The sequence below is a fragment of the Schistocerca gregaria genome, chromosome 7, assembly GCF_023897955.1.
Source record: "Schistocerca gregaria isolate iqSchGreg1 chromosome 7, iqSchGreg1.2, whole genome shotgun sequence".
NCBI classification, from domain to species: domain Eukaryota; kingdom Metazoa; phylum Arthropoda; class Insecta; order Orthoptera; family Acrididae; genus Schistocerca; species Schistocerca gregaria.
In genome coordinates, this window is record NC_064926.1 from 221,304,530 (window position 1) to 221,448,708 (window position 144,179).

The window sequence follows — 144,179 nt, forward strand, 5'->3', positions numbered from 1 at the left end:
CTGCAGTGACTCAGACCGCTCGGCTAATCCCGCGCAGCTGCAAGAAATGTGTTCAGTGACATTTGTGTGTGTTGTGTGTGTGAGTCTGTGTGTGGTTTCAAGAGTAGAATGATCCCGTAGCTTTGTACAGTCATGATTACATACATGCTGAATTTAATGTATATAAAAAGGAATTATTGGATAAATGTTGTCAAATGGCTAATGGTTTTGATGGAAAAAAGTGAGCATATATTAAAAGTTGTACTCAAGAAAAAATGTTATACATATAGTTGCTAGACTCAGTGCTCCTTTCAGACTGTCAGGGTACTGATTGTTTCTTTCTAAGCAAATTGAATTTCAAAATTATGGGGCTGGAAGTTGGAGGTGTGTATGCATAGAAGACTAGTTTTAAAGGGATGTTTGGTAAAGGTGGGAATAAGTGGATGGTTGACTATTTGTTACAAGGGGTGTTTGGTAAAGGTGGGAATAAGTGGATGGTTGACTATTTGTTACAAGCAAATTATATTTCAAAATCAGTATTGGATGCCTGTGCTGTAGAAGACTGTAGTTTTAACAGAATATTTATTAATGGTGGGAGTGGGTACCACACACATAACAGCATAATTGTACTTAAACAGGACTAACAGACATTTGGAAACCACATGGAAAATCTATGTTACACAAATATGATTCCACATGTCTTTTGGATACTGGTTATTTCTTAAACACATACTGCAAATCATCCAATAATATCAATTTCTTACAATTTTTTATTTTCATCTCATATATTGCACACACACACACACACACACACAAACACACACACACACACACACACACACACACACACACCCAAAGCTCTGGTACTGAGATGACACTGATCACTGATCATATGCTATGGGGAAAAAGCTGTGGGAAAGGTGACATATTCTTTTCCAGAACATTAGGGTGTGTATGATTGCATATAGACAGTTTTTTCTTCAATCACTGTGTGAAAGTGGAATGGAAGTAATCGATAGTACTGGTGCAATGTACCCTACGGCATGCACTGTACAACGGCATGCCTGGTATTTGTTTAGATGTAGGATATTCACAGGTGACTGAGTTGTCTATAAGATGGCTGTAGCAAATTGCAGGAAGATGTGTGTGTGAATCGGTGATTGGTGGTGTAGTTCATCTGACAGTAAATAAATCTAATCTTTTCACGTAAACAGAACCAAAAATTATCTAGTTGCTGATTTTCGAATTACGCAATGGATTTTCTCTCTGATGTAAGGGCAGCCAGTTTTGAAATGTGCTTGAGTTGTCAAGTTACGTATTGTTTACAAAATATTCTTTTAACATGCACTTAATGTGCAGTGAAGTAGAAGCAGAAATTCTGGACTCAGCATGAAGCTTTCTACCTGTAATATTTAAGTGAAGAGAAATAACGATTGTGTTGACTTAACTCAGAAACTGGATCAGCTGTTTTCTGAACACCATATTTAATGGGGCTAGCAAATCCGCTTCAGACCTTAACATCTAAACACAACAGTGAAAAACGATTTCTGAAATTCAGAAGATGTGTCGCACGAAAACGTGGTCTATTTGAGTTTCACCTCCATGCTCCGGAGCGAGTGATGTGGAAAAAACAAATGTGTCTCCCAATAAAACAATATGATCTGCACTGCGATGTGAATACACAGTTCGGTGTACGGGGCTGCCTTTTTGTTTGTGCCTAGATAAAGTGCGTAGCTCCTATTATTATCCTAGTGGTAGTGGCACAAGTGGAGTATATTAGCTATGCATGTACCTTTTCCAATAGAAGCGTTCCCACCATTATTTTTACAGGTCTTGTATAACCTTAGGCCCTTACAAAACCTGATAGTGCATGGGGAAAGTTTGTTCAAGTTCAGTACCTGTATGGATCTGGAGTGTATTTGTTTATAAATAAAAATTGTTTCACGCTGAATATTCATATAATTTGTTAAATTATCGCATTGCATTAATTGATTGACCAATGTTTTTTACATGTGCCTTTCTGAAGAAAGCGGCTGTTTGTGGAGGAAAAAAGTTGAAAAATTCGTATGTAACAGTGGTGAGCTTTCAGAAGGCAGAGACGTTGCATGGTGGGTGCAGGGAGGTTCAGTCTGTACTGGGTACCAGCTTCTTGGGGGTGACAACAATTGTTATCTTCTGTGGCATGAGTAGAAAAACATTATTTTTCATCATCTCATTACTGACACTTATGGGAAGAGACGAACAACTAGAGACTTGTCTCTCGCTTTTGTATCCATAAACGCATTTTACCGCTGAAGTAGCGTGTTAGTATGTAGTATTCGCATATTACTTGAGACAGTTATGTCAGTTACCTTAGAGACACTGAATGCACCAGGAGCCGAGAATGTCAGTCCTAGAGGGCATCGACATCTTTCTGCATCGATATCTTTCTACAAGTTGCAGAACTTTGGAACGTTTATCAGATCTTTCGCTATTTAAGAGCACAGCAATCTTGTTAAAACCTCAGAAATGGTACCTCTCACAATTATAAAATGTTTAGTTTAAATTATGAAGAGATTTCCACAGATGGCAACCTTGCAGAAATTCCACTCTTAAGATAATTTCTGCAAGTTGCCAAAGTTGGATATCTTTAAGGTTCCTGCACTATGTCGTTGCATATGTATTTCCCTAATCTGCATCCCACAGCATTTTGCCATTTAGATTTTTCTTAACTTTGTCTTTTTAGGTAGTGTCATGTCAGAAGAATTGTTCAAAACTCAAACTGACTAGGATCGTTGAGACTCAAGCACGCCACTACTTTGGCATCATTGTTAATCGAAAACAGTACACCTAGACATATCGATTTTGATAACACAATGTCAATATTTGCAGCAGAACAGATTAGAAGGAAAATATTCCAAGCTACATTTTAAAATCACCTGCCACTAAGAAGACCTTTAGTTGTTCCATTAAATTTCGGGTGTGCAGCCATCTCCAGAATGAGTCGAGATGCTCCAGCACTTGCTCCAACATTTTACACCCAAGGACTGAACCACTGTGTATGCGGCCAAAGATACACAAAATGCCAGAGACGTTGATAGGTAGCAAATAGATGTAACATATGCATGGAAATCAAATATATGGCTGCGCAGTCGTTCCACGTGGTGATATCGATGTGTCACGGAGAGCTGCACAGTTGCGACGTCTTTGTGATTTAATTACAGAAATTCCATGATTTGTGCGAGCTGAAGCCGTTATTTCTATTAATTAAATTCTTCGCCAACCGAATTTCAATTGCTTGTTTCACTTCTGAGTCCCATGAAGGAGAAGCTGAATTTATGTGGCTGCAAGCCCAAAATTTTATGGAACAGGCATTACGCCATGGAAACATGAAGATGCACAGACTGTCTGGACTCTTTCATTAATAATCAACTGAATTGTGTTATTTCTAAAAATAAGTTTTCCTTATTTGTTTCCATTTATAAACACTGTTAACAAAATAGTTAAAGTTATACTGTGGTTACTTAGCCAGCCGGAGTGGCCATGCGGTTCTCGGTAGCTGCAGTGTGGAACCGAGCGACCGCTACAGTCGCAGGTCCGAATCCTGCCTCGGCCATGGATGTGTGTGATGTCCTTAGGTTAGTTAGGTTTAATTAGTTCTAAATTCTAGGCGACTGATGACCTCAGAAGTTAAGTCGCATAATGCTCAGAGCCAGCCACTGTGGTTACTTAACCATTGGTACAAAAGATTTGCCTTTCTAAAAATAATTAAACGTTTGTGTGGGGTTGTGGGGCGAGGTTTTAGGGGAAGTAGGGGGAACGCCGGTGCTAAGGACCCTACTGCACTGAGATGCCACGGCAACTCTGCTGGCAGAAACGCTAGACAGAACCACTGGACGCAGTTAGGCCTGCCACGCTTGGCATCTACCTGAGCGTGGCAGCTCTACCAGCAGGCTTGCCAGCCAAACACACGGCGGCTTGCGGCCACTCCCGCACCTGGACGCCAGAAGACTGCCGAGAGCTACATGCCACTCACCTGTACCTAATTCTTTTCGCCAATGTGAACGCTAAGGATAGTTTTGACACTGAATCTATCTGCAAGATTCAGATGAGACCAGCAACAAGGATACTCCATCTCAGGACTACTCAAAACGAGAACTGGAAAAGAAGTGTAGGAAATTACGAGTGTCATAAATGAAGCATAGTTCAGAGGATAAACTTCCCCAAGTTACAATCATGTTCAAACTACTTACAACAACGCACCTTCTGGATTCCAGCCAGCCGGAAATCGTAGAAATTATCGATTCTCTTTTTCCTCACAGCCTGTTCCCGATACTCCACTCCACTCACAAGAACTTTACACCACAGGCAAAGCACGTTTTACTATCCAGGTTACAGAAGTTTTCTTCAGAACCTATTTTCAGACAGAAACAGCACGGCTACATGTCATGCTGCAGAAAGTGATGGATGGGACTCACACATCAGAAACGCCAGAATTATTTTAAGAAATAAGATATGTAAACCAATGACGCAGGTTTCGTACTTTTAGTCTACAGCATTTATGAACTGTATTTCAGTCTATAATAACGTACTCTTCAAATAAAAACTGAAAAATCACTTCTATTTATACTTTACAGTTAGAGCTAAAAAGGTAAACATCATTCCAGACAACAGATAATTACCTACCGATTAGACAGGTCATGAAAATCTTTTCCTCTGGTGAGCTTACTTTCCTTAAAACAGCATCGTTTTTCTTCAGTTAATTTCGGGAGACCACTACCTCATCAAATGAACGTACTGTCATTCTCACGAAACTGGAAAATTTAGCACTGTAATTTCTTAAATCACTATACAGCATGTGAAATAATCTGTCCATGTCACGACCAGCAATGAATTTTCCTGCATTCCCTTTTCAACTTGTACACAAAGCTACTAGGTCTTCTGTTCAGCACAGACTGAGAGAGTTCCTCTGGCGTCTCTGGTGGCATATCATACTGCTAGAACTGAGCGCTGCCAGCAAAGCAGCCAGCAGACTTTCTGTGTCATCTCACAATGCAGTAGTGCCCTTCGGCCCACACTGGGTACTGAACTATATAGCTACTCCACTGTCAGGAGGTACATGCCAGGGTATATTTGTTGCTAGGTAATGCATTGGGGAAACTTTGTAGAGATTCACAGTCCTGTCTTTACTAGTGTATTCTTGAAAAATCGATAACATTGCTCCAAAGCCCTTATCTGTTGGATCTTCTTAAGAAATCGGAAAAATTCCTCCATAACCGTTTTTACGTGTACAGTCTTGAAAAGTGGGGGAAAATCGGTAAAATAGATGCGGAATGCATAGTTATGTGAGTCGTCTTAAAAATCGGAAAAATTACCCCAATTACCCAGTGATGTCCCCTATATGCTTCATTGGAGACAGATCTGATGATTGAGGAGGCCAAGACAACATGTCGACACCTTGTAGAGTATGTTGGGTTACAACAGCAATCTGTGGGCGAGCATTATCCCATAGGAAAACAGCCCTTGGAATGCTGTCCATGATCGATTCACCAGACTGTGATGTACAAATTTCCAGTCATGGTGAGTGGGAAAACAAGAGAATCCTCTTGCTGTCATACGAAATTGCTCACCAGGTTCAGTGTGTCTAACATGCAGATAGGATGGTTGCAAGCCCTCAAATGACCTCCTGACCGACACACGACCAGCAACGGTACCAAGGCAGAACCAGCTTTCATCAGAACACGCAACAGATCTCCACCCTGCCCACCAGTGAGCTCTTGTTTAAATGGTGGTGGTGTGTGGTCAAGGAAATGCACGCTACGGGGCATCTAGCTTGGAGATTTGTAACAGTTTGCTGACCTCTGGTGCAAACTACTGCTCAAATTATTGCTCCAGATAAAGTACAATGCACTAGAGCCATATACTGTATATGACAGTCTCCCCTGTCGGTAGTGCCATATGGCTGTCTGAAGCCCAGTCTTCTTATGACTATATATTCTTGTGACCACTGCCGCCAGCAGTCATGTGCAGTAGCTATATTCCTACCAATTCTTTTTCTAAAAACGCAGGGCAGCATCCAGCTTCTCATGACCCTGTTACATGACCTCATTTAAACTCAGTTTGGTATTGACAGTGGCGTCTTTGTCACCTTAAAGGCGTTCTTGACTAACATCAGCTTACCACATCCAACCTCGAAGGTACTCAGACAAAATCTGATTTGCATCCTCATAGTGGCGTCACTCTGGTTTTAAGCGACAGGTGGCAAATTCCAATAGACATCATCTTTCAGATATAGAAACATGACTACCAACTTTTGCTTATGTCGCACAACTCCTTCTTGATGCTATGATCTTTTTCCATCAGTGCATATTTTAATAAAGTGATCTAATATTTTACATGTTATTGTTCCACTCCATCTCCTTTTGGAGCAAACCAAAGAACCCACCACTGTGCCTGTGACTGTATTTTCGTACAGCACAACAAGGGAAACTAGGGCAACTGGCTATTATGTTTACAAAGGAGAACAGTGATGTCTTTGTCCCAGGAATTGTGCAGCTCCACTACTATTATACCCTCTTGATGACTCTTTTTTTTACTTATTTTTTCTTATTCTCAAAGGATACAACATTTCTGCTGGCCAGTACCAATGTAGGATTTATGAGTATGTAACCCACTGGATCTTCACACTAGCCTACAAAAATATACTTGTTAGCCCTTGGGTCTCATTTTCTACCAAAATTGTTTTGGGATCTGTGCCATAGCCCCACATCCAAAAAGCTTTAAGTTGCTTAGATTTGGCTTGTTGCTGGCCACACTTCAGAATGAGATCTATTTTTTACTGCTTTGCTAAGCGATTGACTGATCAAATACACAGCTGTTTCAACACCTCTGCCCAAAAGCATTTAGCTAACCCAGCATCAGTTAATATACTCCTTGATTTTTCAATAGTAGTCCTACTTGATCTCTCTGCAACTTCATTCTGGGATGGACTGTATGTGATGGTGGTTTGATGTCTAATTGCTTCTTCCTGCAAAAGTTTCTTGAATTTTTTTGGTATGCTCTGTCCCATTATCGTATCTGATAACTTTAATCTTCTTTCACGCTTCACCTTCTACCATATGACGAAAGTTCTCAGAAATCTCATTCACTTGATCTCTAGAATTTAAAAAATGAACATAATTACATCTTGAGTAGTGTCTATAATATTAAGAAAAACTGGCTTCCCAGTATAGACTCACACTCCATTGGCACACAAACATCCGTTTTTATTAACTGCAAGACATCTGCTTTTACTAGGCTTAATGGGTAATCTAATGATTCCCTTAAATACATATTTCACAGAGTTCCTTTCATTCTTGTTGTCACATCATGCAGCAGTTACATGCCTTTTTGTTTAGGTGCTTAAGTCTTCCATATCATAATAAACCTTTCGCAGGGTACACATAACAGTTGACATTTTCATCGATATCTGTAGCAGTATCTAACTTCAAAATTTCCATTTCATTTGTCACCATAGCTAGAATTTCTCTATACCTTTTTCCATTTATGTCAAAGGTTATTCATGACTATTTCAATTACATACAGAAAATTAGTTGCAACATCTTTTATGTAGTAAACATCATGTCATGTAATATTTTCTGGTTCTCCATTTACAGTTATGTTATGATCAAATTTCTGAGCAAGCTGACATTGTAATTTGGAACCATTCACTGTAGATATATCCATACATCTTTTATTAGTAACATGATAAAGAGCTCTTTTGTCTCTAATAATATATTATGAAGCTCCTGAATCTGAGATCCATTCTTACTCTATGTTACCTTTTTTTTGCCAAAACAGTAATAAGCAGAGAGTGCCTTACCTTCATTAACAGTTCTCCTCTCTTGAATATGTGCATTATACCTTTTTTTCCTTTACACTTACTCTTCTGCAGCATTGGAATGAAATGTAATCCATCTTCCAAAAGTTGTAGCACTTCACTGGTTGCTTCTTTTTCTTCCTAGAATGAAGTTCTGCAGCTGCTTTCTTCTCTGAAATATGGCGGTCTGATATACTTTTGACTTTTTGCAGGATCTTAACTTTTATGCTGTCTCCAGTAATTTGTAATCCTCAGGTTCCTAATCCCATAAGCATTGATGCATATTTTTTCAGCAGTTCCACTACCTGTAATGGGCCTATTCATTCATCAGAAATTTCGAACCCAACGTTCCTTAGTCGATTTGGTGTAGATATTATGTTGACATACGCAGCCCCACTCTGGCATGTATCCATCAAATGGTTAGAAGTTCACAGAGGTTACAGTTTTCAAATGCACTCCATGTGCTCCGTAACTTGTCTCAATCTTCTTACATCATCACAGCTTTCTCTATAAGTATGTGGTTCACTGGATCAATCAATTATATCAGCTTTGATCTTGCCTTCTGGTACTTCTCTATGTGTACATAGTTGACTGGATCAGTCAATAATATCAGCTTTGACATTTCCTTCTAGTCCTTATTTGCGAAATTTTGCACAGTGGACTTGAGTGTACCATTCAGTATATCCCAAAATCGTCCAAGCACATGTATGCTTCCACAGCAGATTTCTGTGTAGAGTAGTTCTTATGACCTACACGTCACTCATTTGTGGTACCTGCACCACACTGATTTTTCACAGTTACCTTTACCGTTAACAAATTCAGTGTTAAATTATGCAAATTCCTGTGTAGCCGGTTTGTCCTGATAGCTTTTACTACACACTTTCAGAAGTAATCCGATTTTTTCTTTGAATTTATCAGAATACTTATTGTGTTCACACATTCACTTGTGCCTGGCCCCACAATCTCTTGGAACTATATCAGCTAAAAAAATAATTCTGAATAGAAAATTGTGGGAAGAATATAAGCTGTATTTTAAAATCCACAATTAATGTAACAGTGCATTACACTATGTCAGTAAGGTAGCCCCAAAGAGTATACAAAACACAGTCATAGAGGTCTGTTGCACTCTGTGGAGTACACTTTACCACAGACACATACACATACGAAATATATTGTTCATATACCCCCAACAAATGGTCATTATGCATACTGATGCTATGATATCAAGAATACTGGTGTTAATTATTGTGACAGTTATTGCTACATTGCCTTGGTATACTCATATAATCAACACATAATTTAAATATACTTAACAAAGGTTTAAAATGTACTGATTTAGTTCTTTAAGTATTGCTGTTATGAAGTAAGGGATGTAAGTATCATAATGTTAAACAGTTAGTTATTATATAGCAAAATTAAAGATATAAAATCTCACTATGAAACTTCTCAGCAAAAGCACTAAAACACAAGTCATATAATTTACAGTGTGTAGGGAAATACATTACTTATATTAATAGCCTTAAATATTTTACTTAAATATTCAAATAATTCTACTAGCTAGTCTTATTCTTGATATCTCTTTTAATTGCAATATACTGTAAATTGCTTAACTTGTGGGGTCATCAAAAGTGCATTCATATTTCGGCAAATTTCATGCAAAATATAATTTTCTAGTGTTTTAGAAATTTTGTTTTAACTTGTTAGTCAAGTGTCTATCTGTTCCTTCTTACAATTTAGACTTTTGAATGCTTCACTTGTAAAAACTACATTTTTTCTCATATTACATTGATGGGAATAGTAAGTGATCTAGCAGCTAAATGCTAGATTAATATTCTAAAGGTCTCACCTTCAAAGTCCAACTATCCCAATTTTGATAGTCTTGGTGTGGTTTCTTGCATTGCACTATGTAAGTGTTGAATTGGTTTGCTTATAACATAATGACTGCTTTCATCCAAGAAACATAAAAGACAGAACTATAGGCCAATATGAGAAACTAAATGTTTAAAATTAAAAGTAACAATAGTTAATTCAACTGTGTTTTGTTACCAAACACTTTATTTTTGCTATTAAATTGCATTGTTAACAAAAATGAATTGTTTTCATTATATCTACAAGAATCGTTTCTTTCTCATACATCTGACAAACTTATCTTCAACAACATAGCATGTGATCTATTCGAAAATTATTTTGAAAACTAGCTATCCACTTGTCAAATATGGGTATAATGCACCTTAGTTTTTAGTGGTCAAGTATATGTCACAGGTGTCAGGAAGGTCAACAGGCTCTGTTATAAATGATGCTATTTTCGAATTAGTAATGCCATAAACGTGAATCAGTAGTTATCACACACAATAAGGTATTTGAGCTGATCTAACACTTGACTTCCATTCTTGCATCCACTCAGAAGATAAACTCTTATAGTTTTGCAAAAAATCCATTTTTTGGTAATATTGTTCAAATTCACTTAAGTAGTGTCTTTTCATAAAACTGAGCACCTCGTGAATTTTCAGAAGTTCAGGGAAAACCAATTTTGTTGGTTGTGATTGTTTCCAGTCTTTTATATTAGTGAGACTATCAACAGCTTCACATTCCATTTCTTGCAATAATGCTTTTCGTCTACTCTTTAAACAGTCTTTGATAAAATCAATATTTCCTTCCTTGATTCCTTCATTTAATAGATACTGAAGATCAGACTCTATTTTCAAAGACTCTGAAGCAAACGTATCACTACCCAGCACTGATGGGTTCATTTCTGTGATAGTTTCTTTCAGCTGTTGTGGCAAAGAAAAGAATATGTCTGCTTCAGAAATTTTGTCTTGGAAACTCTGTAATGTCTTGCAGATAGTTATAATACGATCTAAGTATTTGTTCTTAATGTTGCCCAGGTATTTTCTTCCTTTTGTAATAAATAGTGAAATTTTGTCCTCAAGATCAGAGCAAGTTCTCTCAATTTCCTGTTCTAGGTCTTCCAGTAACGTTTTGTTGCTTGGGTAGCCATGCACCACTAGGAGTTTGCGTTTACAGTTTCCACGAATACATTTATCTTCTTCAAGTAGGTCAGCTTTCTCTGACTGAAACTGACTATAAACTTTCATAAGTTTTTGAATTTTTGTTCCATGATATTCAGTCAGTCTCTTCGCTACATACAAATCAGCAGCATGTCTCAGTCTAGATAACCACTGAAACAATATTAATGTTTCTTCACAGCAAGACTCTAGACATTGCTTAGAATAATTTTGAAATATTTCAGTACATTTTTTCATGAAATTGTCATATGTTGTTGGGAGCACACTGTTCGCTAGAGGTGACTGTGTGTTTCTGGACGTGTAAAATAAACATGCCTTTTCTTGAAGGGAGGACACAGCATTTCCTATCTCTTTATAGACCATTGAGGCAAATGGTATTTCTTCTAAAAATGGTTCAGTGTATTCTGGAAATAGTTTTTTGTAGTCAGTAAGCTTCGATTTTCCTACTGCAACTTTATGAGCACTTCGCGCTGCTTTTCCTTTCTTCATGAATGAATGACTTTTCCGTTTATGGTCTATCATAGATGAAGATTTTCTGTTGCATGGATAGAGAAGTGCTAAAGCTCTTTTTCTGCTGTTCCTCATAAAATTTTCGAAAGTTTCAGGTAGATGAGACGACGGAGATGCCTGCAGTTCATTCAACAATATCAAGATGATAGTTTTGAATTCATCTGTGACTCTATTTCCATCTTTTTGTAAGTTACAAAACGTATTTTTTAATGATTTTTCTGCTTCAGATAAGATCAAAGTGGTTTCTTCACCAAACTTAAGCTCATTTAATACATTAATTAAATATTCACCAATATCTGAATAGCATTCATTCATGTCTTGCGTGACTACAGCATAACAGTTATTTAATTCATTATCAAAGGCAGCTTGTTTTGTAGTAATAAGTTTATCAACATTAGCAAGTTCAGACAAAAATAGCTGCACTTCTTCTGAGCTATATGTTCCTCCTTCACTGAACGTTCTCAATGATCTTATAAAATTTAATTGGCAGTCTTGGAGGTATCGAAATTTCCGATTGCATTGCTCTTTAAAATGAAGTACTGCATTTTCAAAAATATTTTTGTCTTTAATTTGTTTATTATTTATTTTGGTTACCAGATTGTCAACTAAACTTGAGTTTTCAGATCCAGCAGCTATCATTTCCACTTCAGCAAAATAGGCTTTAGATATCTCTATAGTGTTACTAAAAATTGAAACAAAATGTTCTAAATCTTGAAAAATCTGAGACAAATATGATTCAACTGCATTTTTATGAAGTTCTAGTAACATTTGATGATTTCTCAATTCAATTAACCTTACATTGTACACTTGTTCAACTATTCTGTCATATTGTTTGCTTTCCATGTGAATGTAGCCATCAAGTTTATCAACTAATCCATAACTCTCATCAATCATCCAGCTTTCCATCCTGAGGGAAACATCTCTTTCACAAATCTGATGGTATTTGTAAATCTCTTGCATTAGAGCACAATTCCAGTTTTCCATTGCATTTGTATGCAAATCACAAAGTTGAAGATGTTTTGGTAAATGTGCCACATATTCAAATTCAGCAGAACCATCCTGATCTAAAAAATAAGTGATTTGTTTTTCGAAATTATATTTTTCTTGCAACATACAGAATTCAGCACCAAGTAGACGTCCTTCAATTTTAGCAAACTCTCTAAACTTTTCAAGAATGTTTATTTCTTCATTTAATTCATCTTTACAACATTGTTCTGTGTCTTGTATTAGTTTTGAAATTTTCTGCAGATGTTGACTCATAGTTTTTTCACTGTATTCCATCCTTACATTAGCTATGGCCATTAAAATACCAGCCTGGTTTGACCTACGTCTCTCTAGCTGCGTTTCAACATCTTTGCCAAGAACGACTGCTATTAGGGCTTTTGTGTCCCTCAGTCTCTGTAGATGTTCGGTCCATATTCTAGCAAAGTCAGCAAGAAAACGAAAGCACCTGCCAATTTTTCTTTGCATTCTGCAAGTAGCATTGTGCCATGTTATTATTTTATAGTGAATATTATCTAAAGGGTTTTCTTCTTCTTTATTAACTGGTATTTGCCATAACTGCTTCAGTGGTTGTTCTTTCTCGCCAGAGCCGTTACTTGTTGTCGTACTCTCCATCTGAGATATTTCAGAGTAAATTGTATCGAAGCTATCTATGAGCAACCGTAGTGCTTCACTCGATTTTTCCTTTGCTATTGAATATGTTTTTATCAGCAATTCCAAAACAAAATCGCACTGTTTGCTTTGCAGCTGATCTGGCCAGTCCTCAGTTGTGTCGTCAAGAAAATAATCCCACATGAACTTACTTCCTTCCTCATTGCACAGAAAATTAAGAAACAATTTTTGTTTTAGTTTTTGTATGTAGCTTTGACTTATTTGATCACTGCAGGGTTGTAGACTATCTTTATCCTCTACTGGCGCAATTTTAGGAACAGCATCTTTAAGGTATTCCGCCTCTTGCGCCTTCACTGAGATCCAAGCTTCAAGCTTAGATGCTAAACTAAGTTTCATTTTTATAAGTTTCGATAGTTGATACAGCACTACGTGACGCGAGAAATTGGCATATTCTCGAATATTATTCAAAAATTGGGCGTTCATATTCAGTATGTCTTGCTCAAACATGTCCTTAGGGAAATTGTTAATCACTCTCCGCAGTGTTTCATAATGATGCTTTATTAATTTTTCTGCTTTCACAGAATATTTTTTTTCACACGAGTAACAGTCTTCGAAGAAAGTTTCAACACAAATACCAGCGTCATATCTAATTTCTTTGCATTTTATCCATATTTCGATAAAATCTTGCTTTTGTATCAGTGATTTATCAGAAATTTCTATACTACTGAATTTTGTCTGTACAGCTTCTTCTATCAAATGGAGTTTCTGGACTAACCACTGCACTTTGCCTCGTATTTCAGTTTCTCTTTGAGCATCCAGATCGTTTTTCTCCGATATATAGTCTTGAATCAGACCTGTTTTTCGCATATCTGTACTCTTATTCATAGTTTTCTCTTTTTGCTTGCACACGATTTTGTCTTTAACATCTAGCGAAGTAACGTTAATCATTGTACACTTTATAACTTCATCTAAATAAATTAAAGGTGCCACAGTTTGATAGTGTGACTGTAAAAGCAGCTAAACAAAGGAAATACGTATTTACAACTCCGTGTTTTATTTCATAGGCATTTACAACCTCCCTTCCTGTACTGCATTTAATATCATAAAGAAAAGTTTATTTTCTTCATTTTCTTGTGTTTCAGTTGCTAACTATTTGGTAAGACTGTGCTGCTTGTGCTATTTTTTAATTATTACTATAATATTATTTTGTATTTAATGTAAAAGAATCGATTTATGTCTGTGTTTTACATGTATTTTTTGCATGTGTATTTCGGATAAATAGTTGGCAAAGAAATGCACTACGTCGCCGTACTTTATGCCTAGCGCCGCAGATATGTGTTTGAGGTTGGCAGCGCGGTTAGCCTTCCGCACTTGCTGATAAGCAAACACAAGACACTTAGCCGGTATAAGATTGACAGCTTAGTGAGTTAGCCAGTTGTAGGTTTTAGAGAGTGAGTGGAGGTAGCACTAAACAATATGTTGCGCTCATTTGTTAAGGCTGGCGTTAGCCAGATTCAGAAATCGTGCATGGCAACAGCAGCAGCCATTCCAGCACCAAATACAAACCCTGAAGTTCTCTACACTGGAGTACGTGAAATTTTGTTTTCTTAGGAACATATATACTACTCACGTAATCTTAATGATCCTAGCAAGGTGTTATTCAGTGATTATCAAGTGTAATAATAACAGGTGTATTTTGTTGGTACGTGCCGCTTTTTTGTGTGTGTGGTGGTATGTATTACTGATGTATCAATACGTTTGACGTATTATAGTTTGTTTTCAAGGAACTTTACATTTCGATTCCACATGTGCAAGTTCGAATAAGTAAAAATGTAGTCAACAGTAGTGTACGATGTGGTGTAAGTCTTCATTGAAATGCATGAGATAATTTCAGCAGAAGCTTCTCTGCAGTATAAAATTCTTTCATCTGTTTGTATAATTTCATTGTTTCAGTCATGTAAATGAGAAAAATAACACTTCGGCTTAATATTTTAGAACTTGAAAAATATTAGCAATGTAATGTGTGAATGTTGTAGAACTTTTGCCATTGACTTTCACACTTAAGAAAGTTCCTGAAGAAGACACAATGCCTTCATCATATAGGGAAGGGCTCTGCCGAAGATGAGTCGTCATAGGTAATATGCCCTTAAGACTTTCTGGATTCTTTCAAGTCATGCACCTTTCTTTTTGAATTCCTTTTTTTTTTTTTAAAGTATACGGGAGATTAGTTCTTTGGGGAGATTCAGCCAGCAAAAGATGGTTAGTTAGATAAGCTGGCTGAAAGCTTTCAGGTTGAAAAGTATGTGCACAGTTATTCAATACAACAGGCCTTAAGATGCTGTATGTACTTCAGTGAATGATGGCAAGAGGAATGTTCTGCCAACTAGTCCACAACCGTCGTGTTTCATTGAAGCCTCTGTGCTTTATGCGAGATCACAATTAAATTAACTTTCATTGCAGTTGATCCATCGTGAGAAGATCCTCCAGGTTGTAGAACATGTCAGAAAAACAATAATACATTATAAATATTTGCAACTAAAATCAGCTAATGTACCTTCCACAGGTTCCATGTGGATTTCACAACTCTCATTTACTGAAATTGCATTAGTGCACTGATTTTAAAATTATTTTTTTAATATATAAGGCAATAAACATATAATAGGACTACTACAGTACTTATTTGCAGTGAACACATTATTGTACGAAATGGTGCAGAAGTTTCATTGTACTTGTGGCACGCTCACTCGCACACAAAAATCAGTTGGTGCACCAAAAAATCCTTTAGGCTTCTCTTAAACTGAATTTCATTGGTTGTTAAGCTTTTTATGGCTGCTGGCAGGTTATTGAAAATGTGTGTTCTTGAATAATGCACACATTTTTGTTCAGGGGTAAGTGACTTCAAATCCTTGTTGAGATTATTCTTATTTCTAGTAGTGATCCCATGAACTGAGCTGCTGGTTTGAAAAAGTGATATATTTTTAAAGACAAATTTCATTAAAGAATAAATGTATTGTGAAGTAGCAGTTAGTGTCCCTACTTCCCTAGACAGGCCTTTGCAGGATGTTCTTGAGTTCACACGACATATAACTCTTTGGACGCTTTTGAGCCTGGAAAACTTTAGCTTGGCTTGAATTACCCCAAAGAATAATTCCATATGACATTATGGATGAAAGTAAGCATAGTATACCAGCTAGCTTTTTCATATTTATGTCCCCTATGTCTGACAGAATTTGCATTGCAAATAGATTTGTTTTGATGCTTCAGCAGTTCTGCGGTGTGCTCCTCCCAGTTGAATTTATTATCAAGCTGTAATCCCTACAATTTATCACTGTCCACTTCTTTATTTGCTTATCATATGTTAAAAGTTCTGAACTGCATGTAGTGTGTTTTTTCAAAGTGACAAATAATTGGCTAGGAACCAGTGATTAACGTCCACAAATATTTTATTAGCCGACCTTTGTAAGGCTACCCTTGATTTGCTATTTATTGAAATGTTTGTATCACTGGCAAACAAAATGAACTTGGCATTCGGTAATGTTACTGATGAAAGGTCAGTGATATACACAAGAGAAAGTAAGGGTCTTAATATGGTACCTTAGTTTCCAGTTGGATGATGCCCGGTAGCTTAATACATCTCTTTCCTAGTAACCTTTTTGTTTCCTGCCAGAGATATGATTTGAACCATTTTGCAGCATTTCCTGTTACACCGTAAGATTCTACTTTACTTAAAAAGATATTGTGATTTACACAGTCAAATGCCTTTGACAGATAACAAAATATACCAGTTGCCTGAAACTTTTTGTCTAATGAATTAAGTAGGTTTTCACTGTGAGTGTAGATAGCCTTTTCAATATCGGAACCCTTTAGAAATCCGAACTGCGACTAAGACAGTGTGTTATTTATGATAAGATGGTTATAAAGATGATTGTGCATTACCTTTTCTAAAATTTTTGGGAATGCTGGCAAAAGTGAAATTGGATGGAAATTTGATGCTTTTTTTTTTTATCTCCCTTATTAAATAGTAGCTTAACTTCAGCATATTTCAACCATTCAGGAAATATTCCACGGATAAACAACTGGTTACACAGATAGCTTACTTAACTCAGAATCACAGTCTTTAATTTACTTTGTTGATATTTCATCATGCCCACTAGATGTTCCTGATTTTAAAGATTTTATGATGGACATTACTTCTCCTGGGGTAGTGAGGATCAAAATCATATTATGGAAGTTACTTGAAATGTCTGGTCTGAAGTATCCCGTGGCAGCATCTACAGAACCTGACAAACCCATATTTCCAGCAACAGTTATAAAATGTTTGTTAAAACGTTCTGCAACACTCTACACATGTCACCAATGTATCACTTACTCTTAATGCTATTTGCCCCTCTTCATGTCTGGTTCTACTGGTCTTCTCCTTCACTATATCCCATATTGTCTTTATTTTGTTACCTCATATGACTGTCTTTCCTTGTAATATGTCAATATACAGTCTTTAATATTTTGTATTATTTCTTGTAATGTGCAATAGCATCAACATCAGAACTGTTTTGGATTGACGGATACAGGTTTCTTTTTGTTTTACAATATATCTTTATTCCTTGAGTAATCCATGGCTTGTTTGTAGACTTTGCTCTAACCTTGGTTAGTTTTGGGGGGAAACAGTGTTCCAATCAGGTAAGCACTTTATTAGCAAAAGTGCTATATTTTTCGTTCATGCCATGAACACTGAAAAAATCATTACAGTGAATGTCTCTGAGGAGTTTCCTAAAATAAATAATTTTTGGATTATTGATTACCCTCTTGAATTCAGATTTAAGATTTTATATCCTGTTCAGTATTAACATTTAACTAAAGGAACTGCATGTCATGGTTAGAGAGGCCATTGACTATTGGTTTTGTAATATTTTGTTCATTGGACTTTTGATGTTATCAGTGGCTGTTTGTGAGCAATTGGCTACCATGGTGGGGAACTTTACAGTGGGAATTACGTTGAGTGATAGTGTTACTAAATTAACCCAGATATCTCATTGGGAGAGTCTTTAAGGAAATCTACATTGAAGTCACCAGCAACCACTAATTCTTTGTTTTTGGTTGTTAAATGGGCCAGTACAGCTTAAAGGTAATTTATGAGCAGATTTGTTACCCGCAGGTACTCGGGCCCTCAAATATTTTGATGAAATAAAGATAGCTGACATTTCACATTGATTGAGTTAAAATTGGGTAAAGTTGAAATTTTGTTGGTTGTCGAAAATTCTTAACCAACAGCTGTTTATGCTGATTTAATAAGCTAGAATAATGTTTTGGTTCCTTTGTCAAACTGAAGGTTTTTCTCAATCCTAGCCTCTCTTAAAACTTTGTTTCCTTCTGTCCTCCCTACCCTAAAAAAAAGGGTCTTTTCTGAACCCTATAGTCACTGGAATTGTATCGCTTGTGATAGTGCCTTCCCCCTTTAACTTCCGTGCTTTTTTCCCAGCCAGTGTACACTTCCCTTTCCTGTTGAGGTGAAGGCCATGCCTAGTACAATCGCACCTATTTAGAGAATCAATAGGAACCAAACCAATGTGTGACCCCGCACCCGACATAAACAATCTTTCCAACTCCAAATTAACTCTCCTAACAGAAGAGCTCAAGTGAGGTTGGTCATAGCACCCAAGAACAGATACAAACTCAACACTAGTATGCTTTTGATGCTGATGCAATCTTTGTCAGATCCCAATCTATACTGTACCAGCACTAGGTTTAAAAAGATTGGTGACCTGGTATTCTGTTCCTAGTTCATCCTGCAAAAATTGGCAAACACCTCTTCCATGGGAACTACCTAACAACACTTTCTTTCTCTTTACTATTCCCTACATTCTTGCTTTTCGATTTTCTGCTGAAAGTTTGTTGTTCCCTGTCTACACCTGTAACTGCTTGAGGTTCACCAGCTTCTAACTGAAGCAGCAGGTCAAATATGTTTCCCACATTCACCATGAAGCTGTCAAAGTTCTAGGCCTATTTGTCCTGTTGCCTGTTGCCACTTCCCACCTCTCTTTACCCTTCTCCCTCCTGTCAAGATCTCCCCTGACCTTGTCTAACTCAGCCTGAAGGGTAGCAATTTTCCCCTCCAGTTCTAGTATCCTCCTATCTCTACTGCTTATCCTACAATTTTCCCCTCCTGTTCTAGTATCTTCCTATATCTACTACATATCCTACAAGGCCACTGACGAGTCGGGTTAATGGAAAAGTCCGATTCCACCCGTCAGCTTTGACCAGTGACATCACCAATATGGCGGAAACGAACATTCATAACTGCTACTGTATCGCGACTATGACATCATTACGTAAACATGACAACAAATGCAAAAATAGATCAAAAAACCATCAAACCCCCCAACGGGAGAAATTGGGGTTTTTTGGGTGGGGACAAACTAAAAATACACACGCCACTAAACCAATCAACAAAAGCGATAGAATAAAATGACCACAACCTTCCCAAAAATCAACTGAAAACAATATCCACAGGAATCGAACACTTCCCTTGACATATATAGGTCAGCAGCAACTACCGATACCACACTGTCTCAAAACTTTCACCACCGCCACACTTAATCTTTAAAAAAAAAAAAAAAACTAGAAAATCAAAATTGGAATCGAACACTTCCCTTGACCTGTTGCCCTTACATCATCTCGACATGTAACTGTCCTTGGTCTGAGATGCCGGAACTTTAGTAAGCCTCATTTCTTTATGACACACTGAACACTTCACGACTTCAGCCAACAGGCCAAATGGCTGAAGAAATTTTGTTAGAGACAACGCACTGTCCCCCATCATTGCCGACAACCGAAAACTGTTGACGTCATATCCATACCTACACCAAAGACATAGAGAAAGCAATTTACCAAAATTTACTGACGACGAACAGAAAAAACTACAATAATGTCGACATAACAAAACCAAAATCATTAAATCATTGAAAAATATTCTGCTGAAAGAACAACCACCACCAATACCACACATGTGCAATGCTACCATGCAAATGAATCCCATATGCCATGTAACACACTACCCATAAACACTCCACCAGAGAGAACTACCAACCACAATAATATGCCACATATAAAACATGCCACACATGCAAACTAAACTGAAAACATCACCTAACACACAACACATAAACACACCCCCAGAGAGCACCACCGATCACATCAAAATGACAACTACAAACATTCCACTCTCACAAACTAAATTCCGCGCCATCAAGACATCACGCACAACAGCCGCCTTACGTCACGGGTCAAAGCCTACAGGTGAAATCGGACACTTTGGTTGACCCGATGAGTCACATTTACTTCCCTTACCCCCACACCACTACAGTCACCCACTTGGAAAAAACTGCAGTACCTGTCACACCAAAGCCCCAACCTAACAATTCTACGGCAGGTTAATCACTTTTCATTTATAATAAATGTGGTGGTTTATTATGAGTAAGTCAGTTAAATTACAAACACAAAAATATGATTCCACAAATTTGGACTGTATGCAACTGTACGAAAACAAAAACAGCAGTGTAAAGTTTCTGAAACAGCAACTTGAACTTTACACTACTTGCTGTAAATGTGAGTTAAATGATGAAGAGGTACGCTACAGTTACATTGCTGGACCGAGCAAAGAACGATTAAACAAAATTCTATAGAGTTACTGTGCCAAAACGTAAACAGAAAATATGACTACAACCTGACTGTATGATTTTCTGTGTTTTCTGCTATATTACATAAATAAAAATGAAACCTTTAATGGTATGCTTAAAAAGCATACTAAAAGACCTATTTACCACATAATCAGTACTAAACCAAATGTTGTTGTTATCTAAAACGACTTATCTTTACGACAGCGGCAAAACCCGTGCTAGTCACCTGGCTGCAGGGCTGCCAAAAGCAAATGTGCTGCTTTATGGAATTTTTTGAAATAAACTCTCCTCCCAAATCAAGAGGATGTAGCTTATGGCTTGTGTGAGGTGTCAGAGTAAGCGAAATAGTACCATTTCCTTTTGCATATGGAACTGCCTTTCATGTTGGAAAAGTGCTGTAGAACTGGTGAAAATAACTCACATTTCATCCTAACTCAGATTATGATTCCATTCCCAGAGCCAGATGGGACATTGTTCAACACGTTAATCTTGAAAGCTCACGTTAGGAAACTGCAATGTGTGCATAGCATTCAAAATTGCAGAGACTGTTGCAAGTGTAGCTTTTTCACCAGATATAGCTTGTCCTGCTGCTGTGCAGTCAGTGTGAGACAATACAGCCGGTGGTTTGATCAGTGGTAGCTGCTTTCTCTTCCACATTGTGCATGTCTTGCAAGTCAAGCTTGTATTTTTCTTTAAGGAAAACGACATTTACCTGTAGCCATTGATAATATTTATTTTCTTATATACATTGTGAAAGTCTTTTATTTAGTGGATGACCTGAGCTGCTCCATTCCTGCTGTTTTTCGCCTTCCCAATTATTTAGTATAGGTTTTCCATTCCCCTTATCAAATTCATGTGCCAGAATTCTTGCAGTTTTTGTGCTTACGCCATAATTAATATTGCGTACAGAAAAATAACACCAGAAACTGTTTTTCTATCATTTTTTGTGAAATTTTTTAATTGTCATTTGATAGCCTAAAATTGATTTGGCCAATTCCTAGAAGAAAAGCCTTTTCTGTGTGCCATTTAAGTGTTAATTTAGGAATACCCATGCTTGTTTCTAATTTATGCAAAAAAAAGGAAAAAAAACTGTTTCATGGATATGTTGACTATCTTTCAGCAGTGAGGTAGATAATCTCAATGACTGATGATTCTGTCATATTCTTAGCATTATGAACTACATTATTTCACAGTATGCCTAGTTGTTAGGCTTGATAACACTTCTATTGGAATATAACAGTGAGCGTACTCGCAGCTATAAGCTCTGTTTTTAATGGGGTTAGTGAACCACTGATGTGGTAATGCTAAAATATGTGGTTAGCTTAACCCCATACGAGCTAGGGTAATACATTTTGCATCAGCATAACCTAAAAGCAAAAGAAAAAATCTGAAAATGAGGTACATAAAGGAAACTTTTAAAATAATGTTGTTAATGGAACCGTCACAAACATAATTGATATTCAGTGATTAAAGATTAAATAAAAACAAAAAGTAAACTAAAAACAGTACTTCAAATGTTAACGTGGCAATGGTTAATATCATGGCAGTTGCCTATTTTATTTGACAAAACATCAGATGAGGTGGTGGGTTATGAAGTGAAGACAACTAAAGACTACAATTTTTCTAGTTAGGTCGGTACATAATGAGTGGTCCAGCACTGGGTGCTTGACCATCTCAGAGAAATTTTATATTTGCTGGGTGAATTTCCCAATGTTTAGTAGTATATGTAAAATATATGTTACAAATTAACATCATTATCACTTAACTGAATGTAAATATTTTTAAAAGTTCAAAGTTATCAGCCACAAATTTAAAAAAAAAAAACAATTGTTGAATAGTAGTTTTCCAAAGAAATCTTAATTTCTCACCTTTAATATTTTTTTTCTGGTATTAAACTGTATAGTATAATTACTTATTATAGAGTATCAATGGTGAGCAGCTTACACTTAAAAAAATACACTATTTTTAAAAAATGGATTTTTTAAAATTTTTCTGTTTTGTGGCCTGCAACCTCTTTGTTGGGGGACCAAATAAAAATCTGAATTTCGATGTTAATAGACCTTTATGATATCAAACTTCAGTATAAATTTCAACTTTGAGATTCAGTTGGAAGTTATGGGAAAAAGATTACAAACACGAATCAATTTTTTTTTTTTTAACATCTGAAATATCTAGTAGGCTAGTCAAATAAAGTACACCAATTGCATAATGTAGCACACCACATTACACTAGCTAATTATTTGGCAAAACAGTGCTGTGGTAAGTGTTTCAGCAGGCTAACAATTGCATGTGCAAGCCTACACAAGTCTGATTGTTGTCTTCCCCCTTAAACTAACAGTTGTCTATTCACACTTATGTAGCTAGAAGTTCTTGAAGTATGCAGTTGGAAAAATGGTGTCTCAGTGTTCTGTTGGTGTTATTATTAATGAAGCATGTCATAAAGTGTGTATGGAGTGTATCCTAAAGACATTACTTTAATCAAAGATTACAGTGAAGAAGGAAAAAGTGTTGTTTTACTTAAGTCAGCCCAGAAGTCAAATCAACATGCAAGTACCATGAAATGAAATACTTAGAAAAAATTCATCACCTTTTCAGTCAGTCTTGCATGGATCCTTTCGAGGAAGGTAAGAAACCTATAACAAAAGGTCTGTGAGAAATAACATTTGAAAAGCACACTTGTCAATCTCATACCAGGAAAATCATTGTGTCCAACATGTTATTCTAAGATATTTGTAATTCACAAGTGATAGGGAAACAGCTACAGTATTTTGTGACTTATCAGCAACCATCAAAAAAGTAGAGAGAGATTGTGTAATCCTAGATACAATAAAATTAGAAAACTATGTCAAGATAAAAAACCAAGTGCCTTGAATACAAAAATTGAGAAAGTGGCAGCTACAGTCAAAAAGAATTTGGCAGTTTCATTTTAAAATACAATTTGTACTAAAACAGATGGAAGTTCTAAAACTTCACCAACTGAATATGATGATTAGCTAGAAAAAGTAAAAACTAAATGCAGTACTTCAAACAAAGAGGATAAAATTATCAGTTTACTTCCTAATTCTTGGAGTTGAGCATTATTGATGAATTTAATGCACCAGTGTCTTGTCAAGTTAACAAGGCTATTAGTAAAAGAACAGGGAATTTTTACAGCGTTGCAAAAGAAAAGTGCATCTAATTTGGTAGATGAAAAACAATCAATAAAGTTATTAAGTATTATCACGATGACAATAAAAGCCGTTTGATGTCTAGCAAAACAGACTGTGTCTGTGAAAGAAAATGGTTAGAAGATTCAGAGACAAAAAAGGTGAATAGGGTGTAATTTAAATGAACTATTCACTGAATTTAAAAAAGAAAATCCTGACATTAAAATTGGAAGATCAAAGTTTTGTGAGTTGAGACCAAGATGGTGTATTGTTGCAGGGTTATCTCGCACCCATAATGTTTGTGTTTGTATCGTCAAAACATAAAATTGTTGATAGATGGGGCCAATCTTAGAGTTGACTATAAAGACGTTTTGGAAATTACGGTATGCAGTATTGACAGTTACGATTGCATGATCAAGGCAAGATGTGAAGATTGTCTAGGCAAATAAGCCTTACTTGACATGTCTGAAGAATCCAAAGAAGACAATTTGATGCCTGACAATATAAAATACAAGTAGTGGGCGACACCAAGACAGAACTGAAATGATGAGTCACAAAATCATGAAGAGTTTTTGAATTGTTGGTCGCTAACCTTGAAAATCTGAAAATGCATCATTTTATTGCAGAAGCCCAAAGTAAATTTTTGAAAGACAAAAAGTAAACCTTGGCAGCTGGTGAATGCTTAGTTTCTGCTGACTTTTCTGAAAATTATTCCTTTGTAGTTCAAAATGAAGTACAAGGGCACTACTGGGTAAACAAACAGGCCACAATTCATCCATTTGTATTCTATTATAAAGATGAAGATAACTAATGAACCACAGCTTTTGTGTCATAAGTGACTACCTTGAACACAACACCACAGCAGTGCACATTTCTCAAGTAAAATTAACAAACTACATTAAACAGCAGCACCCGTCCATAAAGAAAACCTGATTTACTTTTCAGATTAGGCAGAAAGTCTATATATAAACATCTCGTTTCATAAAGAAAATTTTGGGTTTGAGAGTAGAAAGGCACTTTTTTGCTTCATGCCATGGGAAGAATGCTTGTGATGGTGTTGGGAGTACAACAAAGTGAGATGTCACAAAAGCAAGCTCCTGCTGCGGACCGATGACAAATCATATCATAACACCTCAAGAAATGTTTGAATCCTGCAAAAATAAATAAATAAATATCAAAGGAATTACCTATGTTTTTGTACAATGTGTGTAAATACAAGAAGACTAGGACATTGTCTTGAGGTACAACACTTGTCAGGAGATTAAAGGCACTTGATCTTTTCATTGTTTTGTACCCCATTCACACAACTTACTGAAGTGTAAGATCACATCAACTTTGTCTGATAGTGAACTTCATCAGTATGGAAAACTTTTACAACTGGTTATTCAAAATAAAGACATAGTGGCTTGTGTTTACAATCAACAGTGGTGGATTGGCGAAGTTGATAATATTGAGTGTCAAAACCGAGATGTACATGTTGTATTTTATCACCCTCCAGGACCAAGGAGAATTTTTTTAAAAAATTAAGAAGGATCAAGTATGGATGCCACTTAAAAATGTACTGAGGAAGCTGTCTTCCATAAAATTTACAACTGTGCCTGGGTGAACTTATCATCTAAGACCCAAACTGAGTGAACAAATTTCTCAAATGTTCAATGACCGATGTATTAGAAACAAATAACAAGAGAACAATATAATGGAATTAGTAGGCTTATTTTCAATAAAAAAAAGTAATCATAGGTATGATTAAATTATCTACTGTAACTGATAAATTTTATTCTATAAACCTAGATATTGCAGTGTTAAAAAGCGTATTTTTGACTCGTGTTTGTAATTTTTTTCCATAACTTCCAATTGAATCTCATAGTTGAAAAACATACTGAAGTTGAAATCAGGAAGGTCTATAAACTGTGAAATTATCAGATTTTTATCTGATCCCCCAACAAAGATATTGCAGACCAAAAAATGGAAAAATTAAAAAAAATCATTTTTTAAATAGTGTATTTTTTAAGAGTAAGCTGCTCACCATTGCCACTCCAGAAAAAGTAATTATACTGCACAGTGTAGTTGTAGAAAAAATATTAAAGCTGGAAATTAATCTTTCATTGGAAAACTACTGTTCAAAACAGTTTTATTATTTTTGATTTTTTATTTGTGACGGATAACTTTGAACTATTTAAAATATATTAAAGAATACATTCAGCTAAGTGATAATGATGTTAATTTGTAGCCCAGAGTGTGTTGAACTGAATGCATTTTATCTTAAAGGCTTAGGACAACCCACTGCTGAACAATTGTAAAAGATGTAGATGCTTGCAAATACTAAAGAACGCATACAGCCTGGAACAAACATGACCACCATTTCAAAATAATAAATTTCTTTAAAAATATTTTTGCGACTACTAAACATTGGGGAACGCACCCAGCAAATATAAAATTTTTCTGAGGTGTTCAAGCAACCATTTCCCCCCCCCCCCCCCCCCCCCTTAGACCACTTGGTATGGATTGACCCATTTTGGAATCTGCCTGAGACGATTTAGGAAAATCGAAGAAAATCTAAATAGACTGTCTGACAGCCTGATTTGTTGGCCCATATTGCGCAATGTTAGTTTTGTTGTGACTCAAAGTTCAGATACTTGCTTGTCTCCATGCCCACCCATCATTCTATCTGGAACACTGAGTCAGCACCACCCCTGATGGGTGAGATGTTGAGATCAGAATCACAAGACATTACTATCATGAACTATAGATGGGACACTTCCTGGTAAAAGTTAAGTAGTGCCCCCCTCCCTTTTTTTCATAGTTTATGCATGATATACATACATCTTCATCTATACTCGGCAGACCAACCTGAGGTTCATGGCAGGTGGTACATCCCATTGTACCACTTATTAGAGTTGCTTACTGTACTGTTCCCTTTACTTAAGGAGTGCAGGAAGAATGTTTGTTTGAATGTCTCCGTGCATGCAGTAATTGTTCTAATATTTCCCTCATGATCCCTATGTGAGTGATATGTAAGGGGTTATAGTATATTTGTATAGTAATCATGTAAAGCTGGTTCTTGAAACTTTAACAGACTTTCTTGACATAGACGTAAACTATCTTAGAGTTTGCCAGTTCAGTTCCTTCAGTATCTCTGTGACACTCTGCCAAGGATTAAACAAACCTGTGACCATTTGCACTGCCCTTCTCTGTATACATTCAGTATTCCCCGTTAGTTCTATCTGGTACGTGTCCCACACACTTGAGCAATATTCTAGAACTGACTGCACAAGTGATTTGTAAACAATCTCCTTTGTGGACTGTTTGCACTTCCCTAGTATTCTACCAATAAACCAGACCCCACCATCTTTACCCACAACGGAATCTATATGATCATTACATTTCATATCCCTATGAAGTATTACACCTTGGTATTTGTATGAGTTGGCCAATTCCAACAGTGACTTGTTGACATTATAGTTGTAGGATACTATGTTTTTTGTGAAGTGCAAAATTTTGCATTTCCTAACATTTAAAGCAATTCCCAATGTCTGCACCACTTTGAAATTGTATCAACATCTGACTGAATATTTATGCAGCTTCTTTCAGATAGTACTTAACTATAGATAATTGCACCATCTGCAAAAAGCCTGATTTTACTGTTAATGTTGTCTGCAAGGTCATTAATATACAGTATGAACAGGAAGAGTCCCAACACACTTCCCTGGGGCATACCTGAAGTTACTTCTACATCTGATGATGACTCTCCATCCAAGATGACATGCTGCATCCTGCCGACCATAAAGTCCTCAATCCATTCACAAATTTCACTTGATACCCCATATGATGGTACTTTCTACCAGAAGAGTATGTTTGCAGTACTGAGTCAAATGTTGTTGTTTTTTTTGAAATCAAGAAATATTGCATCTCCTTGGTTGCCTTGATCCAAATCTTTCAGTCTGTCATATGTGAAAAGTGTAAGTCGGGTTTCACATTATCGATGTTTTCGAAATATGTGCCCTACCCTTCTTGAAGAAGGGTGTGACCTTTGCCGTTATCCAAAAACTTGGGCACGGTTTTTTGTTTCAGGGATCTATGATAGACTATAGTTAGAAGAGAGACTAACTCAGCTGCGAATTCAGTACAGAATCTGATGGGGACTCTATAGGGGCCTGGAACTTGGTTCAGTTTTAACTATTTCAGCTGTTTCTCAACACCACTGACACTAATACTTATTCCATTCCTCTTTTCAGTGGTACGAGGACTAAACTTAGGCAATTCTCCAAGGTTTTCCTTTGTAAAGGAACACTTGAAAACGGACTTGAACATTTCAGCTTTTGCTTTGCTACCCTCAGTTTCCATTCCTGTCTTATTCACTAGGGAGTGGACACTGACTTTGGTGCCATTAACAGCCATTACATATGACCAGAATTTTTTTGGGTTCTATGAAAGATCACTTGACAATACTCTGCTACAGTCTACAGTCATTGAAGGTGTCACGCATTGCTCTCTTGACAGCCAGTCATGTTTCATTCAGCATGTCTCTCTGTACATCCCTACACTTTGTTTTACTTCAACTATGTGGGGTGTCTGTTTCTTCATAGTGACTGTATACAATGGAGGTTTCTTCCTGTTATCTGTCCTGTGCATTGTCAACTATTCTTTTAAACTTGAGCCAGAGTTCCTCTACATGCTGCTCCCCTTGTTGGAGACTAGTCCAGTTTCTAATGTAATGTTTCTGAATTTACCTCACAGTTTATTTTTATGATGAAAGATGTGTTAAACAGGGCAGAATGCATTAAATGGATTGCAACCATAAAATATTAGGCTACGTAACAGATTGGTATGTTACCACAAGCTACAGCTCCGCCTGTCACAACAACGAAGATTTCAGTGAAAGGTCCATTCTCACACACTAGTGTATTTGCTTGAAAGAGCATTACATTGTATTATGTATTGTAACGTTATTACGGTTGCCTCATTTCGTTTTTAATCCTCTAAGTAATTTTTAATTGTGTACTGTGCATTGCTTATGACGTATGTTCTAGCTGCCTTTTTAAATAGATGTATTTTAGTAATCTTTTTCATGTCTTGGACAATTATTTATACTACTTTGTCCATTGATAGAAAATCCTGTTTTTAGCTTTTCTTTGGTAAATATAAGTCCAAGCTGACACTTACTATGTGTTATCAAGGAGACAATGAATGTATGGCTGTCGTCCTTGCGAGCCACTTACAGGGGTCTGTTGTCCTCTGCTGGCTCTACATCGGCCATACTTGGCTGATTCGTGGTCACCTCCTCCATTCAGAGGACTAAGGTCAGTGTCGCTATGGTTTCCACTTGACTGTTGTCCACATCTTGTTCGACTGCCCAGTTTTAGCTGCTCTGCAGTGGACTTTTAATCTTCCTGCCACACTGCCAACAGTGTTGGGAGTCAATGTCTCAATGGATGATATGCAGGGTGGTTATAATGAAACTTTCAAAACACTGTAGAAATAACACCACTGGTCAGAATGATGTCAAATTGCAATGGAATATTATCGGAGGTTGAAGATAAAAATAGTGTGAAAATTGGTCAATAGATGATACTGTATGTGCTAGAATACGTAAATGTAAACACCTGTCATGCGGACAACCCATTGAAGTTAGTATAAATAAGCCGGGTACACGAGCTTTCCTCCTTTCGCGTCTGTGACATTCGCCATGAGTCTCAATGCAGGATCGTGCTCTGCTTGTAAAGCTATGTGACAAAAATCATGACTGCACACATTGCTCTGCAGAAGTTCCGGACACTGAAGGGTTTGAAAAAAATTGTTGATCTGATGAGTGCCGTGGGTCTGGAGAAAATGATTCGGAAATTCGAATAGACCGGTTCTTTTGGTGTTCAACCTGGTAGAGGGAGGAAACTAATTGATTCGACATCAGTGGAAGCAGTGGCCACAGCAATGAAGGAAGACACAAATGGTGATGTGCAAACTTTTAGTGCATGGAGAATTGCCCGAACATTGGACATACCCATGAGCATGGTGCATAAAATCCTACGAAACATCCTTCTTTGCTATCCATTCAAAATTACCCATGTGCACGAGTTGCTTCCTGCTGACCTGCTAGCAAGCGAGACTTATGCCTTAGAATTTGTTGCTCGCATGGAAGTGGACAGTGATGGACTGTGGAAGATTTTGTGGACAGACAAAGCCCACTTCCATCTGACAGGATACGTCAGCAGACAGAATTGTCTAATATGGGTAACGGAAAATCCACACGCAAAACGACCAGTACCACTTCATCCTGAAAAGGTCACTGTGTGGTGCCGTCCTGAAAAGGTCACTGCATGGTGTGGGTTTCCGGCATCATTTATCATAGGGCCATATGTTTTTGAACAGACGGGTGCATCCGGTCCTGTTACCTGTACAGTCACTGGTAAGCGCTATCAATGTCAAGTGCAACCGTGTCATTCCAGCTCTCCAACAGCCTGGATGTGTGGATGGGATCATTTTTATGCAAAGTGACTCATCTCTGCATACTGAAAATCCAGTTAAGCACCTGCTGAAATGCCATTTCGGAAATGCTATAATTATCAGCTGCCATTTCCCTACAGCCATTTCACTGTCCTGAGCACCTGATCTTAATCAATACGATTTCTGGCTGTGGGACTATCTGAAAGATGCTGTGTTCAGTGTTCCGATTGCAAAGCTAGCTGCATTGAAGGTGTGCATTGCACAACACATTCTGAACGTGACCCCAGAAGTACTTCGATCAGTTGTGGAACTTGCTGTTTCTCAGTTTCAACTTGTTGCAGAAAACAGTGGACAGAATATTCTACATGTTTTGTGCCAGTCACACAGAAATTAATAATCCAATTTGATTTTGATTGATGCTTTTTATGCGGTTTTTGGCCTCAGGACAATTGAAAACTCATTTTTCCCATCTGATGTGAAATGACCTTGCTGTGGTGGGTGGGCTTACATAACTGACAGAATCACACCTGTACACTCATGAGTAATACAGTTTGTTTAATGTTAGATGTACACTTTAGGCATTGTTGTATGATTCATTTGTCATTAGTACTTGACCACTGGTAAATTATGATGCTTAGTCGTATCTATTGCTACATTTTGTAACTTTTTTTTTTTCCCGCCATACATTTTCCCATTCTCCGATAATATTCTGTTGCAATTTGATGTCATTGTGACCAGTGGTGTTCTTTCTGCAGTGGTTTGAAAGTTTAATAATAATCACCCTGTAGTTTTCCATTTTATTTGTGAGTGGGGTTTTTATCGAACTATCTAAGGGTGGACATCTGGCCTTCTCTCGCAGGCATTCACCCTCCCTCCATTTTAACTCTTCCTCGCTCTTGGCGCCGTGGCGAGCACGGGGCCCCGAGCTATTGCAGCCTTCCTTTTTTTTCCATGGGTGCCTTTCCTTCCCCTCCCTCTCCTTGCTCCCTCTCCTTGCTCCCTCTCCTTGCTCCCTAAATTTCTCTTCTGTAGTGTGAGCCATTTGGGGAAGAGCACCTTACCTAGTGTCTCTGACGTGTGCCCTCCTAGTTCATTCCACCTTTTCTTTCACATCATTGTCTGATGCTAGGGTGCATAGCCAGCACGGTAGCCAGCCCTTGTGGTGGGGTCACTATGTACCCTTTTGGTTGAGCTCCCTGAACACACAGGGATCACACTTCTGATACCTGAGCTGTGACATCTTCATGCAAGCCTTGGAGTGGTTGCTCATCATCCTGGAGCATTGGAACTCCCGGCAATGGCCGCCGTGCCAGACGCCCTTGCTGTGGCTGGGTGGCGCCCGTGAGGAGAGCTCCTGATCGGAGTGGGTGGTATCAGGGCGGATGCTATGCAAATTAAACACATATGGGTCCAGAACTCTGGCCGTTCTTTTGTGGCCGTCTCTCTGCATGGAACTGATTTTTCCAGTGCTGCTTCTCCTGCCCCTTTGACCTTCCCTTCCATGCCTACCCCCTGGGAAAAGGGTCAGGCCCGTCGGCTAGGGGCAAAGCTTTTCCCCCGCTATCTGGTTTGCACCAGGACTGATGGGTATACTTTCACCAATACCAAACCTTTATTCTTTGTGGAACACATTGAAGACAAGTTTGGCGAAGTGGACTCCCCGAGCAAGATGCGGTCAGGTTCGTTGCTGATCAAAACTGCTTCAGCTGTCCAGTCTGCGGCCCTTCGTGCCTGTATCCATCTTGGCACAATTCTTGTGTCCATTACCCCCCACCAGTCTCTAAATATGGTTCACGGTGTGATTTTTCACAGGAACCTCATCCTCCAAACTGATGAGGCACTTCGGGACAATCTTGGACGGCGGGGTGTTCACTTTGTTCGGCGTGTTCAAAAGGGTCCTAAGGACGCATTGATACTGGTGCCTTTATCCTGGCCTTTGAAGGGGATACCTTCCTTGAGAAAGTAAAGATATGGTTTATCAATGTGATGTGAAGCTGTACATCCCACGTCCTATGAGATGTTATCAGGCCCCTCTCTGTGGTGACTGGACGTCCACTCCATGAGGAGGGTCCCTGTGTTCCCCCTCGTGTGTGTGTTAATGTCATGGCGATCATTCTCCCTGTTCACCAGATTGCCCAGTATATAAGAAGGAAAAGAAGATACATGAGTATAAGTCCCTTGATCGTTTAACCTACACAGAGGTTTGTAAGAAGTATACACGTCTTCACCCTGTGTCCATGACATCTAGTTATGCTTTAGTTACATCTTCACCCCTTCCTCCCCCTTCCGTACCCCAGTCCTGAGCCCCTCTCTCCTCCCCTACTCCCGTACGGCTTCCACACCTTCTCCTCTGGGCGCTGCTCCCCCTCCCCAGCCAGAGAAGTGTCCCACTCCTTGGGCGTCTGCTGGTCAAGGGCGCCCCTCTTGGAATGCCCCTTCCTGGCACCTTCCAGGCCAAAGGTCTGCTGCCACGCGACGACCACGAGAACCGCGGTCTGTCGGCCCCCAGGTCGCCCAATCTCTTTCTGGTCCCGATCTTGCTGCAGCTGACTCCTTTATGCCACACAGCCCTCTTCGATCTCAAACAGAATAGAAGAAGAAACATAAGTCTCGGGTCAAAGAGCCTCTGGTGTCACCAGAGGTCCCATCCCCGGCTTCACAACCAGATTATGACCTGTCGTTCATGGATGTCACCCCCTCCTTGTCAGTGACGGGTGGTGACCTGGCAGTATGACTGACTTTAGCCTGTTCAACCCCCATTTAAATCAAAGTTCTGTGATTATCCAGTGGATACTACCGTCACCTTCCAGAATTGAAATCCCTTATTTTGTCTTACTCGGCAGCATGTGGTTCTACAGGAATCTCATTTTACTGATGATCACTTACCGACCCTCTGTGGGTTCCATGTTTTGTGTCGAAATCGGGTTGGACCCCTGCGTTCTTCTGGTGCGTTTGTACGTTGGTCCGTACAGACATTGCTAGCACGTGGATTCCTCTTCAAACTACATTGGAACCGGCTGCTGTTAGGGTCCACCTGGACTCTGAGGTCACAGTTTGCAATCTTTATCTCTCTCCTGACAGGACCCTTACACTTGCTGCCTTAACTGCCCTTCTTCAGCAACTTCCTCCTCCCTTCCTACTTCTCGGGGATTTTAATGCTCATTATCACTTGTGGGGCAGTGCATTTCCATCTAGGCAAGGTCTTCTCTTAGATCAGCTTATTACAGACCACGACTTGTGCCTTCTTAACACTGGTTCCCCTACTCATTTCAGTGCTGGTCATGGTACCTTTTCTGCCATTGATCTTTCTCTTTCTCCTCCCTCTCTCCTCCCTTCATTACACTGGTCACCACACGATGGCCTTTGTTATAGTGACCATTTCCCGTTGATTCTCTCTCTCTCTCTCTCTCTCTCTCTCTCTCTCTCTCTCTCTCTCTCTCTCTCCCTCCCTCTCCCTCCCCGATGGACAGGTTACCTCGTTGGTCTTTCCAGTGTGCCAATTGGCCTCTATACACTGCACAGGTTGTGTTTTCTCCCTCTTTGTCAGGTCACACTGCTATCCTTGCTGCACCGCACTCATCTGGACCATTTCGGCACCGGCAAGTCACATGGTGGAGTATGGCCACGGCTATTGTCATCCATGATCGCTATCCAGCTTTGCAACACTTTAAGAGGCACCCATCCATTGCCGGCCTTATTATCTTTCAACGCCTTCCCGCTAAAGCCTGTTATTTAATCAAACAGAGCAAACGGATATGTTGGGAAAGATTTGTTTCTTCCCTCGGTTCTACTGTCCCTATGCCACAGGTATGGGCTACATTTCGCTCTCTCCAAGGTCGCCATGGGCAGTCCACCCCCTCAGGCCTTCGCCTCCCAGATGGCCTTTGTACGGACCCGTTGATTCTTGCGGAACATCTTGTGACCCATTTTGCAATGGCATCGGCATCGGCATCAGCATCAGCCTCCTATCCAGCTGCTTTCCTTCACCAGAAACAGTGGCCGAAGCTTTCACCTTATGTTTTACTCTTTCAGTCAGAATCTTACAATGAACCTTTTACTGAATAGGAATTTCTTTCCACACTTTCTTCTTCTCATGATACAGCCCCTGACCCAGACTCAATTCATAACCTACTGCTTCAACATCTCGGTGCAACATCTTCTCTGGGTGTTTAACTGTATCTGGCTCCAGGGTGACTTCCCTTCTCAGTGGAGAGATAGCATCATGGTTCCTGTCCTTAAGCCTGGTAAGAACCCTCTATTTGTTGACAGCTGTCAGCCAATTAGTCTGACCAATGTTGTTTGCAAGTTACTTGAACGGATGGTAGTCCGTCGGCTCAATTGGGTCCTTGAATCTCAGGATCTATCGTCCCCTTACCAGTGTGGCTTTCGAGAGGGGCGGAATCCACAGTTTGGCAGGCTTTTTTCCAGCGCCACCATTTAGTTGCAGTATTTTTTGACCTTTGCAAGGCCTATGGCTTGGCCGGGCACCATCACATCTTACTTACATTTCATCAGTGGAGTCTTCGGGGCCCACTCTTGATTTTTATCCGCCAGTTCATGTTCCATCGGTCATTCAGGGTTCAGGTTGGTACTGTTTTTAGTTCTCCACGGACCCAGGAGATGGGAATCCCACAGGGTTCTGTCCTGAGTGTACTTCTTTTCCTCATTGCTATCGATGGACTTGTGGCCCCTGTCAGTCCTTTGGTCGTCCCTGCCCTGTATGTGGATGATTTCTGCATTTGGGTTAGTTCCTCTTCGATGGCCTCTGTAGAGCGGCAGCTCCAGGGAGCTATACGGCGTGCCTCTACATGGACCCTCTCACATGGGCTTCAATTCTCTCCTTTAAAATCGCAGGTAGTCCACTTCTGTCGCAGTACTATGATCCGCCCTGATCCAGAGCTCTATCTCGATGCACAATGATTGCCTGTGGTCCCACAGTTTTGTTTCCTGTGTGTGCTTTTCGACAACAAGCTCACTTGGCTGCCCCATATCAGACTTGTGAAGGTAGGATGTTTCTGTAAACTAAATGTCCTTTGCTTTCTTGCCCACTCCTCTTGGGGTGCAGACCACTCCATCCTTCTCAGTCTTTATTGTGCTTTAGTTCTCTCGCTTGGACTATGGTTGTCAAGTTTATGGCTTGACTGCTCCTTCCACACTGCACATGCTGGATCCAGTCCACCATCATGGTATCTGTTTGGACATCGGTGCCTTTCCTACTAGCCCTGTTGATAGTCTCCTGGTTGAAGCTGGAATCTCCCCCCCTCCTCCCCCCCTTTCTGTTCAGCGGTCCCAGCTGCTGGTGTCATATGCACTCGCTGTCTGTTCCTCTCCCACTCGTCCTTCCTATTCTATCCTGTTCCAAGACCATGGACGTCTCCCACCTGATTCCCACCCTCGGGCGTGTTTACCAGTTGGGCTCCGCCTTGCATCTCTTTGCCATGATTTTCAGCTTCGTTATTTGTCCTGTCTTCCTCACTCCCTCCCCTCCATCCCCCCTTGGTTAGTTCCTCAGCCTTGAATTCGGATTGATCTCTGCTAAGGTCCGATAGATTCCATCCCCCTGATGGTGTTCCATTCCTTTTTCTGCTGCATTTTATGGGAGTTTCAGGATGCCGCTGTTTTTACACTGATGGCTCTAAATCTGCTGATCATGTGGGATATGCCTTCACGTCCTCTGTTGGAATGGATAATCATCTGCTGCCACCTACATGTGGGGTGTTTACTGCGGAATTGATGGCAATTTCCCAGGCCCTTATCTTTATTAAACAGTTTAAACACAACCTCGTTTTGTTATGTACGGACTCGATGAGTGGCCTTCAGGCTATTGGCCGGTGTAGGAACTTGACCACACTGTGTCATCTCTGCATTGGCTATACCAGGCTGACCCATGATTTTCTTTTGCGTGATGAGCCACCCCCACTTCATGGTTGTGGAGCTTTCCAGGCAGGACCCCGTATTTTGGTCGAATGTCCCCTTCTTTTGGCTCTGCGTGCTAAGTAGAGACTCCCCTGCACTTTACCTTTGGTGCTGGCTGATGATTCCCGGATGGGTGATCTGGTTCTCGGTTTCCTCCAGGAAAGTGGTTTTTATTCTCAGTTTTAAGGTTTTTAATCTCTCTCTGGTGTTGGGGCAGGGCGGCAAGTGTTGGGGTGTTTCCCACTGTAAGCCGTGTTTGGAGATTCCTGACTACCCTCCCTGGCCGAGATTCTCTTATCTTCCCCTTTTACTTTGTTTTTATCTTTTTTTTGGGTTGGTTAGTCTCCGTTTCCCATACGTACTTCTACATTTTAGCGTTTGCACCTTGTAAGTCGCAGGTGGTCTTGCCTCTGCTGCTTCAGAGGTGGGATATTTCCATTTTTTAGCCTTTTCCCTTTTATCGTTCTGACTTTAGAGATGTCACACTATCAGAATGGACCACATTTGAAACAAGGGACTGATGACCTTGCTGTTTGGTCCCTTCAACCCCAACCAACCAAACTTAATACACTTTTTAATCTTCTCAGAAGGTATATTACATGGGAGAGCTTGAAGCACACATACACTTTGTGCTCATTCATTGATGGTATGCTGTCAGTCATGAATTTAGTGTCAATGAACCATTATTTGATGTTTTCAGAGAGCACATTTGTTGCTTGTAGAGTTTGTACAGCAGCTTTTCCTTTCGCCAAAAAAAAAATTAGTGTCATCAGCAAATTGTATATGGGGTTGTTACAACCCAGATCGTTGCTGTAAATAAGGAACAGGAGATGTCTTATGATGGACCCATGGAATATGCCCTTCTCCAGTTTTTGTTCTTAGGAGATTTTGCCGGCTTTGGGTTCTCAAGATAAGATTGAAGAGTGGCCAGCACAACTACTGCAGTACCACAACACTTTAATTTACTAAGCAATATTTTGTGAGAGATACAGTGGTGCTTGCTGAGAACACAGTGCCACATTTTTCCCTGTCTTCAGACCCTTGCCTTATCTTCCTAATTAAGTCTGTTGCTGCTGTCACTGTGGACTTTCCCTTGCATGAACCAAGCTGTCTGTCCTGAAAGAGTTTACGGTCTTTGAAGTAATTTTCTAGCTGGTGTTTCATTAGACACTCTAACTTCATCTACGAGGGGGATTATATAAATTGGTCTAGAACTGGACACTTCACATGGGTCACCTTCTTTGTAGACTGGTACTGCCCATGCCAGTTTCAGGAATTCTGGAAAAACACCAAAGGATAAAAATTTGCTATGGCTAGTGGTTGAGTAAGCTCTGGAATAAGTCTTCACGACTATACAGGACATGCCATAGATATTTGCGCTCTCTGACTGTGTATACATATTTACTTCTTTTGCAATGTCCTTAGCGTGCACTCCCTACCATATTTTAATTAGGCAATGACTTATTTTTTTTTTATGAACTGTGGGATCTAAGCCTGAGTCCAGAATTTAATTTATGGTATTTCTTACTATCCTTAAAAAGTACTGATTGAAGGCATCAGGACTTCTTCCTAAGCTCATGCACCAGATTCCAACCTGCTTTACGTGGATTATGAGCCTCTTTAATGAATTTGCCATTGTATTTCTTCTTTGCATCCTCCACTCCCTTTTTGTAAATCCTCTTGGCTCTCAAGGAGTTACATTGAAGCATTTCTTCATTTGAAAGATCTAAAGCTGTCTTCATGCAGTCCCAGAACATTAATAAAAGCCTTTTAATTTATCAAGCTCTGACATATACCACATCTTCCCTTTAAAAGGTTTTTCCACTCATTGTCATTTGCCTGCAGGATACTTCTGGAGCATTATTGGGAACATGTTATAAACTTCTGTTTTCCAAGGTTTGGAACTGACACTCAAATGAGGCACTATCCCCCATCTGTGCAATTTTCTGCCACAAATTCAGGCAGTGCTGCTTTAAGATTAAATAATCTTGCCCCTTTAATAAAACTTCTACTGAATTTGTTGTTAGTGCCATGTGCGTGGTAGCAATTTAGTCTTACTCTCCATGCTGATTTCCTTTACTAACGTGCTGTAGTCTGCAGTAATTGGTCCAACTACACTGATATTGTAATCCCAAATATAGAGGTTGGGAAGTTGGTGATAACTGTGGCTAGACAGGGCATCACCCCTTGTTGGGAATATGTTTGTTACAAACAGCCGACAGCTGTTTAAGTTCATGAAGGTTCCCTCTTTAGAACTTCCATCACCTATAAGCATGTTGAAGTCACCACACAATGCAATCTCAGATTTAAGACAGCAAGATAAGATATACAGTTCTTCATTTGTGCAACAAAGTTTTCATTGTTACCATCTGTTGAATGGTACACACAGATGAGTGAGTTAATATTTCCTAACACCAGCGAAGCCATTTGGAGATCTAGGCTGTACAAAAGTTTTTTAAAAAAAATTTCTTTACGCTAAGATGCCTGATTGCATATACTGTGAATTGTAGTAACTAGATATCGTGCATTTACTATTTATGTAAAGGACATGTGTATGTCCTGCAGCCATACGTGTTAAAGAGTTGGCACACCTGTGATTCCAAAAATATATTGCCAGCTTCGCAGTTTACTGCAGTGAGACGAGCAAGGCTACCACCATTGCAGTGTTCCTTCTGGATCATCATATTGGGGGTTTGTTTATCTTTGTTACCATCAAAGTTCACATTGCTGATAGTAGTTTTTAGAATATGTTTACATTCATTCACTTAAGTATCAAATGTCAAAAATAAACACTGTTGTAGTAGATGTGGTGTTTAAACTTTAATCATCTTGGTGGTTTTAGTAGTTACATCTGAGATAGTAGTGATGACAAAGAATGCACTCATATTAGCGTTTGGATTTAAACACTGAAAAGGATGATCACTATGAGAACATCACAAAACAGACAGAAAACTTTGATCATCAAAAAATTAATTTGTGTCTTCTATAAATTACTTGCCAAAATGATGATACTGCTGAGGTGTAATTCCCATGTTACAAAGATCTAAAAGATCCTTCAGCACCTTATCTTTCTCTGTAGGAATTTGTGAATAATACAAAGGCTGAAGTGTGAAATATTCTTGCAGCCTCATTTAGCTTTGTGGGAGATTTCCATTCTTTCAATTTCTCCAGATATATAGTAACATTACAAATAAACATTAAGAGTTTTATTTCTTGTAGTTAAGCCATATTATCTTGAGCCAGCTGACATTATTTCCAGCACTATCAACCTTTCTGTGCTTTGCTTTGTAACATCTCGGTTGTGGGAAATTTAGTACATCTTTCTGTTGAACTTTAGTGACAATCATTCTGACAACAGCGTACCACCCTGATGGATGAAATATAGCAAGCGGTCTTGTCTTCTCTGTCGAGGCATAAACAGAGTTGCACTCCATTTGAGTTACCTCCAAGAATGTGTGATTTATTACGGGAATATAAAGATGATCAGCAGCTTACAAGAACATAGCAGGCATGTTTGCATTTCTCTTTTGCCCTTCACGTCTATCTATAAAGAAATTTCAGTGTTTACTGGTAACATTTTTTTTCAGAAAATTAAATAAGCTTGAAGATACATCTGCAGATTCACATTTGATGGTCCCTTCACTCCGCATCTAGGATGCAGCAAATTTTGAACCTGTTATCACAAGGCATCACAGCATCATTGAATATGGCTGTATGTAGGTTTGCAAAGAAAGTCGAGAGATCTTTCTGCCTAGCAAGAGCAACAAGAAACAGTTTCAAATTATGAGAGGTCAGCACAAAGAGTTTAGCTCCAGCATTAAGTGTTGAGTATCAATGGATAAAGTTAAAGAAAATTTTACAATATCCTTTATATTGGTATGCAGCATGCATAGTTGCGAGGGATGGAAGAGACCCATCATGGTTCAACAGCCATATTAGAAACCTGCTACGGTGAGAGGGGTTTACTACAAATTTAAATGTAGCCAAAGTCTCAGGGACAGACAAAAGTTAAAGTCAAAATTAGTTTAAGGAGACCCGTGAGTAACTCATTCAATGAATTAGAAAAGAAAATTATTTCGCTCAACTTGACAGAAAATCCTAAGATTAAATCTGTAAATGAATAGAAGGCATCTGCCCAGTCAGTCAGTGACCGTCATGGCAGTGAAATGGATGGTGTCACAGAAAGAGCTGAAACACTCATGTCTTTTTCAAAACTGTTTCTCAAAGGAAGACAGTGTTGTAGTGCCTCTTTTAAATCATAGTACAAACGAGAAAATGACTGATGTTGAAATAAGTAATGTAGCAGAGAAAAGTATCTGATTTCCTTAGCAGAGGGAAGGCCACTGGACCTGACAGGATGCCAGTACGATTTTATATAGAGCATGTGAAAGAACTTGCCTTCCCCTAGGAGCAACGTACCATAGATCTTTGAAGGAGAAAAGTTACTGACGACCTGGAAAAAAAGCTCAGGTCATTCCCATTTTCATTTTATGTTCGCATATTGTGACATTTCTGGAGACCAAAAATCTCATCTGTAGGAACCAACATGCATTCCGAAAACAAAAATCATGTGAAACCCAATGCTTTCTGTTCACCCACAAGATCCAGAAAAGGCATCAAGGTATGTGCCGTGTTCCTTGACTTCTGGCATTATAGTTCTGCACTGCTGCCTAGTGAACAAAATAAGAGCTTATGGAATACCAGACCAACTATGCAATCGGACTGAAGAGTTTCTGACAAAGAGAACGCAGCATGTCAATCTGAACACAGATAAGTCTTGAGAGGTAAAAGTAATTGGTGCCCCAGGGGAATGTTTATAGGATCATTACTTTTCACAATATATATGAATGATCTAATAGATAATGTTAGAAGTTATATCAGGCTTTTAGTGAATGAAGCTGTTGTGTTGTAGACAGAGAAGTAGCGATGCAAAAAAAATTGTAATGAGATGCAGGAAGACCTTCAGAGGATTGATGCATGGTCCAATGAACGTCAATTGACAATAAACATAAACAAACAAATGTAACATATTATGAATGCATATGCAGAAATACTCTGTTGTATGGTTACACAATTGCCCAAGCAGTACCTCCATTAAATACTAGAAAGGAGGTGTATGGAGTGATTTGAAATGAAATGACCACAAAAGTTAAGTGCTAGTAAAGCAGATGCCAGAGTGAGTCATTGGAAGAATCCTCAGGCACTGTAGTCCATTAGCAAAGGAAGTAGCATGCAGAATGTTGTTAGGCCAATACTTGGATATTACTCATCCACATGGGATCTATACCAGATAGGACTGATTCAAGGAATAGAGAAGATATGGAGGAGGAGGAGGAGGAGGAGGAGGAGGAGGAGTGACAGTGATACACGGAGTACCCTGCACCACACACTTGCAGAGTATAGATGGAAATGTATTGTATACAGTTAGGTCGTACACAGCAAGTTTTCATCAGTAAAACAATGCTTTAGCAGTTGTCTTTGGACAGCAGCAGACAGCTTCCAGATCATATTCAACTAAATGGGTACTTCTTGCATCTTGATGCAGTCTTTCGTAGCCCCTACTAAACACTTCCAATCTATGTGAGCATCTTGCTCCAAAAGGTGGTTTCTTGGCTGCATTGTGAAGAGAGAACCTATAGCATGGACTACACAAATGATCTTTAGATGCGAGGGTAATCCCAAAAGTAAGGTCTCCTATATTTTTTTATAAGTACGTAGACCTATTTATTTCTACAATGGTTTACATCTGTTTACAGCTTGAACATGTAGCTATTTTTTTTTTTTTTTTGACATAATCACCATTTCTGTCGATGCAATTTTGTAGACATTGGCAGTTTTTGTATGCTGCCATGCTGTTCAGAACGTTATGAACCTCTTCTTTCACCTCGTCGTCAGAGCTGAATCGCTGGGACTACAATTAATGCTGACAGGTACTGTGAGACTCTGAAAAAACTCATACTGGCAATTCAAAACCGGAAAAGAGGAATGATGAGCAAGAGCGTACACGTTCTCCATGACAACGCTTGCCCACCCATCACTCGGCAGACCGTTGCTCTGCTGCAGCAGTTTCAGTGGAACATAATCACCCACCCACCCTACAGTCCTTACTTGGCTCACAGTGACTGTCACCTGTTTCTTAAGTTAAAATAATATTTGGCCAGAAAGCGATTCAGCTCCTATGATGAGATGAAGGAAGAGGTTCATAACTTTCTCAACAGCATGGCGGTGAGCTGGTATGACATGGGCATACGAAAACTGCCACTATGTTCACAAAAATGCATAGACAGAAATGGTGATTATATCGAAAAATAGCTAAATGTTCAAGCTGTAAACTGATGTAAACCATTGTAGAAATAAACAGGTCTATGCACTTATGAAAAAAAAATAAGAGACCTTAATTTTGGGATTACCCTCGTACATGGAAGGGCAGTTTTAATTTTGTCCTTCAACCCTCCTTAGGTGTTAGCAGATGACCCTAGCATGTATACGTATGTTTTCGGTTTCTTCCTGGTTAAGCACCTGAATTTCGTTCCTGAATTGGAGTCCCTTGGTTAGCATTGACCTGGTTTTGGGAACCTTTGGCCTTGCCTCTACACCAGCCAGGGTTACCTTCCCCCATGTTTCCTACACTTTGTATAGCTTTTCATGCATTTTGCTTCCCCCTTTCCTTGTGACATTTTTCCCTTGGTGTTGTCACTGTTGTGCGCAATCATGGTATGGTGTGGAAATCAGAATCGGTCAATTTGGTGGCAGTGCCAGTGCCCCTTTGTGCATCATGGCTCGGGGGCGCTCCCTGTTCTAGTCCATCCCCACTTCCCCCCGTTTTTTATTCTTCCTCCCACCCCTATGGTCCTTCTGCCTCTTTGTTTGCACATTTTCCTTTCCCATCAACTGGACTGTACTGTTGGTGTTGTTCCTTCCTTAGTTTCTGCCACCTTGGATCAAGGGACTGATGATCTTATTGTTTGCCCCCACCCCCAATCTATCAACCAACCAACCATGTGCTCCTCTCTCCTCTCCCTGTCAGACTTCCTGTGCCTCTGTCACATCTGACAAAAATTTATTAATGTGTTACAACTTGGTACTTGACTGGGCAAAGAACTGTTCTGGGAGAGGCTAATTTCAAATAGGTAGCAGTGCTAACTTAAGTAATTTTGAGAAAATAATGGTATTACAGACTTCTCAGCATTGTTGTATATTCATTTTAACAATTTTGTGTTAGAAATGAAAAAGAGAACTGTATTTGTAGTGTAAAATTTCATTTCCATGTATTTGTGAAAACACCTGTGAAACTGTGAAACAGTTATACAAGATATATGCATAATATACAAATGTGAAAATACAGTTTCCAAATTAAGAAACATAGTATGCAAAATACAAATTCTCTGTAATGCTTATTTAAATCGAAGCTTGATTACAAGCAATATGTCTAGTTAATGTGTCCAGGCAGCTGGTTGCAGCTGCATTGTATGTCTATGATGCGATGCCATAAATGTCTCTATGGCAACACCTCTTCATAGCTCAATAGTTGCTATTGCCTTTACTTACAGCCATTTGTGATTAGAGGTTGAAAGCTTTCAAAAGCACTGTCAGGTGTCATGAATGTCCTTAAGTTGACTTCATTATAGGAGTGTCTTAATACTAATGAATGAATTTGTTAAAACTTCATGCATGATGCAGCATTTTTTCATGCATCTCAGTTGTTGTTATATCTCCTGTGTTACAATAGGTTGCTTGTTCTTATTCCCACAAAAGTTGTTGCCTGACAGTATAGGGTATGTGTACAAAATTTGGTTGCAATCAGTCCAGTGGTTTAGGAGGAGATGTGGTACATACATTCATACATTTTTATTATGTGTGTATAGATTGTTCTTTGCAATTAAATGTTGATGTTAGCTTTCTGATATCGGGACCAATGCTTTTACCAACATAATATCACTACAAAAAGTAATGTAACACAAGTAATTGGTCAAAAAACTTTCAAAACTGTGTAGCATACAGGCACCAAATTTTAGTGTTTTACAAAGTTTAGTATTTTTATGTATAGAATTTCATTTATTGTTACAGATTTTCATAAACAATGAATGGCACAAGTCCTCTTCATCCAAAACTTTCAAGACAATTAATCCAGCCACAGAAGAAGTGATTGCAGAGATACAAGAAGGTGATAAGGTAAGCCTAATAACTTCAGACACTTAAAACTTTGTCTAGTTGTTATAATGATGAAAAAAATCAGCTATAATTTCCCATAAATATTAATATTTGAACTCTTTTATTTTGCTGTTTTGCAGGCTGATGTTGACAAGGCAGTGAAAGCAGCTCAGGATGCCTTTAGATTTGGAAGTGCTTGGCGAACCATTAATGCAAGTGAAAGAGGCTTACTGCTCAACCGGCTAGCTGATCTCATTGAAAGAGACAGGCAATACCTGGCTGTAAGTTTACTGGGCCACTTAGAATATCACAAAGTACTCTATGGCAATAAAAGCAAATTGTAAATACTGAAATACATTCTCTAAATGTTTTGTACAGCTAATGTTCAGGATGTTCTCCCACGTAAAGCTACCTTTTTTATCCTTTCAGCAACGACTGAAACCAGTAATGTTTATCTTGCATTTGTAAAAATTATTACCAGAGTTGTATAAAATAATATAAACATCTGTATAATAACAGTGCTTAAAGGAAACCTGCCATACTCCTGCCCTCTACTATTGAAGAGAGCAATCTAACAGGCAAGAATGTCCTAACATCAGTCTATGCAGTGGTCAAATACAAAATACAGGGGCAGTGAATAAGTAAGGTTTCCTATTTTTTTATTACAAACAATTTATCATGTTGAAATAATTTTATTGGTGTTATACAAGGCTTGTGTTATTTTTCTACAACGTCACCATAGTTTTTAAACAATTTTGGTAACATGACATGACTGTGATCGTAGCCAACTGTTCACTGTTGATGTGACTTCATTAGTGGTGTCCCCAGCCCCCCTCTCAGGTCATTAGAGCTGTATGAGGCTGAGCAGTTGAATGCTCATACAGTGTTCGCCATAAACATAGATTAAGTCGTGATAAATATTGACAGTGGTGTTTTTTTTTTTTTTTTTTTTTTTTTTTTTTTTCAAGATAATGAATGAGAGTGCAGCTCACAAGCATGTGCACTTCGTAGCACTAACTCCATGCTAGCGAGCAGCCTACTGTCATGATACTGGGAAGACAGATTTTAAGAGGTACAATTTGTTAGGCTTGTCTTGCTTAAGCCTCACTAATAAACAAATCCATGTTGATCAGTGTCGTGAGAAGTACTGTGCAGACTGTAATGACAACCTACATCAGAAAGAAAAACAAAACATTTCCTGCCAAGCACAATAATCATCGAAATTCGAAACTGACTGTTAATGACAGGTGTCACATGACTTCAGCAGATGGGAGAATTTAGTTTTGCAGGTGAATCATCAATGACATTATTCCTGGTCAGTGAATGTGTTAATATTTGGAGAACACTAGTGGAAATCTATCGTGTTGACTGTCTCTGTGTGACTGAATCATGGAAGGTGTCGAGTGAAGCGTGTATGGTGTGATATCACAGTACAATTTTTGCCCAGTTGTTGGCCTACAAGAGTCTATTTCAGGGCAGCATTATGCTAATATTCTAAGTGACCACTTTAGTTCAGTATTGCAAACTGTGATCCTTGGAGAATGGCGTGTCTACCAAGACAGCAATGCTCCCATCCACCTTTTGGAATTGTTGGAGATTGATTTAATCGGTACACCAATCAAATAAAACACTTGGTGTCACATTTTAAGTTCCTTGATCTGAATATAAATGAACCTGTGTCGGGTATTTTGGAGGACAAGTTGTGCATTCAATTTCCTTCTCTAATAACACATTGGACAAGTGACATTTTTGCAGGAATAGTTTGAGGGTTTATATTATTTTGTTCAATTCATTTATGTATCACACTTGCAAGTAATCATACTGCCAGACCATGACCTTATATGGAAATGAAATGTGGATTATAAGCAGTACACAAAAGACAGAAATAGAAGCTTTTGAAATGTGGTGCTTCAGATAATGCCAAAGATTTGATTGATAATTGTCTAACTAATGAAGAGATAATTGAAATGAGAAGAATAATTTTATGACACAGCTTTTCAAGAAGATGGGGTGAGTTAAAGGGACACATCCTGAGTCATTAACAAAAAGTTAGTTTGGAAATGGAGGGAAATGAGAAAGGCAGTTAGGTCATTGGTAGGGATCAAGACTTGAAAACAGTTGGCAGATTCAAATTCGTGGGTGTAGTGGTTACCCACCAGAGATGAAGGGAATCTGACAAGATAGACTACTTTGAAGAGCTGTATCATACCAGTCGTAGTACTACTACTACTACTACTACTACTACTACTACTACCGCCACCACTGCCACTGCCATGGCTGCTGCCACTGCTGCTATTATTACATATTTTATTTATTGTGAATATTTAAACACAGTTCTTCAGTGTAAAATAACACAAATAAGTTATATACGGGTATCAAGGTCTTGTATGTATTGGATCACGCTATTTGTGTGCTATTACTAGTACCATAGTCTATAAACTTAAGAGCATTTAGCATTCAAGATGGGGGAATGGTCTTTCCTGCAACACCACAGCTCCCTTGCAGGATGAGTAAGAAATGGTTTTGTGCCTATCACTGCAGCATCCATAGAGTGATTTAGATTTTGTTCCATGTGTGTGTCTTGGGTTAGTCATAATAGTTACTAATTTTTGTATTCAACATATTGTTAATGGATTTAGTAAAAAAATAAACAAACCCAGTGCATAGATGCCTTATGGAAGGATTGAAAAGTCATTGTTAAATAGCTTGAAGTTACTCTTTGTGACATAATTGTCTGTTGAGTGTGGGTACTTGCCTGCTTGCTCTTATTTGCAGTCAGACAATGCTGGTGGTGCTTCAACAATGAAGATTTTCATTCTTCCTCCCTCTTCTCTCAAATCTCCAAGTTTGGGCACTTTTGCTTGTACGGAAGCAATGGTGCCATGTAAATACAGCTTTAATTTGATGATATTGTAATTGTACGTACTGCAGAAATGTGCTGAGGAAGGTGATGTAATTGTTAGGTACTGGACTTGCATCTAGAACATGTTCCCGCTGTACAGTCATCCAGCTTTGTTTCTCATGGTTTCCTTCAGTCATTTAAGATATGTGCCAGGATGACTATTTTAGAAAGGACACGATACGTAATTTTTCTTCCTTATACTAGTTCTATCAGAGCTTGAACTTTTGGCTTATATTTTCATTGTGAAATTTAAGTTGAACATTAATCTTCTCTCCTTCCTGAACTGCACTGCACGGTTTTTACTTCTTGAAGTAATTTATCATGAGTCATATTAGCTGTGACATATTTATTGCAAGGAGGGAGCAACTACTTCAATAACACATTTGAATCAATGATGGATTGGAAACATTGAAATAAATTATTGACATGTATGCAGGGGATCTCAGATAGTATTTAGATATCTTGATCTCTGTAAAAGTTTCATGTTGTTTCTACTGATTACACTTAGTTTGTGAATTTATTTTATTTTTAAAAATTGGTTCCAGAGCTTAGAGACGTTGGATAATGGGAAGCCATACACAGCATCATATGCTGCAGACTTAGATCTGAGTGTAAAAACTCTGCGGTACTATGCTGGTTGGGCAGACAAAATTCATGGTAAAACTGTACCTTATGATGGAGATTATTTTACATATACTCGACATGAACCTGTGGGTGTATGCGGTCAGATAATTCCGTGGAATTTTCCTCTTCTTATGGTGGCATGGAAACTTGGTCCAGCACTTGCTGCAGGTAAGTCACGTACATTATCAGTTATCTATAACAAACTGTGACTAACTTTAGTGGCTGAGCTATATTCATGCCATGCTTCTCAATAATTTCATTTTTAATAAAACATTAGGGAAAATAAGATCCTTAAATGAAACTGTTCATGGATGCCAGAAATGTAACACCAAGCTTATGAAAGCATTCTGCAATATCAAATTAGCAAATGTCAGAATAGACAGCTACGTAAGCATCACAAATTACAAACAAAAAGTCACTTCATTTGCCTGAGTTAAATGGTTGTGTGATTACTCACCAAACATTGATGGTTATGCATTAAGTGCCATGAGTAGGTTTGCTGTTTTCTCCTCTCTATTTCACCAGCTACTTTGCCTCTGATATCTGGTGATGCTGAGGCTATAAAAGGATAAATTTTGTGCAAAGATGTAGGCCGTAGAAATAGCAACAATCCCAACAGTCTGATTTACAATGGCATCAATTTGTTTGCAGTGGTAAGACTGCTCCCATATACTGGTGCCACATATTCTCCAGCTACGAAAATAGTCCCATTGCTGAAGATCGAACAAAAGCAGGCTGCACTTCCCATGTTGATTCAGTCAGTTGTCACAAAATATTTGCACATATTTTTCCTTTAAGGTTAGTACAGTCACTTTAATATATAGTGTATGGTCTAGGCTGACTCCCAAATATTGGGAGTTGGTGCAGTGGTCTAGCCTGACGACCCCTCCCTATCCTGTTGTCAACTATCCTGTTGCTTCTCTAAGACACAGATGGAATGCACATACCTGGGTTAGGTCAAAGGTGATTTTCCTCATAGTAGTTCCCCAAGGTTTCCAGAGACTTCGTTGGTTTTCTTTCGACCTCTCAAATGTTATTCCTTGAGCAGCAGTGGTAATGTTACCTGCGCGTATAAATCTTTTTATTTGTAACTGGTGTGGCTGGTCATTTGTGTACATATTGTAGATAGTAGGGCAAAGACTCTTCCTTGTGGTAATCCATTCTTTTGGCTTCTCCATGTACTTTCCTTTCCTTGGAGGATCATGTGAAATCTTTGATTCTGTAGCATGTTTCTTAACATGTAATCAGTCAAATGTCCTTTATTTCAAAGACTTTCAGGAAGAGTTGTTGGTTGTTCACTGTATTGTAGACGCCGAAAGGTTGACAAAGACACCAGCAATTATTAATTACATTCCAGACTGACTTGAGTATGTGGAGTGAGGTTTTGTACTTGACTTTGTATTCCCTGGTCTGAAACCAGCTTCTTCAGGAGTCAGTTTTGTGCTGATTTTGTGTGCTGTTAATGATAGATCTTTCTTTCAGGTAATCCTATAAGTGGTTGGTTACGGAAACAAGGAGGAAATCGTTGGGCTCAGTTGGCTCTTTGCATAGCTTTAGTAATGCTAGTATTTGTGCTCTCCTCCACAGTTTGGGAACTCGAAATGTTTCCGAACATTTGTTCATCACATTCACTATCCATTCATTAGTTTCTTGAACCAAACTGCTTTATTTGTTCAGTTCGTATGTTATGAGATCCTGTTGATTTATTTTCTTGGAATTCTTGCACTGCTCTTCCCAGTTACTCAGGTGAGAATGGAACTTGTAATGATTCACTCTCTCCTGCCATGTTTCACCTAAGACTCACTCCAGTTGCCTCCTGTCTTGTATTGCTGAAATTCGGTAGTAGTTAGTGAGCAGTCTGGTTCAGAGTAACATTTGTGCTCAGCAGCAGACTTGTTGGATTATTGCTATGCCCTTAGACTGTTCTCTTCCATGTCCAGGTTATATAGTAGTTTTAACTGATCTTTCCCATCATTGTTCATGTGTAGATCTTCTCAAAGTTCAGTTGTATCTGTTGAATAAGGATGTGTGTTGTACTTGATACAGTGTTCGTTCAAGAGATCTTGTGAACTTAAGTCAAGGCCAGGCATGGTTTGGGGCCTCCATCCATGTGGAATATGCCTCCTTGATATTTTCTTTGCAAGTATGACAGATCCTTGTAATTTTTTGGGTCTGCCTCTGCGTATTGCACTTAGAGATCCAGTTTTCCTAAAACCTTGGCTTTGCTTACTTAAACTTCAATGTTTGAAGGGTTCAGTTTGTACTAGGACAACTCTAGAAGCCAAAGAAGATAAAAGGCACTGTTGTATGTAGGGGATGGGTTCTTCTACATGGTGAGGAATGTTCTCAGTAATATCCTCCCTGCCATCTGCCACATTAAACAGTGCTGTTAGTTTAGGGACAAAACTGAATCGAGCCCCTCTCTTTATGTACAACTTCCTAGTCCTCTATTTTGTACCCCAGTTGACTCTACACCAGTTAAAATCCCCCAGTACATTCTTGATGTTTTGGTTGTGAAAATTATTTGGCTTGTGGAATATAAAATCAACATTGAATGTAATCAACACTGATGTAATAGTACATGATTGTAGCTCAGTTGTTAAAATTTCAATGTCATTTGTGTGTGTGATTTGTGTTGACTTAATTTCTAATCTACAATCTACATATAGACTTCACACTTTTACTGAGAAGTGTATGAAGTGCCCTATGTACCAGTTACAGTGAAACTCCTATTTTATGTTTTCATACAGTCCAGACTTAAAAAGCGAAAAAATAGAGGAAAATGTTACAACCCCCCAAAATATGAGCAAAGACGCTTGTAATTGGCATACAGAATTAAAAATACCTTGTATAAAATCTAAGTCAAGAAATTTAAATGTACAATACAATATAATAATTTGTAGTAATGAATTTCATTAGTTTTTAAAAAATTACAGATGTTTAATAGCAAGTAAAGACTCCTCAAAAGAATTGAAATTAGTATTTGGTACATGAAGAATGTGGACCATATAGGTGATCTAACTAATTAATGGAAAATCTCATATAAAGATGTGAAACAATTACTAACAAAGAGATAGAGGGGCTGGCCAGTACTTACCTCAGCTCAGTGCAGCCGATAGAAACACAAAAAACAACCGAAAATTTAAGTTCCTAGCTTTCGGAATAAATGTTCGTTCATCAGGGAGGAGAGAGGGGAAAGAAAGGGAAGAAGGGAAAGTGGATTTAGTTACTCACAACCCAGGTTATGAAGCAACAGAGAAAGTAAAACAGGGAGGGTAGCAAGGATGGAGGCATGGTTGTCAGAGGGAAGCCAAAGATATTCTACTGTAGGTACTGTGCCAGCTTCAAACCAAAGAGGATGCATACAGAAGTAAAGAGGTGTATAGTATAAAGATGTAGGATGAAAAGATGCATGAATGGCTAAAGAGGAAAGGGAAAGAGGAGAAGACTGAAAAGTAAATGGGAGTGAGGCTGTGTAACGTAGGTTCAGTCCAGGGGGATGGCGGGATGAAAGAATGTCCTGGAGTGCAAGTTCCCATCTCCGCAGTTCAGAGGGACTGGTGTTGGGTGGGAGAAGCCAAATGACACATATGGTGTAGCAGGTTCCTAGGTCCCTAGAATTATGCTAGAGGGCATGCTCCGCTACTGGGTATTGGACATCTCCTAGGCAGACAGTTCGTCTGTGTCCGTTCATGCGCTCATCCAGTTTAGTTGTTGTCATACCAATGTAAAAGGCTGTGCAGTGCAGGCATGTCAGCTGATAAATGACATGTGTAGTTTCACACGTGGCCCTTCCTTGAATTGTGTGTGTTTTACCAGTAGCGGGGCTGGAGTAGATGGTTGTGGGGGGGATGCATGGGGCAGGTTTTGCTGCGGGCTCCCCGTCCAAAGGCAATATTCCTACCCTCAGACCACACAGAAGCATCCCCCTTGTCACCCAATATTATCCTGGCCTCGAATACATCAATAAATTACTCCGCCAGGGATATGACTTTCTCAAGTCAACCCCTGAAATGAGATCATCCCTTGACAAAATTCTCCCCACACCACCCAGAGTTGCCTTTCGTCGTCCCCCAACCTCCGTAACATCCTTGTTAAACCCTACAATATTCCCAAGACTACCTTCTCTACCCAGCGGTTCCTACCCCTGTAACCGACCCCGCTGCAAAACCTGCCCCATGCATCCCCCCCACAACCACCTACTCCAGCCCTGCTACTCGTAAAACATACACAATTCAAGGCAGGGCCACGTGTGAAACTACACACGTCATTTATCAGCTGACATGCCTGCACTCCACAGCCTTTTACATTGGTATGACAACAACTAAACTGGCTGAGCGCATGAACGGACACAGACGAACTGTCTGCCTAGGAGATGTCCAATACCCAGTAGCGGAGCATGCCCTTCAGCATTATTCTAGGGACCTAGGAACCTGATACACCATAGGTGCCATTTGGCTTCTCCCACCCAACACCAGTCCCTCTGAACTGCGGAGATGGGAACTTGCACTCCAGCACATCCTTTCATCCCGCCATCCCCCTGGACTGAACCTACGTTAAACAGCCTCACTCCCATTTACTTTTCAGTCTTCTCCTCTTTCCCTTTCCCCTTTAGCCATTCATGCATCTTTTCATCCTACATCTTTATACTACACACCTCTTTACTTCTGTATGCATCCTCTTTGGTTTGAAGCTGGCACAGTACCTACAGTAGAATATCTGAGCTGAGGTAAGTACTGGCCAGCCCCTCGATCTGTTTGTTAGTAATTATTTGGTTACATGGTAATATAGCATGTTTTTACATGCTACGTCTAAAAATTATATGTTCAAAACACACGTTTTTGAGACATCAAAAAGACATCATCCTTTGTTTTCACCTAGAAGAAAGCAAAAATTGATGAACATGTTGAATTAAACCAAAAACATCACAGCAGCTAAGTGATTAAACCATAAGCATAAATGTGAACATCTGCTTAATTACATACTTTTTCCTCATTGCTGTTATTGTTCAATGCTTTTTTTATGAGCGGCACTTTATATGCTCAACATCGTTAGTGTTATTTTAGGCTTGGTGAGAGAAACACACAGAAAAAATGAGTTTACTTTCCCAGTTGATGTTAACAATCTTAGTAGATGTCAGCTCAGTGAATTTCTGTACACTGTGTAAGACGTAAATCTGAAAGAAAGCTCAGGTGCTACAGTTTTGCTTCATGCCCTCTATCACTGCTGACAATCTTTACGATCTACAGTGTGTGGTGCAAAGTAAATAAACTAGTAGCATATGTAGTTGTTGCAACTGCTTCATGTCAGATTTAAACACAATAGTCTGGAAAATGTGCTATTGCAAAACTCATTCTATTTCTGTGTGACATCTCTTTCATACCACATCATCTGCATGAAAAGTATATTTTCAGCACTTTTCACACAAAATGCTTTCACCCCTACCTGCATTTCCGTCGCTGAATGGCGTCTCCCCTCTCAACACGTCCTGTAGGTGAGCTCATTTGATGTGTGTTAGTCTGGTGTGGTGGCTGCACTGGCTATTGAGTGACTTAACAAATCGCCAGCCAATAAGAGTTCACTAGCCAGAAATGGGCGATGTTTACTTGATTATGACCAAGCATATTCTTCGAGACTCAGTGTCTGAATTTAAAAGGTAGGCGGTTGATATTATTGCTGAATACAGTACATCAAAAATACATGCAAAATGATGAGACTGAGTTATAAGTGGCACAAGAAAAGGTGGTGGCTGGGCCCCTTCATCACATATTTGCTCAGTCTGGAACACTTCACATTGACTGTCATGTTTCTCCATTACTGCTGCAACATATCGGTAGTGTCACAATTGTGCGGTTGAAGCTAAATTGCGGATTACACCAGCATTTCCTCTCGCATCTCTCCACTCCTCAGTGGCCTAAAATATTCCCTTAATTCCATCACCACCTGTTTGCAAACCATCTGTCTTCTAAGCCACTTAACTTGTTCAGTCACATCAAATATCAATAGGAAGAAAATGGGACGAAGTAATGTAAGACATCGAGTAAGAACTTAGATTAGAAGTAAGCCTTAACAGGAAGAAATGTAAAAGTGGAGAATTTTTAGCATTGATCTTACGGGGTTTTCACAGGGTCTATGAATTTATGGCATAGTCACGAAAAATTTGAAATAGGAGAATGTAAAATCTAAGTTCCACTGTATTAGGGCTTTTTCGTGTTCCATGCAGACATTAAGTGTGGGATGGTGGGGGACAGTTGTGCTAAAGTCTCTGTGCACACTGTAAATAATCTTGTTTTCACTATTTCTATGAGAGTGATATGTAGGGGGTTGTAAAATATTCTTAGATCCAACATTTAAGTGGGTTCCAAAAACTTTCTAAATGGGTTGTGGTGGGATAGTTTTCATTCATCTTAAAGAGAGACACTCTCCAGTGGGCCAAACAAACTTGAGGCCATTCATGCTGCCTTTCTTTTTCCCTGTTCTTTATTTATTTAATTTTCTTTGCGTGCATTTTCATCGTAATGATGGCTTTTGCAAACGTCAGACTTAATACTATTGTTATATTTATACTTATAAAATACACTATATTCTGTAGCTGTTGCTTCTTATGTCTATTTTTTTACATTTATCACATTACAACTGATATGCTAATGCCTCATGTTACAATCACTATCTTAAAATTCATTGAAAGAATATAAAATTTTTTCTATTAGCAGAGATTTTAATTTTGTTTTAAAAACAATTCCTGTGTACATTCTTAGAGAGTTTGGTAGCTTGTTATACCAAATCAAACCACTGATATATGGACTTCAATCAGTCATTTCTAACATTGTTCTGTTACGGAAATAGTTAAACTTTGTTCTAGTTTTGTGGTCGTGTACATCACTGTCCTCGATGGCTTCTGTTGGTTGACTTATAAAAAATACAACTATTTTGAAGATGTACAGAGAATATTCTGCCAGATATTCGTGCTGCAATAGCACTTCATGACATGAATCTCTATGTCCCATCCCATGTATAAGTCTTATTGGTCTTTTCTGTAGTAGTAGTAGTAGTAGTAGTAGTAGTAGTAGTATTCTTTTTAAATGTACATCAGCTGCACAGTCCCATAGTTCAATTCCGTAATTGAGAAAGGGGTAAAGTGTTCCATAATATACTAATTTCAGTGCTTGGCTAGGAACTATCTTTGCGAACTGGCTGAAGAGATATGTGGCACTACTGACTTTTCTGCATACATAATTAATGTGGTATATCCACCGCAAATATTCATCAACATATACACCCAGGAATTTACAGTTACCATTTTCTGTTGCAGAGATATTAAACACACTATTCATATTGTTGTGATGAGAACTGCCTGTTTTGAATGTCAGTAGTTGAGATTTGGTGGCATTCACCTTGAGTCCCTGATCATTGAAGTACTTTGTTATTTCTGTTACACCGCTAGTAGCAAGAGATTCTAGCTCTTTAGATTTGCTCCGATAGAATAAGATTGATGTCATCTGCATAGCTTACAATATGGGAGTTAATGGGTTGTGCAATGTCGTTAATATATAGAAGGAAGAGAAACTGTCCAAATATTGAGCCCTGTGGTACACCTTGTAATACAGGTTCACTGGTGGACTGGGAGTTCATGATTTTATTATCTAGTTTGTATGACAATTTAGTGCTTTGCTTAAGATTCAACAGGTACATGGTTAGAAGATTCATGGCTTGATCCCCAATACTATAAGATTTTAACTTTTTAAGAAGTACCCTATGGTTTACCGTATCAAATGCTCTTGTCAGGCCCAAAAATATACCTGCAGTCAACATTTTCTGGTCCAACAGACAGTAAACTTCATGGATGAACTGTGTAACTGTTGTGGTTGTACTTAGCTCTTTTCTGAAGCCATGCTGCAAATCTACAAGCAGTTTGTTTTGTGAAAAAGACACTTAGCTGAGAAAGGATAATGCTTTCAAATGTCATACTAAAAGTAGGAATTAATGATATTGGTCTATAGTTGGAGACTTCTTCCTTACTTCCCTTTTTATACACTGGTTTCACTACATTAATTTTTAGAACTGTTGGATACATGTTTTCTCTAATGCTGCAAATAATCAGGTGAGTAAGAGCTGTTTGGTATGGGTTCTCACAAACTTTAGAAATATTGTAGGATGGTTTGCATGAGTGATTTGTAAGCAATCTCCCAGTATTCAACCAATGAATCAATGTCTGCCTCCTGCATTACCTATTACTCAGCCATTATATATTTGTTCTATTTCATATACCTACAGATTGTTACACCCAGGTATTTGCATGAATTGGTAGATTCACTGATATTGTAGTCAATAGGATACTACATTTTTATTATTTTGATGTGCACAGTTTTACATTCTGAATGTTTAAAAAAATTTCAGTGTCTACACTAGCTAGAAATCTTGTGAAGATCTGGCTGGATATTTGTACAGCTTTTTTTCAGATGTTACTGCAGTGAACATAACTGCATCATCTGCAAAAAGTATGAGGTGACTGTTAATATCCCCTGCAAAGATCCAACACCCTTACCTGGGGCATATCCAAAGTTACTTCTATATCTGTTGATCTCCCTCCATCCAGTGTAACTTGCTGAATCATCCCCGCCAAAAATCCTCAGTCCACTCAGATCTTGCTTGATACTCCATAAATTCATACCTCAGATAATAAGCATAAATGGAGTACTGAGTTAAATTCTTTTCAGAAATTCAGAAATATTTTATCATCTGACTGCATCATACCAGGCTTTCAGTATGTCACATAAGAAAAGTGTGAGTTGGGTTTCACATAATCGATGTATCCAGAATCCATACTGCGTGGCATGAAAGTCATAATGTTTGAGCTCAGATTATATGTACCAAATTCTACAGCATATGGATGTGAAGGATATTGGAAGAAAGCTCAGTGAATCACTTCCTTATTGTAAACAGGTGTGATTTGTGCTTTCTTCCACCTATTCGGCAAGTTTTTTGCTTGAACGCTCTATAGTAGATTACAGTTCAGAGGTGCTAGCTCAGCCACACATTCATTATGGAACCTGATAGTAATTCCAGTGGGTCCTGGAACATTGTTCATTTGTAACTACTCCAGTTCTTCCTCAATTCCACTGACACTAATCTTATCCTACTCATCTTTTAAATGGTACGGGAATGAAACTGGAGCAATTCTCATGTTTTTTTGTTTGTAAAAGAACATTTGAAAATGGAGTTACACATTTCTGCTTTTGCTTGCTACTCAGAATTTCAGCTCTGTTTTGTCTAAGAGTGTTTAGATACTTAACTTTACGTATAACAAGAATTTTTTTCGATAAAAGTTCTGTAGACAGTATTGTAGTCAGATAGTCATATAAGGCTTCATTGCTCTCTTGTCAGCTAAAGGCGTTTCATTTAGTATCTCCCTATTAGTCCTATGTTTTCTTTTACACATATTAGAAAGTAGTCTCTGTTTCTTAAGAAGTTTCTTTATGGTGACTAACAAAAGGTTCCTCCTATCATGAACTACTCTACCATGTACATACCTGTCCAGTGCATGGTCAACTATTCTTTTTGGCTTCAGTCATAGTTACCATACATGCTCCTGTTCTGAGCTAACTGTTTTATGTAGTTTGTTGAACATACAGTTCTTTGTGCGCCTTTTGAGTTTGCATGTTTGTTGCAGTAACTTCTGTGAAATCAGAGTCTCTAATGACAAGTAACTGTTGATACATCTGTTGTCAGCAGCAAAAATTAATTCTTTTTTAAGACATTGTTGATCTTGCTCTTAGACAATAGTGAGAATTACACAGATTTCAGTATTGCCACAGTAAGGTAATTTTCTGTTTTGTGGGGCTGAGCTTGTTATTTCACAGTTAATGCAGATTGCTTTGTTTCCATATTTTTGAGATTCTACATAGGCTTTACACAGTATGGTGTAGATAAGGACTCTTCTTGTCTTTTGACACAATGGAAATTGACCACTGTCCATAAACAGATGGAAGTTGTGTTGGTGTAGTTGACAGACTTTTGGCTACTGCTCAAAGCTATGGCAACATTGGGGCACCAGAAATGATACCTAAGGCATCGTTGGTGCTGTTGGAATACCATGGTGACGCATTTGTTGCTGTGACTCCAGATACTTAGCATTCGATTGGTCTCCTTTTCACTCAAGACCAAGTGGCAGAATATGGTGGGTTTGCGTGTGTCTGGGCAGAAGGTGAAAGTGAGAACTGGCTCCTTAGATGGTTTGTTGAAACCTGAAGTGAACAGCAATGGAATCCCAAATTAAGATTGGAATTTATCGGAAGGATGGGTTAGTCACCGATGGGCAGCATATTTATTGCACCAAAGAATTGGATAATATCTAATGAATATAATAGAAAGAAACATTTCACATGGGAAAAATATGTTAAAAAAAAGACGCTGTGACTTACGAAACAAGAAAGTGCTGATGATACACAATAAAAAAACACACACACAAATTTCAAGCTTTTGCAACCCACTGTTGCTTCATCAGGAAAGAGGGAAGGAGAGGGAAAGACGAAAGGATGTGGGTTTTAAGGGAGAGGGTAAGGAGAGACATATGTCGGCTTGTGTATGTATATGTGTGGATGGATATGTGTGTGTGAGAGCGAGTGTATACATGTCCCTTTTTGCTGCTAAGGTAAGTCTTCCCACTCCTGGGATTGGAATGACTCCTTACCCTCTCCCTTAAAACCCACATCCTTTCGTCTTTCCCTCTCCTTCCCTCTTTCCTGATGAAGCAACTGTGGGTTGCGAAAGCTTGAAGCTTGTGCGTGCGTGCGCGTTTTATTGTTTCTATCTACCAGCGCTTTCTCGTTTGGTAAGTCACAGCATCTTTGTTTTTTAATATAATATCTAATGAGGTTATCATGGTTTCTGAATGTGAATTAATCTGGACAAAGTTAAGCATCAAAGGTCAGTGATAGAGTACTTCAGAAAGAACTTTTACAATGTCAGTAATCTTCCTTAGCATGCTGTTGTAGTAGTGGGTGACTTCAACTTGCCAGGTATGGATTAGAAGAATCATTCCATCAAACATGGTGCTAGAGAGGTATTTGCATGACTTTATTCTGAATGTCCAGTCCAAAAATTACTCAGAGGTGGTAGTTAGAGCATGAACTTGTGAAGGTGACATCATAGACGCCCTAGCAACAAACAAACCTGATAATTTTGGAAAACATAATTGAAAAAAAACAGTGATCTGATTAGATAATTTGAAATAATAATCAGTATTGATCATAATTTTTTTTACGAAAAAGGCTGATCATTATTTCAACAGACCTAAACGTCTCATATTAGTTAATGTCAAGGAGGGTGTCAGTGATCATAAGGCTGTGATAGTATCTGTGATTGTGGGTGGGACAAGGAAAGTTAAGGAAGATAGGAAGCATGAAGAGAGAAGATCAGACAGAATAGTGTGCTTTGTCATGGGATTATCCAGTCCATGTGGAATGCTAAGAGGTGCTCAACAAACTCCAGTGGCAGATGCTTCATGGAAGGTATTGTGTATTGTCTAGAGATTTACTATTGAGATATTGACAGAGTATTTTCTGGGAAGAGTCTGACAGCAATTTATTTCTTCACAAATATGTGTCGTGAAATGACCTCAATGAAAAAAATTCCAGAAATGAGCGCTAATACGGAGCATGCCAACAATCGTTCTTCCCACACGCTGTTCGCATATGTGACGGGGAATGGGGGATTAGTTAGTGGTACCAGAGGTACCATCTGCCACTCCATGAGGTGGTTTTGAAGTTTTGATTTAGTTGTAGAGATACTTTGGTAATCATCACTGCTACAACTGCCTCTTAGTCACTGATAACAGTTTCAATGTTGATGTCCTCAAAGAGGTAAGGTCTATTTGTTGCCATTAGATCTAATATATATCCAACATAAGATGGATTCCAAACCATGTGTTCTGGGTAGTTTTCAGAAAAGGCATTTAATAATGTTTCAAAGGATCTCTCTTCATGACCACCATTAACAAAACTATAACTATCCCTTTTTCTAATCTCTCTTCCCTTGTGGTCTTCAGTCCTGAGACTGGTTTGATGCAGCTCTCCATGCTACTCTATCCTATGCAAGCTTCTTCATCTCCCAGTACCTACTGCAACCTACATCCTTCTGAATCTGCTTAGTGTATTCATCTCTTGGTCTCCCTCTGATTTTTACCCTCCACGCTACCCTCCAATACTAAATTGGTGATCCCTTGATGCCTCAGAACATGTCCTACCAACCATTCCCTTCTTCTGGTCAAGTTGTGCCACAAACTTCTCTTCTCCCCAATCCTATTCAATACTTCTTCATTAGTTACGTGATCTACCCATCTAATCTTCAGCATTCTTCTGTAGCACCACATTTCGAAAGCGGCTGCACGCCATACAAATGCTTTCAGAAATGACTTCCTGACAGTTAAATCTACACTCAATGATAACAAATTTCTCTTCTGATGATTGAACTCTCTTCCAGTGATTGCTGTATAACTGGGAAATATATATTAGCTGCACTGAGGTTTTCTCAAAAGTTTTCAGTTTAATCAGGAAGTGATGCAAGGATCCAATTAATTGTATGCCCATCCCTGACCTTACAAAGATAGCACTCTCATATTGTTCATTAAACTGTTCTAATACCATCTTCATCCCTTCAATTCTTGGTCTTCAGTTTACCGTTCTGTGTGTTTCTTGTAAGGCTAAAATGTCCCATAAATGTTGTTTGCACATGTCTGATAGTAAAAACAATCTCTTTCAAACAGTTGTCCTATATTTCACGAAGTCATCAAAATTACTGGTTTTTAGAAGGACCAATTGTGTTTGTCATCTTTCTCAGATGTTTCCCCAGTGGTGGAAGAATTATCTAGCTAATGACACTATTCAGTGTTCTCAGGGTAAGTGTGAATTTGTTCTTAATACAACTGTCATTTATGAAGGTTTTTGCATGCATCCCGTGTCTTAGGTTCAAACTCTAATCAGTTCCAGGATTTTTTAATGTCACTTCTTTTAACTCTGGCAGTCCTCCACATATATGAAATTTTACAGTATTTGGGATTCCACATTAAACTGCAGGTCTCCATGTTATATTTTCCCAACTGTTTGAAACATTCCACAAAATGAGGAATCAGACTGTATACATTGTGACTGGTTTTATTTCTAGGTGTACAATTATGTGAATTACATTTTCATGAACAGACAGACAGGCAGCTGTCTGTCTTCCTCAGGTCCTGAGAATGATGACTTAAATTGATCAGCATCCTCATAAAGCACAGACACAGTGGGTGTGAAACTTCCTGGCAGATTAAAACTGCGTGCCCGACCGAGACTCGAACTCGGGACCCCCAGGCTGTGGCTAAGCCATGTCTCTGCTATATCCTTTCTTTCAGGAGTGCCAGTTCTGCAAGGTTCGCAGAAGAGCTTCTGTAAAGTTTGGAAGGTAGGAGACGAGATACTGGCAGAAGTAAAGCTGTGAGTACCGGGCTTGAGTCGTGCTTCGGTAGCTCAGATGGTAGAGCACTTGCCCGCGAAAGGCAAAGGTCCCGAGTTCGAGTCTCGGTCGGGCACACAGTTTTAATCTGCCAGGAAGTTTCATATCAGCGCACACTCCGCTGCCGAGTGAAAATCTCATTCTGGAAACAGTGAGTGTGTTTGCCACAGCAGGTGCAGAATGCCAGCAAATTGTGATCTGTACTTCTAGACCCTCAACTCTCATCAGTTGACACACAAACCCACTGTGACAGAAACTTACATACCTGTGAAAGAACCATATCTGACTGGTTGTCCATAGGCTTCAGAACCACAGCTATGATGATTATCAAAGGAATTTAGTGATCTCAGTTAGTAAACCCTGTAAGAACACAGCGAAGAGCAGAGAACAAAGTTAACATGTCAGCTGTCCTGTGACTCCATGCTGTCCTCTGACAAAACACACAAATATATCCATCCTCAGGTCTTCATCAAAAATCTAACTATTATTAACAGTACAAGGTGTGGCAGCTCTGAGAATGCTTGGTGTTCTTAAAATACCCTGTTAGTGTGGGCAATATTACATCAGACAAATAGTACGCAATGTGAAAAAATGCAGTAAAGGACATGTCAGGCTGTACACTACCCCAAAAAAGTTTGGTAAGGCTTAATATATTTTGGAAATGGTTATAGGTTCAAATTTAAACGCAGCCCCTTTACTGTTTATCGCTCAAACAGTTTTTTGGGATAGTGTAATCAAAGTAAGAATTAATGTTTGTTTGCATGTTCATCCTCTGCAGCGGCTGTTAAAACCAATTATCATTGGTTTCTCTTTCTTAAGCTTACTAAAATTAATTAAAGAGAATTTTACACCAGACACATTTTGTTTTCATTTACAAAGCATCTTCTGTGGTTATTGTGTAAATATGGGTACATATGTTCGTACATTTTGGTTGTTATAGATTCAAGCAGTATTCCTTAGCGTGTTCTTTGTTAGTGGAGACAGAGATAGAAATTTCATTGTACATAAACACTTGGCATGTTTTTGGATTTTTGCACATTCTCTGAAACTGCACTGGTGTTCCTTGCACTTCACCTCACTTTTGGAAACAGAACTGCAGTTACATGTACCAACACTAGTCACAGTATTAGTATTTATGTTTGTTCACTTGTTTTCATGAAAGTTGTGGGTGTTGTCAACCTGTGACTTTTTTTTAATAATGTATAATAATTTGTGTGCGTGTGTGCATGCGTGTGATATGTCCCATATGTTCACCATGGATGTGAGTGGAAAGGAGGAGAGGGGGGTGGAGAAAAGAGGGATGACAGTTGTGGTTTCAATTTTGGGAGGATAGTAGTCATAGGAAAGAGACTGAGAGGAGACAGCAGAGTGTATGGGCCCTCTCTAGGTGTTGGTCATATGTATTTGTATATTTAATGTAATATTAAGTGTTCAATTAGTTGAGTGTGTGGTTGGTCTGATCATTTATAAGTTGTTTCTTTTCTGTCATGGTTTCCTGAATGTGGTAATTTCTCCCTAAGGTGAGGTGTTTTTTTGTTTTTGTGTGTCCTTATGATTTCCACAACTGTGTTTCTAGTGGTAATTTTAGATTTGTATTGGTGTAAGTGTTTTGCAAAAGTTAAATGATTTGTCCTATATTTATATGTTCGTCATACACTGCCAGAAAAAAATAATATAATGTTTTAGAGGTTTCCAGATCAATCAAGATTTATTGTTGCAACAGTGTGTATGGAGTACATGAAATGATTAAATTTACATATCACTAGCACAAGCAGTTTTAAAGTACCAGGTACAGACCTGTACTCAAATACCTATTTTAGTACATAATGTAGTGTCCACGGGTGGCAATACGGATGGGGACTCTCATCCAGTCAGTTGTACAGGTAGCAAATACTGCCCTGAGACTTGTTAGTCCACACCTGCTTGACATGTTCACATAGTTCTGTAAGTGTTGTTGGTTGACATGTTGCACAAGTCACTTCTTGTCCCATCGTATCCCACACATGCTAAATTTGAGACATGTCTGGAGATCTTGCTGGCCACAGAATTTGCCATGTCTCACAGAGCACATTGAGTTTCATGAGCAGTGGGTGAGTGAGGATTATCCTGTTGGAACAAAACATCATTTCCCTTTTCGAAGAATGACAAAAGAACAGGTCTAACATCATTCTGCTTGCACAGAGTGCTGGTTAGCGTCTTCTCCAGAATGTGAAACAGAGTTGTAGCTTACCACACCCCACGCCAGAAGGCCTGGGATGGGGCTAGGGTGTTTCGGATGAATGCACTTTGAGAGACAGTGCTCAGCAAGTATATGTCGAACGTGCAAACAACCATCACTTGTGTGCTAGCAGAATCTGCTTTCATCGCTGAAGACCACGGTGTGCCGTGCCATCTTCCAAGTGATCCTGTGATGGTACCAGTCGAGCCATGCATATCGATGCTGTTGCATGTGTGGGAGATGGGCTAGAGTTGTTGGTGCCCAAAGTCCCACTACTGGAACTGTTTAACAACAGTTCATGCTGACACATCTGGGCTCACAAGTCCTCTTATCTGTGCTGTGGCACCTGTATGATCGGTTGCCGCTGCCCTTACAGTAAGGCGGTTGTGTCGGGAATCTGTGCTGCGTGGATGTCAGGAACGTTATACACAGGTGTGAGAATGTTCACATGATCACTGATATCAGCATTGTTGAAAAACTGATGCAGCACATCCAACTTGTGTGGTCATTCTCCATAAAGACCAATCCGCTGCTTGGAAGGCCCCAATTTGACTCCTTTCAAATGTGCTCATGTGGCTGTAAGAGGCAAGAGTGTATCTTAGTGGCATGTTTTGCTACTTGCTTTGCGTATTTGCACCACAGTGAGCCTTTTGGCTGTGAGCATTCTCTGTTACAGGGTAGACACAGTTGGCTCTGTGGTAGCTGTGCCACTACACTATCAGTTAGCAGACAATGTTGAAGTCATATCAGTAAATTTACTATCCAACAGGCAGCACACGCCATCATCCGATCAAAATTTATTGTGTGTGTGTGGGGGGGGGGGGGGGGGGGGGGGGGCGGTGCCTGCTTTGAAAGTTTGGGTGCTGTGATGTCTGATGTAAAATGCCTCTTGTTATTAGTTTTTTGTTTAAGCCAGATGCGGTTGTTCGTTCTGAATCTTCATGGTAATGTGTAAGAAATTTAACTGCCTATTATGCTCCTTTTCTGATGTAAAGTGTGTGTTCTCATGAACAGAATTTGTCAATATAGAACTGGTGAATTTTACTGCTTGATCCATCTATTGGCACAAGATGTCATCCATGTATCTAATCCAGTACAAGATGTTGTACATATTTGGCACAATTGTGTTAAAGATGACCTGTTCTACATGGTTCATAAACATCATTGCTATGGTTTCAGACACTGGGATCCCACTGTAATCCTTCACTTTGTACATAAAATTCATTATTGAAATGGAACTAGGTCTATTCTGTTTATTATCTCTGGCGGCTCAATTGTTTCTTTGACGTATTCATGTGGAAGTGTACTGTGTGTCTTGAGATCTTGGTCTGTGAAGTTCACTGTTTTGGTTTGTTTGGATAGATGTTCTCTACATCAAATGACAGGAGGGTGACTGTGTCTCGAACTTGTGTGTGTTTTATGTACTGAGGCAATTGCGTGGTGTTTCTTATAGCTCTGTCCTCCTATAATTTGTAGTTACCCGGTAAGATTTTTAACATCTCTGTTGCAAGAGGAATGTGGTATTGTTACATTGTATTGTTTCATTTTCCTTTCATCATGTTGTATTTAGACCAATATTTGTCTCACTTGTTTCATTTTTTTGTTTTTATGAGAATGCATTTTTGTCTTGACTAAGATTTTCTATTTACTTTTTGTTCGTTTATGTAGTGATGTTGTGGTTCAGAACTTTCCCAGCAGTTCATTTATTTTGTATGAACACAATGTTGGTGAGGTTTACCATTCTTGGATAGAAGGTTTTTAGACTGGATGTAATTTGTGTCCGTGTTAGGTGTTTATTTAGCTTGTAAATTTGAAATCTTTGAATCTTCAGTGGTTTTTTTTCCCCTTTCTGTCACTGAATATGTAAGATTTTCAACCTTGCTAACAAGTTAAGAGAAAACAAAGTATTATTCACAACTGTCATAAGATTAAGATGTGCTTTGCTTATCTCCCCATTTAGGGCTTGCTTTTTGGCATGAAGACCAGGTTTCATTGTATAGTGAAATTTTCTGACCTATTTTAGTTTTTTGTGCACTGGTGAGACTGTTTGTTTTTTTAACTTGTACATTAATGTATTTTGGTACTAATTTGCTAAGCAGATTTCATTAAACTTCATATTTTGCAAAGCTTTACAGAGTTTGAGGTGTATTTGCAAACCTCATTTAGAGGCCACTTAATAGAAAAATTAATTACTTACATATGCCCATTCCCAAGTGACCCACATTCACCCCTAAGATCTCTTTGCAGTTTCTTCCTATAATCACTAATCTTCCTATAATTCCCTCCCAAAGTCTGAAAAGTGCAAAAAGACAAACTGCCAAGTGTGTATGTACAACAAAGCTTCTTTCCAGCTCAACCTCTGCCATCAGAGAAGGAATATGTTAACAAGAGTCAGAAACATCACAAGTAAAGTGCATGCAAAAAATACTGTTTTAATCTATAACAACAGAAGTGTACAAACATATGTATCTGTATTTACAGAATGACCATAGAATGTGCTTTGTTAATAAAAGCGATGTCTGGTATAAAATTCTCTTAAATTGCAGTAAGCTTGAGATCGTAATCTGCAGCTAAGCGTGATGTGGGATCCATCAATTGCAATGTTTAAGCTGGTGCAAAATTGTGAGGAGCAATGTATACCTGTTTATGGTGATACCATGGGAACCAGGTCTATGTAAGTTTTGCAGAGATTAATATCCTTGTACTGGTAGACTAGCATGATGAGCTGCAGGAAACCAGTCTTCAGTCTGAAGACAAAACAAAAACAACAAAAAACAGCAAATGGTTTGGAATTGTGAGATGCTACAAGTAACAGTGTAAAGTTAGGAAGTTGTTGAAGTATTGACAACATGGTGCAGTAACACTTAAATATTTGGCTGCTTTATAATTACTACATATGAGCCATATTGAGAGCAGTTTCAGCAAAAGTTTCTTAACTCAGTGAATGTTATCTCATACTTTCATTCAATTTCCCACTAGTAACAACTATCAAATGATGGTGGGCAAATGTTAATTTTTCTTCATTTGTGGTATTGTACTGACAAAATGTTTTTGGTGTGAACTTCATTTTTCAGGTAACACTTTGGTACTGAAACCAGCTGAACAGACACCTCTAACTGCACTATATGTAGCACAGCTAGTAAAGGAAGCAGGTTTTCCACCAGGTGTTGTCAATGTTGTACCTGGTGATGGAAAAACTGGCTCATTCATTGCAGAACACATGGATGTGGACAAAGTGGCCTTCACGGGTTCTACTGAGGTAATTTTGTTCGTTTATTCACCGAGCATTAATCTTCAAATGATACACCATAATGCAGTGAAAATAAATAGTTAAAAGAAAAAAAAGTTCAAAATCTCTCTCTCTCTCTCTCTCTCTCTCTCTCTCTCTCTCTCTCTCTCTCTCTCACACACACACACACACACACACACACACACACACACACACACACACACACACACACACACACACACACAAGATAAGCACACTTTAAAGAGTTTTTGCCATGGCTTTGTGTCTGAAAAAACCTGTAGAATTGGTTGCAGTAATTACTGTTGCCACTAAAGTTGATGCTTTATCATTTTATTAGTGTTAGTGGCTTTTAACCTTTCCTCATTCTGCATTTAACCTGTTGTTCCTTCCTTGTATTTACTGTTATCTATAACTTTCATTTGTTTGAAATTATTCTGCACCCATTGACAAAGTGCTCTTTAAGGTAGCAGTTTGCCATTCCACATACATCTACCTCCATTTCAGAGCTATTCATTTATTAAATACGTATTTTCCTCATGCACTTCCTTGTGTGGAAAATGCAGTGTATATTTGTTGAATTGTTGAGTTCAGGCACTGTTACCAAATGTTAAAATTTATTAACTTTTGTGGGCACTAATGCATGTCCCTCATTAAAGATGTTTAATACATGCACAATTAAGAGCAGAGTACACTGTCTGACAAAAAGTATGAGTCATCCAGAAGATTTACCTGATCAACAATGTAACTTCGTACATGTATGCACTGATTCAAGTGATCAGAGTTGCAATTCTCTATGGCAAGTAGTACGGCTACTAGAATGCATTGCTGGTGTTCCTGTATAGTATTGTTACAAAGCTCTCCAGACGATGAAAAATAGATGAAATATATGATCAGATAAAAGAAATTATTCAGGTAGTGAAGGGAGACGAAAATTTAATAGTCATGGGTGACTGGAATTTCAGAGTAGGAAAAGGGAGAGAAGGCAACATAGTGAGTGAATATGGATAGGGGAAGAGAAATGAGAGAGGAAGCCGTCTGGTAGAATTTTGCACAGAGCATAGCTAACACTTGGTTCAAGGATCATAAAAGAAGGTTGTATACATGGAAGACTCCTGGAGATACTAGAAGGTATCAGATAGATTATATAATGGTAAAACACAGATTTAGGAACCAAGTTTTAAATTGTAAGAAATTTCCAGGGGCAGATGTGGACTCTGACCACAATCTATTGGTTATGAACTGTAGATTAAAACTGAAGAAACTGCAAAAGGTGGGAATTTAAGGAGATGGCACCTGGATAAAATGACTAAACCAGAGGTTGTACAGAGTTTCAGGGAGAGCATAAGGGAACAATTGACAGGAATGGGGGAAAGAAATACAATAGAAGAAGAATGAGTAGCATTGAGGGATGAAGTAATGAAGGCAGCAGAGGATCAAGTAGGTAAAAAGACGAGGGCTATTAGAAATCCTTGGGGAACAGAAGAAATATTGAATTTAATTGATGAAAGGAGAATATATAAAAATGCAGTAAATGAAGCAGGCAATAAGGAATACAAACGTCTCAAAAACTGAGATTGACAGGAAGTGCAAAATGGCTAAGCAGGGATGGCTGGAGGATAAATGTAACTATGCAGAGGCTTATCTCACTATGGGTAAGATAGATACTGTCTACAGGAAAATTAAAGAGACCTTTGGAGAAGAGAGAGCTACTTGTATGAATATCAAGAGCTCAGATGGAAACCCAGTTCTAAGCAAAGAAGAGAAAGCAGAAAGGTGGAAGGAGTATATAGAGGGTCTATACAAGGGCGATGTACTTGAGGACAATATTATGGAAATGGAAGAGGATGTAGATGAAGACGAAATGGGAGATACGATACTGCGTGTAGAGTTTGACAGAGCACTGAAAGACCTGAGTAGAAACAAGGCCCCCGGAGTAGACAACATTCCATTGGAACTACTGACAGCCTTGGGAGAGCCAGTCCTGACAAAACTCTACCATCTGGTGAGCAAGATGTATGAGACAGGCAAAATACCCTCAGATTTCAAGAAGAATATAATAATTAAAATCCCAAAGAAAGCAGGTGTTGACAGATGTGAAAATTACCGAACTATCAGTTTAATAAGTCACAGCTGCAAAATACTAACATGAATTCTTTACAGACGAATGAAAAATCTGGTAGAAGCCGACCTCGGCAAAGATCAGTTTGGATTCCGCGGAAATGTTGGAACACGTGAGGCAATACTGACACTACGACTTATCTTAGAAAAAAGATTAAGGAAAGGCAAACATACGTTTCTAGCATTTGTAGACTTAGAGAAAGCTTTTGACAATGTTGGCTGGAATACTCTCTTTCAAATTCTGTTGGTGGCAGGGGTAAAATACAGTGAGCGAAAGGCTATTTATAATTTGTACAGAAACCAGATGGCAGTTAAGAGCTGAGGGACATGAAAGGGAAGCAGTGGTTGGGAAGGGAGTGAGACAGGGTTGTATTCTTTCCCCAATGTTATTCAATCTGTTGATTGAGCAAGCAGTGAAGGAAACAAAAGAAAAATTCGTAGTAGGTATTAAAATCAATGGAGAAGAAATAACAAAATTGAGGTTCGCAGATGACATTGTAATTCTGCCAGGGACAGCAAAGGATTTGGAAGAGCAGTTGAACGGAATGGACAATGTCTTGAAAGGAGGGTATAAGATGATCATCAACAAAAGCAAAACGAGGATAATGGAATGTAGTTGAATTACTTTGGGTGATGCTGAGGGAATTATATTAGGAAATGAGACACGTAAAGGAGTTTTGCTATTTGGGGAGCAAAATAACTGATGCTGGTCGAAGTAGAGAGGATATAAAATGTAGACTGGCAATGGCAAGGAAAGCGTTTCTGAAGAAGAGAAATTTGTTATTAGCACTTCATCGTACAACGCAAGTTCATACTATGAAATTATAGGATACTGTTTTTGACAGTGCTACCAATACAAACACACAATTCAACATTTATGACACAGTAATCCATGGCCTTCTACTTTAAAAAAATACTGATTTTATTGGATCTTGAAGTAATGCACGTAAAAATGTCAACATTTTCAACTGGTGCATATATAACTTCCCTTGGGGGAAAAAGGAGGGATCCACTATGTAACTTTTAACAACAGTTTATTCACAAAACTGATTTTTTTTTTTCATTACAACACCACACAGGTATACTTTTATGTGTATTTTCATTTATTGCACTTAAACTATTCCTTATGTCAGCTTTGAACTGGAAGATCCATACTGTCCCCATTTATCACCTTGAACCTTAAAACATGCAACCCCCCAACCCAACCTAGACCTTGTGCTGCACTACAGGTCATCCTGAACGAAGATATAATCTATTGCACGCTAGTCAAAATTCATACAAGGAAGAAAATTTTGGGGTATGGCACAGTTTAGATTAGTACTTGTTCCATAGATCATGAATACAACACTTCATAATGATTTGGAACATGTCAGATTAATAAAAGGTGTCTCTGCAAGAATTTACATTACACAAAATATTACACGACACATTATATAAAGATTCCAAGACTTACCAAGCGGGAAAGTGCCGGCAGACAGGCACAATGAACAAAACACACACACACACACACACACACACACACACACACACACACAGAATTACTAGCTTTCGCAACCGATGTTTGCTTCTTCAGGAAGGAGAGGGAAAGACGAAAGGATGTGGGTTTTAAGGGAGAGGGTAAGGAGTCATTCCAATCCCAGGAGCGGAAAGACTTACCTTAGGGGGAAAAAAGGATAGGTATATACTCTCGCGCGCGCACACACACACACACACACACACACACACACACACACACACACACTCTTTCCTTTTCCTTCCCTCTTTCCTGACGAAGCAGCCGCCGGTTGCGAAAGCTCAAATTCTGTGTGTGTGTTTTATTCATTGTGCCTATCTACCGGCGCTTTCCCGCTTGGTAAGTCTTGGAATCTTTGTTTTTAATTTATTTTTCCCATGTGGAAGTTTCTTTCTATTTTATTTACATCATCATTCATTTGAACCCAACAATTAGGTTTGTAATTGTCTCTGTTGCATTTCGAAATCTTCTCTATCATCTTACTTTCTCTTTTTGTTTGTACAAGTAGTTTCACTTTATATTCATCTTCCCTTTTTCCGTAATCTACCATACATTTTATCCTGCCTAATTATACTCAATAATACGTAATTTACTTCCAAACCATAACCTAAAAATTTTTAACGCTTTCAACATAACCGCTGCTATAAAATCCACTGTTCCAAGTTTACAAACATTTCGTGTAAACTCGTGAATCCTATTTCACAGCTTCAGTTCCTTTCACCCATTAAACAACCATCTCAGCTGTTTCCAACAACTTTCATTTTATTTCCATTCCCGTTTTTTCCCACATAAGCAATCATTTTTTAGCAGCTTCCCACAGGTTTAAACGTTATTATTTCTTCATCAAACAATTGTTAGCCTCATTCTCATAACCTGCCAGTACAAAACCAGTCCTTTGAATACATTTACACGCATATTTTTCGAGATTTTATTTTTTCGGGAAATCTTTTTCGTAACTTTTTTCGAAAACTTCTTTTCGAAATTTTCCTGGATTTCCCCATGCTTCAACGTGTTTTGGAGACAACACAACTACCTAACCTTAGCACCCATTGTTGTTCACCAACCTAAGTTCAGCACAGGATCAACATAGCTCATCTCAAACCAACACTTTTTCGACTTTTTTCACACCTTTATCTCTCCCTATATAAATTTCTATTTATTTTCACTTTAACCTCGTATTACTCTTTCCACCTTCTAATACCATGTCAACCTCACAACATCCCTACAACGACCCCATTAAATTTTATTTACATTCCCTCGCTCGCACGCACACAATCTTGACATACACAGGCACAAACAGATATTTGTAAAGGCAAAGAGTTCGGGCAGAGATGTCAGTCGAGGTGGAAGTACAGAGGCAAAGAAGTTGTTGAAAGACAGGTGAGGTACGAGCGGCGGCAACTTGAAATTAGTGGAGGTTGAGGCCTGGCGGGTATCGAGAAGAGGATATACTGAACGGCAAGTTCCCATCTCCGGAGTTCTGACAGGTTGGTGTTGGTGGGAAGTATCCAGATAACCCGGACTGTGTAACACTGTGCTAAGATGTGCTGGCCGTGCACCAAGGCATGTTTAGCCACAGGGTGATTACTAACAAACACTGTCTGCCTGTGTCCATTCATGCGAATGGACAGTTTGTTGCTGGTCATTCCCACATAGAAAGCGTCACAGTGCAGGCAGGTCAGTTGGTAAATCACGTGGGTGCTTTCACACGTGGCTCTGCCTTCGATCGTGTACACCTTCTGGGTTACAGGACTGGAGTAGGTGGTGGTGGGAGGGTGCATGGGACAGGTTTTACACCGGGGGCGGTTACAAGCGTAGGAGCCAGAGGGTAGGGAAGATGGTTTGGGGATTTCATAGGGAGGAACTAAGAGGTTACGAAGGTTAGATGGACGGCGGAAAGACCCTCTTGGTGGAGTGGGGAGGATTTAATGAAGGATAGATCTCATTTCAGGGCAGGATTTAAGGAAGTCGTATCCCTGCTGGAGAGCCACATTCGGAGTCTGGTCCAGTCCTGGAAAGTACTCTGTCACAAGTGGGGCGCTTCTGTACCAGGTTGGGAGGGTAGTTGCGGGATGCGAAAGCTGTTTTTCAGGTTGTTGGTGTAATGGTTCAAGGATTCAGGACTGGAGCAGATTCGTTTGCCACGAAGACCTAGGCTGTAGGGAATGGACCGTTTGATGTGGAATGGGTGGCAGCTGTCGTAATGGAGGTACTGTTACTTGTTGGTGGGTTTGATGTGGACGGACGTGTGAAGCTGGCCATTGGACAGATGGAGGTCAACATCAAGGAAAGTGGCATGGGATTTGGAGCAGGACCAGATGAATGTGATGGAACCAAAGGAGTTGAGGTTGGAGAGGAAATTCTGGAGTTGTTCTTCACTGTTAGTCCCGATCATGAAGATGTCATCAATAAATCTGTACCAAACTTGGGGTTGGCAGGACTGGGTAACCAAGAAGGCTTCCTCTTAAGCGACCCATAAATAGGTTGGCAAATGAGGGGGCCATCCTGGTACCCATGGCTGTTCCCTTTAATTGTTGGTATGTTTGGCCTTCAAAAGTGAAGAAGTTGTGGGTCAGGATGAAGGATGACAGGATACTTCTCGGGACTGGATCAGACCTTGAATGTGGCTCTCCAGCAGGGATACGACTTCCTCAAATCCTGCCCTGAAATGAGATCCATCCTTCATTAAATCCTCCCAACTCCACCAAGAGTGTCTTTCCGCCGTCCACCTAACCTTCATAACCTCTTGGTTCATCCCTATGAAATCCCCAAACCACCTTTCCTACTCTCTGGATCCTACCCTTGTAACCACCCCCGGTGTAAAACCTGTTCTAAGCACCCTCCCACCACCACCTATTCCAGTCCTGTAACCCGGAAGGTGTACACGATCAAAGGCAGAGCCACATGTGAAAGCACCCACATGATTTACCAACTGACCTGCCTACACTGTGACGCTTTCTTTGTGGGAATGACCAGCACAAACTGACCATTCGCATGAGTGGACACAGGCAGACAGTGTTTGTTGGTAATGAGGATCACCCTGTGGCTAAACATGCCTTGGTGCACGACCAGCACATCTTGGCACAGTGCTACACCGTCCGGGTTATGTGGATACATCCCACTAACACTAACCTATCCGAACTCCGGAGATGGGAACTTGCCCTACAATATATCCTCTCTTCCCGTTATCCACCAAGCCTTAATCTCCGCTAATTAGAAGTTGCCGCCACTCATTCTTCACCTGTCATTCAACATCATCTTTGCCTCTGCACGTCCTCCTCGACTGACATCTCTGCCCAAACTCTTTGCCTTACAATATGTCTGCTTGTGTCTCTATATGTGTGGATGGAGATATATATATATGTGTGTGTGTGTGTGTGTGTGTGTGTGTGTGTGTGTGTTTTATTTTTTTAATTGTCTATATATGTGTATATATGAGCCTTGGATAAATTACCCACATACTATATCCAAAAATTCATCTTATGAGTAGAAGGAATTGCCATTAAGAAATTCTTTTAATTTCCTTTTAAATGATATATGGCTATTTGTCAGACTTCTGATGCTATTAGGTAAGTGACCAAAGACTTTCGTGGCAGCATAATTTACCTCCTCCTGAGCTATAGTTAGATTTAACCTTGAGTAGTGAAGTTCATCCTTTCTCCTAGTATTGTAGCCATGTGCACTGCTATTACTTTTGAATTTGTTTGTATTGTTAATAACAAATTTCATAACTATATATATAGTGAGGCTACAGTGAGGATCTCTAGCTCTTTAAATAAGTGTCTGCATGATGATCTTGGATGAGCTCCAGCAATTATTCTGGTTACATGCTTTTGTGCAATGAACACTCTTTTACTCAATGATGAATTACCCCAGAATATGATGCCATACGAAAACAGAGAATAAAAATAGGCGTATTAAGCTAATTTACTGAGATGTATATCGCCCAAATTTGCGGTGACCCTAATAGCATAAGGAGCTGAACTCAAACATTTCAGCAGATCTTCAGTGGTTTTTTTTTCCAGTTCAGTCCCTCATCAGTGCATACACCTAGAAATTTTGAATATTCTACCTTAGCTACCGATTTCTGACCAAAATCTATATTTATTAATGGTGTAATTCTATTTACTGTGTGGAACTGTATGTACTGTGTTTTGTCAAAGTTTAATGAGAGCCCATTTGCAGAGAACCGCTTAATGATTTTCTGAAAAATGTCGTTTACAATTTCATCAGTTAATTCTTGTCTGTTGGGTGTGATAGCTATACTTCATCGGCAAAAAGTACCAGCTTTGCATATTCGTGAATATAAAGCAGCAAGTCATTAATATATATTAAGAACAGCAGAGGACCCAAGGCCAAACCTCGTGGCACCCCGTTCTTTGATTGTTTCCCAGTTTGAGAAATCACCAATTCTTTTGCATATTATGTGAACTGCTTATTTCAACTTCCTGCATTCTTCCAGTTAGGTATTATTTAAACCATTTGAGCGCTGTCCCATTCATACCACAGTACTTCAGCTTATCTAGAAGTATTCCATGATTTACACAATCAAAAGCCTTTGAGAGATCACAAAAAATCCCAACGGGTGACTTCAGATTACTCAGAGCATTTAATATTTCGTTAGTGAAAGTATATATAGCATTTTCCATTGAAAAACCTTTCTTGAAACCAAACTGACTTTTTGTTAAAACTTTATTTTTACAAAGTTTTGAAGCTGCTCTACAATACATTAATTTTTCAAGAATTTTGGATAAGGCAGTCAGAAGAGAGATTGGGCGGTAGTTGTTGACATCAGACGTATCCCCTTTTTTATGCAGTGGTTTAACAATGGCATACTTCAGTCTATCTGGGAAAACACCCTGCTTCAGAGAGCTACTACATATGTGGCTAAGAATCCCACTTACCTCTTTAAACAAGAGGAGAATGGAATTTTCCTTAATCACTCACAGTGCATTTCACATACATTTACCATCCCTTTCAAATTGCATAACAACTTCTGTGGCACACCGTTCAAGTATTCATTTTGCACTGTTATGCAATACGTTGTGGCTCTTGTAAGCTGGGTGTTCAAAAGCTGTCTTGAATCTTCACCATTATTTCCCCTAGATATCAATGGGACATACAGCAGCCATTAATCAGAATGCAAACTGTGTCCAGAAAATAAAGACTATTACTAGTAATATATTTCAGTGTACATCTGCCAACGTTTCCAGTAATGAAAGCAGGTGAGTGGGCCAAGTTTTAAACTTAGCAACAAATGATCTCACATATGTTCATTTACAAACTTAGGCTCACCTTTCTTTCTCCAGTTCTGCTGTCATTGATATTCTGGATTATTGCTATAGCAAATGACTAAAAACACCGTTCAGATTCCTGTGAACATATCAAATCAGTTAGAATTCATATTCGAAACACACATTGTATTGTGTGGCAACTTATGATTCTCAGCATCACACTATTTATATTTTCAGACTTTTTCTATTAACACTTAATTAAAGCCAAAGGAAGAAATAGTGTACACTGTACTTACTACTGACTGTTTTGTTGAGATCAAATTTCCTCTGTGCATAAGTGCAACTTTTGTATATCTGGTAACAACTGAGGTGTTGTAAATAACAACAACACAGTCGCAGGAGTTACATTGCTAGAGTGCAGAAGGGGATACAAGTGTTAAATTTAACTTTGATATTAAACTACAACATATCACAACTAAAAATCGGTTATTGAAAAGTAGCATTCAGAGAAATCACTGATATAGGAAAGTAGCTGTGTAGCCCATTCCTTCTTCAACCTTCTCCCTCCCTGCAGTCTGCTCCTTTTCTCCCTCACCCCCTTTCCAACAAAACTCTGTCTCCTTTTATACTGCCACTCATGACATTTAATGGTTGGTTCTGCTTAACATAGGGGCATCCATATATGTGTACCTTTTGTTTAGTATTTGCTTTAAGTGTACCTAATGTGAATTTTTTGTGGAAAATAAATAAAAAATATAGTGTGTTGTTGTTGAAATAGCCATCTCTAAGACATGACATTAATCAACAAGACTTACCAAGCGGGAAAGTGCCGCCAGACAGGCACATGAACAAAACACACAAACACACACACAGAATTACGAGCTTTCGTAACTGGCAGTTGCTTCGTCAGGAAAGCTTTCCTGACGAAGCAACTGCCAGTTGCGAAAGCTCGTAATTCTGTGTGTGTGTGTTTGTGTGTTTTGTTCATGTGCCTGTCTGCCGGCGCTTTCCCGCTTGGTAAGTCTTGGAATCTTTGTTTTTAATACATGACATTAATCTGTGCACAAAACCCTCAGAAGTATGTATTACTTATATTCTCTTTTATGTGTGTTCCCATTAGGTCGGGAAGTTAATAAAGCAAGCTGCTGGTCGTACAAACCTAAAGCGAGTAACACTTGAACTAGGTGGAAAGTCACCAAACATTATTTTTGGTGATGCAGATTTGGAATACGCTGTTGAGCAAGCACATTTTGGACTCTTTTTCAATATGGTGAGTGATTTTTGCATTGAAATGCCCTTATATGTTCATATGGTATTCCATATTGTACTTTAGTCTTTCACTTTGTTTCATTTTCATCAGTTTGATGTAATTCTTTCTCTAGATTAAGAAAGACCAACTAAAACCTAAATGGTATTGGCAGTTGAGTGCGAGGCGGAGAGGTGTTGATATAGGATAACTCTGAAACGAAAAGTTGATCATTGAATGTGGTAGTACTTATGTATGACTGAGGTGGCATTACTGTAATATATATCCTTCAGTACATTGTACATTGCAAAACTGTGATCTGTAATGAGTATTTTGAAGTATTTATGAGTAATCGGGTGCTTAGGATGCATCTTATTTTTTAGTTTCTTTTGTATGTAATGCAACAAAACACTTGCTACCCGCATTGCTTCCTGCTCACAAGTGCCTTTAATGTCGTGTGCAGAAAAAAAAATAACTCAGTAAAATTTGCTTCAAAGTTCGTAGCTGTTAATTTAGGTGACAAGCTGTCCCCTTCAAACTGTCAACTGAAGTACATCAGTAAGTGCATTCAGAGAGTACCACACCCATTGGATGCCACATAAAACTACATAATTACCACAGGTAGGGAAAAAAACTAGTGGAAAATCCAGATTGAAATAATGACAGAATTGTAAAAGGGATGTCGAGTAATTGACAGACAGCTAAACTTGAGAGCTTTTGGCCAAAAGGCCTTCTTCTAAGGTAGAAAACACATGTGCATGTACACATTTACACAAGCACAACTCTATCACTCATGATCACTGACTGGCTGCTCAGTCTAGACTAGATGCAGCAACTGTGCTGATGGGAAAAGCAGTTGATGATTGGTAAGGGTATAGGGGTAAGAAGGAAGCTTGGGCAGCAAGGGGGAAGGATAGGGGTGTGGGGAGATGTAGTGCTGCTCATGGGTGCATGCAGGAACATGGTGGGGCAGGGTAGTTGCTGCTGTGTGCAGTTGGATGGTTGGGGGGGGGGGGGGGGGGAGAAGAAGTAGAGAAGGATGAAAAAACTAATAGGTGCATTGGTGGAATAGCTGGCCGTGTTGCGCTAGAGTGGGAGCAGGGAAGGACAGGTGGGTGAAGGACAGGTACAGGCAAAGGTTGAGGGAGAGTTCCTACCAACGCAGTTCGGAAAAGCTAATGTTGATAGGAAGGATCCAAATGATACACACTGTGAAGCAGTCATTGAAGTGAAGCATGTTGTGTAGAGCAGCTGCCCGATGCTCCAGCTTGACCACACTTTGTTGATGACACATTTCTGTGGACAGACAGCTTGATAATGGTCATGACTGGACCTAGAAAGCAGCACAGAGGTTGCAGCTGAGTTGCAGCTCACATGACTGCTTTCACATGTAATCCTGCCTTCTATGGGATAGATGATGCCTGTGAATGGACTGGAGTAAGTTGTGGTAGGAGGCTATATGACACAGGTCTTGCATCTAGGTCTATTGCAGTGAGAATAGTCTTGAGTCAAGAGATTGGAAGCAGGGATGGAGTAGGGACGGACTGTTACATATGTTGGGTGGGTGGCAGAATACCATTGGGGAAGGGATGGGAAGGATATTGTGTTGGCTATTTCTCGTTTTGAAGAATAATGAGTAGTAGTCAAAACTGTGGTAGAGAATGTGATTAGATTACTCTAGTCATTGATGACAGTGAGTCACATTAGGAGTGCTCCTTTTGTAGCGGGACGTTGGGTACATGGGAGGTAGTAGGGGACTACAGAGACAGGGTACAGGAGATCAGTTTCTGTACGGTGTTAGGATAATTCTGGCCTGTAAAGGGCCCAGTGTGATACTTGCTGTATTGGAAGGAGGTGTGCTCATCACAACAGATGAGATGGTCACAGGTGGATGGCTAGGCTGTATGGAAAGGGTGGCAGCTGGCAAAATTGAGGTATTTGCTGGTGACTGGTGGGTTTAATATGGATGGAAGTACTGGTGTAGCCGTCCTTCAGATGGTCAACATTAAGGAAAGTGGTTTGTTGGGTGTAGGAGAATGAGGTGAAGTAAATACAGGAGGAGATATTTAGGTTCTAGATGAATGTGGGATAGTTTCCTCACCCTCTCTCCAGATCATAAAGATGTCATCAGTGACCCTGAGCCACGTAAGGTGTTTCGGATTGTGGGTGGTTAGGAAGGATTCCTATAGATGGCCCTTGAATAGGTTGGCATAGGGCATTGTCATGTGGGTGCCCATTGCTGTACCCTGGGTTTGTTGTAAGTGATACCTTCAAACGAAAAGTAATTGTGGATGAAGATATAGTTGGTCATAGTGAGGATGAGCAGGCTTCTTCAACCTCATACTGTTTCCATGTTGATTTTAGTTCATTTACACCTTTCACTATCAGCCCTACTTCCTCAGGTTTCACCTTTTTTGCCCATACTTCATTCAATCCATTCTTTCTTATGATTTTTGTCCTTGCACATTTTTAGATATTTTTAAATTTTCTTGCATATAGTTTTATGTAGTTTTGTATTTTTCAGCATTTTGTATCCTTCGTCATGGATCGTTGCTTCTTGCTTATGTGCCAATACAGAAAAGTTCCTTATTTCTATCCAGAACCAAATCCCAAAAGTTGCTCCTGCACTGCTGCCTAGCTCATGGAATCCCCTGAATCCTCCTAAATGGCCTTGCCATCAAATTGCTTATCTACACCTGCAGCCCCTCCTTCCACTATGACCTCTGTTTGTTCAAATTCCACCACTCCATAGCCTTCACTAACCTAGTCCTGCAAAACTGTGTAAATTGGGCCCAAGCCTCCTTGTAGTATCTTCTCATCTGTAAAAACCTACTGCTTTGCAATCCTAAATTCCAGCATCCCATCTCTTACATTGAAACTCTTGCCCTCCGGAAACTAAAGCAGCATGCGCCATGCCACCTTGAAAAGTTCTCCAACTGGTTAACTTCCAACTCCTGTCTTGGACTACCACTATCCCCCACCTCTGAAACAGCATCCAAAACTTTTTCCACAGGCCTCGGTGAGACTTTGTATATGTGGTGAGGGATTGCTCTTAACTACCCGTGACAGCCACAGGTGGATAGGCGATATGGAAGGAACTTTTTGGTAGGGAATGGATGGCAGCTGCCAAAGTGGAGGTACTGCTGGTGGCTGGTAAGGTTTAATATGGATGAAGGTACTGGTGTCATCTTTGAGGTGGAGGCCAACATCTAGGAAGGTGGCTTGTTGGGTTTTCCACATCGTCTCATAACCAGCAAGCCCTGCCTCACAGACATATTACATTCACCCAATCCTCAGAAACTCCTCCCATCACGCTCCAAAAGCCCTGTGTCAGTTTCCAGCTTGTCCCACTCTCAACTTAAGTGATGCTGGACTTTAAGACCTCTACTCCTCCTCCTGGTCCCTACAGTGGAAACACTTTTTCACCACGAATCCTATCAATCACACAACCCAAAGCCAATGTTGAACCCTACCTGACACAGTTCACTCTTCCATCAAACTGTGACTAACCACATGTTAATACATTACTGGCCATTAAAATTGCTACACAAAGAAGAAATGCAGATGACAAACGGGTATTCATTGGACAAATATATTATACTAGAACTGACATGTGATTACATTATCACCCAACTTAGGTGCATAGATCCTGACAAATCGGTACCCAGAACAACCACCTCTGATCAACCCAACAAGCCACCTTCCTAGATGTTGACCTCCACCTCAAAGATGACACCAGTACCTTTTCCACCGAGGCCTAACAGACTGAAATTACCTCCCACCCTTAGACAGAAATGGATCTCCTGTGCCTTCACTCTCCAGTCAGCTACCAAAATCCCACCATCCAGCCAAAAGGTCACTTCCCAGTGACTAAGTACCACCCAGGACTGCAGCAGCTGAATCACATTCTCCCCCTTGGTTCTGACTACCTCTTGCTGTACTCTAAACTGAGGAATATCCTACCCACTACCCTTTCCACCCGTTCCACAATGTTACTCAACCACCCACAGAACCTATGCGATATCTCAGTCTGTCCCTTCTCCACCCCTGCTCCTAACTCTTACCTCCTGGCTCATATCCCTGCAACAGATAGAGATGAAAGACCTGTCCCATATACTGTGCCACCACCACCACCACCACCACCACCACCACCACCACCACCTACTCCAACCCAGTCACAGGCATCACCAGACCATCAAAGGCAGGACTAGCTATGAAAGCAGTCATGTGATCTACAATCTAAGCTGCAACCTTTGTACTGCTTTCTATGTGGACATGACAACCATTAAGCTGTCTGTAGGAATGGCCACCAACAAACTACGGCCAAAAGACAAGTGGACCACCCAGTTGTTGAGCATGCTGAAGATAATGCCTAAACAATGTTCTTCACGTCAATGATTGCTTCACAGCCTGCACCATCTGGATCCTTCCCATGAGCATAAGCTTTTCTGAATTACATAGGTAGGAACTTTATCTGCAATATTCCTACGTTCCCATAAGCATGTCTCCCTTGTGTCAACTTTCATTTGCCCCTGCCTTTCACCCACCTTTCACCTTCCCTGTCCCACTGCAGCACATCAGTCTTCTATTCCACCTACATGCCCACAAGTTTCTTTCCCCCTCGGTACTTCTCTTCTTTACTTCCCCCCCCCCCCCCCCCCCAGATAAATCGAACCTTTGTGCTGCACTTAGCAGTCCTACTCCGTCCCAACCACAGCAACCACATCCCTGCTGCAAGCTCCCATGAACAGCACTGCACATTTTCCCAACCCACCCTTCTATCCCTTCTGCTCCCCACCAAATTCGCCATCATACCATCGCTAGCCACAGATTGCCCCCCCCCCCCCCCCTCCCTCCCCGGATGTGTGCATGGGCACGAATGCGTGCACAAGTAGTCTTTTGTCATTAAGTCATATTTCAGACCCATATTTATTTCCTTTAAAGAAATAATGCCAGTTTCACTATGGACAATATGTGGAAACACACAATTGATAATTTTGTGTTGATACAGAGAAGGTAAGAAGACAGGGGAAACATTTGAGAGTGATTTCTGGAGACTAAAAAGAGGAAACAGGCGTGCGTAAGAAAATTGTAATTTTACACGAGCACTCAGCTAGTGTAAGGCACAATGAAAAAAATGAGCTGTATGTTTATGGTACAGGCAACTGATATTGTGAGGTAAGGGCCAAGACATTCGGTATAATATTGTTGGAAGTTGTTGTTGTTGTTGTTGTTGTTGTTGTTTCTTAACAACAAAACTGTTTTTGTGACTATATGATGGAATGGAAGTCCCATTAAAAATATTCATGCTTTGTGCCTGTCACTCATTTCAAACATTATAATATAATGGTTGGCTGCTTTGATTTGAAAGAAAGTAACAGTTTCATTCAATTAGTTCTGTAAAATAACTCTCCAAACTATTTGTGGATACCAAGGAATTGAGACTTCTAATTATTGATGATTCCATGTGTTTCACAATTAAATTCAGCATGTGGTTAATACACCCTTGTCTTCCTTCTGACGTGCAAAATAGCTCACCAAACCTCTTTTGGACTCATTCACAGTTTAGTGTGAAGACGAAACTATAGTCACATTTGTAATTTTTAACATAAATCAAACTTTGCCAGACACAGCTGAAAAGAAAGGTGGCGAGTCACCTATTCTATTGCTAAGCTGACAATGAACAAACAGAACAGCAAAGCATTGTATACCTGAGTGTATGCTGTTTGTTACTGCTGTAAAAATAACATTGTAAGTTCTCAGATTCACCAGAAAAACAGGGTACTACTTGGAATAAGACTGTAAATAACTTAGCCACCTTGCTAGTTTTATTCCTGAAGTGGTCGTATGGACTTCTTTTCGTGTTTGATGTTCGAAGATATGCAGATTAACATGCGCTCACAAATGTTACTCTTACTATTGTAACCCACTTCCAGACAAAATCTCTAACATATGTAACTGAATACGCAATAAATACAAAAATTGCGAACACGCGAAGCTCGCCATTAATAATGTAAAGTGTAATCTGTTTTGCAACAGGGACAATGTTGCTGTGCTGGCTCCAGAACTTTCATTGAAGATTCCATATATGACAAGTTTGTGGAGATGAGTGCAGAGAGGGCAAAGAAGCGTGCCACAGGAAATCCATTTGATATGTCTGTTGAATCAGGACCACTGGTATACAATTTTCGTAACTAAGAATAATTTCTTTTAAGTATTATTATGATAAATCTCTTGAACCGTAATGGAGTATTTACACAAAATTAAATTCATTGGTTACAAAATATAAAATTACATATATTTTTTCCTTAGATTGACAGTGACCAGTTCAATAAAGTTCTTGGTCTTATAAAGAAAGGTCAGAGTGAGGGAGCAAAAATGTTAGCCGGAGGTGGACGTCTGGGAGATAAAGGGTACTTTGTGCAGCCTACAGTATTTGCTGATGTTAAAGACAACATGACTATTGCAAAGGAAGAGGTGAAGTTGCTTGTGTAATATTAAAGGAAGGATATTTTACAAACAGAAATGGAAATTAAATTGTCAAATTACTAAATTTACTTTTACAGATTTTTGGCCCAGTTCAGCAACTAATTAGGTTCAAGAAATTAGATGAGCTGATTGAGAGAGCAAATAAGACTGACTATGGTTTGGCTGCTGCCATTTTCACAAAAGACATAGATAAAGCAAATTACCTGCTTCAAGGAATAAGGGCAGGAACTGTGTGGTAAGTGAATAAAATGCCTGTAATATTTCAAATTTATTTGAATACATCATATGTGTAATGAAATCTTAATGTGTTCAGCATTTTTTATTGTGCTGTACAGCAAATGTGTTCCCCGATTTACAACAAAAAATTAATGTACATAATCCTTCTTCCATATTTTCTTGATTGAGGTAGCAGTGAAGTTAAAATTTCCGTGCCTCTTGTAGAAATACCCCAAAACCAATGTTCCATTCACCATTCCAGTTCGGGAAGTCGTCAGTTACAAAGGGATGGAAGTGTGCACAATGTTCACGTAGCCCATAGTTGTCATTGTGCCTTTGATTACTACCACAGGTTCTATGGAAGTCCAGGTGAATGTCCCCCATAACATAATACTGACCCCACTGACCAGCTGACATGTTTCATTTACCGATGGTCCATCAGAGAAGATATAGTGTCTCTTGCAATCGTAATAGATGATTTTGTTAGGCCAGTGTGGGAACATATTGGTTTCATGTGCTCCACAGCCGCAGGTTAAAAAACTGTGCATGGAGTGGGTTGTTCCAGAGCACTTCTGTCTGCACAAGCTTTTTACTGCCACAGCTGCAGATTGCTGCCTATCCTGTTGTGCAGAGCTAGAAGCATCCAACAGTGTCGATATTGAACTTGTTGCCTACTCGTGGTTGTACTATCCATTAAGTACTTCCCATATACTCTGAAGAAGTATTAAAAAAATAGCCTACTAGCTTCAATGTTTCAGAGATGCTTGTTCCCTAGTGCCAGGCCATAATAAAGCTGCCCTTTGTCAGAGCCACCTATGTCAGTGGGTTTCCCCATTTGTTGTCCGTATCATTGCTGAAGATTGTCATTCACCTCTTATCCACTTACATGCTTTCCTTAATGCATCATGCGCCTGTAATGCCACCACGTGGTAATTCAGTCTTGCTGTTAGCGTTGGTTGTAATGTTCTGGCTGGCCAATGTATCTGCCCTCTTGATTGTTGAAACTGAAGCTGCAGTTAGCTTTGTAGTAGTATAGAGCACAAACTCTTTAGAAAAATCTAACATTAAACATACTCACAAAATAAAACTGATTGTAAGAGAGAGCCTTATCAAAGTGAAAAGTGGTTAAAAAAATTGAGTAACTGCTGGCATATGTAAGCCTGACAGAGAGTGGAAACAGGGTAGACACAGTTGTCAACAGTCTCAATTGGTGGTTGTGGTCACAAGTGTACACTAAACAGTTCTCTAAAGCACACATCAAAAAATCTGCTCATTTGACATTTGTAAAACATATGATAAATATGTTACCTTATCCACACTTGACATGGAATTTTGATCATGAACTTATCTTTCTTCATGCCATATGTTATGTTGAAGTTGACTGTAAGATAGACCACTCTCATTTCATTCTTAAGTAAAGAACCAAGAATCATTTCAGACAGATTTTTCTGTTACTTGATACATGAAATATCTTTTTTGTATTTTCCATCTATCATGTACACTACTTTTCCACTCCTTAGTTTATTATGCTGGTTAATGATACAAAGCAAAGGATAACTTAAGCCCCAGCTACTTGTTTTAATGCATTGTTTTTCATGACTTTACTCAGCCCACTTTGAATGTAGACCTTGTATTGTGTGCATCAGAGACCATAACTATGCCTACTTCCTAACTTACTGCAATTTGATATGTATATATACAAATGAGTGATTGTTTTCATGCCATATGCATTCCTATTCCCATACATCTGATAGTGACGAAACTTTGCCGAGTTGTTGTGCACATGTCTGTGGGGTTTCTGAATTAGCAAATCAATTTTACAAACTACTGTAGTGGTTTCAATAAATGACAAAACAAACTGCCCATAAAAGCACATGAAATACAATGTTTGTGAGCGCACATGGAGGACATAACTGAACTGAATTGAATAAAAGTGACAACATTTTGTTTCACAAGGGAATTAAAAAGTGGTGGTGTTAGTGAATTCTGGATTGCCAGTTTACATTTGGTAATAGATATCACTTGTATTTTGTTTGTCATGAAAAAGCATTGCTTTTGTTGTCAGATCAGTTATGCCACCCAAGTGACAACTGACTGGTCAATCCACTCCTCAAGCACAAAAGAAAAAAGCATCATGAGCTTCAGAAACAGAAAAGCAGTGAGAAGCAAGCAAGAGTCACTAGAGTACACTATGCTTAATCCTTGTTCATCTGAAACATTTGAGAAACAGAAAGCAAAACTGGATACTGTTAGAGTACACACTGCTTGATCCATACAAACACTGCATGCTGATCTACATTTTGATGCACCCCTCACAAAGCTAATTATGATTACAGTCTTCATCCAACTGTGGTGACTGGAAAAATGGATAAATAATGTATCATTATTATGAAAAGGAAAGTTGCTACTCACAATATACAGGAGATGCCGAGTCACAGATAGGCACAACAAAAATACTCTCACAATTAAAGCTTTTGGCCATTAAGGCCTTCATCGAAAACACACACACACACACACACACACACACACATGTGCGACTGTTGTCTCAGGCAACTGAAACCACACTGTGAGCAGCAGCACCAATGCGTGGTGGCAGCTGTAGTTGGGTGGGGGTAAGGAGGAGGGTGGGGAGGGGAGTGATGGACAGTGAAGTGCTGCAGGTTAGATGGAGGGCAGGGGAGAGGTTGGGGGGGGGGGGGGGGAGTAGTGGAAAAGAGGAAAAATAAAACGACTAGGGGTGATGGTGGAATGATGGCTGTGTAAACTTAGAACGTATTGCAGGGAAAGTTCCCACCTGTGCAATTCAGAAAAGCAGGTGTTGGTGGGAAGGATCCATATGGCACAGGCTGTGAAGCAGTCATTAAAATGAAGGATATCATGTTTAGCAGCGTGTTCAGCAACAGGGTGGTCCACTTATTTCTTGGCCACAGTTTGTCGGTGGCCATTCATGCAGAGAGACAGCTTGTTGGTTGTCACGTCTACATAAAATGCATCATAGTGGTTGCAGCTTAGCTTGTAGATAACATGACTGGTTTCACAGGTAGCCTTGCCTTTGATGGGATAGGTAGTGTTAGTGACTGGACTGGAGTAGTTGGTGGTGGGAGGATGTATGGGACAGGTCTTGCTTCTAGGTCTGTTACAGGGGTATGAGCCATGAAGTAAGGGATTGGGAGCAGGGGTTGTGTAAGAATGGAAGAGTATATTGTGTAGATTGAGTAGACGGTGGAAAATACCACTGTGGGAGGGGGTGGGATGGACAGTGTGCAGGACATTTCTCATTTCAGGGGATGATGAGAGGTAACCGAAACCCTGGTAGAGAATGTAATTCAGTTGCTCCAGTCCTGGGTAGTACCAAATTTTGAGTGGAATGCGCCTCTGTGGCTGGATGGAGGGACTTCGGGAGGTGGTGAGAGATGGGAAAGATAAGGCATGGGAGATTTGCTTTTGTACAAGGTTGGGAGGATAATTACGGTCAGTGAAGGCTTCAGTGGGCCCTTAAGTATATTTCGGGAGGAACTGCTCATCACAACAGATGCGATGAGCATGGGTGACCAGGCTGTATGGAAGGGTTTTCTTGGTATGGAATGGGTGACAGCTGTTCAAGTGAAGGGTATTGCTGGTGTTTAGTAGATTTGATATGGACAGAGGTACTGATGTAGCCATCTTTGAGGTGGCTTGTAGGGTTGAGTAGGACCAGTTGAAGCCAATGGGCGACAAGTTGTTGAGATTCTGGAAGAATGTGGATCGGGTGTCCTCACCTTCGATCCAGATAGCAAAGATGTCATCAAAGAATCTGAAGTGGGTGAAGGGGTTTTTAGGAAGGATTCCTGTAGGTGGCCCATGAATAGGTTGGCATAGGATGGTGCCATGTGGGTGCCCATAGCTGTACCCCAGATTTGTTTGTAGGTAATGCCCTCAAAAGAGAAGTAATTGTGGGTGGTGATATAGCTGGTCATGGCAATTGGGAAGGAGGTTGCTGATTTCGAATCTGTGGGTCATTGGGAAAGTTAGTGTTCAATAGTGTGGTAAGACCATGGGCATTAGTAATGGTAGTGCACAGGGAGGTGACATCAGTAGTGATGAACAGGGCACCATGGGGTAAAGGGACAGGAACTGTTGAGTCGGTGGAGGAAATGGTTGGTGTCTTTTATACAGGAGGGTAGGTTCTGAGTAATAGGTTAAAGGTGTTTGTCTAAGAGAGCAGAGGTTCTCTCTGTGGGGGTGCAGTAACCGGCCACAATGGGGCATCCTGGTTGGTTAGGTTTATGGACTTTGGAAGCATGTAGAAAGTAGAAGTGCGGGGAGTGACAGAGGTGAGTAGAGAGATGGCTTCCGGCAAGAGGTTTTGGGATGGGCCTAAGGATTTGGATAGTGACTGGAAATCCTGCTGGATTTCTGGAATGGGGTCACTGTGGCAAGGTTTGTAGGTGTTTCTTTTTCCCACGCGCCATTAGAGAGTGGAATGGTAGAGAAGTAGTATGAAAATGGTTCAATGAACCCTCTGCCAAGCACTTCAGTGTGAATTGCAGAGTAACCATGTAGATGTAGATGTGGAAGTATTTGACAACTGGTGAAGTCCTTTCGCCAGGTAATCTTTGTGGTTCAAAACAACAGTTACAGAGCCTTTGTCTGCAGGTGGGATTATAAGGTCAGGATCTATTTTTAGATGATGAACTGTGGTTCTTTCTGTGGATGTAAGGTTGGTTTGCATGTTGAGGAATTTGTGGAATGATGATGAGGCATGGTTTGACGTTAAGAAATTCTGGAAAGTTAACAGGGGTGATTTGGGGGCAGTGTGGGTGAATCACGGTTGGATGGATGAGTGAACTGAGTTAGGCAAGGTTGAGTCTGTCTGGTAGGGTTTGGTGGTGAAAAAGTGTTTCCACTGTAGGGACTGGAAGGAGGTCTCTAACAAGTCCTGCATGATTGAATTTGAGGATGGAACAAAAGGTGAGGCCTTTGGAAAGGACTGATATTTATGTGGAGCTAAAGCATCTGGAGGGAAAGTTCATGACTGTGTTGTGGGTCTGTTTAGGTTCTGGAGTCTGTGTGGTGGTGAGAGGGAGTTTTGGAGGGTGAGGTAAGTGCAGTAGGTCTGAGAGACAGGGTTTGTCAGCTATGAGGGGAGGTGGTAGGCAGTGGTACTCCAAGGCAGGAGTAGGAAGTGAGCGGGCAGAGAGCTTTTTTAGATGGCGTTGTGCATGTTGCTCAAGTTCTTGCAGGGCAAGAGTTTCAATGTGTATTATGGGTTCCAGTAATTTGGGATTGCATAGCAGGAGAATTTTGCGGATGGAAAGAAGGTACTGCAAGGAGGCTTGGGCTTGGTTGGTGGGGTTTTGCAGGATTATGTTGGTGAGGACTAAGGATTGGTGGAATATGAACAGGTGGAGATCATTGTGGAAGGAGGGGTGGCAGCCAGAGATGGGTAATTTGATGGTAAGGTCATTAGGGGGGATTTTATGAGTCAAGCAACAACGTAGGAACAGTATGTGGGACTGGGATATGGCTAGGGGTAAGAAAACTTTTATGTATTGGTGCAGATGGAAGGAGCAAGGAACCATGATGGTGGAAAAAATGTGAAACATTACATAAATAATGTAGAATTATGCCCAAAAAGTTTCACAAAAATGTACCCAAATACACTTGAAAATTCATGAAAAGGGTAAATTGGATGCAAAAGGGGAAACAAGATGAAATCTGAGGGAATCGACGATAGCAAAAGCTCTAAACTCACTAAAATTGGTGAGAAGAACGCGAACTGGGATAGAAAGGAGAAAGAGTTGGGGACGGGGAGGAGTTCATAAGATGAGAGAAAAGATCGTGTGGCTCTGGAAAGGTGCGGGAGTTAACGTGCAAAAATGCAGGAAATGACGCAGGGAGAGTGATAAATTTGAAAGTGTAGGATTAATTATATCGGCGGGAGTAATGTGGGACACAAGATGCTGCACCAACAATACGCGTGGTTTTGTAGCCATCTGTTTCGTGCAGCCAAGACAGTTGATACAATGTGGCTCATAAGTAGAGCATTCAGTGCAGTTTGTAAGACGACTAGAGAAACACAGGAAAGAAGAGAAAGGAGAATGGACATTGAGTATAGTGAGGCAAAAGAAAATAGTGACAAAGGAAAACAGCACTGGGTTAGGATTGAAGAAAAGCTGACAGGCAAAATTCAAACAATGGAAAATCCAGGAAGAAATGCAACAGTATTGAAAAGGAAAGTTGCTAATCACCATATAGCGGAGATGCTGAGTCGCAGATAAGCCCTACAAAAGACTCTCACATTTAAAGCTTCCGGTCGTTAAGGTCTTCGTCAAAAAAAAAAAAAAAAAACAAAAACACGTGCAATTCACACATTATGTGAGTATTTTAGTGACTTCAGATATAAGAATTAAATGTGTGTGGGTTGAAAAGTGGAACTAGCAGAACTACTGTCACCAACAGATTGCATTTTTGTGCAAGTACAACTCAATTTTTAAATGACATTGTGCAAGTACAACTCAATTTTTAAATGACATTGTGCAAGTACAACTCATTTTTAAATGACATTGCGCAAGTACAACTCGTGCAAAAATTGTGTGACAACATTGAAAGTGCAAAGGCAAATTAATCATTGTGCAGGATCACTACTACCTACCACTGCTGGATGCAAGCCACAAATTTATCCAGATTTATTTAATGGGAAACATTGATGAACAAATAAGTCAAAACAGTTGATTTAATACGTGCACTAAACAAGAAATTGTCACTGCATTACAGATGTTATTCAATCGACATATTGAATTAATTTAATTGTTCAGAACTGCACTTGAACAGTTGGCACTGATGTTAGAAAGTTTGTAATTAGAGCAGACAAAACCTGTCAACCAACACAAAAGGTGGTACAGTGCACCAACAAATCATGAAGTAGCAATAGTTCTAGTTGGTGAGGAGTTTAACTCAGGTGATATAATTCTTCAATCAAGAAATGATATTGAGTGAGTCTTCAAAACTCATCGCTTACATGACGGATTGCAATGTCAGTTTTATTTTGGCAGGGAGAAGATGGCTATCATTTCAGCATCAGATTGAGAAATTGACAAACAGATGATGAAATAAATAAGAAAGGTAGTGTTACATCTATTAAAGATTCATGAAAATGCTAAAAATTGTATCTTGAAATGTCAACAATCGTTCCATCAATACGCCATTGATATGGACGCAGAAACCTAAACTGAACAGCTCCACTACATTCAATAAAATCAAACCAAGTTGCTTTTTGAAGAGTACATTCATTTATGTAATGCAGTTATTAACGGTGGAAGATGGGGTTCCAATGAACTGGAAAAAAAAATTAGTCATACTACAAGCTACATTTACAGGGTGTCCATAGCACGAATACACACAATATTCAGTGACATTCAAGGGCATGTGACTGCCCACAAGTTGTTGTTGTATTCCCACGCACTCCTGCTTGGGAGGAAATAAAAGTAAGTTCGTTAACTGGATAATCATAGTCAGTTTGTCATGATATTTCTGTGTGTATATGTTCCAACAAAAATTGAAATCTTTAATGGACTTGATTGTCAAGCATCATGTTTTTGGAGAGAGAGACTGCTAATTTAGTTCACTGAATGCCAAAAGAGAGGATTGTCAAATGTAGGCATTTGATTTGGTTGACTAATAGTCCTTACAGCAGGAATACTAGGTGTTGACATTGATACAGACTTATTTGAAGTTGTCACCAGGATGAGAAATGCACTAAACAGTACCCAAGAGACTATCTTTCCAAGTCTACCGTTGGCAATGAACTGAAGATGGCAACAAATATATTACTTTTAAAAGTACAAGACAGTGATGGTGAAACTGCTAATCATTTGGTTGTACAATATTCCCCATTACTCTCAAATGTACAAAATACACACAAATGTCAAGTATTGGGATTCTGTGAAATCTGTCAATAGTATTGGCAAATATGTCAACAAAGGAAGCAATATAGCAGTTTTTGGAGTGCAAGCAATGTAGAAGTATTTTGGAGTGGGAAATAAAACAGCAGCTATCAATGAAATAGACTAATCTACCAAGTGGGACATTACATTAATAGCAATGAACACCCTTTGGGTGTACATTGTTAGGGCAGCACCTCTTTCCTTTCTGTGCTGCATGTCTGTCCTCTTCTTTTCACCCTCCCTTGGTAAACATGCCTTGGATATTTTTGAGAATGCATGTTGCAGTTTAGATAGCCCAGTTTTAGAACAGTACCTCATTTGTTTTTCTTTCATTCTTCATTCTCCATTCTCCATCTCCTTCCCTTCCCCTCTGCTTGAGTGTTTAAGGTTTCTCATTGTTTCTTCTTGCTGTGTGCTCCTGAAGGCTGGCCCAAGTGTTTGACATGTAAGAGGTGGCTTGGTAACACGTAATTCCTAGCCTTGGATTGACAGTTGGTGTTCGCACGTACTCCCTGGTACAGGCCCGGCCCAGGGACAGGTGATTGGTTGAGCTGTTAACTTCCAAATTGCCAATTTGTCTCTGTCAGGAGTTTGGGAGGTGCAAACAGCACCTAAAGTGGGCACTATCGAAGACACTGGCAATAATGGCTCCCCCCCCCCCCCCCCCCAATCCCACACCCCCACAATGACCCAATTGCCATCTTGGTCTACATCAACCTAATGTAAATGGAATGGGCTAAAGATTCAAAAGACTCTCCCAGCTGCACCACGGTTCCTCTTGGTATCACATACCGAAGGAGGTTACTACATTGCTACAGTTAATCCATTTGTTATTCAAAAAGGTTGTGATGCAATTACATGCTCTCACTTAGGTAATGTTTGCTTCTGGAGACCAATTTTATTTTTAAGCCCAACAACTACTTACACCTTCACTCCTCCACGGCTATTCTGTTTGCGTTGAGGCCTATCAAACACTGAATTCTTTGGTGGTGGTGTTTACGCTCGGCTACTTGATGGTCTGCCCAAAGGAGAAAACCAAATTTAACTCCCAGATCACGGCATCATTGCAGTCCATCACGTAATGAAAAAGATTGACATAACCTTAGTGCCTACAAACACTCTTTTTCTCACGTTTGATCGAGTAGTGCTTCCATCCAATATCAAATCAGGCTATGAAGTCATCATGGTTTGTACATTTCAAACATGATGTGTTTCTACAAGTGTCAGCATTTCAGCCACACTCGCATATCCTGTCAAATGTGTTACTTGTGATAGGGGTGCTCACAATGGCAATTTCCAGTCTCCTCCTCCCTACTGTATCAATTGTAATGGTGACCATGCCACCTCATCCCATGAATGACCCCTGTATCTCAATGAGTGGGCCCATTCAGGAGATCTGGGTGAAGGAATAGGTCCTTACCTTCTTGCTCGCAAGTTGTTGGCTAATCGAAAGCCCTTCATTGCACCATGTGACTTATGGTACTGGTCTTGCTGTGCCTCACTCCGTGAAGAATGTCAGCATTCCAATTGTAAAATCGCGTAGTATCACGATAGCATCCTCCTCCTCCTCCTCCTCCTCCTCCTCCTCCTCCTCCTATGCATGACAAGCCACCAGATATTCGCCCCCAGGAGCAAAGTAACCTGCTGCAAAAGTGGCAAGCCAGAAAGAACGAAAGGAATACTCCTGTTAAGACTTTCTATGTCCCTCCAACCAACAACTGTCCGTGTCATCTTGTGCCAACCAAAAAGGCTTAAGAAGTTGAGGAAAGGCACACAGTATCCTCCTTCCCTGACTTTGAGATCCTCTATGGTGTCATCGTGATACCCTCTCCTGGCTGATGCCAGTTTCACTTTTGCTAACTGCTTGTCATTGTTCTACCCTGGAATCTCTAGGTTAACCTAGAGAGATTGCTGAGACCACTGTAGATTTCATGGAACAGAATTCTGCAGCTTCTGTGCCCTGTAGCAGCGAATCTTCGAAGGCTGGCGCCTGACAGCCAGCGAGGTGACTACTCTGTATTTCTTCCCTCCACCCCAGTTCCCATTATTACTCTTCTCCAAAAGAACATTCATGCCATTGGATCCAACAAGGAGGAATTACAGCTACTTTTGGAATCAGTGTCTGGTTATTTTATACCTCCAACAAACAAAATTGGGTGCTTGTAACCACTTTGATCTCTCACGTTTCCTTCCTGTACATTTTGACCTCCATCCCGAGGATGACATTCTACCTCATGGGGTAGGCCTGCTACTCATTCTGCAGCCAAACTGTCTTGCTGAACAGCTGGTTGGAAGCTATCGCAGTCTGCATTTTTCTTCCTCGCACCATCTTTTCTCTTTGTAACGTCTGCATCCCTCCAGCATTTGCTGTCAATAGGGTGGACTTACTCTAGCTTATTGGTAAGCTCCTTCACCCCTTTTTGCTGTTCGGTGACTGTAATGTGCACCATCCCATTTGGAGCTGTTAAAGAACCTGTCTAAGAGGTGCTCTCTTGTCTGACCTTCTCAATAAACTCGACCTCATCTTTCTTAACATTGGTGCACCCACATTCCTTTCAGACACCATGCATACCTATTCCCATTTGGATCTATTGTTCTGCATAGCACAGCTTGCTTGTTACCTCAAGTGCGCAGTTCTCTTTGACACATACTCAAGTGACCATTTTCTGTACACTATATGTTTTATGATTCTTACCCCGCCCATGTGTAAAACCAACTGGCCAGTTTCTAAGACCAACTAGACGCTTTACTCCTCCCTGCTGACCTTCGATGAACATTATTTCCTCAGTTGTGATGACCAGGTTGAGTACCTTATGATCATCATCCTTACTTCTGCAGAACATTCTATACCTTGCACTTCATCGTTACCACTTTGTGTCCTAATCCCCTGGTGGGCTGAGGCATGCCGTGACATGATTCGTACATGGAGATGTGCTCTCAATGTTTTTGACAATCGTAATACAGCGGTAAACTGAATTCGTTATAAACTGTTGCATGCACAGTGCTGTCGCATTCTTTGGGTTAACAAAAAGCTAGCTGGATTTCATTTACGAGTTCTTTTAACAGTTTCACTCCCTCCACTACTGAGTGGAGGCAACCTCCATTGGCTCTCTGGGACAAAGGTCCATTCCCCAATTTCCGGTTTTACTGTAGCAGATGTTGTTATTGTACCCTTGCTGCTACCTCCAACACCTTAGGCTGCTGTTTGTGGAGATTTGTAGCTCGAACCACCATCACCCCACCCTCCTCCCACAGAAAAGAGTACAAGCTGGCCAGACTGTCATTCAACAGTAGAACTGTATGTACTTAATCAATGGAACCACACTATACATACATGCCTTTGAACAATACTAACATAGCTTTATTGATCATAGCCACAGGAGACTGCAAAGACTACATGGCTTGCTCGATAATTCCAAGCTTGCAGTTGAAAATAACTCAACATGCAGGGAACAAAAACATCAGCGTTATCTCGTAACTATGCGTGAACTAACTACCAGCATGGAAGATACAAAATAATAAAAAATCACAATTGGAGGACAACAAAAACAACAAACACACATAAAACACAGCCTCTGGTGGCTTCTGTGAAATGGTTGACGGCATAATTGTTTCTAAACATCCACAGGTGACACATGCGATAAACACTATGTAACCGTGTGATGTTGCCACATCAGCTCCCATTTTGGAAGTGGAGCATTATACCAAGTAGTGAGCTGGAAAGTGGATGCGGCGATTGGATCTTCAGCTATGTTGGTAGGTCCACTGCTGTTGTAATCTGTGCTGGCAGCTACGAAGGTGGTGATCAGGCACTGTTGGGTGAAGCCGTAGTCTTGGAAGTTCTGGCATTGCTGCTTTTTGGAAGACATTAGCCAGTTTAACCCAGTCAATAGACACAGTGGTCGTCTTTCTGTTGATCTAAATGTCAGTTGTCTTCTCTCGCCTTGCAACTAAAAGGTAGGGTCCTGAGTTTGGTGGCTGCAATGACAGTTTGAAGCCTTTCATGCATAGCATGATGTATGAACATGTTTTAAAGTCTTGATTCATGAAAGTGGTAGCTGTACTGTGTCTGTGAGACTGGTGTGGGCGAATTTGGGCCACATGATCTCGCAGTTGGCATAGCTGCCTTAAGTTAGCGATGCCATCTCTCGATCATCCTATTACTGGCTGGGCGATAATGCGTCATTTTGTGGTGAGTTGTTTTGCAAAATTTCACATCTTGTCTGAGCAGCTTGGATTCAAATCGCCATCCCCTATTTGTCATAGGTATGGATAGCCAAAGCATGACACCCAATATGACACAAAAGTGCTCTTTTTTTTGGCCGCTTCAAATGCCGCACACATGCTATCAGTCCATGTTATAGCAGAGTTACCGTTTGTCTTTGAGCCAGTGAGGGCTGCAATTAGTGCTTTTTGTAACAGCAGAGTGTGGCAAGTGATGACGACGATAAAAATTTAATATACCAAGCAATCGGCGCAATTCCTTGGCCTTATTTGGGTGCGAAATCAATAAGACGGCTTCTGCCTTCTCTGGCAGTGGTAGTGATCCTGCTGCTGTAATCATATGCCCTAAGAATTTCACATGGGATGGCCAAAGAGACATTTGGCAGTGTTCAGGACAACACTGTAGTGTTCCAGCCACTTAAAAACTTCCATTAAATGCTGCCAATGTTGCTCTGCTGATGTTGAAAAGACTACTTGTCATCCAGGAGAGGGAAAGCAAAAGTTAGGTCCTATAGCACAGTCAATGAAGTGTTACCATGTTCAAGCAGAGCTCCTGAGTCCAAAAGTCATAAATTTGTTCTCAAACAGCCCAAAAGTAGTGACAGTCACTGTCTTGGGAATGTCTCATTCAGTTACAGGGATCTGTGTGTACGCTTTTGCACCGTCAAAGACGCTAAAAACTGCCCCACTCAATGCAGTGTTGTAGTCATGTAAACACAGCATGGTATCTGTTCGGTATTGTTCTGGCATTCATGGGTCTGTAGTCACAACAGGGTCGCCAAGCACCATCGTTTTTTGGGACCAAATGTAATGGTGAGAACCAGGGGCTGTTGGATGGCTGCATTACACTTTCATAAACCATACTGTAGATGCGACTCTTCAAGCTTTTCCGTCGGATGTGTTGTAAATAGTCTTCACAGGTTTGCCGCCGGATCATATTGTGCAAATTCCACAATATGTCCTCGTAGCAATTGTCAGACATCTTCGGGTGGTTCAACCTTGCTCATGGCTAGGTATGACTGACGGTCTTCACACACCGTCGCCCCGTTTCTAGAACACCTACGCGAAAAATGCACAGCCGCGGACATCACACATGCCACAGTGATTTGCCCTATTCAAATTCCCTCTGCCGAAAATCACAGAGCAGTGGGTAGTTCTAGTATGCAATATTAAAGTATTTTACACTTTTTCTGTTAATCTAAAAGTTTTCATTATGGAACTGACGGGCTCTTCCCTTCCTTGGAATTTGTTGAAGAGGGTTCATCTGCTTTGCATGTGGCACAACTTTGAAATTAGGAAACACAGAAGGTAAAGACAGTTTCAAATTACTTTCCTTCTGAAGTTTGTTTCCGGATTTTTTAAGAAAGAAAAGCTTTTTCATTCTGATATGTGGACGAGACAGGTAATAAAATTGTTACTGCTTTATCTGATAGCATTGAAAACTCCATCTTTAAGCTTAACCAGAAATTTACTGGTGATAAAGATTTCTTTTCTGTAATTTAGTCACTGGAAGTTTCAAGTAGCTGCTAGTTTGAATTTACATTTCATGTGGATTCCAAAATTATTGCCTTTTCCAAGTGATTGTGAATCCCATTGTTGTTTTAACAGATTCCCCAAATTGCAAGGCTTTTAATGAACAGTTCATACAGTCATACACATTAAACAGGCTTTTGTATCATTCTTGAAGTACTAAATTTCAACTGTTAATTTTTTTAACAAAATTTTTGTGAAATACGCTACAGTTGGAAGCCAGACTTTGTCTCGGGGAAAATGTACCTGGTGAGAAAAGATAAGCCATACAGTATGAGAGAATTTTTGTGTTGATACAGCCATCTTACATCTGTATTAATCAATAAAAACTTTTAAATACTTAGTGTTACAAAAATTCGCAAATTAATAGGGTGGTAGGATGACCACTTAACTATTTTCACTGCATTGTAAGGTACAGAGGTTTTTCACATGCACCTAACAAGAAGTTGATTTAATAATTGCAAGCAGTGGTGGAGATTTGAATAACCATGTTGTTGTTCATGTTATGGCCATCAGTTATTGTAATATAAGATTGGAGGTAAAGTACTGTGTTGGTAAATACTGAACAAAGTAAAAAGCTGCTTGCAAATGGGCCACAGACATTTAGTTTCGCACCCGCAACTGTGCGATGCCTGGCAGGCATGCCACTTGACGAGTAGCCGGGCTACACAGGTGCATTTGCATACTCAGATTTTCTAACGGGACACTGCACGGCCCAATGGGCTCCAGTGCAGCTCGACTGGCTGACTGGGTAATGAGGGTCGAGGCTTGTTGGGCAGTCGAGGCTATGGTCCCAAGCAGGTTTAGTGCGTACTTCTGTCTTGTAGTTTAAATGCCCTGCTATCGTAGTTAAAACTGACTGCGGGAAAGAAAACACACACATTCATCCAACAAAGCACAGAGGTTTCTTTCCTGCAGTTGGTTTTTACAGAAAACCTGCAAATTGTCAAAGTATGTAGCTCATGTCCGTCTAAATGTGTGTGTGTGTGTGTGTGTGTGTGTGTGTGTGTGTGTGTGTGTGTGTGTGTGTGTGTGTGTGTGTGTGTGCACGCGAGTGTACACCTGTCCTTTTTTTCCCCTAAGGGAAGTCTTTCCGCTTCCGGGATTGGAATGACTCCTTACCCTCTCCCTTAAAACCCACATCCTTTCATTTTTCCCTCTCCTTCCCTCTTTCCTGACGAAGCAACTGCCAGTTGAGAAAGCTCGTAATTCTGTTTGTGTGTTTTGTTCATGTGCCTGTCTGCCGGCGCTTTTTCGCTTGGTAAGTCTTGGAATCTTTGTTTTTAATACATTTTTCCCATGTGGAAGTTTCTTTTTATTTTATTTAAATGTTCATTAGAGCGTAGGATAAAATTTTGAAGAAAATTGATCCACAACTTGACATTTTTCACGACAATGTTTAACAATGTCTTTTTTTTATATTATAGTATACATATTCAAGAAATAACGTAGGCAAGTGAGAAAGGTTTTCTTATCGTATGTATTACATTGATTATAGTGGCTTTGGACATCTTTCCAGCCTACTAGCTAACCAAGTAGAAATATACATGAACATGAAAATATACTGTTCCTGTAGACTTTCAAACTATATGGATCATTTTATATTGCAGCCAGGAAAGGTGTTGTCACACTGGCTTAGAACAGTTTATCATAGAGGTGGAAATGTGGTTAACACTGAAATTGCATTCAGGAGTATTGCTTAAATTGTAGTTCTGCCACTTATATTTAAGTTTGCTGTGATGCCCCAAATCGCAAGGCAAACTGTGGGGAAGTTTCCTTTGAAAAGGACCCAGCTTATGCAGTACTCTCTCCTTGTCAATTCGGGCATGTGTTTGATCTCTAATGACCTCATCATTTTAAACACTGTATTCATTTTTTAAAGACATATGCAACACTCTTTAATCTGTTAAGTTGCTTCTTATTTAATATATGGTTTTCCTGGCTATTTTTCATGTATTATACTGAGAATTAGATAATTAAGTAAACAAATGTTACTCTGGCATTTTGCAGCATAAGAGCCCTGGCTTTAGCAGTGTAAGTGCACGGTAATGTGTAATGGTGTGTGTGTGTGTGTGTGTGTGTGTGTGTGTGTGTGTGTGTGTGTGTGTGTGTGTGTGTGTGTGTATACATTGGTTTAATCTTCTGTCTTTCAATAAACATTTTTTTTGCTAAGGTTCAGAGATTAAGTGATAGGGCACTGTAAGAGTATTTTTATCTGTAATTCGGAATATGTATAACTGTTTGAATAGAAATAGCTGTTTGGAAAAAAAATGGACTGGTTTTTATAATAATATTATATATTATAAATTGCCTTGTGGTAAAAGTGTAGCACAAAGACGACTTGTCCGATGTCAGTGTAACTTCATGCATGTACACACCATTGGCAACTGTGTAACTGATTAGAGCTACTATTCTCTGTGACAGACAGAATGGCCATCTGTGTGCATTAGTGTTGCTCATGCTTATTATTGCCACCAGGGGTGGTAGATAATGTAAAGGGTATGAACAGCTCCAGATGATGAGTGATTACAGAGAGGACAATTTCCCGTCTGCTCACATGAGACAGTGTTATCTGGACTTGATAGTTTGCAGGAGGCCTCATTGTGGATCTCCAAATGGCCAGCTGCTAAAATTGTGCAGTATCCAAATTTGTGGGGCATTCAGATGTGATAGTGGCCCAGTGTTGCAACATGAAGGTACGGGCATACCCGTTGCCAAAGTTCGCACTCATAATCCCTTTACATTTGAGCCTACCATCTAAGACCAAGTAATGAATTGCCTGCAACATTCTGTGTTATCCCATACTATTGGTTGGGGACTACCAGCAGCCAGATTAGGGAATTACTGACCCATGCATAGGCTCCTGTTAACACCCCAGAGCTAGTATTCTGGATGTCAAAGACCAATTCCAACAGTTGTGGGCCAGCTTGCCTCAGGAGGGTATACAACAGTTTTGACACCTTTCCCAACCAAACAAGTGCTCACCCTCAGGCCAAAGGGTAAGCAGTGTCATGCTGATATGTGGGCTCAACCTGCCAAGTTCTTTGTAAGTCTGACTCAGTTTTGTAATCACTGCGGTAACATCACATACCATTTTAACATGTGGATTTTCATTTCATTTCCTCCTCTATGCTTTACTAGAATTGGATGGTGTATGTAATTAGTGTAGCATTTTGTCTTTGAACAGAAATTATGTGGTTTATGGAAAAATAATAGTACTATTTTTTCTTTCAAGGGTTAATTGCTACAATATTCTGAATGTACAAGCTCCATTTGGAGGATTCAAGATGTCTGGTAATGGGCGTGAATTGGGAGAATATGGTTTAGAAGCATACAGTGAAGTGAAGACTGTAATCGTGAAAATACCTCAGAAGAATAACTAAATTTCTTTAAGAGAAATGTCTCCAACTCGCATAATTACAAAATAGTTATGCTAAGTTCTGATTGTCAGCATCCACTACCCTTTTTTTTTTTATGAGTACTATGTCTTCCACAAGTAATGCATCCACATACGTTGATATTGATACATATTATTGTCACGTATTTTTTTTATACCGTGTAACAATATTGATGGAAACCAGTTTTGATTTGCTTATTGAGAAATGAAACTTCTACAACTGAGTGTGATTACATAGATTTATTAATGTGAGACTGTTTATTTTAATACTAGAATTAATTTTGTACAACTCATATGTTTCTATCAGAATACTTATTTTTGTATTCCTTTAAATAAAGTGCCTCTCTCCAGTTTGAATTCCTTTTCATATTTATAGAAAATCTTGCTTATATTTTTTTAACTGTGATTCAACTTTTTAAACACAAATTTAGTGGAAAATTTGCATGTTGAAGAATGGAAAAATATGCCTTGTAGCATTTGGAAACCGAAAACCATGAGAGAGTAAAAATAAATATCCACAATACCGTAAACATACAGTGTAAATAATAATTCATGAAAATCCACCATCTTTACAGCTATGAGATTATTCCCTATGTTGGGTTTTACTGGTTTATTGTGTGTGCCTCCAGTTTAGTAGTTGGATGACCTACTACTACTACTACGTCTACTTATTATTATTATTATTATTATTATTATTATTATTATTATTATTACTGTCATCATTCTTCTCCTTCACCTCCATCTCCTTATATTTGAGCTGTATACCTTTCAGTTATTGTTGTTGTGAGTCTGGAGTGTTACTGGGGTAAGTTGGTGAATGTGTGTACTCTATGTACAATCTGCCATCCAGTTGCATGTATGTGCCAACTTTATCTACAAATAATTTGTGGCTGCTGCTGTTTAAATTAACTGCTTGTGTGGAAACAGTGCCAAGTGACCTCTTCCTTTCGCAGTTGTGCAGGAAGACAGCTCTGATATATCTAAGCTACTCAAATGACATAATCAGATTTTTGATAATTCTTCTGTATTATAACAGCAATGTTTCCACTAGAAAATAAATTTCATAATTGCAGGTGATGCAGATCACTCATAACTTGTAGCTCGCAACAGATCGTAACATGTATGTGTCATGCTTTGACATTAGGGACCAAACGACCATTCTCATCACGATTCTTCTGTTGTTCAATCCTTTACAATTTTGTCAGCACTCCTTTTCTCCTTGACTTCCAAGGCACTTCCAAGCCACAATACCAAAGTGTAAGCTGGTCTCCCCAACAGGTGGAGACATGCATTTGGCATCGTGCCTTGCTGATATGCTGAAATGACTTCATTTTGCATCTATCTGCACATACATCAAACAAGAGCACGTACAATGGGATGTTCCACATGTAGTTTCCATGAACATCTTTCATCAGCCAAAGCATATAAAAGGGAAACTTGGTATTCCATAGAAGTCCACATTACCTCATGGGTCCCCCCCTCCCCCCCCCCCCCCCCAACTGAGGCGAAAGATGATGTGCAACCCAACTTACTTAACTAATTGTAACATTCTATAACATTAAAGAAAGTAGTCTTTAAATAACAATAGGTTTTAGCTTCATTCCAATTATCACTATTTTCAGTAGTCTCTTAATAGAGAACCCCATTTTATTTTTGAAAATTAATCTCCAGAGAGTAATTCAGCTTTGACAAAGGATATACTTCATTCAAAACATTTGTGTATGTGCAGCTGATCAGTTCTTCATTCATTTGTTCATTTATGTATTGTAATAAATGATTTTTGCATTTTTTTTATTGTTCCCTTTATGTGGGATTTATGTGTACATTGTTTCCTTTGTAAGGAGAAGAGTAAGGAAATAATTGACTTGTTTAATCAAGTTGTATCATAGTTACTGAAATGTAACGGCCTAGATCTGTGGTCAGCATACCCTGCCGAACGGACTTGTCTCAGCATCACCCAACAGGCCCTCAAAAATGATCCTGATGTACCCCTGTGTTAAGTTTGAAGGTATGGAGTAACAACACATGTATAATTCATCAAGAAATCATTACCAGTCAGTCTATTGTCTTCATCTCCACAAACTGCTATTTGCATACCATAATGCATTACAGTGTATGAAACAGTATAAAAATCTTACATAACAAACATAATAAATCGTTCTTCTTCTGCTACATCATATTTTGTAGCTGCAGCGGATTTGCTTATATTATCACTGTTGTTTCTTTTATTTATGATAGAACTACGGTAAGTCCGTAATAGGAGACTGACATTAGAATAGATCAGTGAAAGATAGCATTCAAGTTTAAGATCAAAGGGGAGAGAGAGAGAGAGAGAGAGTGTAGAAGAATTGATTCTCAGAAAATAAAATGTGAAGTATGGAAACAGTTAACTCGACATTAAAGTGCTGTCAAACCACCGAATCTGTGGAAATCAGATTCTCCTGGAGATTTGAATTTCTTAACATGTTGGTATTATATAAACATTTTCTTTGATCTGTTCTGGTATCTGCAAGAAACATAGCTTTAAAAATTCCTTGCTTGTGTCTTCATATTTAAATTATAATAATATGATGTAATGAATACAATCCAGAGAACACACAATGCTGCTCGGGGCTTCAATGATAATCGTTAATTTGCTTAACCTCACACATGATTTAACATCTGGAGGCGATGCTTGCTTTATTCGCCGCGTAGTTTATAACCTCACCTTCACCATCAACATTTCATTTAGTAAAAAGGCAATGTGCTAATAGATCCTCAGATAAGTAATAAAATAAATTGCAAAAAGTTCAGTGTACCAATTTTTTGTTCAAAGATTGTTTAACTTTAGATATAGACTATGTCACTGAACCGATTATGCTGTTTTACACTAGCCTTTCTGCTGTGACCCAGATCATTTCTTATGTTAGTTAAATACTTAATCTTTTTAACATCCTCTTTTTCATTTACCAATAAATAAGAAAATAAGGCTACATTTATCTCTGGTATGTAAATATAATTGTATGACAGTTACAAAATAACCCGTGGAATAATTGAAAGTCTTCCCAGCTCTCACTGGTTCATCTGAGGCATACCAGCTGCTGTCGATACATGATAGCCTCCGACAGGAGGAGGAGAATAAATACGTCTTACATATTTACTTTCTACCACTGCAGCAAACAATACATATATTATTAGCAAATACCACACACATACGTAATGTAGCATACCATACCCAGCACGGGCGATTTGTGACAAACATTTTGTTTTTCAGCTGACAGTAAATGACATGACAACTTGCATATCACGTATTCATACCTTCCTACTCTATTCATCTGGTCTTTCATATTCATGTGCTTACTACCATCAAATTCAAAAACCAGTCAATACTTCAGTATTCTTATCAAAATTCTTGAAAAATTATGAATGCTTTCTTCTTACATTCCATCAAAGTTGACTGTTACTGCAGTGAATTGGTGAGTGCGAGTTATTCCATGTACGATCTGTCACCCAGTCCCATCCCCCCCCCCCCCCTCCCCTCCCAGATTCTGGTTTTCAGTTGCTAATTTATTTTATCGTTGTTTAATTAACTGACAAATGCTTTATTAGTTGGTAGTCTGATAACTATCCAGCTTGTACACTGTAACATTTTAATTAATATTGTGCAATATTGTTTCACAGAGCAAAGCGCACACGTCTGTTCTGAAGTACATTCATTTTATGAGTCTCTTGCTTCAGAAATGCTTGAGGTCTTTGAAACATGTCTAGAGTCATCTGGTTGTCACAATATTAGTTTCGGATGCAGGTGTTATGTAAAGTTGTATTAAGTGCATAGCAAGAGTGGTAGCAGAATCCCTAAGCTACATAGTCATCTGAGGTGCATGATCAACTAAGTCCATTTCATGAACAAAATACACGAAATATTCACGAGCTCATAATAATTCAGAGTTCAGTATGACCATTTACTCATTGACGCATGAGAGACAATGAGTAGGAACTCGTACTCTTCCTATTCTCGATTCCATAATGCAAGCAGAAAACAAAGTTTTGCACTGGAGCACATTCAGACCTTACGAGAGTTAGTCTTTTCAAAAGTTGCCCAGAATCTGCTACTCAGAAGACAAAAACTCACAAATAACGTCTTCTTCCAGAATTAACGTAAAAATGTCCTAAACCACACTCGTGAGCACAGCACTTAACAATGTCTGTCTCTACTTGCTTGAAGTAGTTTGGCCATCGCCTCCAAAATATATCATTCCAAATATTCTACACAAATGATCTGACTACTTTCCACACTTAAAAAATGTATTTTAACAAGACTTAATAAAGAAATGTTACAAAAATTGTCATACTTAGGCCATTAATAATAAGTAATAATTTTTTCATAAATCAATAAGACAGTGTCCTTGTGCAAGTTTAACATTAAATGACAAGTGGTGTTAATTTTTGTTTAAACAATTACTTACTACTTCTTGGTAGAAGTGTCCTTTAGTGCTTTTTTTCTCAATGGTGTCGTCAGCTAACATGTGTGATTGATTGACGACTTCTGAAGTATTATGGTTTTTAATATTGATTGTAATCATATTTGAATAAAGTGGATGGAAAAATAGTGAAAAATTCAATGAATAACTACAAAAGTATGACGAGGTAAGGGGTAATGAGGCTTCATTCAGTTGATGTGTTAACGAGAAGGTTGGGTTGTGGGTTGCACACACTAAGTGTTTGAGTTGTTAATTTTAACATTCATTGTGGAAATATTCAGTCAGTCTCAAATGTTGACTTTTGTAGTTCTTAAAATATTGAAAATATTACTATTTCACTGAATGCATCTCAAATATATTCGGATTTTCTTTGCTATGGAACTGAGATTTATTATTGAAGTTCTCAGAGTTTTAAGTAACCATGTGTCAGACTGCCCCAAACTCTGCCATTTCTGTCCTCTGGTAAGTGAGGAATTGCCGTTCGCGTGCTCTGGGATTTAACCACATCCTGCCATGCCCTCCCCACCTTTGTGCCTGGGCTGGCCAGTAGCAGTATCTTTGATTGAGCCACCCCACCCCACCCCGAAACCAGATCGCAAGTAGAATTCCCACTGATAACCTACTAATGAGATAATGATTTTGACCAAACAATAAGTTCCACGCATCCAAAGACTAAATTTGTGGTGGAAACAAAAAGAGAAAACAATGTAAATTTCCTAGACCTGAGAACGGAAAGACAGTAAAAATTTGTTTTGAATTTATGGAAAACCTATGACCACAGATAGTACAATCCATTCCAAATTGTGCCATCCTCAACAACACAAAAAAGCATTCTTTATTTCAGTGATCCATTTTATGACAGTTTCCTTTGTCACAAGAAGACACAAGGAAAGAACTCAACTCCATAAACAAACAGCCCGTGGTAATGGATACAAAAGTAAGGTGTAGTAACCGTTTATTACAAGATCAAAGAGAGACTGACAGCACATGGAAACAAATGTCGGAAGGACAAAAGCAAGAAAATAAAATACGTACACTACTGGCTATTAAAATTGCTACACCAAGAAGAAATGTAGATGATAAACGGGTATTCATTGGACAAATATATTATACTAGAACTGACAAGTGATTACATTTACACGCAATTTGGGTGCATAGATCCTGAGAAATCGGTACCCAGAACAACCACCTATGGCCGTAATAATGGCCTTGATACGCCTGGGCATTGAGTCAGAGCTTGGATGGCGTGTACAGGTACAGCTGCCCATGCAGCTTGAACACAATACCACAGTTCATCAAGAGTAGTAACTGGCGTATTGTGACGAGCCAGTTCCTAGGCCACCATTGACAGACGTTTTGAATTGGTGAGAGATCTGGATAATGCGCTGGCCAGGGCAACAGTCGAACATTTTCTGTATCCGGAAAGACCCATACAGGACCTGCAACATGTGGTCGTGCATTATCCTGCTGAAATGTAGGGTTTCGCAGGGATTGAATGAAGGGTAGAGCTATGGGTCATAACATGTCTGAAATATAACGTTCACTGTTCAAAGTGCTGTCAATGCAAACAAGAGGTGACGGAGACATGTAACCAATGACACCCCGTACCATCAAGCCGGGTAATACGCCAGTTTCGTGATTATGAATACACGATTCCAATGTGCGTTCACTGCAATGTCGCCAAACACGGATGCGACCATCATGATGCTGTAAACAGAACCTGGATTCATCCGAAAAAATTACGTTTTGCCATTCGTGCACCCAGGTTCATCATTGAGTACAGCATCACAGGCGCTCCTGTCTGTGATGCAGTGTCAAGGGTAACTGCAGCCATGGTCTCAGAGCTAATAGTTCATGCTGCTGCAGACGTCGTCGAACTGTTGGTGCAGATGATCGCCTTGCAAATGTCCCCATCTGTTGACTCGGGGATTGAGATGTAGCTGCACGATCCATTACAGCCATCCGGATAAGATGCCTGTCATCTCGACTGCTAGTGATACAAGGCCGTTGGGATCCAGCACAGCGTTCTGTATTACCCTCCTGAACCCACCGATTCCATATTCTGCTAACAGTCATTGGATATCGACCAACGCGAGCAGCAACACGATATGATAAACTGCAGTCCGACCTTTATCAAAGTCGGAAATGTGATGGTATGCATTTCTTCTCCTTACACGAGGTATCACAACATTTTACCAGGCAACACTGGTCAACTGCTGTTTGTGTATGAGAAATCGGTTGGAAACTTTCCTCATGTCAGCACGTTGTAGGTGTCGCCACTGGTGCCAACCTTGTGTGAATGCTCTGAAAAGCTAATCATTTGCATATCACAGCATCTTCTTCATGTCTGTAGCACACCTCTAGCATAGCTTCTGCATTCTATATACTGGCTGAAACATGCATGGTAACTTTGACTCATGTTATTTGTACATGGTTGTGACTTGAAGCAGTATGAGAGGTATATCATGTTTGTATTATAATTTCAGTTTTGTTTTTTGACCTGTTAATGTGACAGATAGTAATGCTTTCTTCTTGCACCTCTACTGTACTTTCTGAAGATGGCTACTGCATAGCTGAAACTGGTAATTCTGGGCAAAAATCTACACAACCAAGACAAATAAATAGACTGTTTTGAAATACCTGTTGTCTCCGCCAAGCAGTGTCACATCATAATCACAATAGAAACCAAATCCAAAAGCAGTGTTGTCAATAAAGTACAACACAAGTGGAAGACCTCAGTCATGGCTATCCAATTGAGCTCATACTTGGCAGACCTAAAATGAAAGACATTTAAGGTATTTTGAGTCAACAGTCCCCTGTTTTTGAGAAAGCCTTCCCAAAAGTTGATGACACACAATCGATTCAAAATTGACAGAATCAATAGATGATTGAAAATGGTATTTTTGATAAATCTAGAGAAGAAACTTTTTAAACTGCTGCTTATGTAAGCATAACATAAGTACCATTGAATGTAAATGGCACTGGTATAAGCAACCAAGGTGAGCACAGAACCTGTTTTCAGTTCCCATAAAGATTCTACTTTTTCCATTTGTATTTTTTCCACAGTTTGAAACTAACAGTAATTGGAGGGTTAGTAAGGTAAGCAAATTGGTCAAGAATAAAAATAAAGTAGACAAATCAATTTCTGAAACTGCTTGCATTAGAAAAGAATTAAAAATTTGATCCTAGTAGATTTACAATGACTCTTTCAGTCGCACAAGTAGCTGGATGGTACCTGTCATATATAAACATTCATGGCAAATACACTCTCAGCACCAAGAACATATAATGAATGTGTGGGAACTACATGACAGTATATAGTATTGCTGGCAGTGGACTGAGACAATGTATGAGTGATCTCTGACAGACTGTGTGGTCAGTGGGTTCAATCAGTGCGGACAAAGCTCTGTTGTACTGACTCCATAATAATGAAGTGTGTGCCTATTGTACATTCCTCATCCCATATATAGTAAAGCAATACATTGGTGAACTATGATAACAATGTTCACATTCATTTTGGGACCTCTGCGGTTATTGTGCAGCTACATTGCTGCCGTCATGTCTGGACTGTGCTGTGTAATCCACACTGCAGTTCACATACTACAATAAGCAGTTCTATGCTCCTTGAGTTTTCAAAATTGATACTGATGTTCCCTACAACAGTGTTCTGACAGTGAACATTGGTGCTGAACAGTGGAGTGCATTGGATAACCTACTCTGTGGTTTCATTATGGACTCTATCTTACTCGCAAACTGCGCTGCTTCCGATCCGCACCAATCTGGCCGATCAGATACCCCTTTACTCACTTTGGCCAAGCTGTCATCCAGGTTGCACGTGAATTCATTTGTTCCAGGCCTCATCCAACTAGCAGCATTGTCTTCTAAATTTGCATACTGCACACCAACTCACACCACTTATGGAACCAAATTGCACAGCTGTTCTTCCTCTACGGATCTCGCCATGGCAGCCTACTGTACTTGGTGGGACATAATATACTGCCACCTTATTGTCCAAATCAACCAGATTTGTGGTTCGCCATTGTGGAAAGCATACTTGCATCAAGTGACATCATCATCACACTGCTTAGTCACCTGGGCGAACATTGAACATGCAGGTACTATCAGCAATATCATCCTTGCCCCACACTTGGCCTGTAAACATGAGGCAGCTCAAATAGCACTCTTCTGCCACCTCTCCCACAGTTATGACGTCATGTACTATGAAAATTTAAAGGGCAGAACTCTATCACAAGTAAGGCATTGTTTACACACACAAATATATTTGTGAACAGCTAGCTCCCCCCCCCCCCCCCCCCCCCCCCCTGCAAATTCAATTGGCCTTTGTTGCACACAAGCAAGAGCCACTAGATGCACAGATGCTCATCTCAAACTTGCAGGTGGAATATTCTCCATCATTGGGCATCAACACTGTATTAGTAAAGGAGACAGCAATGGTGTTGGATGTGACTTGGAACCGCACCAGGAGTGGAACCAACCTCCTGCCAACCAGGAGGTGAGCCGATCTTGCTTGATTTCTGATGACCTTGACATCACTGCCACTATCTGGAGCAGTGACCTATGCACTGTCACAACAAAGCACCACCCACCAGCCAACCATGCCAGTGCAAAACTGCTTTTGCTGGTAACACACACAGTTTGGTGACTAAACTCCCAACTGTCATCAGCCATGCAACTACCCAGATCTGATGCATAGGTGCCTAGACAATTGAAACGAGGATACTCGCTCTCTTCTGCCTTGCTCTCATCATGACATCAGGGTAAACATCAGTGCCAATGCTTCCTTGTTGATTCTGGCTGGGAGTCAGTGCTTCATCACCCTCTTTTTTCATCCCCGAAGCGTGCCTACTCAGCTGTTCAGCTTTGCACAGCAAACAATTGAAGCATAGAAAACTTACTATAAGTGCTCAAAGCACAAAGTGGCACTTTTGTGTTTTGGCCCAATATGGAAGTGAATATCAGAGAAATTGGGGAGATGGCTTTTGGGAAATATTCTTGTAAACAATGTGGAACTACAGCTGGTTCACAATAAGATCAAGAGACATCAGGAGCATGCATATACATTACAGTCTCAAAACCACCAATGGTGTGCTTTAGGCTCTTATGATCCTCAGTTCCATAATTCAAATTTATGAATCTCAGAGCTGCATGATGGACTGGGTTTTGATGACATTTCCATCTGGTTATTCATTGCTGTGGATGTTAGTGAGTCAGTACCAAGTGCAATCTTCTTTCGAAACTTCTGTTCAGTTCCTTATATGTACAGAAGCCTTTCAGTTCATTGTTAGTCACAGCTGTCATTGGCCATGTCCCCCATCCCCGGCAGCAAGCTGGCACAACAGGGCCACGCACTTCTTAATGCAACAGCTACCACTGCTTACCTGAACACCTGACAACCAGCAGTTCCATCGCACCATTGTTCACATTCGGAAATACTGCAGCTCTATTTTGACTTCACACAATGAACTTCCATCTGCAACATGAAACTAATACCATCCATCATAGAACTCCCCAAATTGAAAAGGAACTCAATGTGGCATGGGTCTAGTGGCTAGCATCGCTGCCTCTGGATCATGAGGTCCCAGGTCCGATTCCTAGCCAGGTTGGGGATTTTCTCCACCTGGGGACTGGGAGTTTGTGTTGTTCTCATCATTTCTTTATCATCATCATTCACGACAGTGGTTTGATTGTACTGTGTAAAAAACTGGACTGTGAAAAATTGGGACTTTTTTTCTCTGCACTGAACTGACCTTGCAGCTTTTTTGTCATCCGCGGATTCACCTACAACATCGTCAGCATCTGCCAACACAAGATCAGTATTGTGATTTCCGCTTGCCTCCTCCTGACCTGTTCCCCAAAAGACTGGTTTGTGCAGTGTGCCATTAAAAAGAGAACAATTCATAAGCACATCACCATGCCCACTCCCTGGTACATCATAGACTGCATAGACTAATGCTAGACCTACTCGAGGTCACTAAGGAAATGGTTGGCAAACTCCTACAGGTTAGCATTATGTGGCCCTGTTAACCATTCCTGGGCTCTACACATCAGATTAATTCCAAAAACAGATGGCTCTGTCAGGTTATGCCATGATAACAGAACTCTCAATGCTCATACTATATTGGACAGCTACCCAGTCCCAAACATCCAGCACATCCCTCATTATTTGGCAGATGTCTCTGCGTTTAGTATCAAGAAACCGTACCTGCAACTCCCTATGTGCCTGGATGACATGCCAAAATGGGTATTATCATGCCTTAAATTGGCTTGTTTGAGTTTATTTTTAAGCCACATAGATTTAAGAACACCACACAAATCAGGCATTGCTTGATCAATGGAATACAATTCAAGTTCCAATTCTGTTATACTTACCTTGATGATATTCTTATTTTCTGACCAGATGAAGACTCCTGTAATATGCATCTCACATAAGTTTTTGATGTTCTCGCTGACAGTGGAGTTGAGATCAATGAAGACAAGTGCCAAATCTGACAAAAGGAAGTTGTTTTGCTCACCCACATAGTAAACACCTCTGACATTTGCCCTATGCCACAGTGCATAGAGACCATTCAGCAACTGCTACCTCTGCAGTACTACCACGAACTATGCTGGTTGTTAGCCATGGTTAATTTTTACCACTGTCACCTTCCACAAGCATCTTCTCTTCAGGCATCACTCACTATTAAGTCCTCTTCGGCAAGAACACTAGTGCAGACATGGTCATGGACATCAGAGATGCAATCTGGTTTCAAATGTATTAAGACTGTCTTGTCCAAGCCGTTACTCTCTGATGCCCAGTTCATCATAAGAGCAGACATAAGTGACTCCACTGTTGGCACTGTCCTTCAGCAAGAGGTGCAGGATGTTCAATAGCCACTCAATTTTTTTCTCACACAAGCTCTTGCCTTCGCAATCCAAGTGGTCAGTGTATTATCAAGAGCTACTGGCAGTTTATGAAGCAGTATGTTACTTCTGGCCAGATACTGAGGGATGCCCTTTCATTAGTTAGCTGGACCACTAACTGCTTGAAAGTTCTATCTGAAACCCCTCCAAGGTCGCCCATCCATGACAGTTTTGGCACGTAGATTAATTACACAGTTCACCACCAATGTCAGTCATGTGAATGGCACAGAAAACTTCTTGGCAGATCACCTCTCACAGTTCAATGCCATGTCATCCCACTTTGACTATGACCAGCTCCTGGAAGTTCAACAGAAAGATCAGCAATTATAGGCTCTTTTTTATGACTCCTCTGTTAACCTCCTGATCAAACTTTGGCCTATTCCAAGTGTGACCCATCCCGTCCTCTCTGATGTTTCATGAAAACTGACATGCCCCTTTGTTCCTCAACCATTCATTCCACCATGTCATCTTTAACCAGTTTCATAAATTGGCATACCCCAATGTACATCCAACTATGCACATGCTGATGGACAGTTTGTATGGCCTAATGTGAAGGATTGTAAGCTCTGGACTAATATGTGTGTTCCTTGCCAAAAGAGGAAAGTATCCCACCATACTCAACTGTGCCTAGGTCACTCTGAAGTCCCAAAAGGATGTTTTCAACATTGGCATGTCGATCTCATAGGCCCACTATCAGTCTCTGGTGGCTATCGGTACATCCATACATCCTATTGGTAATTCATTGCATCTCTCAATGGGTAGAAGCTGCATTGATTAAGGACATTAAACTGAATCCACCACCAAAGCCTTTATCCCATTGTGGATTTTGAGCTTTGGTTGTTCTACGTCCATGACAAATGACCAAGGTTGGCAGTTTGAATTGGCCCTTTTCCTCAGTTAGTGTAACGTGGGTGGCATCTGTTGATTTAGAACTACAGCATATCATCCAGTAGAGCACGGCTTCACAACATGCGTGCTCGCGGAGCAAGCTGTGAGCAGCAAGGCGCAAGCACGGAGCAGCGCAAGCACGCTACCCCCCACTACCGGACCAGAGCAGACAGTGGGGAGAGTCACGTGGGGCACACAACACCTGCCACCAGTCATTGTAAATCCGCGGCCACCTGCAGGGATATCACTCACGAATTATTACTGCGACAAATGAAACAAATAAAGGAGAATGTAGTGCCACATACTTTTATTACATTTGTATTAATTTGTGAACTGTTACACAATAAAAAGTGTCACTGAAGTGTGGGATTCTCAGTTATCTTGTACTTTTTGCCCTTTACAATAGCGTCTATGTTCGGAGTAATTGTTCTTGTGCATTTTAGGCACAGCGTGCAGTTTAAATTTCGATCAGACAATGCGTTTCTCAGGCTCGTCTTGTTACATTTCATTGCAGAGAACAGTTTTTCACAAACATACGTGGAACCGAACATTGATATTATTGTAGCCGCCAGTTTGTGCAAACGAGGAAATCTATCCTGAGGGAAGTGTCTGTAGAATTCCAAAATGTTTTAGCCGGCCGCGGTGGTCTAGCGGTTCAGGCACTCAGTCCGGAACCACGCGACTGCTACGGTCGCAGATTCGAATCCTGCCTCGGGCATGGAGGTGTGTGATGTCCTTAGGTTAGTTAGGTTTAAGTAGTTCTAAGTTCTAGGGGACTGATGACCACAGATGTTAAGTCCCATAGTGTTCAGAGCCATTTGAACCATTTCCAAAATGTTTTTCTTGTTCTGAAATTTGTTTCTGTATTCTCTGTCACACTGCAGGTCTATAATTTCTAGTTGCAGCTCAGGACGAATCTCTTCAATATTCGCTGAATATGGAGAGGAGAACAGATCAAAATCACTGTCTAGTGCTGTCAGATCTTGAAAGCGTTGATCAAATTCTTCCTTAAGGGCAACTAAACTATGTGAATAACGTTCACAGTCTTTGTGAACATCTTCCATGGATGATAATTTAGGAAAATGAGCTACATTTCTTGTTACCAGCTGACTCACCCAAAGTGTCAATTTCATTTTAAAAGCTCGTATTCGATCTATGAAATGAGTAATTAGCAGTGAAATGTTCAAAGCATTCAGATGGCTAGTTAAATCTGCTAAGAACGCGAGATCACATTTCCATGAAGGCTTTTCCAATTCAGGAACACACATGTTATTTATTTCCATGAACATATTTATCCCATCTGATAGGCAAAAAAATCGATTTAATAATTCGCCACGACTAAGCCAGCGGACCTCGCTGTAATAAGGCAGGCTACCATACTGGTTTTCTACATCCTCAAGAAAGCTTTTAAACTGTCTGTGTTGTAGCCCATGCTTCCTTATATAATTGGTTGTACGAACAACAACACTCATCACATTTTTTTAGAGTGATACTCTTTGCACATGAGCTTTCCTGGTGGATCACACAGTGAACGCCCCTTATTTCATTCGACACGGTCAGTTTTTGCATTTTCTCCTTCAACAGCGCCAACAAAACCTGATTTTTTTACCTGTCATTGCTGGTGCACCGTCTGTAGACACTGAAACTAAAGAATTCCATGACAATCCTATATTTTCAACACTTTCTTCAACATTACTTAAAATATCACCCCCGGTTGTGTTCTTCATGGCTACTACATCAAGGAGCTCCTCCCTCACCTGAAGATCTCTATTAACACCTCTAATAAATATGGCAAGCTGCGCTGTTCCAGTGATATCAACACTTTCGTCCAGAGCTAGAGAATACGCCATAAAATCTTTACAGATATTTGCAAGCTGGCTCTGGACGTCATCTGCCATGTCCTGTATGCGACGCATAATGGTCATCTTAGATAATGGCACAATCCGAAACTGTTCAACTTGAGATGGACACAAATGTTTTGCTGCAGCTACCAAACATTCTTTTATTAAATCGCCATCAGTGAAGGGGCGCAGGGAGTTTGCTAAAAGCAAAGCAATTTTGTAACTCACTCTGAGAGCTGCCTCAGTTGATTTTTGTTCGTCGTCCAGATCTTCTTTGGATGGCTTCCTTTTAAGTTTAATAACTTGCTGTGCATGATCTGGTCCATCACATTTTCTACTTCCATAGTCTTTCGCATGGTACGACATGTAATGTCACTGCAAATTAAATTTCCTAAAAGAATTCAGCGTTTTGTGACATACTAAACATTTTGCAACACCACCTTTTTCTGTAAACACATACAATTCCTCCCAATGGGGGTTGAACTGCGAAAGCATGGTTGGGGTTACACAACGGCGACTTGACATGATTCTTATCCAGCGAAGTGACTGTTAGAGCTGATCGTAGTACTTTAAACGTTACACAGTCGGTGCAAATTCAATAGGCACGCCACGGCCCTATTCAAACGTGCGAGCACATTTCCCCTCCCTCCCCACCCCCCCTACTCCGCAACCTTTCACCTGCTTGCGAGCACGTGCCTGAGCAGACACGAGTACTCGCGCTCAAAACCAGCCAGTTGTTAAGCCCTGCAGTAGAGGAACAAGCTCATCAAGCTCTAGCATCACACCTTGAAGGGGGCTCTCATATTCCATTGTGAACTCTGTACAGAGGCGCTACTGTGGCTTCTCTTGGAAGCACCTATGGCCTGGTTCTCGTGAGAATGCGTATGGCCCACAAGAGAGGCCTTGGAGCTTTGTTTGATGAAATTTTGCATGGAGAAGTGCTCTCCTTACCTGCTAACCTCATGTTCCAACAACCATTATCTACGCCTACCAACCTGCGTGATATGGTCTTGAGTGTAAAACAACATGTCCCCCACTTATTTGTACCTCTGTCTCTTCCTCACTCTGCACCTAAGGTATTCCCCCATAAGGCTTTAAAAGTTTGTGATGCTACATGATGACACAATCCAACCAGCCTTGCAACCCCCATACTCAGGTCCCCACAAGGTAATTTGACGGGATGACTCTACCTTTGACATACTGCTACAAGGGAAACCTACAGTAGTATCTGTCAATCATCTTAAGCTGGCATGGACTCTGCAGGATACTTTACCATGTGATGACCCCTTCCAACCACCCTCTACGACTCTGTCAATCATATCACCCCCTACCGGTGATATACTCCCATCTTTCGAGTTTCATCTTCAAGTCCATGATTTTCTTCCTAAAGACATTAACAAGAAGTTGAATATCAATGGCCTCCTCATCAAGGGGCAGCATTCAGACTGCAGACAGCTCAATCACCTGTCACTTCATGATAACATTTAAGATACTGTATGACACTGATACTGTTGCTCTCACTTCCTGCTTCTCTACCAATGGTCTCCTCATCATCACAACTCTGGCCCCCTGCAGGATCTCTTTGGATCACTCACCCTCACTGGTGCCATCTGGCCCCTGGTAGCCTCTCTGGCACCCCTCTCACCTCCAACACCACCACACAGTCACCCCTCCAGCCACACCTACCACACACTGGCACATCTTCAGGACTACTTCCTGTACACCGTGCAGTGTTCATTGTGTCGCTGCACAGACTCTGCCAGTGATGACAACACGCCCATTGCATGCTACACTGTGCCCTGATGATCTCTCCACCTCCATGCTTTCCTCACTCCACGCATCTCCTCTCATAGCACTCCACATCACCTGCAGAGGGGGGAGGGAAATGTGCTGTGTGGGAACTCAGTGCTAATATATAATATCACTGGTGGTCGACTGAGACCACACGTGAGTGATCTCTGACAGACAGTGTGGTTAATGGGTTCAACCAGTGCATACGTAACTCTGTTGTACTGACTTTGTTATGAGGGTAATTTCAGAAGTCTTGCACACTGTGCATGCACAGCTATTATGTGGACATGATCAAGTTGAAATTCATGTCAGTTGTGAATGAGAGTTTAAGTGTGATGGCTGTATAAGTATTTGCTGGTTCATGTGGCTATGTCGTGAGAAATTTAGCTTTACAATGAAAGCTGAAACTGAGTCAGACTGGATCATATGTAGTAACTTACATTTCTACATAAAATTGAATCCCTGTGTGGAAAGAACCCAATGGAAATTTACAACACTTTGAGAGAAACGTGTGGAAAGAATAGAGTGCACAGTATCAACGTGGTCTGCTTGTTTCCAAGAATGTTGGCAAAACACTGAAAACAGCCAAAGAAGTGGAAGGCCATCAATTGCAACAGACTACACCTCTTGTGTTATTGTTAATCACATTTTGAGAGAGGATCAATAAAAAGCAGGTGAGGAAATTGTATATGATGCCAGAATGTCTGCAGAAACATAACTGAAAAGTTAAAGATGACAAAAGTTGCTGCCAGATATGTTCCACATGATCTGGGAGAAGAGCAGAAAGCAAGTCACTAAAGAGTCACAGAATAATTTCTGCAACATTATCAAACAGTAGGAGCACAGCTTCTGAGTGAGGACTGAGGTCTCAGTCATTTCAGTGGAAAAGTTCCTACTCTCAATGCCCAGAAAAATTCTGAGGCCGATAATCAAATATGAAACTGGTGATTATATTTGAGTATTACATGAATGGAGTCATAGCTACAAATAGAGTGCCTCAAGGGATGTCTCCTAAAAGGTGCATCCCACAAGCTGTTACTGCAAAATGTTTTGCACCCTAAAATTCATCAAATGCTTGCAACTGGTGTCCTCATTTTGCACAATAATGCAAAACTGCACATTGCCCTTCTAGTGGGAGAAACGTTAAACGTTCAACAAGTATGAATGGGAAACACTTCTCCATCCACTATACAGTACTGATATGAGCCCACCAGACTTGACTTTGGTTTGTTTCCCAAATTGAAAGAACAACACTATGGAAAATGTTTTGATACAACTGATGAAGCTCCCAGTGAGATAACCTGAGCAATCAAACAGCTCATCAATGAAGGTCCCAAAATGTTTGAAAACATTCATAACCAAGAATGGAGATTATACTGAAGGCGTGTACAGTTATCCCATAAAATAAATTATTTTCTTCAATTATATCTTACAGTGTGCAGGCCTTTTGAAATGAGCCTCATATAATAAAGTGTGCAGTTATTCAGACATATGTTGTGTTAGTGTACATTCCACATACCACACATTCAATCTGCATGCAATTACATTAATCCTTACAAAGACTCATCAGAAAACAAACTTTATTTACATTGAAAAATATTTCGTTTTTGAGAATTAATTTTGGTGTGTACCTTACATATGATAATATTTTCTGAAAAATTGGTGCTGGAAGTTGATCATGAATTATGTTGTGAATCATTATTGCATCCATGTGGTTGTATAAATGCCACTGTGTTCCTAGAAGCAGACTGCAATTTTGAAGCCTCAAAATAAAGCTTTTAACTTGGAGATAAAAATAAACATCATATGGCTGGCACACAGGTATGTAGTCTGTGGTATTACTTCCACTGTGCAAGTCAATAGATGCTCAACATCTATAAACATGCTGTCAGACATGACAGTATTTGTTTGTCCACTATATGAATCTAGTGTCAGACAAAACTTGTTATGGTGAACATATGGGTTTGCAATGTTCTCATAATATGTTTTTTTTTAAAATGAATTTGTGTTTCCCAGACATGGAGAAAATGACATACACATTTTTTAATGAGTTAGTTATACACTTGACATGTTCTATATGTCACAGACCAAATTAATCAATAGTTTTTTTATAAGCACAGAAAAACTCCAGATGCAGTAATGGAATACTTCACCCTGTACTACTGCATTATTTTACATAAGCTACCAACTGTGACAAGGGTTCATTTTTCTCCTTTACATGATAAGCTGCATAGAATGCTTGTCTTCACAGCTATCTTTCTCAGAAGCGTTTTCATACAGGGAGGCTTAAAATATTAATTCCTCAATAATCCTATTTTTTGAGAAATTTATCTACTTTTTTATTATTCCTCATTGATTTACTTACTGTGTTGGCCTTCCTATTACTATCAGTTTTGATGTGGAAAAAATACAAATGAAACAAACTTGTTGATACATCTGGGAATTGAACATAGGTACTCAGCTTCACAGCCACAAGCTTTGGTCACTAAAGTGGTAGGGCTTCTGCTGAAGAGCGTATACCTTATGGGTACATAAGTGGCAGTCATAATAGTTTTTTTTCTCGATTTATAGGAAAACGGGCATTTGTGGACCACGTATGTGACAATGAAAAATGCTCTGTTTTCTATCTGTTGCTCCCATCAATTTTGAGTTGGTTACACATTGCAAATTTTAGGGATGAGTTTCTCAAAATAACTTAAGAGTCTTTCATTTTAGGTTGTAAACAGACAAACTACCAGATGTGAGCTGAATCTGTTGGTTGTGTTTGAGGCCTTCCCTTGATAGCTCTGAAAATATGTTTTTTATAGACATAACTCTACAGACAGAACAGAACAGCCTCCTGGACCGAGTGTCCAGAATATTCAAACATTACAATTATAAAAATTTTGAGAACATTGTAGAAATGATAAATACTATGTAATAAATGTTTACTGGTGATCAGATTGAACTGATGACTTGAAGCATGCTAACCACTACTCCGCATTACATGCAATACAACTTCTGGAAATGTGGAGAGAGTCTCAGGTTTATTTTCATATTTGTTTCTATTTAAACTTTAAATATGTATTTTGTGAGTTGTGGGAGGTGATGGTCTTCTAATAATGTGTTAGCACAGCACATGTCATTGTTTTTCAACCTCTATTTAAATGAAATAAGACTGAAAGGGTTTATTTATTCTGGCCAAGGGGGAAAGAATAAGCTGAGGAAAGCCGTTTGCTTAAGACAGAGGGTGTGGCAGTGTGTCAGATTTGGAGTCTAATACAAGGGTTTCTCCTTCAAAGCCACATTGAAACCTGTCCTCACATCTTAAAGCCATTGTATTAACATTATCTTCTGAGTATGTACTTACATATGATGTTCTTTTGTGATGGAAGATATATTATTTATTTATTCATTTGTTATTTAGCCTGATCATATTAGGGTGTTAGAGCACTTTCTCACATCTGACCAGGAAGGCAACACATACCAAAGAAGTTACAAGACTTTCCCAATAGTAGTAGCAGTAGCAGTAGTGGTAGTAGTACTAGTGTAAAGGGCACTTAGAATGATATAGATTAGCTGAGCCCATTTGATGTCATGGTTAGTATTATCAAAGCAGAATGGATAAAGGAAGGCAAGAAGATTGAAACAAGAGTCACAATGATTGTTAGGTAAAGACAGAATGTGAACAGAGAACTCCGCCGACAAAGGCTAGGGAAAAGTTGTAGGAGAGAGAGTCCGATGACAGCGAGCTGCACAGAATGTGAGAGAGATGGTTACTGTGGTAGGAGGAGGAGCATTAGCTGTCATTTGAAGCTTGGGAGGAATTTTATTTCTCTGACAGTTTCAGAATTGGATTTCTGATACAGAAAATGATTTAGAAAATGTGGCACTGCTATGTGAAGATACAGAAAGTTTTTAGTTTGCTGGGAATGAGTATTTCAGCTGTGCTGTTCAGATAGTCGAGTAATAATTGAAAATAATTGATAATGTAACTTGTTCCAAAATTTCATCCATTAAACAGGGACTACACTGTAGCATAACAGCTGAACTATCAGATGCAGTAATTCACAGCACTATGTGTAATATCAAGAGAGTAGAATCTCGAATCTGTGATGGCAATAATTTCTGTGTCTCTTTCATAAGAATCCACAAACACATTGTATGTAAGTGTTCAGTCTTTGTAATCCTTCTTCCTTCCCCCACGGCATTACAAAAATTATAAAAGAAAATTCTGAGACCTCCAGTTTGCTGTTATCTATACGAGAGAGTTAGTAAGGACGCATGTATGTATTGGCACACAAGCGCTCTATTTTGTAACATGTTTTGTCTCATAAGCCATTAAGCTAGTTCACAAGCAAGTTAAAAGTAAATAACATTTAGTGATCATAATTGACTAACTGATGATTATTTTTTATCTTTATGAATTCATGGGTGTGAGCTGGAATTGTTTTTGTAACACGTGGGATTTGCATGTCTATCTGACAATATAATAAATTAAAATGTTAAATGTTCATTCCTTTTAGTATAACCTGCAGCTTAATGATTTCTTTCCAGATATTAACTTTATTTTGACTTACTTATACTTCAATGTCAGATAGTTCAGACCAATATTTCTTATACATGCTGCCAGGATGTGTTGTAAGTCAAAGAAAATAAGTTAAAATGTAACTGAAATATCACATTTATAAGTTTGAAATACAATTTGCAATTACATAAAATAATTTGTATTACAATTGTTGTTCTATCTGTTTCACACAAAACATATTTGGATGATCTTATTTGAGGACATCTACCAGAAAAATAATTCTACGACAGAGAGAAACTGACAAAATAAAAAATTTGAAATTTGTATAGCAATAGGAAAAAACTTGTTGTGGATCTTAAATGATTTTTGCAGCAATCTTACTTATTTCTAAGACATCTTACTTGCTACCAGGTACCTCTGTTGGACTAATTCAAAATTCAGCTTTGTAGTTTAAGGATATTTTGATTGTAAAATAGTTCCTGTAATTAGTGATTTTTTTATGCCCAAGATGGAGGAAGCTGTGTCTCATGCAAACAATAGTGACAGCCCCACAGAAGTTTCAGTCCTATCCAAAGGCCTCACCTTCAGCCCTACATCCGAATTTAACCATGTTTGACTTGTGAGAGACCTACTCTCCTGCTCCCAATTCCAGCAATGGAAACACTTTGTCTCCAGTCCCTCAAAGAGGTCCTCATCTAATAAGATTGTGAATTACAGTGATTATCTGGTGGAAGGCCTTGCCTTGCCGATAGTCTAATTACTCAGCCTAGGCCTATAAACTCCCAGAAGTCCAACATAATCTGCAGCCCCTGCTTCAAGCCTTTGGCCCTTCCCAGAAACTCTGCACATAATTCCTGAATCCATTTCCCTCCCACCCCTATGACACCACTTGTATGCACTCCAGCTAGTTATTGTGCCCCCACGGACAGAATTTTGGCTCTTGTTGACCAAAACCTTCAACCAAATGCAAAAATTTAGCCTCTCACATCAAAGATACCAATCACCAGTTTTCGACCATCCCCACCCCTTTACCTCTTGGATTTCTAATTTTCACTGTTGGCACCACTTTTCTATACACCATGATCTATACACCATGATCTATACACCATGATCTTCCTGTTATTGAACACTACCTCTCCCAATGTCCTTCAAACTCCATACCCACTACTTCATTCCTCATACACCTTAAAAACTTTATCTTAACACACAACTACTTCTCCTTTGAAGGGAAAGTATACAAACAAATCCACAGCACAGTCATGGGCACCTGCGTGACACCCTCCTATATCAACCTCTTTATGGGAGTAGACAGCATTCCATTAGAACTACTGACGGCCTTGGGAGAGCCAGTCATGACAAAACTCTACCAGCTGGTGAGCAAGATGTATGAAACAGGCGAAATACCCTCAGACTTCAAAAAGAATATAATAATTCCAATCCCAAAGAAAGCAGGTGCTAACAGATGTGAAAATTACCGAATTATCAGTTTAATAAGTCACAGCTGCAAAATACTAATGCGAATTCTTTACAGACGAATGGAAAAACTGGTAGATGTGGACTTCGGGGAGGTTCAGTTTGGATTCCGTAGAAATGTTGGAACACGTGAGGCAATACTGACCTTGCGACTTATCTTAGAAGAAAGATTAAGAAAAGGCAAACTTACGTTTCTAGCAGTTGTAGACTTAGAGAAAGCTTTTGACAATGTTGACTGGAATACTCTCTTTCAAATTCTGCAGGTGGCAGGGGTAAAATACAGGGGGCGAAAGGCTATTTACAATTTGTACAGAAAGCAGATGGCAGTTATAAGAGTCGAGGAACATGAAAGGGAAGCAGTGGTTGGGAAGGGAGTGAGATAGGGTTGTAGCCTCTCCCCGAGGCTATCCAATCTGTATATTGAGCAAGCAGTAAAAGAAACAAAAGAAAAATTCTGAGTTGGAATTAAAGTCCATGGAGAAGAAATAAAAACTTTGAGGTTCGCCGATGACATTGTAATTCTCTGAGCGACAGCAAAGGACTTGGAGGAGCAGTTGAACGGAATGGACAGTGTCTTGAAAGGAGGATATAAGATGAACATCAACAAAAGCAAAACGAGGATAATGGAATGTAGTCGAATTAAGTCGGGTGATGCTGAGGGAATTAGATTAGGAAATGAGACACTTACAGTAGTTTTGCTGTTTGGGGAGCAAAATAATTGATGACGGTCGGAGTAAAGAGGATATAAAATGTAGACTGGCAATGGCAAGGAAAGTGTTTCTGAAGAAGAGAAATTTGTTAACATCGAATATAGATTTATGTTTCGTTTCTGAAAGTATTTGTTTGGAGTGTGGCCATGTATGGAAGTGAAACATGGACGATACCTAGTTTGGACAAGAAGAGAATAGAAGCTTTCGAAATGTGATGCTACAGAAGAATGCTGAAGATAAGGTGGATAGATCACGTAACTAATGAGGAGGTATTGAATAGGATTGGGGAGAAGAGAAGTTTGTGGCACAACTTGATTAGAAGACGGGATCAGTTAGTAGGACATGTTTTGAGGCATCAAGGGATCACAAATTTAGCATTGGAGGGCAGCATGGAGGGTAAAAATTGTAGAGGGAGACCAAGAGATGAATATACTAAGCAGATTCAGAAGTATGTAGTTTGCAGTATGTACTGGGAGATGAAGAAGCTTGCACAGGATAGAGTAGCATGGAGAGCTGCATCGAATCAGTCTCAGGACTGAAGACAACAACAACAACAACAACATATGGGACATCTAGAGGAAACCTTCCTAGTCTCCAAAAAACCTAAAACTCCTGGTCTGGTTCAGCTTATCTGATGACATCTTCAAGATATGGTCTCAAGGCAAAGACATCCTTTCATCATTCCAACACAACCTCAACAGCTTCTCTCCCAACATCTTCACCTGGTTCTCCTCAACCCAGTGTGCCACCAGTCCTTTCACCTCCTTTCTGATGTTGACCTCCTCCTTTGTGATTGTGCCTGTACTTTTCAAAAACAGTGGAAAGACAAACGCAAGTGGATGTTATTAATGAGAAGCATGGTAAAGTATTTGTTCTGTATGTTTCGTAATGAGGTCCTCTAGTGTTCCTTTGGCTATTAAAACTAAACAAGACAAAAATGTGATAAAAACATTATTTGTGCAATGAAAAGTCAAATTATCACATGTCCTGCTGCAGTGGGAATAGTGCTGCCAATAAAGGTGTGCCTACAAAAGTAGCTGTGTCGAGAATGTTATCTTCATTGTGTTATCTCATGATGCAGGGTTTAGACTCATGATGCATGGTTTAGCAACCTTTGACCACACAGATGAAATATCAGTTATAATGGATTGTTAGAGTTACTGGTTGAAGATAACTCAAATTTGTCTCCTTGGCCTCATTGTACAAAGTGACTTTTGCATGAAACAACAAATGAAGTAGTTTCTATTATGGCTAACAGAGCTGTACATAATTCGATGAAGTTTGTAAAATGATGATAAATTTCAAATTAACGAATTATTTTTTGGTTTCTATAACACTGAATCTACTACAGCTGAAGTACTGTTGACAATTTTAATGAATGTTCTCACTAGTTTTTCTCTAGATATCAACTAATGCAGAGGTACTGCTACTGACACAGTTCCAAATGTGACTGGCATTTTTCTGGCTTGCAAAAAAAAAAGTCAGAGAAATTGAGCCACATGTCTCCATGTCCTCTGCTTCACTCATTCTTTGAACTTTGTGATTCAATGGGCTATGAAAATTATACCAGGGTGAGAGACTGTCTTTATAATGTGAAAGACATGGGCAAATTTGTATGCAGGTCCTGAGTTTCTGCAAGCTGCCCAAATGCTAGCTTCATTTATCCTGTAGCTCTTTTGCCCTTTTGCTCTGTAAGGTGGCGTTGCAGAATAAATTCTTTGAAAACGATTTTCCAGAATTGCAAACAGTTCATTTTGTTCTTTGTGAAACGAGAGCTAAAAAATCCAGTGCTGATGATATACCTAAAGATGTCTTACATTTTCTGAGTCCTTTTGAATTTATGTTTGTCACTACAATTCTTACTTACAGTTGAGATTTAGAATGCTTTTCCTGCAAAATTTCACCCTACAACTACAAAAAGCCATGGACAATGTTAACAGTGTCTGAGATTATTTATATAAATGATATGCCCTGTAGTATTACAGGTAACTAAAATATTTTTGTTTGCTGATGACACTAGCTTGGTAGTAAAGGGTGTTGTGAGTAACATTGGCTCGGTTTCAGATAGTGCAGTTCATGACCTAAATTCATGACAGTAAGACTCAGTTTTTACAGTTTCTAACACACTTCAACAAAACCTGATGTTTTAATTTCACAGAATGGGCTTATGATTAGTGAAACTGAACAGTTCAAATTTATAGTTGTTCAGGTAGATAGTAAACTGTCGTGGAAAGCCCACATTCAGGATCTTGATCAAAGAGTTAATGCTGCCATTTTTACTATTCGAATGGTATCTGAAGTGGATTGTTTGACATGAAAATTATTCTACTTTGCTTATTTTCATTCGCTTATGTCGTATGGTATATTTTGGGGTAACTCTTCCCATTCTAAAAGGATATTTTTGGCTCAGCAAAGGGCAGTACGGGCAGTAAGTGGTGTATATTCACAAACCTCTTGTCAACCCCTGGTCACAAGTCTGGGTATTTTGACATTGGCCTTTCAATATCTATATATCCCTTACTGTCATTTCTTGTAAACAGTATTTGCTTAATCCCAAGAATAAGCAGCTTTCACTCAGTTAATACTCGGGAGAAATCAAATCTGTGTTTGGACCGGACTTCCTTAACTCTTGTGCAGAAAGTTGTGCATTATACTGCTACATCCATTTTCAATAAGCCACCACTCAAATTCAAAAATCTTAGAAGTAATCTACATGCTTTCAAATCGAAACTGAAGAGTTTCCTCTTGGGTCACTCTTTCTATTCTGCCAAGGAGTTCCTTGAAAAATTAAGCTGATTTTTGTTGTATTGTTGATTGAGTTTACTTAAAGTTATGGATTGACTTTTTTGGGTTCATAAACATTTATTTTTATCTGTTATTAGTTTTATGTTGTAATTTCATGTACTGACACGTTCCATGGCCTTTGAGATTTGCCTACAGAACTTAACATGTAAATAAATAAAAATAATAGAATTTTATAAGGATGACTTTGACCCAGAAAGATTAACTTTGCACAGAACTCTGATGTGAGATATGTATACATAAAAATTATTTCATTGGAAGGATGGAAGACTTAGTGCACTTCTTTTACTCAAATATGTACTATGGCAAATTGATTCAGAGGTGATGAAACTGATAAAGATTGCTTCAGTTATACCAGTTTCTACATGTGCAGTAGACCATTCTTTCTCCACCCTTAGAAGATTAAAAACCTAAACAAACCATGCTGAAAAAGAAATTGATGGCAATGTTGTCATGCATCTATACAAAAAATGGCATAGGTTGCAGACTGTTCTTTATTAACTTAAGAATGGCGTGTTTTGCCAAAGCAGGGTCTCATCAGATTATCTGGAAATATATGGGGACAACGGAATTAAAATTAATCTGGCATGGTCCTATCCTGGACTACTATAAAAGCAAAATAAGCTGAAGCTTGGATGTATGTAATTGCTGTATAAGGTCCTGTTTGCACCGTGAACAGTCTTTACTGCTGCACTCACACAATACATCCACAGAAGAAGCTTGGTGACAGGAATGTAATGGGAATTGATGAGAGTTGTTTTGTGAGTGAGATACATTTATTTTGCCATATCATGCTGGATGTTACAAAAAAAAAAAAAACTCTTATCTCTAATGTCTATGCTGGCACATTGCACAGGTGATATGGCTCGATCACTGATCCAGTTCTGCCAAGGTACACACTCTGGCAATAAGGATGTTGCACAAGCATCTGAACCACCTGAAAAAGTCACATCTCCAAATGGTTAGTTTCTGGAGCGACCCATGGAGTGTCATTTCCTTCACATGTGGATGAAAGACACCATGAAACAAACAAATGAACTAAACATCACGTACGCATTTGTGGGGAGTCATGTTAACTCTGCCCAAGTGGTGCATGGCGAGAAAGACTGGAGACATCATGTTGACCATCTCGCACTGACTGCTTGCTTTGTTTCATCCATGCTGGTGCACCTCGCATTGTTGTAAAAATTTGGCACAATAGTAAATCTGTGTCCACAGGCCGTTGAATGACAGAAGCTGTTTGCTTGTGTCAGCTGTGACCGCAGTTTCGCCATTCATGTGTTTCTGTGTTATGGCTGCCACACAGATCCCCCCCGCCCACTTGAAGAGCAGAGCGCTGTAGCTCCCAGAAAGCATCTTGATCAGCTGTGGTGTGCATGTTTGAGCACTGTGTGGTGACTTCAGTGTGAGAACGATAGATGCCAGTCAGTGAGCAGTTGAAGGGTGGCGGCTTGTGACATCAGCACAAACAGCTGGCAAGCCTACAGTGGGAATGCCCTTGTGTGGTCAGCTAGTGACAGCAGAGGCAGTTGGTGCTGGCCATGAACTGCCCATAGCAATGTGCAGTGTAGGTGCATGATTGTGAGTCACTTGGAAAGACATCTTGAAATCTGATGGACTAATAACTTAATAATGACACAGGGCATTCACAGTGCTACAGTTAATACACTACAGTCAAAATGATTTTCATTATGTGCATTTTTCAGAATTACATCCAGAATGAAAAATACAAGGTTCATGAGTTGCACTGTGCCACAGGTTCACCAATGGATTCAGTCACGGGAGCATGACGCAGCACTCAATCTGCCCTCGACACTTGAAACAGTGTAGATATGGAGGTCCCACACTAAGTATAAACTTGTGTGAGTGCATTGTCACTGTGACTCCAACGCGGATCCTAGAGCTGCGATGGACAAGCCCGGGGGACATAGGGTGATGTCCAGAGCTTGACGGCAATGGGAGTACGGAAACCAGTGTTGCCGCCAGCCCGGCTTCAACAACTGATGTGGCAGAGCCACAGGTAAACGAATATGAGTCCAGGAGCTATGATGGACAAGCAGCCATTACACAGGAGCTCAACCAGATATTCCAGCTGCAGCTGTGGCCAACTGGAGACAGGGTCTCTACAGCAGATGGCGGCTCGGGGTGTCTGATTTTAACAACAGATGGCAGCTGGGCCACATGCTTGCTGCATTGTGCAATGTGACGTTTTGAAAATGTAGCATGGGCATTTGAAGTAGACGCAATAGGTGGCGCCCGTGACGTAGTCCACTGGCAGTTGTGGTGGGAGTGGCCCATGCACTTCTGGTGGGTGTGATCTGGGGCGAGTTGGTTGGAGGCGCACATGGCGGCGTGATGACATTTGGCTGCAGCTGTGCATCACCAGCGTCTATGGGTGTGGGCTCTGTCTGCCCACTGGTGGAGGGAGTGTTGTATGTTGTCAGATGTTCTGCCGGGTCAAAGAAGAGAGTGGCTACTAGAGTGGCAAGGCTTAAGCTGACTTGAGCACTCACTTGAGACACTAAACAGCTTCCCATTGCACTCAGTTTCCAGCGTTTTTTTTTCTCTGTGGCTGATCACACAGCACGGTGCAGAGTAGGGTGGCCAGGCAGGTGGCTGTTCTGTGTTGGTGTGCAACATGACGTGGGTGCATCACAGCAGCATGCACAAATACTTTCTCAGTACTGTGCGACATTGGTGCATGTGCTTCGAGGTGTACATGTCAGTGTGCAGACATTCTGCCAGGGTTGGGGCTGTGGCGTCATGTGGGAATGGTACGTCCCGTACAAAATCATCTGGGATTGCAAGAGGTTGTCCATAAACAAGATCAGCAGGTGATGGGTTGATCTCCTCCTTTGGCATTACTCGCAGACCCAGCAACACCACTGCGAATGCCTCCATCCAGGTGGTGTCGTGGCATGTGAAGACTTCTTTCAGGGTCCTATGGAGCCGTTTGACCATGCCGTTCAATGTCGGATGGTAGCTTAGTGGTATTGTGTGATCAGGTTCCACACAGTCTGGTGACGTGCATGAAAAAGCGTAGTCAAATTGCCAGCTGTGGTCTGTTGTTACATAACTGGGGCATCCTAAGCATGCTGACCAGGTTTCAACAAAGGTGGTGGTGACAGTCTTGGCAGTGATGTCTATGATGAGTGTTACCTCCAGCCAGTGAGTGAAGTGGTTCACCATATTTAGTAGATACCACTGCTTTGGGAGAGAGGGAGTGTGGCTGACTATGTCCATGTAGACATGCACAAGTTGGCTTGTCGTGTCAGGAAAGGTGCCTATGGGTGCATGGGTGTGTCTCCCGACTTTTGCACGCTGGTACACGATCCAAGTGTGTGCCCATTCACGGCAGTCTTCTGAAGCCCAGGCCAGATGAAACTATGCAGCCACAAGTATTTGCAGTGGTATGTATGGTGCTGGGATGTGATAGTCCATGGACTCAGTCAAAGGCAAAATTTCTCCAGAAGGAAGGGTTAGTGTGTACCAATGGAAATGTAACACTAGATCTTTTGTGTGGAGCTGGGGACAGGCACTAACTCCAGTTGCAGGCTGCTGGAGGCATTGTGACGAAAACTGTACAGTTCTTCATCACTGACCTGTACTTGGATGACATCCTCGTAGTTCACAGGGGGTGAGATAATGACACACGCTTGGGACGAGCAATCAGCAACTATACTGTCTACCCCAAAAATAAGGCTTATGTCAGTCGTAAATTGGAGCACATATTCTAATTTCTGGAGTTGGCAAGGTGAGTTATCAGTTTACGGTTGGTGAAAATGACAAATTGTCGGGCTTCTACCAATGTTCGGAAGTATTTCTGCACTGAGTATACTGCAAGCAATTCCTGGTCATAAGCACTTAAAGAAAATTGTGAGTCTGCATCTCGTGGTTGGGCGGTAGCATTCTCGCTTCCCTCGCCCGGGTTCCCGGGTTCGATTCCCGGCAGGGTCAGGGATTTTCTCTGCCTCATGATGGCTGGGTGTTGTGCGTTGTCCTTAGGTTAGTTAGGTTTAAGTAGTGCTAAGTTCTAGGTGACTGATGACCACAGATGTTAAGTCCCATAGTGCTCAGAGCCATTTGAACCATTTTTTGAACATTGTGATTTCGATGATTTCGAAAACTGAGTGACTGCCAGCTTCCACGAACATGCTGTTGTATAGCACAGCATTGATGGTGGCCGGGCTAGTGTCTGTCGCTGCAGCTAAGTCTGTATTGTTTGCTGGATGCATAAGCAGCCGGCCGGAGTGGCTGAGTGGTTCTAGGCGCTACAGTGCGGAACCACGCGACCACTATGGTCCCTGGTTCGAATCCTGCCTCGGGCATGGATGTATGTGATGTCCTTTGGTTAGTTAGGTTTAAGCAGTTCTAAGTTCTAGGGGACTGATGACCTAAGAAGTTAAGTCCCATAGTGCTCAGAGCCATTTACTTCTGCAAGATTCCGTTTGGAGTCCATAAAGCTCTGCTCCAGTGTATCCATGCAATTCACAAGAGTCTTCCCTTTAGAATTGGAGCTGTACACTGCCTTAGTCATTTGTTCTTGTATGGTGGCAGCGTTGGCAGATGATGGCCATAAAAATTCAACATGCTGAAGTAAGGGGGCAATTCTTGCGAATCTGCAGATATGTCATGTTCAGAATTGCTTGTTCTTTCTCTGGTATTTGCATCGATCCAGTGGGGGTGATTAAATATCCAAAGAACTCTATTTCCATCACACCAAACGTGCATTTCACTGAGTTGATAACGATTCTGGCTTCACTCAGGGACTGAAAGACAGTCATTAGGTGGTGGCGGTGGTGCTTGGGCGACTTCGAGAGCACCAGGAGTTGGTTGAGGTGTGTGAACATAATGGCAAGTCTCACAAGACGCCATACTGGAACCGCTGACAGGTCTGGGCAGAATTCTGAAGACTGAACGTCATAAACAGGCTTTCGAAAAGCCTAAAGTGCATGATGATAGCCATTTTATGTACGTCTTCAGGCGCCACTGGTATTTGTGTGTACACCTTTGTGGAATCGATCTTAATAAGTATGACACAGCCCATCAAGGCATGACTAAAATCTTGGTGGTGTGGTACCGGATATGGATCTGGCACCATTCATGAATTAAGAGCGCAATAGCCCAACAAGGGCGCCACAAATTGTCTTTTCTTGGAACTAAATGCAACACAACTGACCATGCGCTGCTTGATGGTCAAATCATGCCATGCCACAGCATGGTCTCGAACTCGGCTTTCGCCACTGGAAGTCTGTCGGGTGTGAGTCGATATGTGTAGCATGATATGGGTGGGTCAGGATAATTGTTATATGGTGCACTGTTGAATGTCTGATGTACTTCAGTGCACCAGCCTGGTTGGTGAAATCCAGAAATGTTTCCAGAATGTCAGCATAAGGTCCAGGGCACTTCACAGATTTTATACTGTAGAATGAGACATGCCAGCACTGTCCTGCCATCTTTAAATTTGTTGCCGCATCAATGAGCTGGCTGTCTGCGACGTCAGATAACGGCCTGTAGTAGCTGAGAAAGTCTGCCCCAGGATTGGCTCATTGACTTCAGCCACAGTAAATGTTCATGAGAATGTGTGGTGTAGTCAGAGATCTATATTTCTGTTGTGTGTGCCATATGTTCAAATGGACGAATTGCTCGCCACAGTGAGAGAGAGCGCCTCAGCCTGCCTGCAGTCTCTTACGAAATGCACACTATTTTGTTTGTTCATCTTTTATTCTACATGTTTGAAAGTTTTACAGTGTGTAGATGCATCCTTTATGAACAATATTTTCATTTCTTCACATAATTTCCATCCCTCTCAACTACCTTACGCCATCTAGGAACCAGCGCCTGTATAACCGCATGGTAAAATTCTGGACCAACCTATTGGAACCTTGGAGCCACTGTTTGGCAGCGTGCATAAGGGAGTCATCATCTTCAAACCTTGTTCCACGAAGGGAGTCTTTCAATTTCCCAAAGAGATGATAGTCACATGGAGCCAGGTCAGGACCATAAGGCTGATGTTTCAGTGTTGCCCATCCAAGTTTTCTGATCGCTTCCATGGTTTTTTGACTGACATGTGTCCGTGCATTGTCGTGCAACAGCAAAACATCCTGCTTTTTCCAATGTGGTTCAGCAGGACTCAGTCGAGCTTGAAGTTTCTTCAGTGTTGTCACATACGCATCAGAATTTAGGTGGTTCCACTTGGCATGATGTTCATAAGCAAGAGTCCTTTGGAATCGAAAAACACCTTAGCCATAACTTTTCCAGCAGAAGGTGTGGTTTAGAATTTTTTTTTTCTTGGACAAATTTGCATGATGCCACTCCATTGATTGCCTCTTCGTCACTGGTGAAAAATGATTGAGCCTTGTTTCATCATCTGTCACAATTCTACCAAGAAATTCATCTCCACCATTCTCGTGCTGTTCCAAAAGTCCGCTGCATACCACTTTTCTTGTTTCTTCGTGAGCCACTGTCAACATCCTGGGAGCCCACCTGGCGCAAACCTTTTTTAACACCAACGCCTTCAGTATTCTGCAAACACTTCCTTCCCCTATCCCAATGTGGCCTGACAATTTGTTCACTGTGATGCGTCTGTCAGCAGTCACCAATTCGTTAACTCTCTGCACATTGTCTGGAGTGTGTGCTGTACGAGGCCAACTGCTGTGAGGACGATACTCAATATTGCTGTGCCGGCTTTCATCATGTAACCTACTTGCCCACCGACTAACTGTACTGCGATCGACAGCAGCATCCCCATACACCTTTTTCAATCTCCTGTGAATGTTTCCCACTGTATCGTTTTCACAGCACAGGAATTCCATGACAGCACGTTGCTTCTGACGAACGTCAAGTGTAGCAGCCGTTTTCAAGACATGCTGTGATGGCGCCACTCATGGGAACAGGTTGAACTAAGTTTGAAAACAAGCAGGAAGGATGTATCTACATACTGTACAACTTTCACACATGCAGAATGAAAACTGTATTTTTACAAAAATAGTGTGCATTTCTTTTGGAGTGGCCCTCATAGTACAGAACGGCAGAAATTGAGAGGTACGGACCTGTGTCAGTGATATACCTCACGCAGACCACCTGTTCTGCTATGAAGAGATGCCTGGATATTGAACTGCAGGTGCATGCATCTAGGTCCATTTGCAGCTGGTGTTTGGGTGTGTGTGTGTGGGGGGGGGGGGGGGGGGGGGGGGGGGGGGGGGAGGATGACACTTTGTTGCTTCATTGAGACATGGTACCAGCAGGAGTCACTCAGTGGCAGCTCTACTGTCAGTGGAGTACCATTAGGATGGCTTGAGCTGTGTTACAGGTTGCACGAGCTGATTCACTGGTAACTCAGTTGGCTGATGCTACGGTGCCTACTGCCCTCTGCCTGTGAATGCATCAACAGGGCGACCTGCAGGTGAGAGCTGCTACTCGTGTGGATAAGTTGTGAACTAGCTGGTGCAGGTAGAGGCTGCGACAGACATGTGCCTCTGTGGAGTTGGAGGAATGGTGTCATATGCTCCCACAGCTGCGGTGCTAGGTGCCGTTGCCAGCACGTCAAGCACCCCATTGGCTAAGTTCGCAATGGTGTCCAGCTACATCTCTGCCTGTGCTGCTGTTACCAGCTGCACCTGAGCAGCAGGCTGCACACTGAGGTAGTGCATAACAGTGAGTTTGGTACAATGTCAGACTGCATGAGGCTCTGCAAGAGGTGCAGGAACTGAGAAGGTCTCGGGTCACTGCATTCCTCTTGGCACAGCAACTGGTGCACTTTTTGTCCTTGGATGACAAGATCTGATGGATCAGTTCTTCTCTTAGTCATTTGTAAGAGGACTGCATCAGTGGGATGGTAATTACATCCTATACTTTGGCTGCATAATTTCGGTTGAGATGGCTCACTATGTGCCTCAATTTTGTGAGGTCACAAGCTACTTTTTACTCATGAAGACCACCTCCATTCGGCTGAAGCACATGACCAGGTCACAACGCCAAAAGGGAGGCAGCCTGACCAAGACCTGTTCTGTGCTTACCCTTGCTCCAGCAACTGTAGGAGGCGTCGACGTGGTGTGGCTTTGGTGCCGAAATTTCCCTGAGCTGTCTGCAGGTGCACGGAGTATGTGCATGCAGAGCGCACCTGTAGCCAACTCTCCAGCCTCTGGTTGCATATGAGTAGGTCTTCTACAGTCTTTTGTGGTTCTTCTAAATTTGCCCTCTTGTCTTAGAGTCACACAATGTAAATAACACAGCACATTGCAAAATAAAGAACACAAAAAGACAGTTGAAGGTGCGTGAGTGAAGCATACACACAAAAACAGAAAAAATATATATGTATTCGCCACAAAGCACTGTTCAGAAGCAGGAGCAGAAGCGCCAGTCTGCTCGTGGTTCCACATCACTTGTACTGACGAATTTTTATCACCATGTGTCAGCCTCAGATCAGTTGGTGTCACCAGTGAAGTGTGGACATGTGTTATTGCTGCTTACAGTCCTAAACATGCAGTGAACCATCTTTACTGCTGCACCTACACACTTTGCCCAAGGAGAGGTTTGGTGATGGGTCTATAACAGGAACTGATAAGAGTTGTTTTGTCAGTGATATACATATCACTAGATGTTACAAACAAACTGTTATCTTTAATGGTCATACCGGTGCATTGCACTGGTGGTATGGCTCGATTACCAATCCTGTGTACATAATCTGGTGATGAGCATGTTGCATGACAGTGGAATCATGTGGAACAAAGGTAGCATCTCTGTATGGTCATGTCTTTCACAGAGATATGAAAGACACTGCAAACTGTACGAATGAGCAAAACTTCGTGTACACTTTTGTGGGGAGTCGGGTCAACTCAACCTATGTGATTCATGGCGAGAAGGATTGGAGGCATGTATCGTGTTGTGTTGTCTAGTTCGCACTGGCTGCCTGCTTTGCCTCCTGTGGGCCGGTGCGCATCACACCGTTGCCAAAATCTGATGTAACGGTAAATCTGTGCATGCAAGCTGGCAAAAGGCAAGTGCTGTTTGCTTATGTTGGCTGTGACCAACCACAGTTCTGCTGTTCATGCATTTCTGTGGCATGGCCGCTACAAAGCTTCAAAAACTGACCGAATAAAATTATATAAGGGAATGTAATGTAACTCATGTTAAAAAATCAGAAATTTTCTGCCAAAAATCATCTATCAAGAAGGCATGATACTTCTTAAAACATACTAAAACGGAAACCTAAATGGAAAAAAATATTAAAAACTAATGAGATAAAATCACCAGGATCAGGCATGAGTAGAGAGAGAAAGAGAAACCAAAAAATGCTTGTTACCTCATGGAGGCGATGACAGGCACAGAAGTTCAGAACAGGACCTCACGCATAAACTGTAAACAGATGGACACTACAATGGCCCCAGAGGCCCATCTGTATCCACATAGTGGACACACATTAATAATAGGAGCTCGCACAAATATTAGACCATTAGTAATGGCAATTGCCATATGGTGCTGCCATCTGGTGTACAGTGTGATAACAGCGTAAAATTCAAGTAGTAATAGACAAATTAAGAAATAAATAAAACATAGTTGAGCATATGGGAATATACACAATGCAAGACATGCTAGATCAAAAGCTATGAATAGAGACACAGAAAACCCTGCGGCTCAAAAACAGTGTGAAAGAATAATAAAATAATTTTTTTATTTATTTTATTATTCATTTGTTTACTTTCTTATTTATTTATTTTGTTTATAAAAGTGGTTAAATTGCTGAAACACAATGGCTTTTCCAGGTCTATGATATTTGAACTACATTATGATCCTAGAGCGACTTATGCTAAAGATCTTTAGGCTTGCTTAGATCGATGCGAATACATCACTCCTCCTCACCTCTTGCCAAATTTTAGAGTGATGAATCCTAAGGTCCCTAATGCATGCACAAAGACCCACAAGGTGGATTTTCCTGTACGTCCTGTTATTAAATGGATTGGGAACCCAATTGAGCTTGTATTTAAATATTTGCTTCAGTTGATTCGCAATGAATTCACATTTGGTGAAAATTTTGTCATTTGTAATAGAAAACAACTTACACAACTCTTACATGATAAGTCATTCGATCCAGGCTGCACTTCACTCTTGCTTGACATTAAAAAAAATTATATACAAACATTCCACTAGGAGAGAGTATTGCAGTTATTCAGTATAACCTTTTTAGGCACCAAAATCTGTGCATTGATGAAACTGTCACAGCTATAACTCTTCTTAGGCTCTTTACCTTGTACAATTACTTCACTTGTAATAACAGATTCGATAAGTAGTTGATGGCTTGGCCATGGGCAAATCTCTTGCAGAGTTTCTTGATGATACATTCGAGACCTGCATGGAATGTGACTATTGCACCTGCACCTCCACCATTTTTTTTTAAAAGAACTGCTTTTATAGGTAATATGTTGATGACATAATAACTGTTTTTGATGGTGAAGAATTGGATATTATATTTCTGGCCAAAGAGTGTAACAATCTTCATAGCAAAATTGTCTACACATGAAGTCATGAATAGCAATGGTATTCTCAACTTTCAAGATTTCCAGTTTGTCTCAGTAATAATTTTTTTTTTTTTTTTTGGGGGGGGGGGGGGGGGGGGGAAGACAAGATGGCAAGTAGTACTGAAACGGTTCTTAGCTCGTGTAAAAACACTTCTTTAGTCCATAAAAAGTGTAGAAAGTGCGACAAAATGTTGAAAACTGGTAACACATGCAGCGAATGCAACAATTCGTTTCATTTTCGATGGCTAAAATTAATTCATCAGTGAAAGAAAACAACGAATTTATGACAAGTTGGAACTGTGCTGCCTTAAAAACTTAGGTAAAATCAGAAATGCAAAAAGTTATGACTGTAAGTGCAAATTCTCAGCATTAGTTGAAGATTTAATAAGTGAAATTCAGTGTTTAAATGCTGAGGTTACATTACTAAACAAAAAGGTGAACGAAATTGATCGGCATCGTCTGTTGAATGATAATAGGCCTAAATCAAAAACCAAGCTATTATAGCTCAAAACAGGTATCAGGTTCTTGACGAAATACCGATAGCGGAAGTTGCAGCACTGAAATCCGTGCAAACTAAAATCAACCGTTGAAACTGTAAAAAAATTGCCAGTGATAACTTGCAAAAATGCTGAGTCCCAAACTCATGTATTAATGCTGACCTAGTGAGTAAACATAAACAAAATGTTCAATGTAACGACGGTGAAATTCGTGAAAGAAATGACAGTGTAATCCATGAAAATGTATGCAAGAAACTGTTCCATAACAGCAATAGAAGAAGCGAGAAGAACCAGAAGTATAACAAGGGCCGGATTCTTATATATGGAAACAGAACTATGGTCGCGAAATATCTCAAAACATCGCTAGTATCCAAGACGACTTTACAGCTCACAGCTCACATTCAACCTGGTGCACCTGTTTCTGCTGTGGTGAAGTCATGCGTCCAAGATGGTGAATCTTTCTCAGTAAATGATTATGTCGTTATCACTGGTGGTACAAATGATGTGGCTAAAAATCGAGCAAATGACGCTATCAAGCACATGAAAGTAGTCTAACACTCGGTAAGTTGACTGGCACTAAAGTAATTGTCGTTAAAATTCCTAAGAGACATGATCTAGTGGGCCAATCTATTGTGAACTTGGAAGTGCATAAAACAAATAATAGGCTTGAAACAATATGTAATAATTTTCGCAATGCGTCTTTGGCATACGTAGTAACCTAGATAGAGACCTGCACACAACTCATGGTATGTACATGAATAAGAGAGGTAAAAAGATTGTGAGTAAATTAATTATTAATGAAATGAGACAAAACATTACACAAAGCAGTGTAAATAAGTGCATTGCTATGGAATGGCACAACCCATCCAAACAGGACCTGCCACACAAACAGGCACTGCTGACAAGCCAAGGAAACTTGTAAACCCTGCTGGACAGCCTGGTAACTCTAAATCTTCCTGCATCGTCCAGCAGGAGAAACTCTGCCCTAATATCATTCAGCGGAACCCTTGTAGTCTTAAAAACAATCAGACTGGTAGGGTGTCAAGTCCATCAAGTGTTCAACAATCCAAACACACATTCAAATTAATTCAGTAGAACTTTCAAAGTCTTAGCAATAAGCTCAATGAGTTGGATGCCATTGCAGCAGTTGATAACCTTGATCTTTTAGTTAGAAGTGAACACTGGTACACAGATGAGCTAATTAGTGTACGTAAGTCACTCTCCATGATCTTTTGCTCTGCCTTCAGTAGAAAAGATAAATGTGGTGGTGGGGTAGCTACCTTTACAGCCAGCAATAGTAATTATAGTGTAATGGATATAGGTGCTTTCAGCATTGAGGGTGTAACAGAACTAGCAGAAATTGATTATAAGTGGGGGAAAGAGAATTTAATTATTATATTCCTATACAGACCTCCATCTGGTAGCCTAGATATTTTCTTTGATGTTCATAATGATCTGCTTATTGACATTGGCAGTAAGCACTGCAATAAAAATGGCTGGGTTAACATAATACTAACTGGTGATATAAACATTGACTTGCTGTCCAATGACTCTATATATAAAAAACTAATGCTACTATTAGCTCAATTTAACTTAACATTTCTGATAAAAGAGCCCACTAGAGAGGTCAATAGCATAAAATCATGCATTGACAACATTATAACTAACATGTCCCACTTTACATGCAGTGCATCAGTTCTGAAGCTTGCCATTTCTGACCACCACACAATACAGGTGTTGATGGAAGTTGAAAATCTTCATATCAATAGAAAAGAGAAACCATATGTGACAAAAAGAATCACCAATGATGACAATCTTAAAATATCTCAACAGCTTGCTGAAAATCTTAGAATGGGGTGAAAAAAAAAAAACAGCATTACTTTCAGTGAATTTGTATCATATTTTTATTATTGCTTCAGTGTCTCATGTCCAGAAATGACTGCAAAAAGATATAAAAAGTAACTGGATAAATCGTGAAGTAAAAACCACAAGAGAGAAACTTAGACTTTTCCAATATGCAATTGTAAATAATAATAGACCAAAGGTGATTATTATAAAGATCTGCTGCTAGAAACTAAAAGCAAATATGTAGCCACAATGTTAAGAAACTCTACTAACACTGGTTTAGCTGTTTGGAAAGTAATAAATAGTTTTAGCAATTGTAAGGACAAATCAAGGCATGATTTTATTATAAACCATAAAGGGCATATCATGAAATGTCAATGTCAGATTGCAAATGTTTCTAATGAGTACTTTTCTTCTGTTGGAAAATCGCTCAATGACCATTACGTACCTGCATTTTCCAAGGTAGTTGAGAAAGTTATTTATACCAGACTAATGACATTCCTGAGTCAACACAATTTAATATTTGAAAATCAGAATGGCTTTATGTAAACAAGTAAACATCAGTACCCACAACACAATTAATAGACAAAATAATAACTGCCATAGAGAACAAGAAGTATGTAACTGGTGTGTTCCTTGATCTACAAAAAGCTTTTGATTGTGTCAACATCATCATATTACTTGACAAGCTGGGGCACCTGGGTATTACAAGAACTGACTATGAGCTAACAAAATCCTATATGAGCAATAGAAGACAATTTGTCTTGCTTAAAACAAACAGTGGCACTTTAAAATCTAAGATTACCGGTATAAAATATGGAGTACCTCAAGGTTATGTCTTGTGACTTCTTCTTTTATTGATTTATGTTAATGATATACAGTATTGTACTCCTAACTTTAAAAAAAGTATTGTATGCAGATGATACATCAATTGTGTGTGAACATGAAGACTGTGACAGTCTGAAAGTGCTGTGCAACAGTTTAACTAATGAAATAGTCAAGTCTAAATGTAAGTGCTTCATAGACTGCAATGATGGAATTTAACACAAGAAAACAAATAGAATTTGGCATGAAATTATCCATAGGAAATGACATTGTAAAAAAGGAAAAATGGACAAATTTCTTGGGAATTACAATCCAGGACAACCTCAAATGGGACATGCATATTGATTCCTTAGCCTGTAAGCTGTTGAAGAATGTATTGGCTATAAACATGATTAGCAAATATTGTAAGGATATGGGTGTACTAAAAATGCTTATCATGCCCTATTCTCGTAAATTTTAAGCTATGTCATAGAAATATGGGGTGCAACAACTCAAGCCCACCTAAACACATTAATAATACTGCAGAAAAAAGTTGTCAGAATTATCTGGGGTGCCAAACCTAGAGAATCATGCCGGTATCTGTTTCCAAAATTAGGTGTGCTTACCATTATAGGTGTATACATATTGAAAAATAAATCCAAATTTCAACTGTGACCTGCATCAGTACGATACAAGGCAGAAGTTCAGATACCATGTAAATAGCCACAGAACAGCTTCATATGAAAAAATGAACTTCATGCTGGGCTGAAGCTAGCCTATGCCCTATGAAAAAGTCTCACAGCCCTTCCTACTAACAAATTAAAAGACCAGCTAAAAAGAATTCTAATTCAAAATCCTTTTTATTCCCTAGACGAGTACTATATCTATATGAAAAGTGCTCTGTAAGTATGTCAAGCTCATAGTTTTAAGTAACATACAGCTAATATAATGTTGATAACAACAATATTTCTAATAATGTGATTGTATACTACCAAATGTAAAATGCATCAAAAGGCAAAATTTATTAATACAAACAAATCTTCAGTTTCTAATTTATAAAATGACATAGTCAGAAGAATAATCTGTATGATGACCTGAAACTGTATTATTTCTAGGGACTGTATTTGATTATTCGATGTTGAATAAATAATAATAATATCATCAAATTAGACATTTATCACAAGCATTCTAGAAGTGACTCAGTTATACTTCCTATATTGTGTCATCCCTATAAGTATGAGATGAGCTATTTTAAGTCAATGATACAACATATCACTTAAATTCCAGTTAGTGCTGAATCTATCAGACAGGATAGAAATATGTAACTTTCTTCAATAGCTATAGCCCCTACATCATTGACAAATTATACATGAAAAAAAGTCACATCCCTTAATAATTCAAAATGTTCTTTCCATGTTTTTTCTGTTATTAAAATATCATCTACATGAACACTTTGATTTCAAAACTAAATCTCCCAAGGCCCTAATAATAATAAATTCAGCAGCAAGCATATTTAATCTAGATGGTACAACACAATACTGAAAGCATTTACTCCATATAGGAATGCAGTGTATTTTTTAGAATCTGGATCAAGACATATTTGGTGAAAGCCTTTAGACAAATCTAAGCTGTTCATAAAATTAACACATTCAAATTTATGTAACAGTTTGTCAGTATTTTCTGGTTAGTCACTCCCTTTTTGCAGAAACTTATTCAACTGTCTCAAATAGATGACATGCTTGACACCACCATCTCATCTTGAAACAACTGCTAGATGGTTGTTATTCTCACTGCTATTTCTCTCTAAGATTCCATTTTCTGAATCTCTATTTCTACTGACCCCCTTTTTGAAAAAAGGGGGGGAGGGGCATCATAGTTTTTCATGAGCAATGGTTGGTGGCATCTAAGGTGTAACTTGAAGTGATAGTTTTCTACTTTTCCTGGTTTATTGCAACATATATCTAGGGATTCACACTACATTTCTTTTAATTTTGCCTCCTGTTCAGAGTTTAAAATTATAGTTTCACTGACTTTACAGTGCAAAGGTCCCTTAAAACTTTAATCACATGAAAAATTTAAAAGGTGTTGGTTAGCTCCACGACTTATTTCCCTAATACAGTTGCACCCTTTTCCACAGCTTACAATAAACATATCTCTCAGGGAATTAATACTGTTATTAGGCTCGGTAATTATCATACTTATTCCAGCCCAGTCAAAAATTTGCATTTACTATTCAAACCATCCCCAGAAGCAAAATATCCGACAACACTGGTATTGCTAAACAGCTAGATTTAATGGTTCTTTTTTCAATTTCAAAAGTGAACAGCACTTTTGCTTCTTTACCATTTAGCTTTGTCTTCCTAAGTGCCTTTTATTTTCATCCTAGTACTTGTAATTCAATAAAATCCTTTCCATCCTTTATTTGATCCCTAAGTTTCTCTGTTATTTCTGTGATATGGATTCCTATGTCTTTCAGGCTTTTCCCTTCCCAACCATGTAATTTCATGTTTATTTGTGGGAAACTTAGCCCATCACTTTGATCTTCTACTCCAGAATTTTCAAATAATAAATTATTTTCAGTTTCTTTGCAGTGCAATTTTACCACTTTTTTTCACAAGGGTCCTCACTTTCAGGTTTCAACAGATTAACAGCCACACCTGTTCTTCATTATTTTCATTGCTTTGCAGCATAGGATGAACGCAAAACAGTTTACTGCATTTGCACACTTTTCTTGTAATTCATTTTTTGTTTCTACTACCAGGTTTGATAAGAGATCATATTGACTTTAGCAAGCACTTCCAATAATGTTTCATTATTTCTTTTATTCCCATAACCATTCCACATTGATCTTAAAAAAAATTCTCCTCTCCTTTAAGGCTGGTGCATAACTTTACCTGATCCAAATTCTTCCTATTTTCTTTTACCAGTCCATCAATAACTAATGGTTGACAACCACTAATAGGCAATAACTGTTTTTCTGACACATCCTTCGTAACAGCTTCACTCACCACTATTTCACTATCAGAAACCTCACCATAACTTAACTTTCTTGCCTTATCTACATTTATATCAATATAAACTCGATCTTTGACTTCCCAGACTTCAGCATCACTTTCTCTCCACTAATAAAATTGTCATTATTATTTTCATCATAACTACACTTAGCATCTCTATTCTCAACTTGTTCCCACATTAGCATCATATCAACAGGCTGTTGCAGCCCAGTACTGATATTCATTGAGTTACCTTCCTCCTCTTCATATAATTTCTCAATTCAGGACTATTATGTTCATTACTTACCTCTTTTATATTTTGTATCCAGTTTCTGCCCACTTATAAAATTCAGACAAACTCTCAATGTCCATCTCTGGATCTCTCATATTTTTATGATCACATTTATTTTTTTAAAGTATCATTAGCCACTATAGTACCCAAAACTTTTACACTAACTTATTTATATGGCAGGTTGGTTGGTTGTTCTGTCACCTTTGGTTGTTACTGAAATTTTTTCTTTTATCTAGTTAAAATTTGGGCTCCTAAAGTTATTTTATTTATCATTATTTATTATTATTCATTTATCAAAACAATGAACCCTCATTGAGATGATGTTAAATTTTCCTGTGTATTTCTCCTACTACCTTGTGACTACCAGTCTGAGCTCGGCAACCAGAGACAATGCTCACGTGTATGTGAGCTCTGTTTGCATGAAAGTGTGTGTGTATGAAATCTATTTCAGAAGAAGACCTTCTGGCCAAAAGCTTAAGTGTTTAGTAGTTTTTCTGTTGTGCCTCTCTGTGACTCGGCATCCCCACTACATCATGAGTAGTAATCTATCCTTCTCATAATGTTGGCATTATCTCATCCTGGATTTTCCATTGTCAGACATAAAGTTTCCTTTACAATGCAACAAAAAAGGCAGTGGGGTGCAAGGTATCACAGGGAAAACTTTTAACTGGCAACGTGGACCACATAATACCACTGCTTCCATAGACATTTTTAATAACATAGTTTTCTTGGGTTTCTACTAATTTTTGATCTAATACAGTTACATCAGGGCTTACATTTCCCTCCATGTCCTATTGTCTTTTTATTTAAGTTTGTTGTCTGTGCCATTGTTTCAGTACCTACTTGAGAACTTTTTCTTCTGCAGTTTTTTGCATGATATGTAATTGTTCAGTAGCCCATGCCTGATTATAAATGTCTTTGATAAATTCATTTGGAAAACTATAACTCTATATTAGTGACTACTCTTGAATCTACACCCTTCAAGCCAGCCTCTGCCTTACTTTTTAGTTCTGAAATTTGACTATTGATTTGTTTATTACTGGCATTCATTGTAGGTTCTAATTGGTCACAATTTGCTTTCATTTGAGATTCTAAATGTTCACTGTTATAATGTATTTTAGATTGTAAAGAGTCATTACTTGCTTTCATATTTGACTACATATCTCCCAGT

General features: G+C 39.7%; 1 protein-coding gene across 1 annotated transcript; it reads left to right on the plus strand.

The window, feature by feature from the left end:
- The first annotated feature begins 14,244 nt into the window (after window positions 1-14,244).
- On the plus strand, window positions 14,245-101,024 carry LOC126281446 (aldehyde dehydrogenase, mitochondrial). Its single transcript, XM_049980417.1, has 10 exons — window positions 14,245-14,553; window positions 44,210-44,314; window positions 44,434-44,574; window positions 47,741-47,987; window positions 66,600-66,784; window positions 76,761-76,910; window positions 82,926-83,063; window positions 83,199-83,363; window positions 83,453-83,610; window positions 100,506-101,024. The coding sequence occupies exons 1-10, from the start codon at window positions 14,443-14,445 to the stop codon at window positions 100,651-100,653; spliced, it is 1,548 nt and encodes a 515-aa protein (XP_049836374.1). The 5' UTR covers window positions 14,245-14,442; the 3' UTR covers window positions 100,654-101,024.
- Window positions 101,025-144,179: the final 43,155 nt, after the last annotated feature.

Excerpts from the sequence above, each read along its gene's own strand:
- LOC126281446 (XM_049980417.1), top strand. The coding sequence starts at position 14,443 with ATGTTGCGCTCATTTGTTAAGGCTGGCGTTAGCCAGATTCAGAAATCG. Across the intron at positions 14,554-44,209 it reads CTGAAGTTCTCTACACTGGA|ATTTTCATAAACAATGAATG; the intron begins GTACGTGAAATT and ends TTATTGTTACAG. Across the intron at positions 76,911-82,925 it reads TTGGACTCTTTTTCAATATG|GGACAATGTTGCTGTGCTGG; the intron begins GTGAGTGATTTT and ends GTTTTGCAACAG.